The sequence below is a fragment of the Sinohyriopsis cumingii genome, chromosome 15, assembly GCF_028554795.1.
Source record: "Sinohyriopsis cumingii isolate HCF-2022 chromosome 15, ASM2855479v2, whole genome shotgun sequence".
In the NCBI taxonomy this organism is placed as follows: domain Eukaryota; kingdom Metazoa; phylum Mollusca; class Bivalvia; order Unionida; family Unionidae; genus Sinohyriopsis; species Sinohyriopsis cumingii.
This window is the reverse complement of record NC_142975.1, coordinates 117,713,107-117,857,285: the sequence shown is the minus strand read 5'-3', so window position 1 is coordinate 117,857,285 and position 144,179 is coordinate 117,713,107. Positions and strand designations below refer to the sequence as shown.

The 144,179-nt window shown below is 36.8% G+C and overlaps 2 protein-coding genes across 4 annotated transcripts; one reads left to right on the top strand and one right to left on the bottom strand.

Annotated features, from left to right (window-relative positions):
• Window positions 1-34,672: 34,672 nt before the first annotated feature.
• LOC149782564 (small nuclear ribonucleoprotein Sm D1-like) lies at window positions 34,673-50,664 on the top strand. Its single transcript, XM_089934012.1, has 4 exons — window positions 34,673-34,816; window positions 41,217-41,293; window positions 48,983-49,174; window positions 49,816-50,664. The coding sequence occupies exons 1-4, from the start codon at window positions 34,803-34,805 to the stop codon at window positions 49,896-49,898; spliced, it is 366 nt and encodes a 121-aa protein (XP_089790138.1). The 5' UTR covers window positions 34,673-34,802; the 3' UTR covers window positions 49,899-50,664.
• Window positions 50,665-55,465: 4,801 nt separating this feature from the next.
• Window positions 55,466-131,406, bottom strand: LOC149782563 (G patch domain-containing protein 1-like). 3 transcript variants are annotated; one of them, XM_089934009.1, is made up of 18 exons: window positions 131,322-131,406; window positions 122,113-122,244; window positions 121,126-121,211; window positions 110,708-110,868; window positions 107,188-107,282; window positions 105,824-105,879; window positions 104,067-104,270; window positions 101,302-101,440; window positions 96,293-96,541; window positions 92,461-92,754; window positions 88,914-89,098; window positions 83,727-83,854; window positions 79,437-79,902; window positions 75,580-75,790; window positions 69,501-69,665; window positions 67,625-67,749; window positions 60,825-60,991; window positions 55,466-57,655 (listed from the first exon to the last, which is right to left on the bottom strand). In XM_089934009.1, exons 1-18 carry the CDS (start codon window positions 131,395-131,397, stop codon window positions 57,622-57,624), a joined length of 2,973 nt encoding a protein of 990 aa, XP_089790135.1. In that variant the 5' UTR covers window positions 131,398-131,406; the 3' UTR covers window positions 55,466-57,621. The 3 variants fall into 3 exon arrangements, with proteins under 3 accessions (XP_089790135.1, XP_089790136.1, XP_089790137.1); XM_089934010.1 differs by having other exon boundaries at window positions 67,625-67,746; XM_089934011.1 differs by having other exon boundaries at window positions 75,631-75,790.
• Between the last annotated feature and the right edge of the window lie 12,773 nt (window positions 131,407-144,179).

Here is a 144,179-nt window from a genome sequence, read left to right as displayed (position 1 = left end):
CGTACATGCCTCTGATGTTTCCAGTATATGCTGCTGACTGGATACTCTGACAGAGCTGAAGCCAATATTCATTGGCACACTGCCGTGCTAATCTCTGCACTTTGCTTCTGGTAGACCTGTATGCCTGTAGTCTCTTCTGGCAGGGTGATCGCTTGTATTGTAGGTGAGCACTGCGACGCTCTTCTATGGCTGGCATGAGTGTGGCAGAGTTAGCCTCAAACCAGTCATTGTTCTTTGATTTCTTCTTACCAAAGATCCGTGTGGCTGTGATGTATACAGTCTCTCTGATGTGATCCCATCTTTTTTTGGCACTGCCGTTGGGGGGTTCTGAGTCAAACGTCTTGGAAAGAGCATAGGTAAATTCCTCAGCCTTGTCTGGATTTGATGTCTTGCTGACATCAATGCTTGGTTGACCCTCTTGCCTAGAGCGGTGGATCTTCTTTGGCTGAAGCTTCATTTTGCAGCACACCAGGGAGTGTTCGGTGTCGCAGTCAGCACTGTAGAAGGTACGGGTAAGAAGCACACCCTTCATGGCTGACCGTCTTGTAATGATCAAGTCCAGCTGGTGCCAGTGTTTAGACCGGGGATGCCTTCAAGACACTTTGTGCTGTGGCTTTGTCTGAAAGAATGAATTGGTGATGCTGATTCGTGGGACGCGCACATCTCTAGAAGGCGCTGACCTTTCTCATTCATCTTCTCAACGCCAAACTTGCCAAGACAGGAGGGCGAAGAGTCATGATCGGCACCCACCCTAACATTGAAGTCGCTCAGCAAAATCAAGTTCTCTTCCTTGGGTATTTTGTCGATGAGCGAGTTTAACTCATCATAAAACTCATCCTTGGTATTTGTGGAGGATCTTAGTGTGTCAGCGTAAACACTGATCAGGTTGACAGGCCCATTTGTGGTATGGAGGCGGAGGGATAGCAGTCTTCCATTTTCTTGTTGGCAGGGTTCTATCATACACAGCAGAGGGTTCCTGACAGCGAATCCAACACCAAACTCTCTGGCTTCATCTGCGCTCTTTCCTTGCCAGAAGAATGTGTAGTTCTTTTCTCTGAGGGACCCATAATCTGGTAGTCGTGTCTCGTGTAGTGAGGCAATGTCGACCTGGAGCCTTGCAAGTTCGTCGTTGATGACTTAAGTCTTACGAACATCACTGATTGTCTGGAGATCATCTGAAAGCCCAGTCAGCATCGTCCGGACATTCCAGGTACCTTGCTTGAGGACTGAAGTCTTCTTTTTTATTTTTATTTTGTTATTTCTTGGTGCAATAGTTGCAGTCCGCTTGTCAGATACTCGCGTACCTTAAGCCTTACGCACCCAGCAAGGCAAGCAAACTGTGGCGGGACGGCTCCTTATTGGCTGGGGGCTGCCCATTTTGAGGCGGGCGGTAGCTGTCCAGTAAAACATGTTGGTCTCTCCCACCGTCAGAAGCAACCCCTGGCGTCTGGCTCTAAGCCAATCGAGCGGTGACTTATAACCGGTAAAATGCTGATTCCCGTGTTGTGTCGACGCTGTGAAGCGAAGTTGAAGTGACCACTCCAGGGCGGAAGCCTGGGGAGGGTGATATGGAGAATCAACTGTTGCCCATGCAGCTGATCCCCTCTCTCCACGCAGCTGATGGATCCAAGGGAAAGGACAAGCCGATACGTCATGGCACCAGCTGCGTCGCAGGAGTTGCCGAGATGACACTGAAATCAATGTCAAGTCGCCTTAGGGACTCCGTCTCTGGATTTTCTGTTGGGGTTACTCCCTTAGCCTTTCCCATGAGAGGGTATAGTCGCAAGGCAGCGAAGATTTGAAATCGGAGTTTACCTTCTCCTAGATGGGCGACCACCCAAGGTTAACGAGCCCCATCTGCCCGAAGCATCTGGTTTTGAGGCGCTAGAAGTTCGCTTTTCATCCCTTCTCCAGTCAGTTTAAACAGGTTTCGCCACTCGTGAAGGCCTGGAGGTGGATTTGGTTGTCAGAGGCTCTATCAGATGCAAGCCATTGGGAGATTTCTAAAGGAAGTGGGTGCTTATCTCCCACATCCGCCCCAGGCGTTGACAACCCTTCAAACCCAAGGAGCTCATTATACGATCGTTATAACGATGAGCACTAGGATATTGCCTCTTCTATCCTTATCTAGATCCTACGGTTCTCGCCTAAATGACCCGGTGATCGATCTTTATTTTGAAAGATTGTACATATGGATATGTTTGACTCCTACAATATATATTAACTGCATTAATCTTGAACAAAGTGATTACTGGGAAAGTCGTTATGAATACCACAGTAGTGGAGTGTTACAGCCCTTTAGCAGATTTTAGTAACACTTTTCGAAAAAGGTGTCTGATTAAATCGAATATATATACATAGTCCCATTAATACCTCTTTACAGAGTTTTACATTGGCCATTCTTGATTTTTTATGTCTGGTAATATGTAGAAACCACGAAATAAATCTTGACGAAGTGAGAGAAATCACTGAAATGGGCGGGGGGGGGGGGAGGGTATTTCTGTGTATCGGATATGAAAAACACGTTCTATGGCTGTCGATTGTATGAATATTTTGTGCCTACAAATACTGTACAGCGAGAAGTTTGATATCAGCGCCTCTTGGAGAATTTCTGCCTATGGATCTGCTCCATCACTTGAAAAATTTATTGAAAATTTAGGGGGCCGATTTCTAGATATATGGATTTCAATGTATGTTATGTATAACAAAGAACAAATGGAGATCACAACTTCAGTCCTTCTTTTGCAGTGGAGAACTAAAAAGTATTTTTCAATCTACCGCAGCAAAAATGAATTGATGTCAACCCAAGACACATACATGCACGAGATGCCCAACAAAAATAAATTTTGAAGTCCTCATCCTCTAACATATGGAGAAACTCACAACCTAGAAAATTGGCCACGGATATTCGTATACGGGTGTCCAACAAAGCAAACTTCCTTGCCGTCTTAAATCACAAAGAAGTCGGTATCTTTTTCGATTTCCAAATTTGGTTGTCTCACGTCATTGGCTATTGCTGCCAGGGCGGTGGTGAACGCGGTGCAATTAGCTACAATCATGTCCGCCACTAGGCGTTTATGCTGGTGTGGCCCTAAAGTTCATCAACCGCCTGGGGAGACGGCGACCACCATTACCAGCTTTAAAGGGCTCCGAAACTCCCGTCCGGAAAACACCTATCCAGCCACTTCGTGAGTAACGAACTGGAACATTTGCCATGCTGAGGTGTACAAAGATCGGCACTGTCAACCTTGTCAACTCGCAAAATTGCGTGACATAAAGGATGGTTATGGATCTTAGGGATAGTCGCGTACCACCGCCTTGCCCGCGAAGTCGGCTACTACACCTTATTCAGAAAATTCTGAAGGGCCGATAAGGATAGCAAATGCGCTCGATAACGACCTGAAGTCAGGTGCCTTGATGACGACGGATTTGTTTCTGCGAGGCTGTTTATTGACACAGGTCGGATAAAGGAATGTAGGCCATTCCAGTGACAAGCTTCAACGCCACGAGAGATACACACAACGACCTCCTAAGCGCATTGGCGAACATAAACCAGTACGTGAGAAATGTCGAGGTACTGAATTGCAAAAAAAAAATGACTGCGTCATATACCTGAATGACTTTACGTGTTCAACATCACCGCCGCTTTCAACAAAACTGAGGAGTAACGAAATGGTTTAGCCAGGACAGTATAATGTGGGGACACAATGGCACACATGTATATAATCTTAGGGCATGTGATCTGCTCGAACTCCTTTGTTTAGTCGCAAATTTCTCGAAATCGGCTCGACGAATTTTCTTTAAATTTTTTCTGCTGTTAGATAGGGGTCCTATTTCAAAACAGTATAAGCGGCATCGAAATCAAAATCCTCGAAGTAAGGTTTCCATGAGTACAAACTATTGATACCGTTTATTAACATTTGCGTGTTTTTCATAGCCGGTAACCCCTATGGCGCCCCTTATTTTGCTGTTTCGTCTGCACGAAATTCGTCAGGACTTTCTTCATAGGTGGACTCTATCTTCTAGAGATAAAATAATCCATGGAGGACTCATGTGAAGACTTATAAAGAGGGGACTAATGGCTCACATGTATATAATCTTACGGCATGCGATCTGCTCGACCTCCTTTATTTAGTCGCAAATTTCTCGAAATCGGCTCGACGAATTTTCTTTAAATTTTTTCTGCTGTTAGATAGGGGTCCTATTTCAAAACAGTATAAGCGGCATCGAAATCAAAATCCTCGAAGTAAGGTTTCCATGAGTACAAACTATTGATACCGTTTATTAACATTTGCGTGTTTTTCATAGCCGGTAACCCCTATGGCGCCTCTTATTGTGCTGTTTCGTCTGCACGAAATTCGTCAGGACAATCTTCATAGGTGGACTCTATCTTCTAGAGATAAAATAATCCATGGAGGACTCATGTGAAGACTTATAAAGAGGGGACTAATGGCTCACATGTATATAATCTTACGGCATGCGATCTGCTCGACTACCTTTATTTAGTCGCAAATTCATCGAAATCGGCTCGACGAATTTTCTTCAAATTTTTTCTGCTGTTAGATAGGGGTCCTATTTCAAAACAGTATAAGCGGCATCGAAATCAAAATCCTCGAAGTAAGGTTTCCATGAGTACAAACTATTGATACCGTTTATTAACATTTGCGTGTTTTTCATAGCCGGTAACCCCTATGGCGCCCCTTATTGTGCTCTTTCGTCTGCACGAAATTCGTCAGGACTTCCTTCGTAGGTGGACTCTATCTCCTAGAGATAAAATATCCATGGAGGGTTCATGTCAAGACTTATAAAGAGGGGACTAATGACCCACATGTATATTATCTTACGGCATGTGACCTGCTCGACTTCCTTTATTTAGTCGCGAGTTTCTCGAAATCGGCTCGACGAATTTTCTTTAAATTTTTTCTGCTGTTAGAAAAGGGCCTTATTTCGAAACAGTATAAGCGGCATTGAAATCAAAATTCTCTAAGTAAGGTTCCCATGAGTACAAACTATTGATACCGTTTATTAATATTTGCTTGTTTTTCATACCTGGTACCCCCTATGGCGCCCCTTATTGTGCTCTTTCGTCTGCACGAAATTCGTCAGGACTTCCTTCGTAGGTGGACTCTATCTCCTAGAGATAAAATATCCATGGAGGGTTCATGTCAAGACTTATAAAGAGGGGACTAATGACCCACATGTATATTATCTTACGGCATGTGACCTGCTCGACTTCCTTTATTTAGTCGCGAGTTTCTCGAAATCGGCTCGACGAATTTTCTTTAAATTTTTTCTGCTGTTAGAAAAGGGCCTTATTTCGAAACAGTATAAGCGGCATTGAAATCAAAATTCTCTAAGTAAGGTTCCCATGAGTACAAACTATTGATACCGTTTATTAATATTTGCTTGTTTTTCATACCTGGTACCCCCTATGGCGCCCCTTATTGTGCTCTTTCGTCTGCACGAAATTCGTCAGGACTTCCTTCGTAGGTGGACTCTATCTCCTAGAGATAAAATATCCATGGAGGGTTCATGTCAAGACTTATAAAGAGGGGACTAATGACCCACATGTATATTATCTTACGGCATGTGACCTGCTCGACTTCCTTTATTTAGTCGCGAGTTTCTCGAAATCGGCTCGACGAATTTTCTTTAAATTTTTTCTGCTGTTAGAAAAGGGCCTTATTTCGAAACAGTATAAGCGGCATTGAAATCAAAATTCTCTAAGTAAGGTTCCCATGAGTACAAACTATTGATACCGTTTATTAATATTTGCTTGTTTTTCATACCTGGTACCCCCTATGGCGCCCCTTATTGTGCTCTTTCGTCTGCACGAAATTCGTCAGGACTTCCTTCGTAGGTGGACTCTATCTCCTAGAGATAAAATATCCATGGAGGGTTCATGTCAAGACTTATAAAGAGGGGACTAATGACCCACATGTATATTATCTTACGGCATGTGACCTGCTCGACTTCCTTTATTTAGTCGCGAGTTTCTCGAAATCGGCTCGACGAATTTTCTTTAAATTTTTTCTGCTGTTAGAAAAGGGCCTTATTTCGAAACAGTATAAGCGGCATTGAAATCAAAATTCTCTAAGTAAGGTTCCCATGAGTACAAACTATTGATACCGTTTATTAATATTTGCTTGTTTTTCATACCTGGTACCCCCTATGGCGCCCCTTATTGTGCTCTTTCGTCTGCACGAAATTCGTCAGGACTTCCTTCGTAGGTGGACTCTATCTCCTAGAGATAAAATATCCATGGAGGGTTCATGTCAAGACTTATAAAGAGGGGACTAATGACCCACATGTATATTATCTTACGGCATGTGACCTGCTCGACTTCCTTTATTTAGTCGCGAGTTTCTCGAAATCGGCTCGACGAATTTTCTTTAAATTTTTTCTGCTGTTAGAAAAGGGCCTTATTTCGAAACAGTATAAGCGGCATTGAAATCAAAATTCTCTAAGTAAGGTTCCCATGAGTACAAACTATTGATACCGTTTATTAATATTTGCTTGTTTTTCATACCTGGTACCCCCTATGGCGCCCCTTATTGTGCTCTTTCGTCTGCACGAAATTCGTCAGGACTTCCTTCGTAGGTGGACTCTATCTCCTAGAGATAAAATATCCATGGAGGGTTCATGTCAAGACTTATAAAGAGGGGACTAATGACCCACATGTATATTATCTTACGGCATGTGACCTGCTCGACTTCCTTTATTTAGTCGCGAGTTTCTCGAAATCGGCTCGACGAATTTTCTTTAAATTTTTTCTGCTGTTAGAAAAGGGCCTTATTTCGAAACAGTATAAGCGGCATTGAAATCAAAATTCTCTAAGTAAGGTTCCCATGAGTACAAACTATTGATACCGTTTATTAATATTTGCTTGTTTTTCATACCTGGTACCCCCTATGGCGCCCCTTATTGTGCTCTTTCGTCTGCACGAAATTCGTCAGGACTTCCTTCGTAGGTGGACTCTATCTCCTAGAGATAAAATATCCATGGAGGGTTCATGTCAAGACTTATAAAGAGGGGACTAATGACCCACATGTATATTATCTTACGGCATGTGACCTGCTCGACTTCCTTTATTTAGTCGCGAGTTTCTCGAAATCGGCTCGACGAATTTTCTTTAAATTTTTTCTGCTGTTAGAAAAGGGCCTTATTTCGAAACAGTATAAGCGGCATTGAAATCAAAATTCTCTAAGTAAGGTTCCCATGAGTACAAACTATTGATACCGTTTATTAATATTTGCTTGTTTTTCATACCTGGTACCCCCTATGGCGCCCCTTATTGTGCTCTTTCGTCTGCACGAAATTCGTCAGGACTTCCTTCGTAGGTGGACTCTATCTCCTAGAGATAAAATATCCATGGAGGGTTCATGTCAAGACTTATAAAGAGGGGACTAATGACCCACATGTATATTATCTTACGGCATGTGACCTGCTCGACTTCCTTTATTTAGTCGCGAGTTTCTCGAAATCGGCTCGACGAATTTTCTTTAAATTTTTTCTGCTGTTAGAAAAGGGCCTTATTTCGAAACAGTATAAGCGGCATTGAAATCAAAATTCTCTAAGTAAGGTTCCCATGAGTACAAACTATTGATACCGTTTATTAATATTTGCTTGTTTTTCATACCTGGTACCCCCTATGGCGCCCCTTATTGTGCTCTTTCGTCTGCACGAAATTCGTCAGGACTTCCTTCGTAGGTGGACTCTATCTCCTAGAGATAAAATATCCATGGAGGGTTCATGTCAAGACTTATAAAGAGGGGACTAATGACCCACATGTATATTATCTTACGGCATGTGACCTGCTCGACTTCCTTTATTTAGTCGCGAGTTTCTCGAAATCGGCTCGACGAATTTTCTTTAAATTTTTTCTGCTGTTAGAAAAGGGCCTTATTTCGAAACAGTATAAGCGGCATTGAAATCAAAATTCTCTAAGTAAGGTTCCCATGAGTACAAACTATTGATACCGTTTATTAATATTTGCTTGTTTTTCATACCTGGTACCCCCTATGGCGCCCCTTATTGTGCTCTTTCGTCTGCACGAAATTCGTCAGGACTTCCTTCGTAGGTGGACTCTATCTCCTAGAGATAAAATATCCATGGAGGGTTCATGTCAAGACTTATAAAGAGGGGACTAATGACCCACATGTATATTATCTTACGGCATGTGACCTGCTCGACTTCCTTTATTTAGTCGCGAGTTTCTCGAAATCGGCTCGACGAATTTTCTTTAAATTTTTTCTGCTGTTAGAAAAGGGCCTTATTTCGAAACAGTATAAGCGGCATTGAAATCAAAATTCTCTAAGTAAGGTTCCCATGAGTACAAACTATTGATACCGTTTATTAATATTTGCTTGTTTTTCATACCTGGCACCCCCTATGGCGCCCCTTATTGTGCTCTTTCGTCTGCACGAAATTCGTCAGGACTTCCTTCGTAGGTGGACTCTATCTCCTAGAGATAAAATATCCATGGAGGGTTCATGTCAAGACTTATAAAGAGGGGACTAATGACCCACATGTATATTATCTTACGGCATGTGACCTGCTCGACTTCCTTTATTTAGTCGCGAGTTTCTCGAAATCGGCTCGACGAATTTTCTTTAAATTTTTTCTGCTGTTAGAAAAGGGCCTTATTTCGAAACAGTATAAGCGGCATTGAAATCAAAATTCTCTAAGTAAGGTTCCCATGAGTACAAACTATTGATACCGTTTATTAATATTTGCTTGTTTTTCATACCTGGTACCCCCTATGGCGCCCCTTATTGTGCTCTTTCGTCTGCACGAAATTCGTCAGGACTTCCTTCGTAGGTGGACTCTATCTCCTAGAGATAAAATATCCATGGAGGGTTCATGTCAAGACTTATAAAGAGGGGACTAATGACCCACATGTATATTATCTTACGGCATGTGACCTGCTCGACTTCCTTTATTTAGTCGCGAGTTTCTCGAAATCGGCTCGACGAATTTTCTTTAAATTTTTTCTGCTGTTAGAAAAGGGCCTTATTTCGAAACAGTATAAGCGGCATTGAAATCAAAATTCTCTAAGTAAGGTTCCCATGAGTACAAACTATTGATACCGTTTATTAATATTTGCTTGTTTTTCATACCTGGCACCCCCTATGGCGCCCCTTATTGTGCTCTTTCGTCTGCACGAAATTCGTCAGGACTTCCTTCGTAGGTGGACTCTATCTCCTAGAGATAAAATATCCATGGAGGGTTCATGTCAAGACTTATAAAGAGGGGACTAATGACCCACATGTATATTATCTTACGGCATGTGACCTGCTCGACTTCCTTTATTTAGTCGCGAGTTTCTCGAAATCGGCTCGACGAATTTTCTTTAAATTTTTTCTGCTGTTAGAAAAGGGCCTTATTTCGAAACAGTATAAGCGGCATTGAAATCAAAATTCTCTAAGTAAGGTTCCCATGAGTACAAACTATTGATACCGTTTATTAATATTTGCTTGTTTTTCATACCTGGTACCCCCTATGGCGCCCCTTATTGTGCTCTTTCGTCTGCACGAAATTCGTCAGGACTTCCTTCGTAGGTGGACTCTATCTCCTAGAGATAAAATATCCATGGAGGGTTCATGTCAAGACTTATAAAGAGGGGACTAATGACCCACATGTATATTATCTTACGGCATGTGACCTGCTCGACTTCCTTTATTTAGTCGCGAGTTTCTCGAAATCGGCTCGACGAATTTTCTTTAAATTTTTTCTGCTGTTAGAAAAGGGCCTTATTTCGAAACAGTATAAGCGGCATTGAAATCAAAATTCTCTAAGTAAGGTTCCCATGAGTACAAACTATTGATACCGTTTATTAATATTTGCTTGTTTTTCATACCTGGTACCCCCTATGGCGCCCCTTATTGTGCTCTTTCGTCTGCACGAAATTCGTCAGGACTTCCTTCGTAGGTGGACTCTATCTCCTAGAGATAAAATATCCATGGAGGGTTCATGTCAAGACTTATAAAGAGGGGACTAATGACCCACATGTATATTATCTTACGGCATGTGACCTGCTCGACTTCCTTTATTTAGTCGCGAGTTTCTCGAAATCGGCTCGACGAATTTTCTTTAAATTTTTTCTGCTGTTAGAAAAGGGCCTTATTTCGAAACAGTATAAGCGGCATTGAAATCAAAATTCTCTAAGTAAGGTTCCCATGAGTACAAACTATTGATACCGTTTATTAATATTTGCTTGTTTTTCATACCTGGTACCCCCTATGGCGCCCCTTATTGTGCTCTTTCGTCTGCACGAAATTCGTCAGGACTTCCTTCGTAGGTGGACTCTATCTCCTAGAGATAAAATATCCATGGAGGGTTCATGTCAAGACTTATAAAGAGGGGACTAATGACCCACATGTATATTATCTTACGGCATGTGACCTGCTCGACTTCCTTTATTTAGTCGCGAGTTTCTCGAAATCGGCTCGACGAATTTTCTTTAAATTTTTTCTGCTGTTAGAAAAGGGCCTTATTTCGAAACAGTATAAGCGGCATTGAAATCAAAATTCTCTAAGTAAGGTTCCCATGAGTACAAACTATTGATACCGTTTATTAATATTTGCTTGTTTTTCATACCTGGTACCCCCTATGGCGCCCCTTATTGTGCTCTTTCGTCTGCACGAAATTCGTCAGGACTTCCTTCGTAGGTGGACTCTATCTCCTAGAGATAAAATATCCATGGAGGGTTCATGTCAAGACTTATAAAGAGGGGACTAATGACCCACATGTATATTATCTTACGGCATGTGACCTGCTCGACTTCCTTTATTTAGTCGCGAGTTTCTCGAAATCGGCTCGACGAATTTTCTTTAAATTTTTTCTGCTGTTAGAAAAGGGCCTTATTTCGAAACAGTATAAGCGGCATTGAAATCAAAATTCTCTAAGTAAGGTTCCCATGAGTACAAACTATTGATACCGTTTATTAATATTTGCTTGTTTTTCATACCTGGTACCCCCTATGGCGCCCCTTATTGTGCTCTTTCGTCTGCACGAAATTCGTCAGGACTTCCTTCGTAGGTGGACTCTATCTCCTAGAGATAAAATATCCATGGAGGGTTCATGTCAAGACTTATAAAGAGGGGACTAATGACCCACATGTATATTATCTTACGGCATGTGACCTGCTCGACTTCCTTTATTTAGTCGCGAGTTTCTCGAAATCGGCTCGACGAATTTTCTTTAAATTTTTTCTGCTGTTAGAAAAGGGCCTTATTTCGAAACAGTATAAGCGGCATTGAAATCAAAATTCTCTAAGTAAGGTTCCCATGAGTACAAACTATTGATACCGTTTATTAATATTTGCTTGTTTTTCATACCTGGTACCCCCTATGGCGCCCCTTATTGTGCTCTTTCGTCTGCACGAAATTCGTCAGGACTTCCTTCGTAGGTGGACTCTATCTCCTAGAGATAAAATATCCATGGAGGGTTCATGTCAAGACTTATAAAGAGGGGACTAATGACCCACATGTATATTATCTTACGGCATGTGACCTGCTCGACTTCCTTTATTTAGTCGCGAGTTTCTCGAAATCGGCTCGACGAATTTTCTTTAAATTTTTTCTGCTGTTAGAAAAGGGCCTTATTTCGAAACAGTATAAGCGGCATTGAAATCAAAATTCTCTAAGTAAGGTTCCCATGAGTACAAACTATTGATACCGTTTATTAATATTTGCTTGTTTTTCATACCTGGTACCCCCTATGGCGCCCCTTATTGTGCTCTTTCGTCTGCACGAAATTCGTCAGGACTTCCTTCGTAGGTGGACTCTATCTCCTAGAGATAAAATATCCATGGAGGGTTCATGTCAAGACTTATAAAGAGGGGACTAATGACCCACATGTATATTATCTTACGGCATGTGACCTGCTCGACTTCCTTTATTTAGTCGCGAGTTTCTCGAAATCGGCTCGACGAATTTTCTTTAAATTTTTTCTGCTGTTAGAAAAGGGCCTTATTTCGAAACAGTATAAGCGGCATTGAAATCAAAATTCTCTAAGTAAGGTTCCCATGAGTACAAACTATTGATACCGTTTATTAATATTTGCTTGTTTTTCATACCTGGTACCCCCTATGGCGCCCCTTATTGTGCTCTTTCGTCTGCACGAAATTCGTCAGGACTTCCTTCGTAGGTGGACTCTATCTCCTAGAGATAAAATATCCATGGAGGGTTCATGTCAAGACTTATAAAGAGGGGACTAATGACCCACATGTATATTATCTTACGGCATGTGACCTGCTCGACTTCCTTTATTTAGTCGCGAGTTTCTCGAAATCGGCTCGACGAATTTTCTTTAAATTTTTTCTGCTGTTAGAAAAGGGCCTTATTTCGAAACAGTATAAGCGGCATTGAAATCAAAATTCTCTAAGTAAGGTTCCCATGAGTACAAACTATTGATACCGTTTATTAATATTTGCTTGTTTTTCATACCTGGTACCCCCTATGGCGCCCCTTATTGTGCTCTTTCGTCTGCACGAAATTCGTCAGGACTTCCTTCGTAGGTGGACTCTATCTCCTAGAGATAAAATATCCATGGAGGGTTCATGTCAAGACTTATAAAGAGGGGACTAATGACCCACATGTATATTATCTTACGGCATGTGACCTGCTCGACTTCCTTTATTTAGTCGCGAGTTTCTCGAAATCGGCTCGACGAATTTTCTTTAAATTTTTTCTGCTGTTAGAAAAGGGCCTTATTTCGAAACAGTATAAGCGGCATTGAAATCAAAATTCTCTAAGTAAGGTTCCCATGAGTACAAACTATTGATACCGTTTATTAATATTTGCTTGTTTTTCATACCTGGTACCCCCTATGGCGCCCCTTATTGTGCTGTTTTCGCGAGAACTTCACATCTGCACTGTTTCTGCTGATTCCATTTCCGCAAGGTATCGATTGTTTTTCACGCAATGAAAATATACAACTCTATCACCTAGACAGGGTACTATTTTACCTGCACCTCCTCAGGCCTGTCAAATTAAACTTTTAGGCCACATTTCACCTATAACATTCCACCATGTCTACCATTTTAACATCAACACAAGACGTCTCCAGACAACGGAACAGTGCCCTCTGAATTACTCTGTTGCACAATTTGCATGTCATCCATCACGAATACTGCATATGCACTCACATAATTGTTAGATATGGTTAGGTTTTAATAGGGACTACTCATCTCCAGGGACACTTATGGTACTCTGGCCTGCACTCACTTTGAAATATAACCATCCAACCTGGAATCTCATCAACACTGCAGTCTGTGATGTTTTGCCCTAGCAATTGGCTAATTAGTCGGGCTGAGGACACCGACTTCCCAAAATCAACTATGTGATCACTTAAATCTATGAAATCCTTAACATTTAGAGCAAATTGTTGATGCTCAATTTATTACATTATCAAGGATAGGTCTGTGTAAAAACTGTATCTGGAGGAGACGTATTAGCTCAAATGTAAGCGTAATAAAAGGGTTTACATCATGTGTTGTGCTAACTTTATCTAGCCGAGAATTTATCGAAATTGGCTCGACGTGTTTTCTTCCACTTTTTCTTTCTGTTATTTACATAATATCCAAGAGGCGTTGTAATCAAAATGTTATTAGTAGAGGTTCAGTTAACGCAAATGTTTGATACAATCTATGAATATTTTAGTGTTTTTTTATACCTGGTACCCATCATTGTTTCCTATCGACGATATTCGTCAGGACTTCAGCAGCAGGGGGGGCGAATCGGACATTTTGTCCAATCGTTATTTTGCTTAATTATTACTTTCTGCAACTCAACGATCTAGTGTCGTCAGCGCCTGGTAAAAAAAAACGACGACGTCGTTGGGGGATCGTCCAAACGTCATTTGGTTTAATTAACACCTTCTGCGCGCCGATCCCCAGCGTCGTCAGCGTCCGGTAAGCACATCGACGACCGCGTCGATGTCATCGCCCCCCCTGCTGCTTACAATGAAAATTATTTACAACTAACCGAATATTTGGTCAAGTCCGATACGATATCGTGTCCGAGGATCATGTAAATTTATCGTTACGAATCCATGTGGGGTCGACTGAGCATGACTAAAAAAGTTTCGAAAAACATTAAAGTCCATGTCACCGCCGCACCATGTCTGCCAAATATTTCGTAGCGTGTGTGTATCAACGCCGTTGAATACAGCAAGAATATTACAGTTGTCTCTAATTACTTTTGGAATCTGAGTGTATCGTTGAGTGACATATATCACGTCAGTGTTTTTATGCCTGCCTCTGGAAAATATCCTAGCTGGGTTTTTTTGATTGTCTAACATAACATCATCGTACACGACTAGATTGTTAACGTCGCCATCAATATCATCAATACCCGGTGCATCATTGATATCCGTAATAAACTCAATAACATTTTTTTTAGCGATCGCTGATGCATTCTCGTTGAAATCTTTCAACACCTCGTAGCATCGTTGATCATCTACGCTAGGAGCAACCAAATACAACTTATCCCACTTCATCCATCTCATTATTAAATTGAGTAACAATTGCGTCTTACCTGATCCAGATGGTCCGATGATAATCATCCGGATCGAGTTTGGTAACGCTGCAACATGCTTAACTGGTTCTCTTGTTTTAGTCGCCGAAAAATCAATTATATTCATATCTCTATACATAAATTATGGATCTATATTGTGTGAAGTGTAGAGTACGTACTGGCACAAATGATATGACAACCGCTACAACAAGAAATAACAGATCGGCGCTTACTGGCAAGTGTGCACAATGCGGTACAAAGAAATTTAGATTTATTTCTATTAAACCCCGGGATGTTTTTAAAAAAAGCGAGGAGGTGACATCGCAGCCAAATTGGCAAAACTCCCCGGAACACCGTGGGCAAAGTATCCAGGAGAAAAACACCTCCCAGGATATAACTACTGTGGCCCCGGAACACGATTAGATATTAGACTCGATGATCAAAATCAGCCCAAACCCGGTGAGTATCCAATAAACGCTATCGATAAGGCGTGTCATGCTCATGATGTTGCTTACAAAAGTAGCGATCTGCAACAGCGTCATATCGCGGATGTAAAATTAATTCACGCGCTAAATGCTATTCCTGATAAATCCGTCAAAGAAAAATTGGCCTCATGGTTGGTAAAATCGGCTATGAAAGGTAAATTAATGATTGGCGCTGGTAATTAATAACAATCATCCAAGAAAAACGATGGAATCCATCTATTATTCTCCGAGAGGATACTGGAAGGGGAAGGCCGCAATTGGTAAGCTTGCAAGCGCTGCAAAGGTAACAAAGACCACTGCGGCTAATTGGTTATCCAAACAGGCTATATGGCAAATTTATTTACCACCGCCTAAACAAATCAACTTCTCTCGCTTTGATGTCGGCGTGCCTAATGAAGTTCATCAGGCTGATATACTATTTCTGCCGCATGACAACGGTTACAAATACGCGCTAACCGTAGTTGATGTTGCGAGTCGATACAAACAAGCGGAGCCGTTAAAAACAAAGTCGGCAACTGAAGTAGCCGCTGCGTTTGAAAGAATTTATCAAAGAGGTCCTCTGCGCTGGCCAAATCTATTACAAGTTGATCCCGGTAGTGAATTTCGCGGCGCTGTTTTATCAACGCTGAAACATCATAGCGTCGCGATACGACGAGGTCATACTGCGCTACATCGTGATCAGGCAATTGTTGAACGATTCAATCGGACTCTCGCTGAACGGTTATTTGGATATCAGTACGCGAAGGAATTCATCCAAGAAAAACGATCTCGTGAATGGGTTAAAAGGTTGCCAGGTGTAATTGCAGCGTTAAATAACGAGATTACCCGAGCAATCAACATGAAGCCCAGCGACGCGATTAAATACGAGTATATACCCGGAAAATCAAAAATAAATAGCGTTTCCAAGCCGATTCTCGGCAATGTCACCGTGAGATATCTATATGAACCAGGAGAGCTTGAAGGCGGTAAAAAAAGGGCTACCGATCCTATTTGGAGTGTTACCACACATAACATATCAACGATAACACGATCAACTGGTAGACCACCGATCTACAGACTGGATTCAACTGCTCCTCAGCGCGGATTTACACGCGAGCAACTACAAGTGATACCTAACGATACTCAATTACCCCCACGTGGTCTTAACTAGCGCCGTTGCGTCTATTGCACTCAAGACAGGTCAACCTCACATTGTTTTTGACATGACCGAGACTGTTATCGATCCTATCCACGGTAAATTGGCGAGTGTCTTTATCCGAATAACGCCAACTCATTATACAATTGCAACTCGCGCAGTGATTATTCTGTTGTTGTCGTAGCGAGATTATTAATTCGGCATCAATATCAAAACGCCGCTGTTTTTTTTTATCCTGTTGGCGGTAACCCGAGAGTTTTCTATCAATGACGCTTGTATCGATGGTGACCTTGTCGCCGGCTTCGTCACCGGCTCCGTCAACAACAATTCTTCGAAGCTGATTCATTCTCCGTACTCGGGACACTGCAAGATAGACTAGATTTGACCATTCGATGCGATTATCAACTATCCAAACAATTGTATCCGTGATGGTTAATCCCTGCGAGGAGTGTATTGTCGTTGCGTATCCTAGCGTCCACGGGGATTTATCAGCACGTAGCGCGTCCTCGACGACACCGATATCAACGAGCACGATATCATTCAGCACGAGAATTTGTTTTTTTGTCCCCGACGTTGTCGGGGCTGGAATTTCAACTTCAATGTTCTGCCGCCGTGTGTCCGCGGGTCTATAACATAACGGTACTGGACGCGTTGGAAACTTTTCCTTATGCAACGTAAACAACTTCCGCTGAAGTGTGTCTCTGACTATCTTTCTACTCGCTACAATTAAATCGTTTGGTCTCCATGTTTCCCAGAATTAATTCAACGGCGTTTCCGGAATTACCTCGCGGATTATTTCACACTGAACTCTATCCGGCTGTAATCTGATTAGTTTTTTAACCTCGCGCAGTTGTTCATCAAGTGCTCGGTAATCAGTATCGGTTTCTTCATAATAGTCCACAAAACCCCTTAACCAATCATGTGGACCCTCGCCGACAAATGGTGGTGGTTGGCCATGGTCGCCACACATGATTACCGCTGTATTCGCGCGCAGCAACCACTCAAGAAACATTTGTAAAGTATCTAACGAAACAGTACATATCTCATCCCAGATGATAATATCGGGAATAAATTTTTCACCCATTCGATCAGGGGTCCACTCACCGCCGCTGTATCGAAAAAAGCTGTGATAAGTAACGGCGTCAACATTTCGTTGTTTTATCTCTCGCGCTAGTCTATGGGTCGGTGTAAGCACGATTATACTTGCCCGCGTTCGAAATAATTCAATTGCCCGAGTCGTCTTTCCTGACCCGCCACAGCCGCTTAAATAAACCGTCTTGTGTCTACAAATTGGATCAGAACACGATGGTGCATTAGACCATTCTGACAATTTATCACCGCGTAAGTAGTTGTTCTCAACGGTGACATCTGCTGACGGGGAATAATCGCGTCGTATTTCATTTTTAATTCTCCATGTACCCCAACTCTCGTCCGGACTAGTAAACTCGGCTACGTTTCCCTTATACTTTACGTCAATATAAAACGAATAAACTGCTACTCTAACCGCGGTATCGGGGAATCTATTTATCATCGAGAATAAATTGATAGCGGCATAACCCAGCATAGACGCCCTCAAATGCGGGTATGCTGGGCTGTCTCCATCGCTGTAGGTAACAACTGTACCCAACCTCGTTCCATTGGACAAGAAAGCTGTTTTGCAGTTCACGTATCTATTTTTTGCCACTGCGTCCTTGATTACGAAATCATATTCTGCGTCATCTATAATCAGCCGTGAGCAATATCGTTTGTAGTCGCAGTTTCTTCCACCTTGTGTGAACTTACCAATTATTCTTCTACCGAGATCTTTTGCCTCGCGGTTTCGTTGGTTAAATATCCTCCTGGACCATTCGATGATATATTCCTCGTCGGCATCGATGTGTTTTCTGGATTCGTCAATTATGCTATCTAGACGCTCCGGTTCTGGTAACCAGACTTCAGTCTGCGCTCGGTATGATATAATCGCGTCACTGACAATCAACGATACAAGCATGCTACAATCAATCATATACCGTAGCAGCGCTATTGGCAGCCACTTCTTTTCAGCCATGTGTCTACCGATCCAAATATAGCAACAGCGATGAAGTCCTGCCGCGAACTCAAATGATACTACGCGAGCGAATCCGGTTAAATCAAAATCAGGCAGTGGTCCATTAATAGCAACACGAGTCATTTCATGTCTGGGGTGTCCAAATCGTTTGAAATACTCAGCGGCGGATCCATACCCGAGAAAACTCGCTGGATAACAGGCAACCATATCAACGGAAATCATAGCGTCGCGGCTGTATTCAGTGTTCCATAGTCCACCGTGATAGTATTCCAAACAACTGGATTGTACATCCGGTAGAAATTCCTTGCGCGTTGGTCTCCACGCATTTTTCCTTGCTGCAACATGAGCCGCAACCGATGGAATCGTAAAACAATTTGTTAGCAGTTGTTCATCATGCTCCTCAAATTCTATGGCGGTTTTTTTCATCCTGTTGTGAAATGCTTCAGTGCGATATAATTCACCGTTTGGCCTTACAAACTGATCAAAGGTATCCGCATCGTTTTCAGCGCTGCGAAGTAACCACACTGATACAGGGTCGTTTTTACACAAACAAGCAATAGCATCAAATAGTTTCCTCTCCGCGAGAAAACCGTCCTTGGAGAATTGTTCTCCCAGGAATTCTTCGGGTATATACTTTACTGTTCTATTCCGTGGAAATATTGTGATCACGGGCGTCCATGCGTGTTCGTTATGATCGATAATTTTGATTGGGGCTCCCTTTGATTTGTACTTTGATTCGTGTAATACTTCACCGGTTATCGTTGTAACGGTTATTGGAAATCTCAGCGATGTTTCTAATCTCGCTATGTCGCTGATGGTCGCTCCACGCTCTTTTACGGTTAGTTCCCACTGGTTGATTTTGCTACGTCGTAAATCAGTCAATTTGTTTCCTCGACATGCATTTGTAAAATGCTCTATTATTCGTTCTGCTACACAATTTATCCCCGTTGACTGTTTCATCGGTTTCAGTTTTCCGATATCAGGTTTCTTATTTAACGGGTATATTCCATAAACAACTGCTGTTTCAGGATACGCTCGTTCATAGTATGGTCTGTCAATTCCGGTTAACAACCCCGGCTTGGAGTCGCGGCTGACAGTGACTGTTTTCTTGTCGCTGAAAACTGGTTCAAATTTATCACGTATGATCCAATCGCCTGATTCCACCCGGACAATGAATTTTACTCTGAAGAAATACCTTTTACTGTCAAGTTGTGATATTATCATTGCTGCGCGGTTGTCGTTCATGGTAGCATCAACAACACCATCAATTCGAAATGTTGACCAACTATGAGATGCACCATCACGTTTGAATTCATTGATACAATCGCGTATTTTATTCAACAGGGTTTTATCGTTTATTAACGCTTTTGGTGTGTCCTTGAGGACTCTATCGAGATTGAACTTAATATTTTTCCAGGGCTTAATTACTGCTAATCTCTCAAACTCATCCATATAATTAAAACAAGTATTTAAATGAAAGAATATAGTATAATGAATCACTGCAAATGGTTGATGATTGGGTCGACAACCCCGTGCAATAAATCATGTAGAGGTGAATTCTGCGGGTATCATTTACAAAGCGTTCGTAATGGTTCTCTTGGCCCCCTCGCGTGCTTGGTTTGTCACGTCGGTGTAAGAGGAAAATCGCAGTTGTGTATTAATTGTGGCGGAAAGCGATACAGGGAACTAAAACGCTATTATGACAAGCGAATTAAAAACGCCGTCATTGACCCCACCGCCGATTTCGTCATTAAAACCCCCCAAGACTACGTTGAAAGATTCATAATTAAACCAAATAATAAATTAGACAAGTAGTATTATTATACAAATGGACCAAGAATTTCAGCCGCATCCCCTGGTCGTCAATTACGAGGCATCTCGCGACGGCATTGTTAGAAATCGTAGACTGAAGAAGCCGGTTGGATGGAAAAATAATCAGGGGTATTTGATGTTTGGTGCCGGAAAAAAGAAGTATTATGTTCACAGGATTGTATTTGAAGCATTCAACGGATTAATCGAAAATGGGCTTGTGATTGATCATATTAATAATAATAAGACTGATAATTCTCTTACAAACTTGCAAGCTATCTCGCAAAGTCAGAATACCAAAAAAGGCCAAACCGGTAAATACCCAAAGAAAGCAAAACCCGTAAAGTCATTTGATACAACAACTCACGAGGAAAAAATATTTCAGTCGATGAATGAGGCAGGAAAATATTTTGACATTTATATCGCCTCAATACGATTTGTTGCAGAAGGAATACAGAATTCAGCGATCTCAAAAAAGACCGGGCATAGAATTCGATTTTCATATATAACAGAAATCAGCGAGTGATGAAGTCACCGGCGCCTATGGCGCTGACGAGGTCACGTCTAACGAATTATTAAACACCTTCGGAATTGATACACGGGGTTTCATTTTTCTTTTTATTTAAAAACAAGATGTTTTATAAGAATAATGAATATCGAAGACATCAATAATATATTAGCCGAGATTTCAAAATTAAAAAATCAAGGAATTGAATTATCTGATGGTCTCGACAGTGAAAAAATATTATCCGATTATGAGATTATTAACGAACAGTCGAAACGGGGGCGTTTTACCCTGGCCCGCGAGTATTTTTTTATAAAACGATTACAACATACGATTAATGAGAACCTGTACCACAATGACGCAAATGCATTCATTGGACTATTCACTGCCGTTGAAATAATACGAAAAAAACTCGGACGTGTTTATGAACGACGCCGGGAGATTTCTAGTAAGATCAAAAACATTAGAAGGATTATAGACGAAAACTCCGTGGAGCCCCCGATGGTACACTCGGCGGAAAATTAGAAAATTGCGGATCAATTTACAATAATGGTAGGTGAATCACTTACTACTCGGCTAGCCAGAGAGCGGCTAGCAGCGCTTAGAAAGTTTATATTGTTACGAGACAGAGTGAGAGAGAAACTTCAAACGCGACAACAAATGCAAACTGATTTTGCTGTTGGAAGTGAACAGTTATTTGCCCCGGTAACTAAAGCGACTAAGGATGTTACGGCGGTAACTGTACCCGTTCTTGGTGCGCTTGAAAAGATAGCGGCAGAGACAAAACAAACAAAAAGGTCTTTAGAAACACTCCCTGCAAAAATAGCGGCTGCTACAACACGGAGGCCACCACCACTCGCTATAACCGAACCACAAGAACCTTATGTTACAATGGCCGACGAGGAAGAATTAGGTGCTACTGCGAAAGAACCAGAAGAAGAAATACCCGAAGAAACACCAGAAGAAGAAATACCGGAAGAAAAAGAGGGGAATATACCCCGTATTGTACTCAAGAAGAGCACAATAGATGAAATTAGAGGCTTCAGCAACAGGGAAGAATTAATTAATTTTGCTGCCAACAATTTTGCTAAGAGCATACGAGATAAGAAGCATATCAATAGCGGTTACGAGAAAAATATAAAGTCGTTAAAGGACTGGGCAAGAATAGTGTATTTAGCGAGTAAACATAAAGATGCATTACCACATCGTAGTAAATCCGATTACGACGCATTCCACAAGGAAGTTAAGAGTATAACACCAAAAAAAGGAAAAGGATACTCTGTTGGTAAAGAATCCTACGGCGTTACCTGTCCTAATAGTGTTCTCAGTGATATATCACGGCTGGAAGTACTAATCGGAGGAAAACGAGCCGGAAATAACTCTCCGGAAATAATCAATGAGGCCGCTGATATTTGCAAGCGGTTATTTGCAGGCGGTATTATGGACATTAATGCATATCGAACGCTCATAGACGAGCTCGTGGATGATTAATTGGAAAACTGGTGTTTTTAATAAGGATGATCATACACTACAACCACGATAAACCAGTACTCGTCTACGTGGTAAACTCGCGATTGCCTGTTTACCGCGCGTACTATGGAGATGGTCTCGGTAGCACCATTGCGGGGTTATTTACAAGAATGGCTCCAAAAGTAGCGCCGTTAGCCAAACAATTAGGAATGAAGGCTATTGATGTTATTCGTGATAAGGGAATCAGCGCTATTGGAGATGTTGCCGGAAGGGCGTTTTCTGCCGCACGAGACAAACTAATGTCGTTGGTGAAATCCAAGAGATTTTCAAAAAGAAAACAGAAACCACCGGTAATGCCATCAACGACAGTGATGCCTGCAAATGTCAGTAAAGTAATAAATAACGCCGTGGAAGAAAAACTAGAGTCGTTGGCGACGACTCAGTCGTTGGCGACTTCGCCATCCGCCGATGCGGCAACCAACGCACTCATGAACGCGATAGCGGGGAGTGGTTTAAATTCAAAGAATTTACGACGAAAAAATCGCAATTGAAAACATCAACATGATAAATAATAGAATGTTTGCGCGAACCGCTGATCCCGCGTTTGATATGGACGCCCCAGTGCGCAGGGATGATTCTGTCCGTGATTATCAATTTTATTCTTATTATGCAGCGCAACCCGACCTACGATCGCGAATTGAACTTCAAGTCCAAGATACCAGTAAATATTTTTTGCCGTGTGAAGCGTTTATCGAAATCGAGGGAGAACTCGTGACAAATGCCGCCGATAATGCACCATACGCAGATGACCATCGTGTTCGAGTTGGCTTCGTCAACAACGGTATCATGGCGTTATTTGAGAGCGCCAGATATCTTATTGACGGGCGAGAAATTGAATCAATAGAACGCGAGGTTGATGTTGCAACGACGATAATTGGGTTAGCGAGATACTCGGATGATTATACAAGATCGGCGGGCCCATCTATGATGTTTGCGAAGGACACCACCAATAACGCTGACCATATTCAGTACATCAACGTGCTGGCGGAAAGAAATACCGCAACTGACCCACAGGCTGAAGCAGCCAATCCAGACCGCAGAGCAAGACCAGGCGCTAATTTCAATATTATAAAAAGCACCAACAATGATTACAATCTAGGATTCGCAGCACGAGTAGGAATGTTGCAAGGACCACGCCGACAGTTTTCATGCGCGATTCCACTCCATCACATATTTGGATTCTGCAGAAATGTCAGAAAAGTTGTCTATGGGGCTAAGCATACAATCGCGCTGACGCGAAGGGGCGATGATAACAATGCAATATGGCGTGCTGCTGGCGTCGCTGCCGGTAAAGTCATTTTAACTAAAATGGCATTGTGGATGCCGGTGCTGACTCCATCAGTTACCACGGAAGCACGATTGTTAGCATTTATGGAACAGGGAGGGAAATCGTTGTTGAGTTGGCTAGCGGTAACAACTGATGCTAAAGAGGATAACGTCGCCGATACGTTTACATGGCACCTGGCATCAAAACAAGGTGTTTCAGCCCCGCGTCATATATTCATAGCGCTGCAGAATAGGGAACGATTGGGCAGTCAAGAACACAGCCATATGATATTTGATCAATTAGGAGTCAGGGATGTTTCGCTGAGAATAAACGGACAACAGGAACCATCCGAGGATATACAGCTTAATTACGGCGACAACCATATCGCACGTGTGTATCATCGATTGCTGTCGTATATGGGTCGTGATCAAAACGTCGACACTGGTTTGCAAATATCACAACTTGATTTTAAAAACCTGTATCCGATTTATTATTTTTCGCTGGAACATCTTGATTTAACGAGACAATCCGTCGTTGATATACACTTCCGAGCTCGTATAGCCCCGGGTGGTGTTAATTATAGAGCGGTTGCTGTCATTCTCAGCGATAAATCAATGCTGCTAGAAGGCGTTGGTGGACGAATGAGAATCGTTGATGCGCCAGTGGAAAACATGTAATTGAAAGCACAAAACGCGTTTACAATAAATGTCGTATAGTGTCGTCAGTGTAGAGTTGACTGATGGTCAAGTCAAGAAATTACGATCAAAGTCGGCTAAACAATGCGGAACCACAATAACGCTGAAGCCGTCACAGATGGCAGGTGGTAATCATAAGATATCGTTGACGGCGCGTCAAATAAAACATTTCAATGATGCGATGAAGAATAAAAAGGGTGTTCAAATAGATTTTTCAGCCGCAGCAATTAAAAACATGGAAAGGACCGGTGGGATATTTCCACTGTTAGCTGCGATTCCAGCGTTGATTGCCGCGGCCGCACCAGCAGTGGCTAAGGCGGCGGCGTTAGGAGCCGTTGGTACCGCGGCGGGGATGGCATTGAAGAAGGCAACCGGGAAAGGCTACAAAAAAAAACGACCCGTGGCCGGAAAGGGTCTAAGACTACCGGGAACCCCGTATTCATGGTACTCGGGAAAGGGTCTAAGACTACCAGGAACCGTTTATTGACTCGGGAGTCAATGACTCCCATGTCTAATTTTGATTTAATAGGCGCCGCAAACGCGCTAGCGATAAAAAACTTCAGAGGTGTTTTTATGAGGGATCAATTACCGGCGGCCCCAAGGAATACTGAAACAGGCATAATTAACCTCGATGGGTCCTCCGGAGCGGTAACTCATTGGGTTGCGTACGCGATTGATCCGCGTGCAATCGTCTATTTTGATTCATACGGGTTAGCCCCGCCGAAAGAGTTCATGCGGTATGTCCGGGCGTGTTCAGCCCGGGCGTGTTCAGCCCGGGTTTTTTATTCCACGCTGCCAACACAGCGATTAAGCGACCCACCGATATGTGGCCGTGAGGTATTGAACGTACTCGCGGCGATTTCATCATCGCGGAAACCACCTCATGTGGTTGTAAACGAATACACTAGTGGGGTCGTAGAAGCTCAACGGATTTTAGAGAATAACATTTACAATAATAATGATTGATATTTGGGGACGACCGGTTTCGGCGCTGAAAGAATCCACGGAAACGGCCGCCGCCGACATAAAAAAACTAATTGAGGATGAAATCGCTGATATGTTGAATCTAACAAGTGTTGACCCGGGCGAAATAGTTGTATTTCAAGACCGCCAGGGTAAATTGAAATCCGGTAATGTGTCACTGAATGACGTTTTAATACGACAGCGTGATGCCGCCGAGGACACTATCGCGCTGTATACCAGCGACGGACGACTCAGACCAGGTAGACATATAGTGGAGATAGAGAGAATAATAGAATTAATCCGAGACGGTACTATAAGGTTGAATGAATCCGTGATCGAACTTGACGCGCATGTGAAAAAATCTGCCACCGAGGTGAAAAAATCTGTCACCGATATACAACTCACTACCGCTAGTTTTTTTGGAACCCCGACGGTAACCGAACCGAATCTTGCAACAATAAAAAATACTATTTTGGAGTTTACGACGCTGTCGGGCCAATTTACCTCGTTACGAAAAAATGTTAACAGGATCGATGACAACTTTGATAAATTCCTTGGTAAAAAAAATGCCAAACCGGATGAAATCACAATAACTATAAATGATATCACTGCGTATGGACAGGAAATAGAAACAATCAAAACTGATGTTGCAACGAACAAAAGGAGTGTAGACGCGCATGAACGGGAAATAGAAATAATCGGCGCTAATGTTGCAACGAACAAAAGGAGTGTAGACGCGCATGAACGGGAAATAGAAATAATCGGCGCTAATGTTGCAACGATCATAAATAATGTAGACTCGCATGGACGGAAAATAGAAACAATCAAAACTGATGTTACAACGATCATAAATAATATGGACACGCATACACAGGAAATAGGAACAATCAAAACTGATATTGAAGCGAACAAAAAAAATGTAGACGCATATTGGCGGGGAATAGGATTAATTAAAACTGATGTTGCAGCGAACAAAAAAGGCATAGACGTGCATACATATGAAATAGAAACAATCAAACTTGATGTTGCAGCGAACAAAAAAAGTATAACCGAGAATACACGGGAAATAGAAACAATCAAAACTAATGTTGCAGCGAACAAAAAAGATGTGGACACGCATATACAGGAAATAGGAACGATTAAAACTGATGTTGAAGCGATTAAAGACGGACTACCGAGAGTAGCAGAGCAATTCGAAAAAATAAAAATCCCTCATGAGAACATCATCAACACAGTATACACAATTCGGCATGGATCATTCGATTGGACTCCTACACAGAATACAGTAAATATCACCGCAACTGTTAAGGGCATTTATCGATTGACACTGGTTTCAATGATGCAGTTTAATATATTATCGTCGAGTTCATCCGGGTTTAACAATACAATATCAACAATTATAGACAAGAACGCAACTGAACAGTTTACAATTTATGCCGTTGATAGAAATCTAGCCCGGGCAAACATTACATGGTATGTGGAATTTGCAGCGAATCTAAGTAATTAAAAACACTAGCTCTTTTAAAATAAAAATGACCACCAAGGAAGTTGAATCAGAGGTATCACCGACGTCACATCAATATCGATTCGATACCGCAAAAGAATTTTCCGCGAACTTGAAAACGCTTTCCGAACAATACCGTGTAAAAATAAAAAAATACCGTCGTAAAATAACCGCCATCGACGCGGTCGTGTACTCGGTGTCGGGTATAGTAGCTGGCGCCGGTGTTATTTTATCCACGGTGACCACGATAACCCCGATCGCTGTTCCAATCGCTGTCTCCGCAATGACAACAGTTGCTGGAGTTGCCAACGCAATCACTAGGAAGATATCATCGTGTTTTCAGAAAAAACTCAACGAGTATACAGTAAAACATCAAATAGTATCCGACGCATACTCGAAATTATCCGGGTTGATCTCGTTATCGATTGATAATTTGTTCGTATCCGATGTTGAATTCTCCACGATGGTCCAGTTATATAGCTCCGCGATGTCAAAAATCGAGGATTTTCAACTGGAAGCCGAAACCACCTGGTTGTTAAAATTAGACACTAAAAACAACGAATAATAATAATGTCGCTGAACCCCGAAGGGTCTCAATTACTTCAGCGGATCGCGGAGAACACCACTCCGGTACAAACAAGTATGATATCGATAACATCAACGAAACCCGAATTCAGTGTGAACTTCCCATCACCGGTTCCAGTAAAGGAAATAGCGCTGGCAAAATTGCGAGTATATCACAGTTGGCCTAATATCCGAGCGGACGCATTTAACGGACAACAACCTAATAACTCGCTGGTTTTTGCACGGACAAATAAACCCGATGGGACCCCAAACTGGGAGGAGGTTACAATACCAACTGGGTCATACCAAATAGAGCAAATCAATAAAGAATTTCAACGCAGGATAAAATCGATCACAGGAAAGGAATCAAAAATCGCTATTACGGTTCATGAACCGACGTTATCGTCGACGATTGAAATAAGCACACCGGGGTATATGGTTGATATTTATAACAGTTCAATAAGAACCATACTAGGATGGCCTGAGAATCCACCCGCGGACACCCCCCCATCAACTATCCTCAGACACGATAACGGAGATGGTGGTAGGCATATTGCTCCATACAACGTAAATATCGCATCAGTGATAGCGATCAATCTAGTGTGTGATGTTATCGAAGGGAGTTATCAGGTGGATACCAAGCAATCAAATCAAGCTCAACAGGGGTATATCCTTTATTCGTTTTCACCAACAGCCCCTCCGGGATTTTTGATCATTGAGAGTCCGATTAATCCGGTCTATATGCGATGCCATGATCGGTTTTTAACGAGAATTAATTTCAGACTTACCGATCAGTCAAATAACCTAATTGATCTGCAAGAGGAGGAGTTAGTGATCACTCTGTTTGTAAGATCATAGCAGCAGGGGGGGCGATGACATCGACGCGGTCGTCGATGTGCTTACCGGACGCTGACGACGCTGGGGATCGGCGCGCAGAAGGTGTTAATTAAACCAAATGACGTTTGGACGATCCCCCAACGACGTCGTCGTTTTTTTTTACCAGGCGCTGACGACACTAGATCGTTGAGTTGCAGAAAGTAATAATTAAGCAAAATAACGATTGGACAAAATGTCCGATTCGCCCCCCCTGCTGCTACTTCCTTCGTGGATGGACTCGCACAGAGATAAAATATCAAGGAAGGTCAATTGTCAGAACTCTCTAAAGAGGAGACGTAGAGGCCCGCCTAACTATATACGTAAGGTATAATATTCTGATCGCATGTGTTGTCCTCGATCTCTTTTATTTAGCCACGAATTCGTTGAAATCGTCTCGACTAATTTTCTTTAGAATCTATTGTACAATAATAAATGTCAATGTCGTTTTATTGGTGTACTGTAGGAACCAGATATGGACTGAAGAGGTAATCTGCTAATGGACTTTGTTACAACTATCATATATTCATCTCCGGATTCCAAAAATCGGGTCGACGAATTTTCTTTAAACTTTTCATATAGTTGGAAGAGATCCCTAACTAGATATTCTCAGAGAGGCGTTGAAATCGATATATTCTAGTTAGGCGTTCAATAATAACAATCTTTTCAATCGATCCAGATTGTGCGTCTTTTTCTTACCCGGTGCCCATAGGTTGTCCCCTTGTTTTGCTGATTCCTCTCGATTAGATTCATCAGGACTTATTTCGTGGTTGGACAAAATGTCAGTGAAAAGTCCATGTCAAAACTCTTTCAAGAGGAAACGTATTGGTCCACTTGTTTAATTAAGATATTATATGCTTGCCGCATATGGGGACGTCCATTAATTATGTCAACAATTTTTAGGCAATTTTTTACCCCCTCCCCCTCCCTTTGTCAACAACTGTCAAACTTTCAGTGACCCCCCTAATAAAAGTCTACCCCCCCCCCCCAACAAACTAACAATATTTTATACGGCTGGCTTTTATGCTAAAAATAGAATTATGGAAATTAAAAGGTCTACAAATAAATTTTAATACATTTTTTTATACTTGTTTAACAGATTTCAAATTGACTATAACACTTTGAATTCATAAAAAAATCGAGAGTTTATATTCTAGCTTCTATCATCTTCCCATAGGGAAGCCAAATGTTCCTCAGTTGTTATAATGGGCATAGTGGCTGATTTTTTGTAAAAAATAACATTGTTGACGTCAATTTATCTTGAATTCCCCCCTCCCCCATGTCAACAATTGTCAAACTTCTTCAAAACCCCTCCCCCTATTTTGTTGACATAATTAATGGACGACCCTATGCAGTACCCACCCACCCCCTTTATGTAGCTCCAATTTCTGGAAATAGGTTAAACAAATTCTTTCAATGACTTTGGCTTATGTTCGAACAGATTCCTGAATAGAAACTGTTCACCAGAAGTTGCAATCGAAATCGTTTAGGTACGGGTTTAATTCGCACTAAGTATTATTAGATTTGCCTCACACAGAGCGTGTTTCATACACCTACCCGTATGTTTGTTTACCCGGTTCCAAGGACTTCAAGATAACATTCGATGTCAACTGAGGGCTTCCTAATCCCGTAGATACTTGAAATAATTCGTCTCTAAGCACATTATAACCACATAAGAGAAATCTCCAAGTTCACACTTGTATGGTTTTTTGTAGTTTCACGTTTACTTGAGCCATTAGTAAGCTTTCGAACACAAATACTAATATTTCGCGCCATGCAAAACAGGACGCGACCCCAACATCTAAAACAACTAATTAATCCTATTTCAAATTAGTACTTATGTATACCTATCAATATCTTAACCCCTTCCTCCACATAGTCCGCGATTTGTCTCTAGTCAGCTATATATAGCTGGCACCAAAGAACACTCTTATTTCTCTAACTGGGTTAAATAACACTAATGCATGCCTGAAGGGCTTTTAATCTTCAAGAAGTTATATCTAATTAGTCATGGAACTATAAAAAAAAACAATGAATACCCAGCTGGATGTGAATAAGGAATCAGTAACCAAATGTATTTATAAATAGTTGAATCGGGAATAAGTAACTGGTTACTTATTCCTTATTCAATCGGTAACTGGTTACTTATTCCTTATTGAATCGGGAATAAGGAATAAGGAATAAGTAACCAACTTGACGTCAATTTTCATATACGCCTTGAGACTGAAACGGTTTTTTAACGTATTCGCAACCCGTTAGACATGATAGTAAAATGGTCTTCAAACATATGTACAACCCGTTAGATACAACATTGAAATGGTCTTTAAACGCATTCACAGCCTGTTAATACGATTTTGAAATAGTCTTTAAACGTATTCACAGCCCGTTAGATACGATATTTAAACAGTTTTTAAAAGTATTCGCAGCCCATCAGAAATATAATCGGTACACACCCACCAGTAGTGCGGGCTATACTACAATACATTCATTATTTTGGTCTCAGCCTTCTTCTTTTTAATTTAATTAAAAATATTATTCAGTATCGAGACTGAATTTTCCATAAGTGATTTCAAGTATGTGCAGTTTGGCAACCGACCTAATTTTGAATGAACAATAAAAAAGGGTCACCTATAAATTCTTAACACAAGCAGATATGCTGCATATAATTTACAGAGCGTTCACCAAGTAACGTGCATCTTAATGTTGTTGATTTTTTCCATCTAATATATCATCCCTTGCTATCATAAATATATACACTTGTAAAGGCTTGTAACTGTAAATTAGTTTACTTTTTAATTTATCACTCAGAAATATCCATATATATTTAAGCCCCAGACCAAAGCATGTAAGAGATTAAGTTATCTTCATACATTTATACAGTTGATATATCACATGATCTGATGTATTTACAATACTCTAATACAGGGGTCGGCAACCTTTTTTTACATAGCGTGCCACTTTTTTTCTGGATTAATTACAAAATGAACGAGCGCGTGCCACCAGTAAAAGAGTAATACTGTTCAAATTGAGATTTTTGGCTGCCCTTTGCGTGCCACAAAACAAAACTCTTGACATGCCACCTTTGGCACGCGTGCCTTATGTTGCCGACCCCTGCTCTAATAAATCATTGTTATCCTATCCAATATTTCCGTCCATTATGATACGTGTTTGCATTATACATTGATGCATCAAGTTCCCATACTTCTTAGTGTAACGGAAGGAACATAAGAACTGTTTTGCTCTCCAAAACAAGTCACAGTGATTTGTGTGGCTGATTGATAAATTACATACAGACCGATCGATGAGACACGGGCTGAAACAATATATAACCCTCTTAATTCACAAGATATTTTTAGAGTGCAAGGAACCTCAATGATATAATTAATTGACACCATTATAAAGAGTCGTTTTACATGATCTATACAATGACCCTAAATATATAGCCCTCATAATTCACAAGACCTGTTTAGAGTACAAGGAACCTTAATAAGGTAATATTAATTATATAATTGATTGACATCCTTCAAGAGAATACTTTTAAGAGATATATACTACGACCCTGAACGTCCGTTCGCTTTTATAACTATTAGTCAGTTGTGGAGCCAAATCACACTTTATCCGATTAAGAAGCAATCATGAAAATTCTGAACTTTGACAAAATATATAGGGACTGTAAACGAACGATTTAACAGACCGTTACGTCGACGGACAGAAAAAGTAAAAATAAAGCAATATATACCATACTGCGGAAACATTTTTATATTATAACTTAGAGAATTAAATTATTTTTTTTAAGTTTTACAAAACTCGTTGGTTTTACTTCTTTCTGTTACTTCGTTTCTGACCATGGATTCGTAGTAATATAAACTAACGTACATGCAGACAGATCTTAATGTAATGTATATAGTCGTCATAATTAACAAGATATATTTCAACTGCAAGGAACATTAATTAGTCAGATAATTTAAATTATATAATTAAATGATATCATTAAAAATATTAGCTTAAATAGTCTATACTACGGCCCTAATGTCCAATCGCTTTTAAGAATATTAGTTGTGATGCCAAATTAAACTTGATCCGCACTAGGTACATTGATAAGACCATTAGACTAACAAAAAGGGGCCCCGAGTGGCCGAGTGGTCTAAAGCGCTCTCCGTTACGGATCACTGCCATCTCACCTCTGTCTGCGTGGGTTCGAGTCTCGGATTCGGCTAATGTGGGTATGTGAGAAAGCTTGCCAGTAGCTTCTCGTGGGTCGGTGGTTCTTTCCGTGGTTTTCCCGGGTTCTTCCTCCACCATTAATACTGGCCGCCATGTATAGCCTATCGTGTGCTGAAAATGGCGTTAAACCCTACAACAACAACAACAAGACTAACAAAAAGAGAATCCTATAATCCTATGTAAGGAGACACTTGTAATTGTTGAGGAATCAAAGATTCATCAACATTCAATTCCTTTCAGTTTATGAAACGTTCAAAAAAGAGCCCATTTTAAGAAGTGCTTGATTATTTTCAACTTCTGAAATAAAATGACAAAAACACAAACAATTATGCAACCAAGTTTTTGTTAATAAACTCCAGGTTTCATATCTGATGATGTGCTATTATCCTTGAATATCCTGAAGTGCCAACAGTCTTGATGTATCACAATTGCAGTGTCCAAAACTCCTTTGAATAAATGGAACACAAACCCATGGAAACAGGCGAAGATATTTCTTTACCTATCCAGAACAGCAACAGTCACTGACACTAAATGGAGCGGATAAAGAAAGGATACATATGGAAGAAGAAGCAACGAACGTAGACAAAGACGATAAGATAATGATTTGCTGTAAGAATCACATGCCAGACCAAAGAGCATTTGTATGGTTGTCAAATCGATCACTATAGTCAAGTGCAGCACGACAAATGTTAAAAACGAATCAACAAGAAACTTTGGAAAAGTATCTGGAAAACTTAATCTTAACGAGTATTAAAAAGATACAAGTGAGCATTCTTGACTTATATATGACTGTTTTGAAGACTCAACACAGAAAGCAGTATTTCAACAGAGTATTGAGACTTCCCTTTCACCGACTTACATCACAGATCTTTGTAAGGAATTAAGTCAAGTATTAAAACAACGAATGTTTAAATGTAGAGCCTATATAATAAATTGCAAACTTATAAATATTTGATTACCGGGTTTTGTTGAACAGTAATGTAATAATGTAGTTCTGGAACAATCGACCAAAAAACTATAAGCACATGCAGTTTCTATATTCACAAGTTTCCCTTTGTACACTTCACAAAAATTAACACTAATATGATATAACTGGAGCAATTGAACAGACCGTTACGTCGACGGACAGAAAAAGTAAAATAAAGCAATAATGCTTATACAAAGGAAACGTGAGTTCATTATATACCTTGACACTGATGGCAGCGTCAGCAGTCAGGTTAATAGTGATACACGTTTTGTTTACTTCCACAGCTTCGTTGCGACCAGTTGTATGTACTAGTTCGTCAAGGAACTTCCTGAGATCATTCTGAACAATCGTTGAGAAACTAGGTCACAATAACATAATTCTTTAATTTAAATGAAAATTAGAACAATATTATTAAATGTTAACCAAATGTGCACGTTGCATCTTCGTGCAGATCTTTGTTTGTAGGCGTGGTATATTCAGATAACCTTTGCGGGATGTTTCTTGCATTAGAGGACACAAAAACCCATTTTCGTATCTTAAAATAATAAAGGTTTACAGTTAACTCTAGTATAGGATTTTCTCGCTAGCAAATCTTCATCTGTTAATATGTGTTGTACTCACTGAACACAATAATAATACTAAAACTAATAATAATAATAATGAGGACTTTGTATAGCGCCTAATCTTTAGAAGCTCTATGCTCTTTACAACAATAGACAACACCAACATCAACATCATTCTTTAGCATCCCAAGTGAAAATTGATCACAGCGACATACTTTTATTATACTGGTAACTTGTTAACCTAATTGTACAAGCTTGGTCCTCCTGGCGAATCTCCAGCTATAAGCACGGTATCTACATCGAACATATCCAGTGTGCAATTAGCACAGTTCTAAAACACCGCCTGAAAATTATGTTACTGTGACCTGCTTTCTTACACTCGTTATTTTACCCCTCTGACGGGAAAATTAGGTCTTATTTACATAATTTTTATAAACTCTTTCCCTCTATGTGTAATTGGTATCCTCAGTGTTAGGCACACTATCTATCTATCTATCTATCTGTCTGTCTGTCTGTCTGTCTGTCCACAATCTGTTTTCATCATTATTATCAAATGGCTCACCAAGACATATCATGTTAACTATTTAAAGAAGAAATATGAAAAGCTGTTTAAAGATTTAGTGTCAAACAATACTGCTACAAAATGTAAAGGTTAAGAAAATTCAATAAAGTAAACAGTGACAAAATAATGGTTATTGTACAATGTGCTGCGGTTGACATGTCCATTGAGATTAGAGAGAAAGAAAAAAAAAAGAAAAAAGTTATGGGGTATTTAAAGATGTATGGATGTCACAATACCTAAGCACTGTATTTTAGCAAGCAAAGTTAACATTTGATCTGAGATATTACTCCATTGGATCGTGTACTTGTTCATTGAAGGAATGTATCGCTAAATATGTGATGTGTACGCTAACTGAAATTAAAATGATTCATTTGTAAATGGTTTGCGTCAAAATATCACATCTGTTAATCAATAATAAGTTTACTATTTTCCAGCCGACCAAACAATGCACTATATATAAAGCTCTGTTTAATGAGTTACTTCCCTTGCAAGCTCTTCGCAAAGCAATATATATTTAAACTATCGCGCGTTGGTTGATCGTTGCTCGCCGCCGGTGAAAGTCAGCGATATATGTTGCAATCAAATCAATCATGAAGCTAGTACGGTATGATTATGTTCTAGAATAATGCCAAATTGACACCGACGTTTGGTTTTGTACTTAAGCAAGATATTTTAGCATGCAGTTGAGTTTTACAAATAGATTCTCCTTTGTGTATACATCTACCCTGGAACGATTATATATTTGTTTAGCTGGATTAGAGCGCTTCCGTGAGGCTTGTTATGCTTTCTTTTATAACACTGAGTTTATTATTAATGTTTCCTTAGGATGTCATTTTCTTGTGATCGACGATAATGATGCCGCTGCGGAAACTTCTCCGTCTGCGCTATCAGAACATAGTCCTACATCGTAATGTTGACCTCAATATATAATCGTGATGTTTAAGGGTGGTGATGTTTTATTGCTTGAACATTAAACAAGAGATTCGTATATAGGAGCACATTACAGAGAAAATTGAACACATCTGTCACTAGATAGAGGGCGGGGGAGGGGTCCAAATCAACAATTTAACACCATGGAAGGTGCTTCATCACCCCTGGGTTATCAAACCTCATAAGCTTGTTCCGTTTTTGTAAAACTTTTGCTAGCTGTAATCAAGAATAGCCTTCGATTTCACCCGTCACGGATCACTGCCATCTCACCTCTGCGTGGGTTCGAGTCTCGGGCTCGGCCAATGTGGGTATGAGAAAGCTTGCCAGTAGCTTCTCATGGGTCGGTGGTTCTTTCCGGGGATTTCCTGGGTTCTTTCTCCACCATTTATACTGGCCGCCATGTATAGCCTATCTTGTGCTGAAAAATGGCGTTAAACCCTATCACAACAACAACAAAGAATAATACTTCAACTTGACCTGATTTCAGCATTCCCAGCTTCCATTGCTTTCCAGTCAATTGAAATATAGGCCAACTTTACTTGAAAACAGGTCCATTTGCTTGTTTGAGAATTTTAATTTCTTAACAAAAAAGCCATCAGAGTAAGTAAAGTCAGACTAATACATTGTAACTCTAATTTGTAGAAAAGCAATGCTATGGTCTGCCAAGTGTGCGAGATATTCCTGACAATTTTACTTTCATTACGATGTCAGTCGACATCAAAACATACTACACTGTGCCATCATTGAGGCAGTAAGACCTTGATACTGAAAACATAAATATCAAGGACAAGGTCTTGCATTGTAGGACTAGATTTAACCTAACGGAAAGCCATGTTCTGAACAGCCTATATTTCGCAGTTAATATTGTACCTTGTATTACATTTACATTGTAATGTTGGCATGTAAAGTTTGGTGTTCTGAACTATCCTTTCTATCAGGGGTGAAATAAAAGACTATCGGAACTTCACGGGTGCATCTCATTCTTCAGAACTGGCCAACACGTGTTGAGTTTTCTCTTATATGTAGTAAACTGAATGAGGTCTTTTGAGATGTTTTTGAAAATTTAACTTCCTGATTACAGCTGGTACAAAGTTTTACATTGAGACAAAAATAGGACAAGCTAGTAGGGTTGGAAATACGGAGGGGTGAGGACTTGTGTTATATTGTTACAGGTTTGGACACACCCAGCTGTCTATCCATTGACTGATATTCTTAATTTCCCGTGTAATGAACCCATGGATTAGTGTAGCATATTCCAGTTGACTCGGGAACTCGTAAAATTTTAAAGAATATTGTCAATAGTTGGGAGCATATATTGACACCGTTGCACAGCTTAGAATCTAACTGCTTTAGTTATACAAAAGGGGCTTGTTGATTGCAATGTTATATTAACTATATAATAATACAATGGTGGACACTTCTCATTTTTCCATCTAGACATTTCAAAATTTACATTGATGCTTAAGGTTTCACTTTTTATAGTGTAATCTGTGCGGCACTAATATATATCTCGGATATTGTACTTGTTTGGTCTTTCCAAAATTGCAGTTGGGCATGGCCATGATATTGCCTGCTTATAGGTGCAATCTGCATATTGGAATACTACACAATGGTTGACCAGAAATGAGGTTATCATTGCTTGAAATTAACGAATAACGGATACATTTAAAAATCAAGTAGGTATAAAACTTGGTCTTTTCACAAGAAGTGACATTTTTATTTTATGCTTGAATGTAATGGCTAACAAGATGTATATAACAAATTGAAGTAGCACATCTTTTACTGGATCCTGCACAATGTCAGCAGTTTACTGTTTAAGTTCTGCTGTATTTTGTGAATATTCATACAGAAAAATTCTCCTTTCCAGTTAAAAGTAAAATGGTACATTAAGAAAAATAAGTTGAACCGTCTTGGATTCTGACCTAATTCATTTCAAACTGGAGGCAGCCATTTTTTACCCCCTGACTACTTAAGCCACTGAGATATAAAGATTTCCCAAAGAAAATCGAGTAAATTAACAGTAGTGTAAAATAAGAACATGTGGTATATGGCATATTTTTATTCTCTTTGAGTCATGTAAAAACAATTAATTTTAAGCATTTAGTCCCAATTTGTTAGTTTATTTGGAGCTTCAGGCTGGTGAATTTCCTGTTGGTGTGCTTTTTGAAGTAGTTTTGATAACTTTCAGTTGACTCGTAGCTATTCGATCCCAGGCTGTCATACCAAAGACTTACAGAAATGGTACTAACAGCTGCCTCGCTTGGAGCTCAGTATTAAGAGGTTAGCAGTAGGACTGGTCGGCCTGGTGTCAGGATAATTTGACTGGGTGGGACGTCATGCTGCATGTCTGTGGCATGATGCCCCAGTGCTAGACATCACTATAAACTGCCACACTGCAGACATCATAGTGATATGACTGAAAAATTGTTAAAGCTACGTTAAAAATCTAAATCACACTCACACCGACTCATAGCTAATAGTTTCACCCGTCACCAGTCGGCATGTTTACAGCTTAAAAGTAACTTTTGAAAATCTGAGCAATTGAAGTGTCCAAGTTCTCTCAAAGTAAGGCACCCAAAAAAGTTTTTCGTTGATGGCTCTAGCAAAATTCCTGAAATTGAGCTCTTAACCCAGTACTTAAAGTGGTTAGTACATTATATGTTGTTGTGGGGTTTAACAACATTTTTCAGCACAAGATTGGCTATACATGGCCACCAGTATTAATGGTGGAGGAAGAACCCAGGAAAGAATCGGCGACCCATGAGAAGCTACTGGCAAGCTTTTACATATACCCACATTGACTGAATCCAAGACTTGAACCCACGCAAACAGAAGTGAGATGGCAGTGATCTGTAACGGAGGGTGCTTTAGACCACTTGGCCACTCGGGGCCCTACATTTTATGTACTAATGATTATATAATGTTGGGGGGGGGAAGTCCCAAAATGATCCAATATTTCAAGTCTTTCTTACATATATATAGTAATCATTTATAATATTTTGTTTTTTTGAATACCTACCAATCTACCATGATTTTAAAAGTGGTACAATGGGAACCGCACATATTTTTCTAATTGCACTTTACGTGTTTTGTTTACTTTAAAAGGTAAAGATTGTAGGCTGTAAACCAGTTGTACAGTTGTTTTTTTTATATATATATATATATATAAAGTTGTGCGTTTTAAGCTCGTGATGTTTGATACATGAAACGATATATTTGGTGGAAGAAGGGTCTGGGAAGAAACACTGACCCACTAGAAGCTACTGGAAAGCTTTTTGACATACCTTGTTGGTTGAGTTAAGATTCAAACCCATGCAGAGTTGACAAGTGACTGATCTGTAAAGGTGTCCTTACTGACATAGGACCCCAAACCAGAAGGGGGTTCTCAATAAGATGCATACCCGTATTTCCTGATGCATGGAAATCCAGCCTATGTGTTATCATGACATTGATTTTGGCCAGAGCATAAGTCTTAATTGCCCTTGATTTGCATCAGCAATATAACACTGTCCTTAACAAATGGACTGTATGTGACAGTGATTGACATTTGCTAGACTAATGTTAACACCTTATTGGCCAATAATATCACACTTGAACTGGGCTGAGCTAACAGGTCATTGATGTTGTACTTAGGTGGGCATAACTCAATAAAGTTTTATGATGTTTTGAGATTATCCATGTCAGTCTTGATAGAGGAGGAGGGAATTAGTTATGACTTGATTCAATTACAGTAGGTTTTAATAAGATGTCAGCATTCATTTGGTCACCCATCTACTGCACATATCAATTTTGGAAAGATCATTATTTTTTATTTTATTAAGACAAAAGAAAAGCAATCTATCCTGGGTAGCATTCTGCTGGGGACTAGAATTGTACTGGTGCACTGATGTGTGCCTGAATGATCACAATATGAAGCTTAACATGTACAAAACAAACTGTTAATTGATTACCTTACATTGTGTGATGCAGGCATGCTTAAGACTTCTTCTCATATGTACCAACTGATGATGACTTTTTGGTAACTGTCAGAAAGGCATAATTTACAATATCCAAAGGACTGCAAAAATTACTATAGTCAAAATTTATATACTCATACAGCTGTTGCAAAAATGATGGACTAGTGCCTTTGCTGCTGTTGCCACAGTGGATTAGTTGGTTGATCTAGTTTGGTCTGTTTTTTTGTTTTGTTTTTTAACTATATTAGGTGGAGGAAGAACCCAGAACGACCACCAACCCATATTGGTTGATCTGTGACAAAAACTCGCATTGCAAGATGTGCAAGTGATGTAAAAGCAAGCACCTTAGTACACTTGGGCGCATGGAGCCTCTGTTGATTTGATGTTTATCTCCTACAGCTGAAGTCAATTAGACATGAGATCTCAGGTTTCAGTCATTATGGCCTTTACACCATTTTCAAATGAAGACTATATATGGCAGCCAGTTTTACTGCTTAAGAAAATCCAAGTACTTTTGAGACACCAAACACCACTTATGTAGAACCACTGACCTTCCACAACTAACTGACAACATTCTCATTTACACACTGGAGGCAAGTAATCACATGACAAGCATTTTGTACCACTCGGCCATGAAAGCCGCTCAGGCCATAGGTACAAGTCTCGTATGAAAGACTAGAAGTGGGAGATAGAACCTGTGACAACTGGATCGAAAGTGCAGAATGTTACTGCTGGTCCATCAGTGATGATGATGTTGACAATACAATTAACTGCAATGACATTGATTTTATGAGTACTCTGGGGAAAATCATTCCTTGACTTTCATCCATTGTTTAAAATCTAGTTATTGATATAAAAATGTTTGACTTGCTATATTTCTTTTGTTTCTTTAAACTTTATATTAGCCTTGCAACAAGCGTAAAAATATGATATCAGTATCTGAAATAAATGTTCTTACAAGAAATGGGTCATTGTAAAAGTAGGCAGAAATAATGCAACTTCACTTCCACAGGCATTAATGGTTTTTTTTCTGACAAATCATGTATTATAAGTTTACCAAAACATTTATTAAAAAAAAAAATAACAAGGAATTATAGCATCTGACCACACATTTAAAGCAATATAAGATTTAACTATTGTCTTATCAAATGCAGTATGCCTGAGAAAAAAAGAAAAATAGCAAAAGTGATCACTTTAGTAAAGACTTAGTTTATTAAGGATACAAATTCATGATTTCAGTATTAGAAAAGAAAACCCTATTAAAAAGTCTGTATTCATGGACGTTAAATTAGTAGGTATTAAGGGACTAATCAGTGACGTCTGCAAATAATAAGCCACCATGAAAATTTGTGATTTCACAGTATCAGAGACATACATGGCTGGCAGACAAACAAACGAAAGGACAAAAGATTGATTATACTGAATGAATACAAATAAAAATATGCAGTAGATTATATGATCTATAAGAATTCAGTAGATACCTCCAGCCAGATGTCATTTAAATTGCTTCTGTCCCTAGCCAGTATTAAAATCGCTTCTTCTGCCCACTAACCCATTGCCAGAAATTGTTAAAAAAATATGCTTCTGTAGGGGGCTGTGTTTTTCGATTAAAACATCTGACAGTGGATCATACTTTTTTAAAAATTTATTCTGTTGTGGGTTGGTTGAATTTAAAAGTGCCTCCTACCTCCCTCCATTGGGGGGGGGGCTATATGTTTTACTGGAACAGCCCTCAATAGCATTTGACCAAATTTGATTGTCATAGCTGAAAGGCTGATTATATCATTAAAAAAACTTTAGATATTGAACATGTAATATGGATGTACCATTAAAAACCTTTTAACAGTTGTGTTCATATAGCATATACATTCACCATGACTAAATGAAATTTCTACAGAAATCATCTGACAGACCCAGATGTGTTGGCCAGCTGCACTTGTATTTGGCGAGTAGCCGTCTGAATGGTTATTGGTTTGAGTCCAATCTCGGGTTGCATTTTTCATTTATAAATACCATTCCTCTGGTTTGTATAATCACAGGAATTTATCATGCTAAGGTTTTGAACATAAATATGTATTATATATATACCAAAACAAAATCTTGATTTTATCTTTGCAGGTTTTTAATGAAGTTGAGTCATGAGACGGTGACAATAGAGCTAAAAAATGGAACCCAGGTCCATGGCACAATAACAGGTTTGTTCAACAGTATTGAGGTATCTGATTTAATCAAACCATCTAGTTACATCACTGGAACAAACTGGCATTCTGTATCTCAATCTTCTTTGTATAAATACAGGCATGTTATTATTCCAAAAGACTTGGATCACATTTGGTTTTGAAATTTGTACTATGGCAGAAGCTGTCCACTATTTTTTGTTAGCTGCAAGATTATTTTTAGAACACGTTTGTATGCTGTTGACACAAAAAATTAGTCACTGCTGCACCAGGGTGATGGATACAAACTGCAAGTGACACTCCCATTACTTGGGCACCACCACTTTTTTCTCAACTGTAAAGTTAGTGAGAGAGTAAAGGCATCAGTGAGATGGTTAGTGAAATACTGTGGTTCGGTTCTCCTATTTGGCATAGGGTTTGATTCTTAAAGATGAAGAATTTCCATGTTTTCCTCACTGGTTATCCTGGTTAAAGTTAAAAGGGACCTTGTATGCCTTTTCAATCTCTTTATTTTGGTATGTGATTGAGGGATGTAATTTGGTTGAAAGAGTATACATTGTGGTCTTACTTCAGATGTGTACCTATTAAAAGACTGCTAGCCCCACTTGGTCATTGCAGGGCACTGAGTGGTCTAAAGCGCTCACACATCACTGCCATCTCACCTCTGTCTGCGTGGGTTCGAGTCCAATGCTCAGCTAGTGTGGGTACGTGGGAAAGCCTGCCAGTAGCTTCTCGTGGGTTGGTGGTTCTTCCCAGGGTTTTCCAGGGTGCTTCCTTCAGCAGTTATACTGGCCGCCATGTATAGCCTATCTTGTGCTGAAAAATGTCGTTAAACCCTACAATAACAACCACTTAGTCTTATCACTTCCTGGGCTTCAAAGGTAAATTAGAGAACATTTTTTGGGGACTTTTTATGTATTTTTTATTTCGTTTATTGTACTCTCAGAAGTTGGTATTGTTTAACCTAGCAAAAGCCATTATCTCTATTTCAGTAACTGTTAAAGTTAGTGTGCTTGGAACTAATTGAGACTCATTTTTCAAGCTCATGGGAGCAACTGTTTTGATAGCTGTCTGCTTTTAATAGGGCAAAAATGTTTCCTATTGCTTTGGTATCAACTTTAGGTAGGTAGTTTTTATATACATATACAGTCCTACCCATTCATGTCGACATCCTCGGGCCCGAGGAAATATTGTCGACATAGGGGCATGTTGAGATGGGGGGAGGGGGCTTAAAAAGATGCAAGTTAAATTCGTCAGTAAGGGGTGACCTGTTGTCAGTGAGTAGCATTTACACTTTGAGAAAACAATGGAAATTTTGAGTACATGAAGACAAAACCAGTGTGAAATACACTTTTATATTGACATATTACATTTTGGTTACCTTTATGTAATAAAATCCACAATAAAATATTGCATCGGTCGCATCCTGATATGTAAAATGTTCACTACAGTTTGCAGTGTCAGCATTAGCACATGGTTGCTTAGTTGCTACTTACATGCTTCAAGTAATGTACTTAAATTGTCCTAGATTTTGGTCAGTCTTTACTCATTTTATTGAGGCTAACAAAGGGATGGGGATATTCACAGGGGAATGAAAACCTGTCAATAAGTTGGTTTAAACAGTACATGTATTTAGTTACAGAAGTCATCGTGAAAATTATATAAAAGCGAACAAGAGATTTGTGGCCAATATGATTAATGAAGGCATAATATTTTATACATTGACACCTGCTAATGAGGTATTAAAAGAAAATGATTCTTAAAACACAGTGCAGTATTGTAATAATGTCCGCTCAAGTGGTATACATTTAAAATACATTCTGGAGATAACAAGTTATGAATTCTCTCAAAATACAAATACATGTAGCAGTAAAAGATTTTAATGATAAATACGTATACATGTAATTGAGATTATTATCTATAGCATAATCAATGCATAAAATTACAATTTAATTTATCAAGGACCAGACAAAAGCCTGTTTTGTTTTTTTATATATCCAACCGCGACATTAAAGCCTGGCAGCAAGATCCAACTAATTGTTGAATAAAGTACAGGTCGGATCTGGCCGCTTGCCGACATAAATGATTAGGCGGCAAGATCAACTAATTGTTAAACAAAGTATGGGTTGGAACTTGCATCTTGTCGACATAAATGATTAGAAAACAAAGGGCTTCTTTCGACATGTACATTTATTTTTTATCTGGACGTTGACATAAGCATGACAATTTTGGTAGTAATAGTTGACCAAGGAACCGGGACTTTGCTTTTTTGTTAAAATATGCGACTTGTTGATATAATTGATGTAGGACTGTATCTGTGTGTGTGTGTTTGTAATGAACTAAGCACTTTGAGTACTGGGCAAAGCCTTTTTAATTGGATGCTCAAATAATTTTCAGGAAAAGAAATTATAGCCATATAGCCAGGAGAAAAGTGCTCAGGTCGGCAAAAAAAAATAGGAACAGTTGGTCACCCAGAACCATGATTTTTTTGTGTGCATAGTGCAGTTTCCATATGTACCACATGTTAAGTCACAGTACATGAGTTTTGTGAACATTCTCTCCATTATGCATATTGCCAGTGCAAGCAGCTTCCAAAGCACATAACTCATCAGTGGGACCTATTCTGTTGATATGTGTCAGTTTGACCATAGCAAGTTGACTAGTTAAAACAGTTGGTTTCTGCGATACTGAATCTAGTTCACTCCCTTTACACACCAAGTAACAATAATTTGTGCGTCGGATCAGTAATACAAATGGAGAGAAGGCAATTTGTATGGGATCATATCGACACAATAATAGCATAAAATACGATAATTGTAGTTTGGGTTTTCTATAAAGTTCAGTGGAGTTGGTCACAGAACCAGTCTAACTTTTATGGTAGTACCGTGGATGCTTTAATCTGTCTTTAATTTTCATACAAGCTGCCAGTATGATTATGCATTTTCTAGAAATGATGTCCTGCAAACAAAAAACACTTTAAGGTGTTAACATTCAGTATAAAAGTTTAAAAAGGAATATTCAGATTCTTAGATAGCAGGAAAAGCAAAACTACTGTTGTTTGGACATTGTTGATTTCGTTGTCTTGTGGATAAATACTATTGCTACTTAAAATTGGAGACAAAAATACACCATTAAACCCAAAGATTGCATCAAGTTGTGAAATTTCACAAGAAACCTTTGAGCTTCATAGGGTCTGAAAATGTAGTTTCTGCAACTGTACAAGAAGTAATTAAGATCCAAGTGTACTTCATACATGTACAGTGCAATAAAGTGAATTCAGATATAACATGGTTGTGGCATGGCTCCCGAAATTTCATATATTCACACATGAAAAAATATTTTTTTCTTCTTCAAAGTACATGAAATAAAAGATAACAGATTTCTTTATTATCATTTTGGGGAAGAGATCATGAATGAATTTGAATGTACTACAATCGAGTCCATGTATGAATCTGAATATAATACGATCATAGCATGACTTAAGAAATTTAACAATTTCACCAGGTCTTGAAGTGTTAAGCCAAAATAAGCATTATCGGAAATGTTATTACTGATCCATGAGTGAAGCCAGTAAGTCATCTTTGTGATTGTCTTCAAATTATTCTGTATACAGTCGTTGCTCAAACAATAGCTGACGTGTTTCTTCTCTAACTGCATACACAACCAAGCAGCAGACAATGCGGTGGTTGATAAAAAAATTTCTCATAATTTAGTAAACATCAAAAAATGAAAGCTGCTAATATATATGCTGGGCTTGGCATTGTTAGTAGACACAATCAGTTGACCAGTAAATAATGTCCACTTTATTTGCAGGATATTGAAAGGGTATGAAATTGTACATGTATTCAGCTTAAAAATCTTCATAAAAGTATTTTTCACGTGTTTCTTTCGATTTTCACAAAATCTGAAGTAAAAGTTTTATGCACTCGGAAAACGTGCTGTTTGTTATTCTTGCTGTAGTCGTTCAAATGAATAGGTGTACAAGTGTTAATTGTTGGAAATTTACCATGGATAAAGGTACACGGAAACGCATATGATAATATTTTAGGAGCATGAAATTTGTACAAGTGTTAATTATTGGAAATTTACAGTGGATAAAAGTACATGGAAACACATATGATGAAATTTGTACAGACACCATTCACAGACCCTGGAATGTAATGAACCATATTTGTGCTCTGTCTTTCTTAACCTAATTTTGCTGTTAATTTTTCCATTGAATTCAGATACATAATGATTTGTGAAAAAATTATTGAATAGTTCAAATATGTATGCAATTTTTGCAATGGAATTTTATGTATTATGGATTAACTGCATGCCATGACTACAATATCCAATGGTAAATAAACGGTGTTAATATTCTGTTTATGCTATATATTAGTCGTTGAATTTAGACAATGATTTGTGACAAAATTATTGAATATTTTATATCTGTGCAGTTTTTCAATGGCATTACATGCATTATGGATGAATTGCATGCCACGACGGCACAGTAGTAAGTGGTGTCAATAACCTATTCATGATATACATTAGACATGAATAAACCTTTATGCATCAGTGTGTTGTTCTCTGAAAAAGTAAAATAAAGTTTTTAAAAAACCACATTAATGATCACCGCTATTAACATGATCCAGTTTTTTTTGGACTCCAATTATTGCATAAAAGCAGGGTTCCACTGTATTTAATTTAACATATTTGTTGGCCTTCACTGCATTAGTCCCTAGTTGCACCTTTGTAATGCCTGTTTCCACATCAGCTGTATAGTACTTGAAATTTTGCTACACCTTACCAAAAACTGGTATTACTTAGGAAAAATTGGGACTGCATTAATAAGAATGTCTTGCCAAGATTGAAAAATCAGTAAAACGAGTTTATGGTCTAGTTTTGTGTGAATAATATTATGTCGAAAAAAATCGGGCTCCACAGTAAAATGATTGCAGACAAGTAGTTGGTGAAAGAGATTGTTTCTAATTAATTAAGTACTGAGATCAGATGAAAAGATACATTTTAAAGTACTGTAAGAATTATTACTTGGATTCAAGGTATAAACGTGAAAAATATATTTCATCATGCAAAACCTGTCAAGTGATAAAATATTAAAGAACAAGCTGCATTGTTCTGTTATCAGTAAGATCATTAGTTTGGATTATAAAAAATTAATCTTCGTTCTTACTCTGGGTGTAGAATATTGTATTCCACTGTTAGTGGCATCAACATGTTAAGTGTTATTTTTCAGTACATTTTTTTATTAATTGTGCAAATTGTGAAATCTTGTCCAATACAAATAAGCCAACCTCCAAAATGTGTAGAAAATATTAATGCAATACTTTTTGTTAGTTATTAAATCTAGAGTTGCTATATATTTGTTGTATTTTACTCCAATTTGTGCAACCTTTATTTTTTCTTCTCCCGCAAGGAAACCAGTTATGTAATACTGTTGGTCATTCACACCTGGCGATAGCTGATGACTCTGTTACAGGCTAACCTGCCAACCCTTATGGTATGACCATCAGTCTTACTGAAATGACCCTTAAATTGTCAACTTATGAAATAATATCATAAAAATATGAAATCCAGAGATTGGCTTGCCCAGGTTTAGTCCTGATATGGGTTTTCATGTTAGATTCAGTGCAGTTGATCTGTTAACCTCAATCACTTGAATCTGTCATATTTTTCTTTCAAACACATGTAAGGTCAAATGTTTGCTTCTAGCATTATATAGAGCTATCGGCCAACAAATGAAAACATGATGATGAAAAGAGAAAAAAGTGCCTTGTAAAAATTTCACACAGTACAAAGGTATAAAAAGAATAATGTTAAGGTCCATTCCATTTATAATATTGTAAACTTTTAAACCAACAATTTAACTTTAGTTCTGTTCTAGTTTGTTTAATATTAATTCAGTAATTTAGTATTTCTTCTAAGGTTTAAACTCACTTGATTGGTATAGAAGATGTACCCAAGGTAGACAGTGAAACCATCAGTCATGCTATAGTGTGCCTTATGTCAGAATTTTCTGGGAATGGATGAAAAGATTGTTCCATTGGGAACGGATGGTGCGTCAGTGATGATGATGATGATAATAATACCACACACAAGATTTGTCAGCATTAAAAAACAGTATATGAACTGTTGATGAATTTAATGTACACTAATATAAAGTTACAACTTGTATGCATATTTTATTTTATTGTATAGATTAAACATTTTTTCAATAGGTATAACCGTAAATGAGAAAAACCTTCCATCAGTCAGAAGAACCGCCAGTTTTCAAAAGCATTAAGTCCTGTGGGCTTCCTACTTTACAAAAGTTAGTGTCAAACCCTGGTAAAGCTTCAGTAGCATTGGTAAAGGCTCTGGTGTTGATGTAGGCATTAGTTTTTATGGATATAGACTTAGACAAAGAACTGGCATGATGGTGAATGAGTTCTCAAGATTATAAAGCACATACAAATTCTTCTGTGAAAAATAATTATACAGCTATAACAATCAGATTTTAGATTTAAATCTTTCTAAACATAATAGATGTGTACCAAAATTGTAAAATGGTTAAAATTTATATTGGATATGTACTACACTGCTGTAACAGTTAACTGGCAGGCCTGTGTTTATGGAGTCAAATAGGTAACGTGTTCTATTGATAGTTCATGACACTAACTTTGGTACATGTATATGAACTGAGTACAAAAATGTGCACTCTACGAAGTAAAGGGTTAAAGATGGAGACTTACTGCAAAGGTTTGAAATGCCAGACTTTAATAATGTACTCATTTGAAGCATATCTTTGTTTGAGAGAGACCCTTCTACTTGAATCCCAAAAAGTTTGATGTGTGTTGAACTTTTGGCAAAAACAAATTTAAGTAGTTGGATTTATGATCACTAAGAATAATGGATGAGATGTGTATGATCTATAGTTACATTGCATCAGTAAGTTTATGCAGAGAGTCATTGGTATAGAAGGGATGGTGTTGGCTAATGATAGGATAAGTGATGCGTGCATACTTTGATTTTCTTTAGAAATGATAATCCATATTGCCATTCTGAGGTGTGCATCTGGAAGTAAGAATGAATATGTTTATCCATTTCACTACTACCCATACTAATGTCTATACATTGCATGCTGCATTTCATGTGAAGCACGGGCAATAGCTGATCAGTGTAATTACTGAACCATGAACTGCACTTGTATTAGTAGCTGTCACTTCAGACCTTGTGACTTTTGCCCATTACAGTATTTTTTCTATGCCAGGACAGTGAAAGCAACTTCTGAAGCAGCTTTGTATGGTCCTTTTTATTTGAATTTTTTTCACAAAAATGTATTACTTGTTATATAAACTTGCTACAATTACTTCTTTCATATAACTGAATGGAAGAGAATTCTTTTTTTTGGTGTGTTTTGTATATTTTATGTTTATTTGCTAAATATATGCATGTATTTGTGTCTGTAGGTGATTTAATGGCATGTCTGCCCATTGCTGGCTATATATTGTTGAGCAGGAGTTAAATTTAAAATCAGAGAAAAGAAAATTAAAGGGCCAGTATTTTGTTGTCAATGTCACTTTAGTTATAACTTATTTCCTGCATGATAAGTTTGAAATGGCTACTGGATACAATTGAAAAAGTTGGTAGAGGTGAGCTTTATAATTATTGATTGTACTTGGTTCTTCCAAATTTAATGGCTTTGTTTTATTTTCCTGCCCTATTTAGGAGTGGATGTTAGTATGAACACGCATCTTAAGGCAGTGAAAATGACAGTAAAAAACAAAGATCCAGTCCAGGTTGATACTCTCAGTATTCGAGGAAATAACATCCGTTATTACATTCTACCCGACAGTCTGCCCCTTGACACATTATTGATAGATGACACACCCAGAACTAAAAAGAAGAAAAAGGAATCTGGTAGGTCTTCACCTTTGGCACTGAACAAACTTGCAGTCCAGTTTTTACATTTCAGTTATGATTATTTAAGCTGGCATTTCTGTTTCACATTGCTAGTGATAGGCATGTCTGTCTTGTTGAATCTCATTTGACATTTGTGATGCCAGGAAAGTAAAGAGACTGCTGCTTTTGGTGTCGTATAATGTGAAAAAATGTCATTAGACGCTTCATTGATAATTGAATGAGTATTCATAATATGTAGCAGCAAACCCAACTATTTATAATTTGATAATCCCCTTATTATTTTCAAGTAGGATGAAATATTTATTACCAAAATTTTACTATAATGTGTGCTGCTCAATGATTCGCTAAATTTTAATGAGGCAAAAATATTGTGATGTACAATATTATCTTTATTGTTGCATTTTCTTTCTGATGTCGTTTTTATTAGGTCAGCTGATTAAAAATAGACTTTGTAAAAGGAAAGGGTAGATAACGTCAATTTAATTTTTATAAAATTGTCCACCACCATTTTAGATGTTATTGACATTGCAATCATTATGAAATAGCCAAGTACAAAACTAGATTCCGAAAGAAGCTTCAGAAGGTAACTTTTATTAACATTTATTGAAAGTACATAAAAATATTTTTATTCCTTTCAGCTACTATGGGCCGTGGAAGAGGACGAGGAATGAGGGGGGGTCGTGGCAGGGGAATGAGGGGTCGCGGAAGAGGAAGGCGATGAAAGCATTCTTTATTTTTCATTTCGTTGTTTATATTCAGCATGGATCATTTTTCTGGAGATTGCCAGGAGTGATAGCCATTCAATCATGATAAACAAGTGTTTAAATATTTGAACATATATAGATATGTAATTGAGATGGACAGAGGATTTGCGTGGAGGAATAGTCACTTTACCAAAAGGATCAAAGCAGTGTTCTTTGCAACATTTATACGCATTCGTTAGTTACATTATCACATTTTTTGTGTTTGTGGGACTACCATTTAATTCACAATTTCTGACAAGAGAACAGCGATGTATACTTAACTTAGATCTTAATTACATATTTTCATTTCATTAGTAACATGTGAATTCCGTGCTCATTTAAAACTTGTCTTGCTTTGTGTAGTACAGTCCATCCAATGTTGAGCAGCCACCTCATGGAATTAGAAAAATTGGCTTTGTAAGTCACATGGCTGTTTAATACAAGTCAGTTTCTTCTAAAACAGAGTTTCATTCAAAAATGTCACCATTTAATATGGGTGGTTGCTTGATACAGGTGACATTTATGACTGGTTCCACTTTATTTGCAACTGCTGTAGTAATTAAATAAATTTGAATCCTTTATATGCAGTTGTGTCATCCATCTGACTGTAAATCAAACATCAATAGACTACATTATCAACAAGCTTAAGTTTGTTTTCTGTATTTCATTGTCATTTTTTGTGTAAAGACTATGTGATGGTATGTATCTATGTAGTAAAAATAAATGATAATTGGTTTTAAAACACTTTAGTAGTATATTTCATTTTCCCTTAGCATCTTGTTTCAGACTAATATTGAAAGATAACAGTAATGCTTTTACTTGCAGTTTTATATTTTATGGGTTTAATGCAGAACTTCTTAAAATTGATTTCTCCAAATTGTGTTTAGCGTACAGAAGAAATTTTGCTCACATGCAAAATCGAAATGTTATGATTCACAGTAATGTTGAATATTGACATAAAACTAACAATATAGAAAGTTTTTGAAATCTTTACATATAAGAACAATTGGCAACTTCATATAATTTGCGTTTTACAGAATAAAACATTTGATCAACAGTTAATTAAAATCTGTTTGCTTGCTTTTAAAAATTGGTTTGCAATCGCATTATATCCATGACTTTTGTTTCAGCGTAAATTGAACTACTGATGAAGTAGCAATCTCTGCTTCAAATTATCTTGTAATTTTGTGTAATGAATTCTCATGTATGAAGGAAACGGGTATCATCAAGGATGTACACAAGTGCCACTGTAAGGCAGCACAAGTAAAGTTTACTTTTGGGCATATTAAACCAAAGGAACATTCTTGAAGTCATCTGTTTTGCATCAATTGCCCAGCAGCATGGATCCTGATGTAAATAAAATTCCAATGAAACTTATTGAAATATCCACATAGTCCATTGAAATCACCACACAAATACGGGGAAAATTTATCCAGTGTTGAGAGAGGTCTGCTTTTGTGTATTTGATGTCCACAATTTCAAATGTCTAAAAAGCCAAGCATATTTATGGTATGGCATCGTCCATTCTGTATCTGTCAACATTTGCTGTATGTAACTAATAAAAAAGAAAAGGGTAAATTACAACCAAATTTGGCAGAGACCATTCTGCCATGATGGACTTTCAGATTTTTGCAAATGATGCTAATCTGATAGTTAAAATTATTAAAACCTTAAAATTATATTTAAAAACTGCTCAACAGATTTTGGCCCAATTTGATAATGCAGAGGTATTGCAAATTTATATTTATATTTATATTTGTATTGCAAATTGGTCTGCCATCAATATGACTGTCATTGCTAAAAGTTGAAACTTCTATTTTAAAAAAATCATTCTTCGCAATTGCATGACAGAATATGACCAAATTTGAGAGGAAGCCTCCAGGCAGGGTAAGTTGAGTTTACACAATTGCAGATCCATTGTCATAATGATAATTTCATCTCAAATAAATGATGTGCTTTACAGGAATAACTCTTGTACTGTTATCATTGCCTGGTAGATGATGGGTGCTGGTGTGCGGTACACCCACTTTGACAATCTCACATGACAAAATAATATTGGGAAATAAGCCCGTTCTCCAAGGCTTGTTTTTAATGTTTTTGGGCCCAGGGTGGAAGAGTGGTCCTAGGCATTACATTTTACAGATAACTCACATCTGTGTTGGTTCAGGTATCAATTTGGCCATTAAGAGTGAATGAGAAATCTTTCCAATAGCATCCTATATCAGTGCATCTTCCTATGTTCATCCTCCACCAGAATTGACTGGCTTATATTTATATATAGCCTTTCATGTGCTAAAACGTGGCATTAAACCCATACAAACATGTTCTTAAATATACAAGTCTGGCAAGGATTTGAATTTGTATAGTTTCTTGCATTTTGAAAAGACAACCTGTTATTTCTGCACAAAACAGCATTAGAGTTTTATGAACAAAAAAGATTAACAGTGCCTAAATGTTAACATTTGACTGTCTTTCACTGAAAATGAACAAATGCATTACGAGATGCATCAGAACTGTACATACCTTTTAAGTGTTGAAATAAAACCCCGTCCAAATTCTAAAAGTTGCTTTTTAGAAAAGCAATAAATGTTCCAGACATTACATACCTGGATCAAACTTTGTGGGTAGCTTACACTTGGTAAGGGGGAAGCCTATTCATTTTGGGATAAAGGTCAACATCACTATGAATGAAGGAGGTACATGTCTTCAGCACTGTAACATTATTGCACATAACAGACCTGGACCAAATGTTGTGGATAGTGTGCACTTTGGGTAAGGAAGAACCCTATAGGTTTTGGATTCGAAAGGTTAAACATTAAGGTTATTGTGACTAGACATAATTTTGATTGATGATGAAAATGCTTATTTTTGAGACACTTCGTGGAAAACTGGACACGGTTCAACTTGACTGACATAATGCCTTCAACTCTTGATTCATTTTTATTTTAAAGGCATGTAATATGACATGTACAGCTATTGTCATGTTCATCTATCAATAAATTATGTAAGGTATCTCTAGGAAACATTTGGATTATCCCTTCTGCCTTTTTTTTAAAGTATGGATATATACAAATCTTGTAGATCAACCCAGTACCAATTTTGGTTAGAGTTCATGCCCATTTTGTCTTGTTACTTAATGCAAAATATGTCTATCATGTTTGCACAACAAGTCTTGCAGTTTTGGATGGATTGGAAAGAAAGGCAAATGTGATCATTTTTAGAGATTCACAATTGTGAATCGCTCTGCTCATGTAATTTTTATGAGTTGGTTCCCATTTTGCCTTGCAGCTGAATGCAGTATATATATCAGAATCTTGCAAATGCAAATAATCTCTCAGATTTGAGTGGATTAGCATGAATCTTGGGGAAATGTTGCGATCACCATCTGAAGATGCACATGTTGACAAATCCTCTGTGCACTTGCAAATTTTGGTTAGGAGGGATTTCACTGTCTTTCAATCTCTTTACCAAGTATGGTTTGTATTACTAAAAATATAAAAAGATTGGTCTTAATAAAATTAGTAACAAAGTATAGATCCACTGGCCTCTGATTTTCTCAAATAGACAGATGAAATTGGGTTTCAAATTTTTTAGACACGTCAGTAGTTATATCCCTTGTCCAGCTGGCCAAATTCTTTTAGACACGTCAGTAGTTATCTCCCTTGTCCAGCTGGCCATACTTGAAAAAATGCTTGCTCTCGAGTTTTATTTATAGGCAAATATCAGCTATGTGAGTGATATCTGGCTTCATAGGGTCTCTTAATGTATTTTAGCTTTATATTTGTTAAACCCTAAGTATTTTGGGTTCTATTTAACCTACGGTTATTAAACTTGGTATGTGGATGTGTTTCAAAGAGAGTAACCCTACCATATCAAAACACTGATGCAATATTCATGTTTGAGTGACTGCAGCAATCCATTTGTCACTTCCTCAATAACTTGGACCTTATTGCACATGCATATGAAATTTGGTGGATGGACACAATTGTACCAAAACTAGTGCTTGAGTGACTTTAGTATTCTCAACTATACATTTCTTAAGGTTAAAAATTATTAGATCCCATTTCACCAATACCCATGAAAATCGCAATGTGGATGTCTATAAAGGACAGCTTGCCCATATTAAATATAGGTCAGTGTGACCTAATTTTTTAGGAATGTGTGCATGTTTGGGATTTTAACATAATTTTAATAATTTTTCAGTCATATTGCTATGACGTCTGCAGTGTGGAAGTTTATAGTGATGTCTGGCACTGGGACATCATGCCGCAGACATGTAGCATGATGTCCCATCCAGGCACATTATCCTGACACCAGGCCGACCAGTCCTAACACTAACCTCTTAATGATGAGCAACTATTGAGGCTGCTGTTTGTACCATTTTGATAAGTCTTTGGTATGACTGGTGGGGTTCAATCCAGCGAGCTCATGCATCTGAGGCAGACATTTAACCACTAGGTCACAGGAGCAGTCATTTTTAGGAATAACTTTATTTTACTACATACCAGTTTGTATATTGTTGCCACACCAGTTGTTTTTGTTAGCAAGAGAATTTTTATTTACAATCAATGGCAGCCATTATATAAATATTTTGCAGAGGTTATTTTCCTCACCAATAATTAATCTGCAAAGTGTAGCCTAATTTGTTTTTGTCTCACCTGCAAAGCATTTGCAAGACACAGGGATCACTTTCTTTATGGCATTGTTGACGTAAGCATCAAGGGCAAGTTAGCAGTCACTCTGACACCATTGTATATACAGTCATGAAACTGACAGGTGGACAAAGTACTCCACTGCAACCCATTTTTCACACTCCAGCAATTACATTAAATATTTGCACATAGCTCAGTTTCTCCAATGTAATGAAATTTGATGAGCATATTTATACTCGCATGTAAAATTAGGTCATTATGACCAACTTTTCATGCTCCAAATATTATATTATTGCATTTAACACATTTTCAGTGTTGTCCTTGTAAGTACTGCTTGATGGATATATTCATCTTGGAGGGTGCTACTCATCATGGGCAAAATTATGTCAGTGACATTCTTTTCATGCTCATACAATAATACTCATTTAACTAAGTTCTTATGGATACTGGCGTGTGTGAAGTCATGAAATCGGATGGGTGTATTTATATTCAGAATATTACTCACCTCAATGATTTGTTAAGTCAAAGTTATGCGAGCTTTTGGAATTATGACACAGCATAGTAGTCAAAAACGTACCATTTAGCAAATTCTTTTATAAAAGCAGGCTTTATTTACAGTGTGCAGAAAAATTATTTTCCAGTGTCAGAATGTTGAAATACTCCATGTGTAATTCAGTTTTGCTAATGAAAATCTACATGTCTGATATTAAATTATTAAAAATTAAATTCTTACCTTGAGTTACTCTATAATTGTTTAAAAGATGATTTTTTTATATGCCAGGTGTTATGAATATTATTTTTGTGGTCATATTGTCCATTAACAAATTTCTGTATAACATCTTGAATGTTTGGACTATAGGCCTGAAATGTTCCCCATTAATGGAAAAAAACACTTGTATTTTTTCTTTAATCAGAATAAGCCTTCACAAAACATACATCTTCTGTGTCAAATACATAAATCGATACTAAATTGGTTTATTTTAGAGTAGATCTGACAGGTCTGAAACATCATATCAAAATACTTTGGTCTCTGAAACATTTTATCAGCTGATCCTCATACTTTATAATTATACAACACTCTGCTTCAAGAAGAAATCCTCTGTGCAATTGTAGGAAATTAATGAGATCAAAACTGCAGCCAAAGTAAGGCAAGAATACACACTTTCAAATGACAGAAAGTATGTCCCAAAATTATAACGAGTTACTAATTGAATTATACCAGTGTTGCAAACAGAAATAGTATTAACTTTGCTATGATGCACCCATCCATAATATTAACTGCATCAGTGTTCAAAGTTGTTCTTTGCATTCATAGCATCATTCAATTCAAAACACTTGATTGCAGCACACTGACCAATCAATGATAATGTCTAACAGTGAACTAAATGTATCATGGTTACTTTTTTATGTCACTGTCAGCACTAGCATTCAGTATACAAAAGCTAAATAATCCATACATCAGAAGATGCAAAGGTCATTAGAATAACTGGTATCACCTAATGATTCTGAAATGTTTTATGTAACTTGGCAACTTCAAACAAGTATTATGACCGAGATTAAGCTCAGTGATATTACCTTTTAAGAGAGAGACCATCCCTTGTCTGCCTCACAAAAGTTCATTGCACATACGCCAATTTGTCATGTTTTGCTATAATTTAGTTTTAAAAACATACTGCAACCCATGTTTGTGTTTTACTAAAATCTGTATTAAACGATCAAGTTAAGACACAGTACAAGTGTAAAATCATAAGGAGTGTTGAACATCAGAAAGTAGAAAAGCGTAATGGCAGGAAACTTCTAAAATATTTGCAATTTTTTTCTTGAGACAAAGATAGGGCCAAACATGGTACATAATAGTTTAAACTTGTACTGGACTATGCATTGGATACTATTTATGAAAAAAAAATTCTTTATGATTTTCATGTAAAATCTGCTTGCCATTACCAATTTTCTTCAGAGGTCAAAACAAGCCATGTTTTAAAAAGATCTTTTTGACATGTTCTGGCTTGAAAAGTTGAAACATAAGGGTATGATATTCCTAATCAACATCACTTCATATTACCAATATTTTTATTTGCTCCTCAGAAGTGGAAAGAAAAAGGAAGATTATTATAGGTGTTGCTATAGAAAGCCATTGTATTTTCTGTAAACAAAATTATGTTACTGGATAGGCTTCTTAAAAACCTTGCCAAAAAATTTACCAAATGATGTACAGATGGTGCCAAGCACAAAGTTCCAATGCTTTTTTTTTTTTTTAAACATGTGGACAATTCAACCTATTTTCACAAAATGCACATTGTAATTTAAGTAATGTCCATCAGTGGTTTGTAATGACTTAAGAAAAACAATGGGTACAGTTCATGTCATTTCACAAGATATAGTGTATCTAATATTATTTTGTGGAGAATTGCTACTAATCATAAGGACAATATAACTAATGACCATGCCAGCTTTCATATGGAAAGGCTTACAGATGTCTTCAGTGTAGTAGACCATGTTAGCTTTCAAATGCAAAGACTTCCAAATACCTTCTGTTTGTCTTCAATGCAGTAAGACATGTCAGCTAATATATGCAAAGACTTACAATGTCACCTTACTGTAAGCTACTAAACATCAAAGTGACATAATGAATAGTGGGTCAACATTATCATTTCTGCTGCTGTGTAAAAAAAAATAATTGTAAAATATCCAGTCTTTATCAATATCTAGGCCTATCTTAAAAATCAATTGGTTTAACCATTTATTTTTTATTTATAACTTTTATTTCATGATTGCATTCCATATCAGTGTACATGACAAATCTCTCTGAACATTATAACTCTGCTACAGGCAGAACTCTACACAGACTCTTTCAAATCTTTCAGAACAGCTAAACGTTTTTCATACATCAGATTTTCAACTATGCACAGTATTTATAATGCATGCTCATTTTCTTTCAATATAATCCTGCTGCATAAGAATGTACAAAATTCCATGATAATGGGTTTCTTTGCATCCACAATTTGTAAGTTTGTGTTTTTTGTATTCAGCTGCCATTTTGCAATGAAATTCACATGATCTGACTTTTCTGGAGAGCTTTTAACCTGGAAAAAGAAAAAACTTTTTAAGCATTTTTATACAAAACAATCAAATAATCTCAAATTCACAAATGGTTTCAGAGAAGGGACATCTGATTATAAATGTAATGGGGCAACCATAAACTATGAATAGCGCAGGGGTAAAACTGTGCCTTTACACTTTAATCTTCAGGTCTGGCATGCAACTTTTTGGTAATCTCTGAGCTAAGGAGTTCCTACATCTCAAATGCCATGTATTATCATCAGGTTCAGAAATATGAAGTAATTCTAAAATTTTAACTCAAATTCAGCTCAAGATTCTGATGTTTGATTGGGCTTTGGTTTGATTTGGCCAATAAAATGTCACACTTTTGAGTTGAGTCTATGTTTTAGTGCAAGAATTATTTGTGATCTAAGAACCAGTCCTGGAGATCATGTCCTTTAGTCAATTAACATTTTTCTGAAAATACTTACCCAGTTATATATCAGCATACATTAGGAAATAAGTTCTACCATTCAAATTTAGCAATCACATCCTGAAGAAAAGGTCTTTCTCATTGTTATAGCATAAAGACATAGGGAAGCAACTCTTACCCATTACCTCCCCTAGCCACCATACGTTGAATACTGGTTGTTTACCAGTTCAAGCTAATGATGCATCAACAATGTTGGTCAAATTTGTGGGGAATTTTTGGCATCATCTGAGGTGACACTGTCTGAATTCCTCCTGAGAAGGAAAAAAATCCACCTTCCTAACATGACAATATCATAAGTGATGGTAAAATACCATGTGACATCAAAACTCAGATAAAAAAAAAAAGACTGACCTTGGGCAAATCTAGCCAACCTAGCAAAAGCATCCATGAGAAGGTGGACCCACCAAATTTAATTCTTGTCTCTGCAATGCTGTATCTTGCTGACAAAATTTGAGAAGCCTGGCTATGCACGCCTGCCAACGGGTTCTATTATATCTCAGACAGCATTTAAACAAGACACTCACTGACATCACTCTAATTTATAAGCATAAATCCTCCTGAGACTTATATCATCCTGAGACAATTAACCCACTTCAGTCATGTTGTCTGGGGTGGGGGTTATATTGTCTTTTTCTGCCATAACTGAAGAAAAAAAGAAAGCCGAGACCCACAACTCTTTTCCATCGTCTGGGTTTGCATCATTGCCTCTGGATATGTCAGTGGAGGAAAAAGTGGATGACAACCTTTTGATTGCCCTCAGATGGCAGGTGGATTTAGCAACAAATCCATGTGTCAGAATCTGAATAAAAGATCATCTGGATCCACTGCAGCAAAACTTTGATGCCAGGTTTGTCAAAATTACTTGGAGATAAATCAAGGCTGTATGGAATCAAATGTAGGACCTTTTTCTTTGAGCTTCACAAGATTATTCAATATATTAGTTGATGAATTAATGCCCGTGATAAAAGAAATATCTTCCACTGTGCACTGAGCATCTTTATCATTTCACCTCATCACAGCAGCCACTAAAATCTGGATTAATGTTTCCACATACTAATGTTTATGATTGGATGAAACTGATCATTAACCAAAGAACATAAATTTCATGAACTAGCCTATTAAACATATTCTTTACATTTTTACTGATGGTAGCTCGATATAAGTATGAAAAAGATAATAATGCAGTGTGACCTTTAAAGTAAGTCTATAAACCAATCATACAGTCCAAAAGCCCAATCCAGCCACGTCTTTGAAATAAATATATCACATACACAACTAGCATCTGATTTTCCTTTTCTTCATCTAGAAATTATGCACCCTCAGTTATTCAACTCCCTTATAGAGCCAGTTTGTACCAACCAGTGGCTGGTTGTTTAATGGACAGAGATTGCATTTTATAGCAAGCCACTTTGTGATAATACTTTGCTGTATCAGCTAATTGTGTTACCCTCTTTAAATAAAGTTATTATTATTATTATTTTTATTTTTATTTTTATTATTATTATTTCATTTTTATTATTATTATTATTTTTATTTTTATTATTATTATTATTTTTATTATTATTATTATTATTATTATTATGCCTCAGTTTGACATTAATGTGGTACATCACACCTGGAAGTGGAGACTGGCAATATATTTGCTAGCCATATGTCATAAATTCATTTCATTCCACATTGACCCTTGATAAGATTTGGATTCATTTATTTTCATGAGTATCAATTTTTATCGCTTTCTGAAAAATCAAATTACACTTTCAAAAGGGCATATATTTGTGATTTGATATGAGTTCCTATTGTTTACACAAAAGCAAAACTTTTCATTGGGTCTTTATATTCTTGGTTTGTAGCAACAAGACAATCCAGGAAAAACTGCAAAGTAGAAAACGACATAAGTTACACAATTTTAAACCTTCTTTTCTCAAACTTTTCTTTCATTTCAAGGAATGTGGACATAAGTGAATACATAATACGTAATGGAACAAGCTCTATCAATGTTGAAGTGACATTGCTTACTACAGATATTAACTCTTTCATCAATAAAACACTTTTGTTCAACGATGGATGTGGAATGAACTTGACTGACAACCCTTGGCTAGCATAGATGGACTGGCAGATTTCACCCTGCAGTCAATACTTTCTAAGCTGAAGAACAGAAACAAAACTGTCATGTAGACACAGATGCTTAGAAGAATGGAAACATTAATATTATGTCCTTACATTACATTACATAAAAATATTTGGGACTAAGAACATAAAGTCAGAGCAGATGTTGGTTCATCTTTAAATCTTTAAGAATTCTATATGGGATTTTTTAGCTGTCTCAGTGAACTTCATTAAAATCATACTTCACAAACTTCAAAAGATCAAAACGAATTCACTACATTTTAGTAAATATATATATACATACTGGTTACACATACACACCACTAATTATATTCACTGGTTATACTTAAGTTGAAATAACTGACATTACAATTAATGTTAGAATTCTAATTTTTATCAAGAAGTTGCAACTTAGTATAAAAAAAAGACTATCATCATCTACATTAGTAATTAAGTCTATCCTGACAATGATGCAGGATGTTTCAAATTATGAATGCCTTGTTTTTTGAAATGCCACAATTCTGGATTACTATCAGTTGTGCACATATGGCCTAGATCCTAAGTCCAACAAGCTTCTGACTGAACAAGACTTTTATCTACATGTGATAATGTACCTTTCTAGCAGTTCTCTTTCTGTAGGTGCTGGAGAACCAGAGTGACCATCATCCAAATCATCACTGCTTGTCTCATCATCTGCTTCATCATCAGAATCTATGTGCTTATTTTTCTTCTTTTCTTTTTTCTTGTGCTTCTTCTTGTGTTTGCTTTTCTTACGTTTTTCCTGAAATAATTGTGAATAACTGCAGTTTCAGGATGACAAATTTTGATAGTCTTGAAAATGTTCCAAACAGTTATCTGATAAGCTTCATGTCTTGATTACAATCCTTAGGTGCATGTAGAGCTCCTACAAGCACACAAACACCTGAATGAAGAAGACTTATCTATATCCTACACTTAAAGCACTTGCTATGTGCACATGTTTTCAGATGTAGTAATCAAAATATTGAAATACTTGTGATATAGTACACCAAAACATTACAATACTTCCACAGATTTCACTGCAATTATAGACATACCATGCCATGCATGTATTTCATGTTCATCCCTGAAATTAATTGTAAAATGTTTTGCCTCTTCCATAACCAAACAGAAAAACCTTAAAAACACAGCACATTTCTTTTAAAAAAATGTACAATCTACAAAACGGGAAATTTGCAATATTTAAACAATGAGGGCAATATATACAAGATGTATAAATTTTTCATTAAAAGAAAAACAAGGCTTGCCTTGTTTCCTTTTAATGAAAAATGTATGCAAAGAGTGATATATCATTGACACAGCAAACATACTGTACATATATTTTATTTGTATCACATACAAATACATATATTTGCCTTTTAAACAGAGTTTAGGTTTGACTACAGGCAACTGTGTGAATGAACTCCTCATATCCCTTCCATGTGTGTCCGCAACAAAATGTAGTTCTATGCCTTTTGTTGATATTTACAGTCACCTCTATATATTGATAAGTTGATTGTTTTCTTTTTTGAGTTTCTATTTTTATTCACATGGATTAAATCAATATAAGTCACACTTATCATTTAAACATGAAAGATGGTTTTAATGAAGAAAGTAGAGCAAAAAATATGGTTAGCTACACTATTCAGATAAGCACTCAGCCTTTCATGTACCGGCACATGGAAGTTAATGTGGAATAGAAACTAAGTGAAATGACAAACCAACAAGAGGTAATTAAAATATTTTAATATATTTACAGTAGATCTAAGTCATTTTTTTGCTTTAATAACATTACTACCAACGAGAAAACTCTATCTCAGCCTTTGGTCAGTTTGACCTAATGTTTACCATGACTCATAAGTCTTGCTGAGAGAGAGAGAGACTGCCTTTGGACAATTTCATATTTAATAATAATCGATTTTTAGAACATTATAATAAGTTTAAGAAACAACAATAATAAAGCATTAAATACACTACAGTATGTGTGCCTTATGACCAGAAAATGTACCATATAATGTAGACAATCTATTGCAACCTTGTATCATTGATTATATAAACACTGTAGATAAATTCCAAGGAAAGTGTACACATACCATTACAACTAGCCATATTCTCATAGGTTTCTTGCTTTAAGTTGAGTTTCAATGTTTACATCTAGCCCAAATTCTTTTTCTCTCTCACTCCAGATTTCTGCCTATTTTGTCCCTTATGCACAAATGCATGAAATATGAGGGGGAATGGAAAGCAGAAAGGACTGTGATGAAATTGTGTACCATATTAAATTCATTTAGAAAACAAGGATTATTAATATTTTTTATCGTTATTTTCATATGTCACTAATAATTAATGAGTGGAAATTCATCACTGATCTATAATCATCAGCACAGTTGCAAGAATGTTTATATATGTGTATTCCTGCACCATAGGTGGATCCCAATTTGATATACCAATAGTATTGGTATATCAAATTGCTTTATACCATCACTTTAAAAGCCACGTTATTTCTAATTTCAGTCATTTCCATGACTATATTTAGGGTTGTTCATTTTCACCTCTTCTCAAGAGAAGATGACTGACATTCTAAATTCACCCCCCCACACACACACAAAATGTGAAGTTGCATGTGATACTGTTTGAGCCAAGGCAACTCTTGTGTGTATGGGAATGGGGGTAGGGGTAGGGTTGTTTATTTTCAAATCTTTTCAATAAGATGTTATTTTAACAGCCCCAAAAAGTGAAGCTGCATGTGATACTGTTTGAGCCTAGGCAACTCTGTGTGTGTGTGGGGGGGGTGTACATATGTATTTGTGTAGGTTTATCAGCAGCTCAGCTAAAAAAAATGGCTATATGGTGCCAACTAAAAGAAAAGATCTAAAAATGTAAATATGAATAACTGGATGAAAACTTAAGGAATATAAACCCTTAAAAATAAAGCAAAACATATATTACAATATTAAAGATAAAAGGCAAACATGTTGTACAATGTATCCCCCAAAAAATATAAAGGCAAACATGTTGTACAATGTATCCCCCCAAAAATATAAAGGCAGACATGTTGTACAATGTATCCCCCAAAAATATAAAGGCAAACATGTTGTACAATGTATCCCCCCAACAATATAAAGGCAAAAAATATCCAATCCTACAAATACATGATCAATATTTTTTTTTTACATAAAATGCATTCCCTCAGAAATTCCAAAATTTTCTCTGGTGGTGCATGAGAATATTGATTCTTCATTGAGTTCACATATCTCAAAGGGTGGAAGTTAACACACTCAATAATAATGTGTACCACTATCAGTGGACACTGGAAGGGTACATACCCCAATCTTTGCTAGCCAAGGTTAGGATATGTTAGCCCTATATTTCTGTGCATCTGGTCTGTAAATTTCATTGGATGAGGCAGCAAGCCACCACAATCACAGCTTAAATAGACTCATAAACAAGCAATTGCTGTTACATGCTATTAGTTAGCTGGCATTACATATTAAGGGAGGTAACTCATGAAATCCAATATATTTCACTATGACAAATCATTAAAATATGTTTGATCTGCCATGGTGTAGATTGGGTTAAAATACGGAACCTTGGCTAGTGAAGATGAGATATCTCTGTATGTTCAATATCTGATCAACAAACTACTCCCCTCTTCTATAAGGGAAACCACTTTTGCACGATGTTCAGAAACATTTTGCAAGTACATGTATATGGAACATGTTGATTTCAGAATATGGAATATTCCATTTCAAACTGGCATGTTGATTTATATAGTATCCAAGTTCAGAATATGGAATGTTCCATTTCAAACTGGCATGTTGATTTATATAGTATCCGAGTTCAGAATATGGAATGTTCCATTTTGAACTGGCATGTTGATTTATATAGTACAGTAGTCCCCCTCTTTAACGGCCCCCTGACCAGCGGTCACCCACTCCTTACGGCCAGAATCCGTTGGCACCGACGAGTTTGTGTTCAAAAGTACCCCTCGCGAAAGGCCACCCGGCTAACGCGACCAGCGGCCAGCATATTAGTGCAAAATCATAAAATTTACCCCTCATAAGCGGCCGCATTTTATTTGAATATGTATCCAGAACCAGTATTGTATTCATAACGTGTGTTAAGTAATCCGATTTCTGTTTCCTGATGTCAGGTTTTCGTTACTGAAAGAAGTGTTGAGTAAAGTACATTTACCACTAAGGTTAATATTATATCATTTACGCCTCATGAGAAGCCAAATTTATTCCATAAAAACTGAGAAAGACTCAAATTTTAATCCATACAAAAGGGTACGTACATGTAATCCAATTAGCCTTACTGCTGTGTTATCATAAGATGTCCGGTTTAGTCACTCTGATAATTGTTAAGAATACAATTATCGAACAGTACAAACAGCTGAGAAGTGGCAGTATTGATGTACAATACCCAAGTCAGCAGGAAAATGGTTTAATAGCCTTTATGGCTTCCCTTAGCAAGATGTTGAGCTTGTTCACTTTGGTAATCAGTGGCTATTACTACTGACAATAATTGTCAAAATTACGAATCCAAGCGGCCGTGAGGTCAAATCTGTGTGATGTTAATGGTACATATCGAAGCCGTTTTGGCTTCTCTCATCTAGTTTCAAGAAATGTATAAAAACAATAGGGTACCAGACTGCAACTAACGAATCATGTGACAAGATCACTTCCTTTAAAAACACACAGCAATTTGTTTAGATGCATACAAAATTGTTTTATCAGTATTGTAGTTGGCAACATGAATAACTTACTGCAAAAAGATCAACATGTCATCGAGGAAAATAAAAATTCTCAGTTTAGAGGAGAACGTGAAAGTAATTCAACTGACCGGGGGGGGGGCGCGTCAAGGATCCTTGCAGAAAACTAATGTCGGGAAGACTCAGATAAACAATATCGTGAAAGATAATGAAACAATTCTGCAGAAGTGGAAAGGTGAAATGGACGGAGAAAGGAAGATTGTTTGAGCCAGGAGACGTTTGAATCCTGATTTGAAAGACAAGAAAAAGCAAAAATTTTGTCAGTTGAACTGGGATATGACGACTTTACCGCAAGTAACGGATGGTTGCACAGATTTCAAGTGCGACACAGTATCAAGTGTTCTGTCATTAGCGGCGAATCAGCTGATGTTAATAATGAAGTTGTCGAAGACTGGAACAAAAGACTAAACGATATATGCAGGGGATATGACAGCAAGGATATTTTTAATGTGATGAGACTGGTTTGTTTTTTAGATTGTTACCAACAAAGTGACGTGATGTGAACTGTAACATAATTATAAAGACAGTGTTAAAACTGTATCAAAGGTTATTCATAGCATTCTTTTGCAAATGATGACAAAGTATGTTTTACGTTTATTTCACATCATGCATGTAATTTTTTAATTAAAATATTAAATATTTAAAATTAAATGTACTTGTGACTTTTTTCATATGTATTTACTATTCGCATTTGTCATCCCCCACTAGAAAGGCCACCTGCATTATAAGGCCACTTCCCTGCTGCATTAGGGGTGGCCTTATAAGAGGGGGACTACTGTATCAGAGTTCAGAATATGGAATGTTCCATTTTAAACTGGTAACTGCATGGCAGTTTTAACGACTTCATCGGTCTTTTCATTAGCCTTAATAACAATGTGGCTGGACAGCTGACAGTACAAAATACCTTTTCTAGAGTGTATGAGCAATTATTATTTCAACATGTTTTGGGATATTAACAGGTTTTCAAATTTCAAGTTTTCTAAAGTTTTCAGTGTGGAGTGTGTGATTTGGATTTTAACGTAGCTTTAACAATGTTTAAGTGATATCGCTATGATGTCTGCAGTGTGGCAGTTTATAGTGATGTCTAGCACTGGGGCATCATGCCGCAGACATGTAGCATCATGCCCCACCCAGTCACATTATCCTGACACCAGGATGACAAGTTCTAACCCTAACCTCTTAATGCTGAGCACCAAAGGAGGCAGCTGCGAGTACCATTTTTACAAGTCTTGGGTATTACTTGGCCAGGGTTCTAACCCGTCACCTTGTGCATCAAAGGCAAATGTTCTGACCACTTAGGCCACCAGGGAGTAGTCTCTTTCAGTGTAGAAAGAGAAGGGAAAAGGGAGGACTTTTTGAATTCACAAGGATCAAAAACAGCTCTCATTTAATAACTCGTGCATAATGGGGTCAAAACACAAAGACCACAAAATAAGTGACATCTCAAGTTACTGAAAAATTAAGAACAGCTGGACATCAACATGGAAGAGCGGAGTGAGGTGGTTTAAATGTTCGAATACTTGTTTTATAATTGTGTTGAGAATAATTGGCAATAAACAGCCTTTTCTACATTAGTTTGCAATGGGTGTAAATTACATTTAGTTTTTTTAAAAAGGCCAATCTCTGAGTGATCATCAAAAACATTACTTCATGTGGTTTCAACACATATCACATGTGTACAAGCAAAAACACTGTACATTACATCACTGCTTTTTGCTTGTGAATGTGGATATGTTCTAGAGTTATTGTAGACTCACAACAAAACAAGAATTTATTTTCAAAACCTGCAAACATTTATTTTGTAAACCAATGTAAACTCAAGTTTTGGGTTGTTCTATTAGTAAAATAATTTTATTATTAGTAAAATACTTTTTTTTGTTCTATCAATAAAACTTTTTTTAAAATTGTTATATTAATAAAATACTGATTCTGTATTTCATGACATGTAATAGTGAAATTTCTCACATTTTTCAGCAAGCTCTGAGAGCTCATTCAGTTATTTGAAGTTTACTACATATTCTGGAACTCACTTTTCCATAATGAACCCTATCTGTGAAATGAGGCTTTCAATGCACAGAGGTTCTTCCTCCATCATTTAACTGGCCGCCATGTATAACCTATCTTGTGCTGAAAAATGACACTGAACCCTACAACAACAACAACAATGCACTGAGTATGCCTTTGGCTTGGTTCCCTTGCTATGCCTGATCACATTTGTAAAAGAGTAGGAAGAACCACTGATTAATGTTCTATAAAAATTTACATCATCAATTAAATTCACCATAAATATATACAAGACAAATTTATATATGAGAGAGAGAGAGATAACCAACATCTTGGTGATGATGTTTCCTTATTCACACAAGTACCCACTTTGCAGGAACTTGTCCCCAATTTTCCCAAATTCCCAGTAAGAAATTTCCAGCTAGAGACCTGATATTATGTTGTTTCACAGACCTCCGTTAGCAAGCTTAGTAGTTCAAACTTTATATATATATATATATATATATATATATATATATATATGTATGTATGTATGTATGCCTATTTTAACTTCTTGATTTTTATTTTAATATCATCATTATGCTCCAACTCTAAACACAAGAACAATCAGAAGTTTACCTTTTTATCTTTCTTGGCTTTATCTCTATGTCTGTCTTTATGCTTGTGTTTTTGTTTTCTGTGAGAGCATGTCAAGTCTATGAAGTTTGGGGGATCTGATACAGGTACTATAGTTGATGATTCTGCTGCAAAATACACGAGAGAAAAAATAGAAAGCCTTGGTAAATATCCACATTACTGGCATTCAAGAGAGTTCCATCCAAGTAGATAGGTGTATGCATTGTTAATATGATTATAAGCCTTTTCTCATCATTTATTCATACTCATGCATCACACAAATAAAATTATCCTCCCACTGTATATAGCAGGACAACTGATTGACAGATATATGCACACATCGATGGACTGACACATGGAAAGAAAAACATACATGACTGATCAAAACGAATCTGCAAAAATGAAATATTACAACAATAGTTTTTCAAACCTTATTGGTCCAATTGATAATCTACTCAATCTTTTTACTTGTTAAGTCACATCCACATTGATCTCAACCGTTGGAATCTGTCTTCAAAATGAACATAATTCTCTCTTTTCAAAAAAGACTTTCACCCAATTAGTACTGAAGATAGTTTTTTTAAAAATGAACTATTTTTCAGGTTCACAGTGGCTTTATTCCACAAACTTATAACAAATAATTCAAACTTCCAATAAAAAACCTATCAACAGTTAAGCTTAGACCAAAAAATTCTACCTGCAACTATTTGTGTTTTGTAAAACACATATGCCCCTCCCCCACCAATGTATATAAAATAAATCCAAAATCCAGAAGTCAAAGAACCTGATAAAAGCTTGAAAAAGTCATTTACATAACATGAATATTTAAAAAGAGGATCAACACATGCATGTTCGTATCAAACTTCCTTTGCCTAGGTCATATAGTTTCTGTATAATTGAGCTAAGAAGGTTTCACCAAAATGTTCTATGTCAGAACATCAGACAAACTGATAAAAAGCAAAAAACAACAATGAGGTGAAAAAATCTAATATCATCTACATATTAATATAAATATAGATGAAGAAGCTTAAGGGCAGGCAGTTGTCAGAAAAGCTGTCAATTGTACATACAAAAATTATGTAATTCTGTTTTACCGTACTCCCATTAAAACTTACATAACCTGCCTTGTTTATAAAATTAAAAGTAAAGCATTTAGCATTCCAAGATGTTTTGTTTTCCCTGAAGAGGAAAATAATGGCAGTGTTGGCTCAGCATCCCAGTTGTTCTTCAATGATTGTTTTACAAGGGAAGTAACTTTTGACTTTATTAATCCTGACTTAATATATCTGAACTATTCATAAATACTGAAAGGGAATATTAAGAAAATGCAATTGTTCACATGCAAATTCTATATCACTGAATCTGCACATTTCTGAATTATATCTATGATACAATACAATTGTAGTTGTAACCTTGTATAACAGTGTTGTCATTGGAATACACATTTTGTAACAGAGTTCCAATTAATGGAATAAGAGTAGACCCCACCCAACTGACCTGAATCCACTCACTGACCTGAATTAACCCAACTGACCTGAATCCACTCACTGACCTGAATCTACTCACTGACCTGAATCCACCCAACTGACCTGAATCCACTCACTGACCTGAATCCACTCACAAAACAACTAATTCATCATTTAGACTTTTAGACACTGCTTGTATTAACCCTGACAACAGAGGACTGGTTCAATAAGTTACATGAGAAAATGGCCTTAACATAGGTTTGCCTTTTTCTGGTACAATAACTGGCATGCCAAATCAAGTGTGGCTTTAACCAAGATCAAACTGACTCTCAACCAAGAAACACCATGGATGTAAATTAAATACATATGTAATAAAACACTATATCCTAATTTAAAAATCATAATTTCAAAACCTGATACTGAAGAAGATTGTGGATTTGTTGGTGGTAAAGGTGGACCATATTCTTCCTCTACTTCCATCTCTCTATCATGAATGATAGGGGACAGGCGCTTCTCAATCGATTCAATCTCTGTGGCATCTCCTGGAAGTCGATTTGGATTTGGCATGTTTGCAATGTCTGTAAAATACGTTTCAGTAGTATTATAATGATGAAAAAGATGCAAAGAAACAATTCAATGGAACACCAATTAGGATAAAAGCACTAATTAATCGGCCATAATTATCCATTTATATAATCTACATCCAAAAATTATAAACCATGATCACCCACAACTCTGTGTGTGTGACAAAATAGTGATACATACAGATTTTTTCAATTATCACCCTTTGAATCGATTGAGTCTGATTGGAGCACCACTGCTGTGTCTGCCATTACATTACTGCAAAGTGCCGTAAACAAATTGAAACTTAAACTGAAAAGTGCAATGTCTGAAGCGAGATGTTTAATGCCTGATGTATTATGCAACATAAATGAATGGACTGATGACATAAGAGAGTGGCCAAATGACAACATTTACAACCATTTAATCTCACTGAAAGCACTAGCTGGAAAATAAAGAACTTAAAAAGCTTTGTCACAGAATTAGGCAAAGAAATAACTTGGTTTTGCCTTAGAACTATTCGACTATTTCTCGTTGTACATGCGTACAACGTTATCTAGGGTGAATAAGTGTTTTTCCAGGTAAGCGACTGTATTAACATGTACCTCGCCAGAAATTACTTGTGACGAAGTAACATTACTAACATGATATGCACGGGTATTTTACCCTGACTTCTGCTCACTCTCCTATGGATTTAAGTAAGATCAATTTCTAAAACCGACACTGGTCATTTTGGTTCATGTCAAGGAGTGTACGCTCTCCATTGTTCTCCAGCCATAGGGGTAAGTGTTAAATTTACATTTTTCATTTGACATGCGAAGCTTATTCGGTTTGTAATGTCTTATTGTGTAATAATGCATTTATTACAACGCAGATTTGAACTTTGAATTACAAGTCACTATTAGAGGTTAAAGTATTATCATATATCTAGAGATTGTACAGAAACTATTATTATGGACAATTTGGTTTTATTGTAGCTGATTGTGTCTGTTGCTGTGATTGTGTCTGTCACTGTGATTGCGACGATGAATATGACTAGAGCTGACTGAAGCTGTCTAAAGTTGTTAGAGCTGTCTGGAGTTTCCAGAGTATTTAAGGGCTGTCGATACGTATGTATGTATGTACGTATGTCTGTGCCATGGACGTAGACGTAGCAAATTAAAAAGGGTGCTGTATGCTGTCTGTACGTGTGTATATGTATGACTGTACATGTGGTGGATCTATAAAGGGTGTGAGCGGCCGATAAGAGTGTGGGCCAACTCAAGGAATCGTGCGACTGTATAAGGGGTCTAGAAGCATACGTTTGGATCAATTGTTGTTCCAATTGCATTTTTATATTCATAAGATTATTTTGAATCTTCGTTGTGTTCATAAGATTATTCTGAATCTTAGTTGTGTTCATAAGCTTATTTTGAATCTTAGTTGTGTTCATAACATTATTTTAAATCTTAGTTGTGTTCATAAGATTATTTTGAATCTTAGTTGTGTTCATAACATTATTTTGAATCTTAATAGAGTTCATATTCGAGATTATGTGAATCTCTCTTATAGTGTAAAATACTGTTTGAAGCATATCTGCAGTCCATGAGGTTTCTTTGATCTGTACTTCATATTGATTTAATATTTTGGTTTATTTTCAATGTGTGAATGTTGTGTAGAGTGATTTGAGTCAATCGTATGTTGAGAGTGTGAGAGAATCATTGAATTTTTACATCATATATTTTTCTTTATTAATTCATTTCATAAATTTCCATCTTTCTCACATTGTGTTTGTATTATTCATTTAGTCCAAAAACCCACTTGGTTTCTATTCTGCAACAAGCTTACAAAGTTATATCTAATTCCAGGGTTGAAATATGGATACAATTTTGCACAATACATCAAACTTGGAGAATAAAATTATCAGGAAAGGAGAAATAAGCTCATTAGAGTCAGTAAATAAAGTAAACGAAGCTTACTTTATTTGTACCATTAATGGGGTTGTTGAGAATGGGTGGTGTACAGGTATGGTGTGGAAAGAACACTCATGCAGTCATGTTGGTGCTTTGTTGTGCAAAAATTGAACATGCTGTGAGAAATTATCTTACTGGGGTCAGTTTTACTGATAAGACAGTTAAGTGGAATTGAGGTATGAAGAAAAATGTTAAACCGAAACCCCTTGCAAATATCACATTCAAAAAACCCAAAATTGGTGAAAGCCCCATTAAAGATGACAGAGAAGTAGTGCTCATTGCCCAAAACACACCTTTTTTTATACAAAAGCAGAGCTTAAAACCGCTGTTGATAATTCACCACTTAAAGCTTTAGTTTAAACTAAAGGAACAACAATGAACAAAAGTTTCACAAGTGAACCTTCGAACTGTAAAGTTCATTATCATAGCAGTCGTGAAAGCTTATTTTCTTGTGGGAAATGTTCAACATTTTTTTAAAGTATGTACACCTAGATGCAGATCATAATAATAAGCTGCAAAATGAAACTGTAAGTCGGTGTAAATGTTCTTTGTGGAGAGACTCTTGAAAATTGAGAATTACAGTTCATAAAAAGTACCCATTAAAGAGACAACAGACTGCATCAATTTCATAAGGGATCATTTACATTCAAAATTTATCTGCAACAAATTTACAAAACATGAGCAGGACAGTGAGGTTAAGGTAAAACAATTTTTATATTTAAATGGCTATACTGAAGGTGACTGTGGATTGTATGTGTCAGTGGAGGAGAAATGGTTATGTGCAAGTCCTGATGTGATTTTAAATGGAGATTGTTGTTGTTGTAGGGCTTAATGCCATTTTTCAGCACAAGATAGGCTATGCATGATAGCTATAATAAAGCATGGAGGAAGAACCCAGGAAAACCCCAGAAATAACCACCGACCCACTAGAAGCTACTGGCAAGCCTTCTCACAATGTACAAGTAGATCTCAGAATGTACTAGTAGATAGGTGTATGCATTGTTAATATGATTATAAGCAAAAAACAGCAGAGACCTTTGGCAACAGCAGATATAGGACCTATGTCAAAAAACTGTAGATGGGTCCCCCAATGTAGTACATGATTCACGTTCTTGTGACAATGTACAAGTATAAGAAGTTTCATCCCTTAATTTCAAATGGTTTTAAAGTTTGTTATGTATATTTGATTTAATTTATATTTGATTTAATTTAATTTTTTGTTTGTTAGTTTTAAAAAAATGTATTATTCCATTACATGCTATTGTAATGTAATTTTGTTTACTGGAATTTTACATTTTCCAAAAATTAGTTTAACCTGTTTTTTTTGTTGTTGTAGGGTTTAATGCCATTTTTCAGTTCACAATAGGCTATACATGGCATCCAGTATTAATGGTGGAGGAAGAACCCAGGAAATCCCCAGAAAGAACCACCAACCCTCGAGAAGCTACTGGCAAGCTTTCTCACATACCCACATAGGCTGAATCCAAGACTCAAACCCATGCAGACAGAGGTGAGATGGCAGTGATCCGTAACAGAAAGCGCTTTAGACCACTCGGGGCCCGGAACTGTTTTTTTTTGTAAACACCTAATAATAGAACTTTGTATCTAAATGCTGACCTAGTTCCTGGCCTTGATTTAGAGTTGGCATAAACAACTTCTTTTTTTAATTATTTTTAATTCATTCCTAGTGTGGGATTGTTAAGAGTGAAATCGAGGCTGACCAGGAATACGTGACCTTATACATGTAGATAGCTTCTAGAAAGTGATCAAGTGATGTCTTACTTAAACTGTATAATCGTTTTCTTGCATTGAACCAGCCAGTTGGGCTTTTTACCTTTGACACTGAAAGGTATTTTGTTGTGACCAGTTTTGAGTTGAAATTCTATTTTATGGAATTATTTATTCTTTTCCCTAGTAATATTAAAGTGCTCATGCAGTATTCTTGAACAAAGACATTTATTGAAATTTTATTTGGAATTTAAACAACAGAATATTATTTGCTGTGGTTAAACAAGGAACTGTTGATGCATCAATACTATACTGGCTACAGTATACGTCATTGCCTACCATTTTGGATTTTCGTCAGGACTTGAACTCAAATTCATTAGAACGTTTTATTACAAGGACTTCTAATTATTAATCTTGGGTTATCCTTGGATTATTTTTGGATTTGATTCTTAAAACCATAGTTTTTTTTCCCTTATTTTTACCTTGTTTTTCTAGGGAAATAAATTATTTGTTAAATTTTACAAAGCTGGTTGTCTTCACTCTTTTCTTGTTGCCTTTATTAGGAGCCTAAACATAACAAGTTACACACATGGTTCATACAGACTTGATATTAAAAAAATCCAGGACTTTTCCATTTTTTTCAAGGAGTATATTTACCCAAACATTAAATCTTTTTAAAGAAAATCTTTTATCAAGAGACATAAACTTGGCAGATCAAATCTATAAGGAAACTGCAAAGAAAATAATAAAGCTGAAAAGAAAAATGATGTTGAAATCATTGCATATTATTTTGGAATATACTTGAATCAATAAAATAAAATTAAAATGAATATTTAAACTGAGATTTTCACACTTTCTTCAGTTCTTCCACTTTGCAATTTAGGTAGAAAAATGTAAGTTTTGACAATTTGTAAGCACTGTCAGGAAACATGGCCTTGAAAATGGTTTGACTAGTGTTTTCCTGTTTGGACAGATACTTTCTTGATTTTGTTTGAATATTTTCTTGTTTTGACCAGTATTTTCTTAATAATGGAGATATGTGACATGAAAAACGTCCTTAATATTTATGGTTTTAGAATGTCATCCTCTGTTATGAAGGTTTCAATGCTGTGTGAAGCAGTACACTTAATGCTACCACTTGGATGTAAGGATGGATGAAGTACTAACAACTACAATATCTGGTTTTTGTTTCCATCTTCATCAGTCTATTTATGGAAGATAGACCAAAGAAAAATTAAATGTCACACTGGGTTGACTTCTTACATTTTGTCTATGTTTCTCATTTTTAAGGTGAGAGTTCTGGACACTTTCCCCCTTGTTTGAGATATCAAACATTCTCTTACATGTGGTAAAACCACTTTCCTTTCATTTCTTTTTAAACACTTCACAAAGTCTTTACAAAGTGGGTCATACTCCCACTTGATATTGTAAACACACTGCCCGTTGCCCATGCTTCCTTATTCACTATAAATCCTTCCTGCCTCACTGGCCATGTGCTTGTCTAGAAGGTATGCTAATGGAAAAAATCTGAAGATTCCAACAGATAAAATCACAGCTATGTTCCAGGTTGTCTTGTTCTAACAGGGTTATTACAAAAAAATACCAAGACAAATTCATCCAGACAATGCTATTACAACATGAGTGATCACTTTCTTAATGCTGAAAACATTGTTATTTTGAGTAAATTCTGAAAACCCATTATTTTTTTCAAGTTATAATCACTCAAGATGTTCCAGCAAAAATCAAAGATTTTTGTCAAAGTTCATGAACTTTTCAAGGACAAAAACGCTTTATGACCTAATTCTGGGGACCCCATCCACCCCCTAAAAAACAATTCCAGGATTTTTACCTGCATGTTTGAAATCTGTATAAAGTGTTAGTGTGATGGAGAATATATGTGACTAAGACCATGAAGATACCAACCCCAATATGGCACACGACACACCTTCTAGTAATGATATGTAAGTAAACCCTGTTTCATTTCTTATAATGTAGACTGGAAAGGAAAGTACAATGAAACAGATAATATTTAGCCATGACCTGAGAATAACACCCCCAAGTTAAGTGACACACTTTCTAGTTGTCATGTATAAGTATACCGAGTTGTATTCCTTAATTTCAAATAGCTTTAAGTTATAGAGTAAAAATGAAAGTGGGACAGATGGATGAACAAAAGTGTGAATACTATACTCCCCAATTTTAGTAAAAAGGGTGGGGTGCAAAATATCAGTCTTGACTATGTGGTAGATACCTAAATGAACCTTGGAACTTGGGTCATAGGTTTGTGTATCCATTTTTATACCTCTTGTAATAGTTTCTGCCTTAATCTCCTCCTCCTTCTGTCCATCCTCAGCCTCATCTGAGGAAGAGGAGGAAGATTCCTCAGAATCCGTATTCCTGAAAATGGCCTCAAACAAATCCATTGGAGGTTTGACATCTTCCTCCTCTTCTTTCTTTTCAACCTGTTGATAAATTAACAAATAAGCAGTAAGTTTTACTGATTCTCACATATACATTAATTCTGTTATGTGTATGATCAAGCAAAAACTTACATTTGGCAGCATTTAAATTCATGGAAGGGATAATATTGCTTTTGTGTATTATAACTTTACATTTGTAGCAAACAAAAATCTATGAAAATCGGAACCCCTCAAATATGAAGCACTGCATACATAATACTGTCCCACAAATATATAATACTGCATGTATAATACAGTCACACAAATATGTAGCACTGCATACATAATACTGTCCCACAAATATGTAGCACTGCATACATAATACTGTCACAAAAATATGTAGCACTGCATACATAACAGTCACACAAATATGTAGCACTGCATACATAATACTGTCACACAAATATGTAGCACTGCATACATAATACTGTCACACAAATATGTAGCACTGCATACATAACAGTCACACAAATATGTAGCACTGCATACATAACAGTCACACAAATATGCAGCACTGCATACATAATACTGTCACACAAATATGTAGCACTGCATACATAACAGTCACACAAATATGTAGCACTGCATACATAACAGTCACACAAATATGTAGCACTGCATACATAACAGTCACACAAATATGTAGCACTACATACATAATACTGTCACACAAATATGTAGCACTGCATACATAAGTCACACAAATATGTAGCACTGCATACATAACAGTCACACAAATATGTAGCACTGCATACATAATACTGTCACACAAATATGTAGCATTGCATACATAATAATGTCACACAAATATGTAGCACTGCATATATAATACTGTCACACATTACCATTCTGTGTACCAATGGACTCCACAGCAGACAAATAAGATCACTTTATACTGAGTTGATCACAAAAGCTGCTCAGTCATTCTAACATATGAAAGTAAAATCATCTGAGGTACATTTTCATATCATTCTTAGCCATTTAAGAAAATAAAAGTAAAAATTTATATATACTGTTCACTATTCCAATACATTTATACATTTTTTCTTAATTTGACTAAAAGAAAATCCCATTAAAACATTTTAATTATTTAAATTAAAGTTGAAAGGACTGTTTATGTTTTGAATCTGGACATAGAACAATAAATGTTTTTCTGGCACATGGATGTACACAAAAGAACCTGAAAACTGAACTAAACACAAAAGTTAACTGAACTGTGGTGGACGGATGGACAAGGGTAGCAGTAGGGCATAAAATAAAATATGAAAAACCCTACCTTTTGAAACAACACATGAAGTTATCGGTTATGAGTTAATTATGTACTTGTAATGCACACTATACAAAAAGATTACATGTAAAGCAGATACTGTAGATTCACTATTTTTCATTACGGTGCCATTTTTGTGGATTTCATGCTTACTACACACTATGAATTTAAAGACATAATGAAAAGTAATCATGATATAAGTAAAGAAGCGAATTCCAGATGTGTTGGCATTTAAAGCCAACTCAATTTACAGAATACAAATTCTAACTTTACTTTGCTGACCTACATTATGTTGCTATGTGGAAACAACATAATGAGCATAAATTTTGTTTCCTTTCAAACCTTTAATTCTAAAAAATTCTAGAGCAATATATGTGCATGTTATACAAAGTAAACATTTCCTATCACAGTATGAAAAAAAACTCCAATAAATGCAAAGTATTAGAATCTTATCTTGTAACGAGAAAAGTTTAACCCTGAATTTCTGTGTTCCTATAAAATCTGAAACAAGATTTTTCAACCAACCTAGACTCCTTAGGATGATTTGGTTAAAAATTCCACCATTTAAAGACATTTACGAAAGGGTTGATTTAGATTTTGACAAAAGACCTTCAAAATTATATATTGTTGTATAAACAAGGACTGAATTTTCTGTAAAATCAACTTGTCTTCTTGTAGTTTAATAAACCAGTCCCCAAACTTGAATTGATATATGGGCTCTTAACGTTTCTTAATATATAATAAAAAGGACAACAATTTCCCATTTAACCTGCATTCTATTTAAGATATGAAACCAATGCTTCAAGCTACATGTCACTGTGTAATAGTTTCATACCAAAGTTCAGCTCAGAGATTCAAAATGTTTCTAATCCGGGTTTCCTCTGAATATTCCAACCCCATTTTTCACATTTGGACATTTAGGATGGAGTGTGGGTTTAGAGCATTTACATATAAAAAATTTGGAATCTGCTGCCAGCGTAAGATAGCTTACCAGTGGGCATAGCAAATTTTAACTATGTAATGTTATATAGATTTATACCTGCATGAAACTGATAGGAAAATTATTTATTTTCTAAAAATTGGAAAGTATTATAATCGTTATTTCTTTAATCTGCTGACAGACTAGACAAAACTCGGCATTGATGAAAGCTGACCCGGTTATCACCATTTGCATTAATAGTCACATGACTTCACAAATCTCTAACAATGACATCGGAAGTCCAATAGTCACGTGATATCAACAACAAACACCTTTTTAATGTTGTAAAAAATTTCAATTATATTAAACAAAAGTCTGATACCTTTTGTAAAATCCAGAAAGAACATATAATTTTCAACATATTTATTTCAATAACAACTACAAGAAACTTGGCCAGTCTGATTCATCATAGTATCTAGTTCCCTGCTTCGTATGCTCCCTGCATGAGATAGCATGTCAATGTGGTAGTCAAGTGATACGACAAAACTCCGGAAGTTGGTCTTGGAATAAATAGAGAATTTTGTGCTCTTTCATTTTTGTATTTTTAATACAACCAGTATACAACTTTTATTTAATATTTTTTTCCTACAATACTTGAAAATGATGGTTGTGGGATTCTGTGCGCTCAGGCCACTAGCAATCAAAATCGCTAGTACCAGCTCAAATTTCAACAACTCATTGGTTTTATCGTCTTTCAGCAGATAAATACACAATGATTTTAATACTCACATTTTCTGAGAATTTAAATAATTTTCATATCGATTTCATGCTGGTATAACTTGATTTAACAACGTTTAAGTTTGCTAGCCCAGGTGTATGTGAGTGTATTTCATGCTACCAGTTTTGTAATGAATAGTTATATAAAGTGTTAGCCATAGAGAAATCTAGAAAAATTGGATACCCTGATTAAATTTGTTGTCTATCAATGTAAAGGGTCCATACAGTTCCAATTTTAAAAGTTTTTTTCCCCAATGGGTCAAACAAAAGAATGCATCCATTATACATTTACAGGAGACACATGATACAGATGAGATGTGAAAGTATTGGGAGGCTGAATGGGGTTGTAAGTGTAAATTTAGCCATTTAGCTAGCACTAGTGCTGGAGTTGCTATCCTGTTTAGAAATAATTGTCAATTTTTTGTTCACACAGACATATGACAGCCAGGGCAGATGCATTCTCTTAGACTTATTAGTTAATGTGATGGATTTAAGATATGTGGTCATAATGATATTAATTATCGCATAACAAATGGGCCTGTCTGGGAATCATCTTACACATGTGTAAACTCAAATGTGCATTTTAAAGATACCCAGGTGAAAATATTTAATTTTGTTAATTCTGAAAGAATTGTGTACATATACATGTAAAATTACCAATACATGAACCTACACCTTCAACTTACATTTTTGGATTTCTCTATTTCTTCTGACTTTTCCAAAATGTTTTCTTTAGAAATGCCCTTTGCTGCACTCTTTATTTCAATCCTTAATCCAGATTTTGAATCATCCTTTCCACCATGTATCTCAGATGTCGGTGTCCAGCCTTCAGACGTTTGACTTCCAGACTGGTTGTTTTCTGATTTTTCTTTACTATCATTCTGATTAGACCACTTTTCTGTCCTACCTAACTCTGTAAGGTGACTAAATATAGATGTAAAATCCTTTGGTTTTTCAGGCACTTTTCCTCTGTTTTTTGTAGTCTGGATTGAGCTGTTGTCAGAGGAGCCTGTGGCTGGAGGAAGCAAGGCAAGTGTTTCCTGCTCTGGTGAATCCATAGATCCCTCAATGTCCTCTTGAGATGGGAAGTTGAGAAAGTTGAACACAGAATATTTGTCTCTCTTGACAGTTCTCAATCCAACAACTGTGGAACTAAAACAGAAAAAGAAATTATAACTTAGCCAGATAACCCTTTTATTTAGCTTGATGGAAACAGAAAGAAGTTCTGAATACAAGTGAACTTACTTAACCTTCGTGGTCTTGTCCATGATCAGCAAGACCTTTTGATGTCATGTATTTCATGACAGCATTTCTGTTAAAATCACATATCGTCTATATCAGTTAATGCATTCAAGTCAAACTATGCTAGACTTTCTTATCATGCTCTTACAGGCATAAAATTACATTCACCATAATGCCACTAACACACATATTACAAAAAACAAGTATCAACAAATCTGGGATGTTACAGTGAGTTTCAAACTTGTGACCTCTTGCTTGGCAGCCGTGATACACAGAAAGGCAAATGTGGGTGTTTATATATAAGATGCATAACAGTCTGGACATTTGAAGAGTTTGTCCATGCTAGTTCACTTAGGAATCAGGTATATTTTATCTTTTCTTACATCCATTGGTGCTAAACTATCAGCACATCAGGACTTTCAATGTGACAGCAAAGAAATGTGGGGTAGTGAAGAAAATTGATAATTTAAACTGAAAGACTGCAATGAATTTTGATATCATTTAGTGGAATAAAGAATACTATATTTATTTTAATATTTCACTGACTGTATTTCACTAGCATGATGTTGATGTGCATGTTTGAAACATCTGTGGTGCTACCACTCACCAAACATGATGATACAAAAAATTCCTGGGAGGTCAATGACAGGGCAAACAAGTTGCCACCAATCCCCGCTCAATCAACCAGCATATTCACCTGTGCACCAAGCAATGCCAATGACAAAATAAGTTCATCATCTAAACTGATAGATTAATTTACCAATCTAATACAGTATCAAAAATTGCAAATCATCAACATTCATCCCACAGCAAATGGCTGTTGCATGTATCTGCCAAGGCTTAATTATAAATGAAAAGGAAGCTGCTTTCATGCACATATTGGTTGTGTTGTGAGGTCTTTGTCATTTGATCAATTGACTGGCAGCTGATAACTATTTCATCCATTAATAAACAGTAAATTCTATTCCCTAATGTGTATCTCTCAAGAAGAAGAATGAGATATTTTGTATATTAAAACGGATCTGGCAACCCTAACAAGTCCTTCTTAGTAAGGCTGGCAATTGTTTCCCCAAAGTTAGACCAGTTTTCAGTAGGGTGTAATAAATTATCATATACTGCTGTTGTAAAGTGGAAAAACAAACATTTAAAAAATCTAGACATTATATTAGAGACTGATGCAGCAAATTCCAACTTTAAAGTTTGTAAGTACACTTAGACCTTAATTACCTCCATTATAGTTTCACAAACTGCAGTTCCAAACCCAACAGAGTTCACTGACTCCTTACTATCTCTCAACTTGATGTAATTCTTGGATTTTGTTTTTAATTTTATGTGATAATGGCAATTATTAGACATACTCAAATCATGTCCAATAAATGTAACTGTTGCACTTCATTGCCCCCCCAACAAAAATCTAAATACTCCTTTTCATTCTTCTGTTCTGACTACCGGTATTACAACTTTTTAAGAGACTTATTTTCTCTTTCTTCTTGAACATGTATCATTGGTTGGATGTCATTTTTATTCTATAAGTAACAGCTTGATCATGAAGACACTGTGCACGAATCATTTTTGCAGTTTAAAGTGTCTGAGGTACTCTTGCAAAGTTAGTCTGGTTCCCTAAGCAGTTCTACTAAATCTAACATGAAACCCAATATGAAACCCAGATCCAAATCAAACACAGACAAGCCAGTATATGGATTTTACTGCAACAATCAGATTCTGTAAATATATCCATACATAAATTATACAATGTTTCATAAGTTAGTGTGAGCTTTTGGGTAAGAAATGAGGTTATTTGGATATAAATAAAATGTATACCTCCAGGAACACATTTTCAATGGAATTACTGATATGGATACAATGAGATCAGATGGTGTACATTAATTGCTAACACTATTTAGTTGCTGATTCTCTAACATATGAGTTACCGATGCATAGTTTTCTGCAAAATATTAAATATCTAAATTGCAATCACTATTCCAAGTATTCTTCATTTAATACGCATCAATTCAAGTTGGTTCCTGTATCACTATAAGCCTGAAGTTAGCAACCATCCATGCTTGCATAACTGTGAAATAGTTTCTTCTGCTGAACTGTTTCATTATTGCATGAAATACCAAATAACATGAATACACTTTGTGGACACCAGCCATCCCATTATAGTGGGTTTTCACTGTATTACCTGAATATGTCATGACTGTTTTGCAGATTTTGCAATGGTTTTGGTACCAACAGCACAATGCCTTTGTGATTATTTCACCCTGGAAACCCCAAAATATTTCCAGACTAACCTTCAATACAACTCAAGGGGTTATGTTCAAGATTTCATCTGCAATTCTGATCACTGCAAGGCATCACAGGATTAAAAGGTTTTTTTCACACTGATCTTAAAAATATAAAGGAACAACACATATCATTTTGGGACTAAAATATGATTTTAATGCCTGGTCATTTTGACTGGTGGTTTCTTCTGCTGAATAGGGGAACCACTTTCTGATAGCTAACACAGAAGATGGCAATCATAGTGTTATGTTGGACATAAATGTTATTGTCGTATGTATTGTCTTGCCTATATACAGTGTATGCTAGGCTGTGCATTAGAATGTGTAGTAAAATACATTGCAGAGGTCATCTCAAAACACCATGTAGCATGTACAGAAAAGTAGGTATAGAAACACCATGTAGCATGTACAGGTAAGTAGGTACAGAAACACTATGTAGCATGCACAGGTAAGTAGGTATAGAAACACCATGTAACATGTACAGGTAAGTAGGTATAGAAACACCATGTAGCATGTACAGGTAAGTAGGTATAGAAACACCATGTAGCATGTACAGGTAAGTAGGTATAGAAACACCATGTAGCATGTACAGGTAAGTAGGTATAGTGAGAGCAGTGAGTGAAAGAACAAAAGTGTTCACCATAATAGCAGGTGCATTGCATTTTGGTGCACTTTACTAACCCTACCCTATTCCCCTTTCTCTCAGTGCTGTCTATCAGAAGTCTTCATAAAGAGCAGCTGAGAAACTCTAGTAATACTTCTAGAGTATAAATCTGTATCTACATATATATTTCTTTTACAAGAAACATGGAAGTCATAGTTCTGGTTAGAATTGTAGATAACTTATGAATGATATTTGCATCATGTTTCTGTTGCGTATGAACTGTATGACGTTTGTATTGTCTCTATTGTAGTTATTGTTTGTATTTGTACTTGAATGTCTGTTTTATACATTGAAGGTTTAATTGCTACCTACCCTACATCAGAGAATAAATTTAAATTGATTAGAGAATGAAGCATTACTATTCAATCACCTGGTCTACAGAAAAGCATAACACTATTCAATTTTCTTTCCTTTTTCGACCTTGATTTATGTATATACTAATCCTCAACTTCCATACTGACATAGTGTCACAACTGGGATTCAGTATGTATTGGGATATTCCTGTCACAGTACAGATCTCGATGCTGTAAATCACTTTAGAAAATATCACATTGCTGATATATATTGAAAAATTGTTACATTGTGAAAACTACCTGGGTGTCTTATAATACCGGACAATGGTTAAATAAATGTATTCCTCCAGGTGTTCTTGTAAGATGATTTAATGCATGGCCAGCAGAGAGATTGCTTATTAGTTATTGGAATTTTGATACAACACTTAACTGAAAAATCTTGTCATACAGGTGGAGCTTATTAATTCTCTTAAGCTACTTCCAGCCACTTACCCTGGATAGGGGTGTGGGACATTGAATCTTTTACACAGGAGTTTACTTGGGTGCCACTCTTGGACCTCTCGCGTTAGTTGTCCATACATGTTCATTTCTGCAGCCTTTACTTTGTCACTCTTGTCTTTCTGAAAGAAAAATTATGTCAAATTTTTTTTAATTGCAAATCTATGAAGATTTTAGTTTTACTGATTTGAATAAATGGTATTTACTATCAATCTATCCCTCTGAAGGTAAGCTTTGCCTACCTACTCCTTAAAGTTTTATAATTTGTAGAAAAGTTGTATCTCATGGAACACAATAATCATTCAGATCTTGTGGATGCTAGAATTTTATTGTACTTCTTACACTCTTTAAATCATTCAAAATCACAGATAAACTCATTTTAATAATATTTTCTTGATCAGATGGTATTCAATCTTAACAGCCAACATATATGATATTTATTACGGCTGCATGCATAGAAAAGAAAAAGAATCCATAATTCCTCAGAAAAGTAGGAAAATTAGGCAAAGAAAAGAGACCATCAGAGACAAAAAGGAAAGACACAAAGCTGTTTTACATTAACAAAAACACCAAGTACAATGTGTTAAACTCTAAAGGTCTTTGCACACATGTTGATGAATGATACTGTCTAGATTTCCTCCATCACAAGGACAACCAAAAAGAAACCAACTTTTGAGTTGTTAAGAGTCATTAAAATAAGTTGTATAACAATTTGTAATAATAATAATATTAATATTAATAATAATAAAATGTTCTAAACAGAATGCTTTTACATGAAAATTAATTCTGGAAAAAATCAATAAGAGGGCTCAAAAATATTTTCTCAAAACAGCAGCATGTTAACAAAACTTATTTCAAATACTGAGCCATCTCAAAAGACAAATGAATTTCATACAAACTGAAATCATTTCTAGCATCAATAGGGAAACATATGATGCCACCCATAATCATAACGTACAATAAAGATTGCTAAAAATTACTTACCCATATCCTGTATGTGAGTAATTACTGTTGGTATATACATGTGTTATATCAGATGTCAACAGTGTATTTTAATGATGTATATGTACTGAAGTTTATTTTGCATTGGAAGAGTTAATGCATGTCTGAAATATAACAAAACCTACAAAACACTTTTTGGCCATATCTTCACGATAACCAATGAATGCATTACTGACCATAATTCTTAACATTTGATAATATCATTAGTAAGGGGCAATAAAACCTCTCAATATAATTGTGACATCAAGTTGCTAATATATATTAAAGGAAAATTTGGATGAAATATACAATTAAAATGAAAGTCCTACATACTCCAGGCATTTTGCAACTAAGTATATGTAAGTATATGTAAAAGTCTGTTTGTATTTATCTCTAACAACTGAATCTTTGGAGAATGACTACTGTTCTATGATCTACAACTTTTCTAAAAATTAAAAATCTGAAAATATAAATATGGAACATTTAATGTTGATGATCATTAAGCCATGAATCTAGAACATAATTTAAAGATGAATTTAATAAATGAAGTCATTGTTTCCTCTGTTCCAACAGTTGTTCAGAGTGCATAAGCAGTGATCCCACTTAAGAAGTCACCATATCAGCACAACAACATAAAATCTGCATGGATCTCTAACACTTAGAAAACCATAGGGTCCTTGTAATAAGCAAATGGTCCATTTTTCTATATAAAAAAGCGATTCAAAATAAAGAAAAATGATAAGCCATTCAGACGTTTATGGGGCAACCAAGATAATCTGATGGACTGATTATCTCTTAACTCATTTGGCCCCAGAGGTTTTTGTCATTTTTGCCCGAAATTTCCATGAGACTAATGCCTAGTTGTATTAGAAACATCATTTTCCATTGGTTATTTTGCTTGTGCATGAGCAGAAGGGTAAAAGTTGGAGTTCTTTTTTTTTTTTTTGTTGCTTAATGGACTCATTATTTCGTATGGAGACCGCTCTTTATTCCTAATGCCCACCTTATCCTAGTTTTTGCAAAGGATCACCGTCTGTGTACAGTTCAGACCAGTCTGCCTTAGATCTGAGGCCAAAAGATCTAAAATCTAGACACAAAATCACATTCTGACCATGAGCGAATTTTGGGTGAAGAAAACTGGGTCCAAAAAATGAGGTTTTCCCCTCTGTATTTTGGAGTGCAACTAGAACTTCCGGATTATTTGGTATCATTTTAGAGCTATATCTGTCTGCTTTTTTGTAATACCACCCACGCTGGTGTATCTTAAATGACCTTGATGCTGCAGAGCTCGGAAATAGGGTACAGCCTCATCACGCCTACAGACTGGATTGGGGCCGAATCGGTTAATGTTGTTGTGGGAACAAATTAAATGCTGTATTTCAATTGGTCATATAGCTGGCCTATTCAAAAAATGAATTCAGTTAACACGTACAATTAACTGAGTTCAGTTTTTTAATATGCCCTCTACAAGACCAAATGGAATACAGCTTTGGTTTTGTTACACTTTTCTTGCAAAATGATGTCAGCACATCCCAGGATCATCCCTGTGACATCTTTCATAGTTCCATTAATATTAGACTACTTGTAGTTTAATTAAATTGATGCATTCCATAAAAAATGAGACAAAAGAACTATACAATAACACGTCTTTAACTGACCTCTCTCACAGAGGTAAACTATTTCCAAGATTACAATGTATGTGCCAACTGGTCTTGCTTTTACAATAAATGGATTTTTTTCTGCAACAAAGATATAGTTAATAATTTTTTTACAAAGATACCCTCCCATGGCATGCTTTATACTCATTACTAAATGAGCGACCTTAAAAAAAAACAACTCCCTTATCACATGACAAGTATTCAATAAAATTACATCAAAAGGTATTGCTTCATATGGACATTGCAAGCATGAGTTCACAAACTGGCAAAAAGTGTAAACAATGGATGTAATTATCATGCATTCTTGTATATCTTAGGCAAAGAAAGTGTTTCATTTTAGCCAAAAAATAAAAAAGTTAAACATCAATCTACATTTTTAAAGTTCAAATTATAGTCTTGTTTCTTACTGAGATATTATTCCATTACTGCCTCCACCTTTGAGAACTGTTCACCTTTCTGGTTTTGTAGTACCAAAGCCAAACCCACCAAATAAACACTCATTTGAGAACTGCTGTCTTGTAGTGTTTTATCTGGTTTGTGTAGGACCCAAGTCAGGGTTCGACACTAACCTTTTTTAAGTAGGAAGCCTGCAGGATTTTCTGCTTTTGAAAACTGATGGTCCTTCTTACTGACAGAAGTTCATGCTCGTTAGTTATAGCTACTGAAAAAATGTTTAATCCATACAACAAAATAAAACAGACATACAAGGTTGTTTTTTTATTACAGTTTAAATTTAATTAATCAACAGTTTATATGCTTTGTTTTGTATTGCTGATAAATCTTGTGTGTGGTATTTATTATCATCAGCATTATCATCATCTTCATCAGCAGTATCAACATCCTACACATCATCTGTTCACCTGTCCTTTGCAACAATTTGTTCCATCCATTCATTCCCATCTCTCTCTGACATAAGACCCACTTTAACATGACTGATGGTTTCACTCTATACCTTGGGTACATTTTTTATACCAATAAAGTGAGTTTGAACCTCAGAAGAAATAAGAAATATTTGAGTTAACAAAATTAAATAAATTAGAACTTATCTAAATATTAAATTGATGGCTTAAGTGTTTACAATATTATAAATGGAATGGATCAAAATTTAAATTTCTGGTTTATTAGTTTAAATTTCTGGTTTAACAGTTTAAATTCAATAGTAAAAAATGAAAGTTAATAACATTTACCTTGCATTCGAAAGGACTTATACAATTTCTGTCTCTTTGTTAGATGTATCAGTGGAGATACTAATAACTGACAAAAAATGACCGGAGGAAATAATATGGTCTTTTTCTGACTCTTCGAGTATTGGCAACAGCCCTGCTAAATTTCTGACAATACTGCCTATTTCCAAATCTTGTACAATCCTCATAATTTCCCATAGTCAGTATATGGGTGTCCATGTTTAACGACAAAATGAGCCTATCTAAACATGACACATAGTTTTTCACAGGCTGCCTTATTCAGCAACGTAACAGACTTCTCCCCTTCAGAAGAGCAAGGGGCTGCCTTCACAGCTTTCTCTCTTAAGCTATTCCTTTCGTGGCTCTCTGATGAGTCATGGGTACTGATTGTATCAATTTTAAAGCTTTTGCAGCCAACTACAAATTTTCCCAATCATATCATATGCAGAACAAACTGAACATGTCATCTGATCATTCTCCTTGTTGTGAGTTAGCCATGGAAATTCCTGCTTCAAGGTATCTTGGAATTTTCATTCTGTTTTGGTTTTATCATACACATATTTTGAGTTTCTTGTCTTTTGTTTTCATTGGGTGGGGGGGTTGTGAACTCATGCTGGCAATGCCCATATTCATCAAACATGTGAAATCACAAAACAAAAAGTCAATCACCTAAATGCTTGATGCTCTTATATGATTAACAAAGTAAGTGTTAAAACGACAATTTATGGTAAGTGCCCAAATGACAATAATTTAGTTTAATGTCGTAGACATGATCTTTGCTTTGTTTTATCTTCGTTTCACTTCTGAGTTTTGCCTTCTTTGACATGTTCATAATTAAAAGAAAGATTTATACAATCCTATGACATGGGATAGACATAATTTTTATATCCACAATTTAAAATAGCTGGCCCAATGGACCACACAGCTTTAAGAAAGTGGTGGTCCTTCTGAAAATCATGTGGCCAAAGGCCAGCACACCTGAATTAGTGTCCAACCCTGCCAGTTGAACCAAACAAAGAACACTCCCTTGAGAACTGTTCTCCTATTGTGTTGTCAGGTTTGTACGGAACCCAAGGTGAAACTACCAGACAAAACTCCTTTGACAAGTGGAAGTGGAATTTATGCTCTTGAATTTTTAGGTGTAAAATATATATGTCTAAAAGATGTAGAGATTTCAGTAACAACAAATATTATGCTCAACTTACTTTTGAAATGTTATCTGAAATCTTCCAAAGATTAACAACCACCACTACTACCACACTTCCTACCAACCCACTCACATAAAAAATAGAAAACTATATGTGACATCTTGAATTTAGAGGAAATGATAACATAATTTCTTTTTCAATTCAACTCACTCCCTCCTCTGCTGGAACTTCCACTTTGTCATCTTCTTCAAGGTATTTCCCTCTTGTAAAGCGAGAAGCCATCATTGCAGTCAAAGGCTTGTACAGCTTAGAGGCCTTGATGAATTCCTCCTTCTCTCGTTCTCTCTCCCACTCAGTCATGTGACCACTAACTGTTTCCTCATAAGCATCTGCATCTGGTGACAAATATATTTGCTCAGAGTGAAACAGACCAATGAGTGTATGCACTTGAGTAACTCCAAGTTAATTTTTTTCATCAAACTGGCATAATATAATATCAACACAGTCTAGTCAAAATAGAGCAGAACATAACAAAATTGTATTGCCAAAGAAACAATTAATAAATAGGCCATATATATATGGTATACAAGTTCTATTAACAAAAAAAAGTCATCTTGATATGCTATAAAATAAAAAGTGAAGGGAAAAAAGTGAATAGAAAAAAATGCCTGCCAAATAAGTAATAAGTACAAAATAGCCGTCTCTGAGAAGAAGACATTGCAGCTTCTAAAGAAATGTGTCTGCTCCGCATAATGCTGGTTCCATTTATACAGCTGGATCATTGGGGCTCTGACAATCTTAAAAGCTGGTGATTGCTTAAAAGAGAATATTGTATACCTTTGCTTATAAGTGAAGTCAAACTGCAAACAAAACAGACCCTGATCAATCATTGCATAATGACCTGCAGATTAGGGACTTTGTTGTTTGTTCTATTGATTACTCCTAGCAAACTGCATAGACAAAGATCTGCCAGTGCGTCATACAATGGCAGATCTCTGAAAGTGCGTCATACAATGGCAGATCTCTGCCAGTGCGTCATACAATGGAAGATCTGGGTCTAAGCGGTTCTACTGATTACTCCTAACAAACTGCAAAGACCCAGATCAACCAGTGCCTTATACAATGGCAGATCTGGGTCTGCAATTTGCAGCTGGACTCAGCTTATAAAACAAACATATACACAGTCCCTATTTATCTTGTTTGTATATTTGTTTGTTAATAATATCCTGAAAATAACCAATTTGTTACAAAGGGAAGTTACTCAGATTATATGAGTGCATATGATTATCACCGTTGTCATGTTCTGGTCCTAAAATAAAACGTCTAATTCAGAATGATTGCTTTGCCACCTCAGTTTCGGACTTTAGGAATGCACAATAAATAGATATATAAAGCTTGTGGAGACATTCAAGTCAGGTAGCCATATAAGAATTACAGCTACAACTTTTAGCAACAGCAAATGTACTTGAAGAACAAGCCATCTTTAAACATACTTTCAAAATAATACATTTTTGTATGGACTAAATACTGCCATCTTTAACTGTAATGCTTTCAAAACATGTATAGGGGGCGCTCACCAATTAATATGTACTTTAGAGAGAGTGACGTATGTAAGGTGAAGTAGTTAGCATTTAAAACATGCACAATGGAGAGAATGTTGGCATACCTATATGCTACAGTAATGTAATGTGGATGATATTTCTTTGGATATTGTACTTTTGGAAATTTTACAAGATTTAAGCACACTGCTAACTAAAATGACTGTTCCCTTGTGTTAAAAAATCAGCCTGAATTAGTCTAAAGTACACTGTACATAGCAGCTATTAAAATAGGGAAAATGAATTTTGCCAGACTAGACAATACCAGCTTCTGAAAGTGCAATGAATGAATTACCAAATATATAAAATGTAAAAAAAGTTATCAGCTCTTTTTTATACAATTAACCTCTTAAGTTCAGGAAGTGAAAATGACCAAGTAGAGCTAGCACTTTTTTGAAAGGTGCACATTTGAAGTAAGGCCAAGCTGTATACTCTATAACTCATAGTACACCCATCAATCATACACCAAAATAAAGGGAATTAAAGGTTCTTTTATTTATACCTAAGATATACAAGGTCTTTTTTAAATAGCCAGTATAACCAGTGAGGAAAGCCGGGGAAATTCTTTTTCTTTAAAATCCTAACCTATGCAAAATACGAAACTGTAGAGCACCACCATAGGAGATGTGAAATATTTTCCAGGCGGTTTAAGAAATAAAACAGAAACCATAAATCTTGGAAACGCTTAATTACACGCATTTGGATGCAATTTTGTTATCTGGGACACAGAAAATCACTGAGGTTGGAGTCACGCATGTAATAGGTGTGCGGCAAAATTCAAAGACTTGCCAGGCCTGCTTCAGCCACCTGCTTTGTGGGAAAATGATCAATTAGCTGTGCTGATATTTACAATGACAGAATTCAGTGACTGAAAGACCCCTTGATGTACATACATGTTGCCATTTTATAATAGTACATTAAAAAGAACATGATGTAATAGTTGGCGGCAAGTTCAAAGGCTTTGACTGGTGGCTGGGTGGTAAATGTACTGATATTTACAGTGAATGAATTCAGAGGCAGAAAGACCCAGAGATGTACATGTGGTCATTTATAAAAGTACCTCAAATAAACAACTTTAGCTTTTGTTATTGTGTTTATTTCCGAATGTAAACTTCGCCTTCTTCTGTTAGGAAAGCGAAAACGACTTTGCCCTGTGATTATTTAAGAGGTACATTGACTAACTGTACCATATTTTATTAAAATGCCCCTTGCCTTACCCTGGTTAGTTCTAGTGTTGTAGCGAAATGCATTCATCAAGGCATCTGTAGATAGGCCTAGTTTTTATATCAATTATGTTGACAAATAAACTCTTGCCCATTCACAAGCATTATGTTTTGATAGCTGATTGACCATTAACCCTTTTCCGAGTAAGGTAGCAACCATCAATTTCCTGCATGCTATCCTTTGATGATAAAACATACAAACTTGTGTTTTAAGATCAGAATTGGTGATCTGGATATATATTAACTGCCTTTTATACAATATTTCGTCAAAAAATTAGTTTGAAGCTGTAAGTGAACCAGTAGGTCTAATGGGAAATAATGGCGGACTTCACTAAGTCTGGGATGTACCAGTTTATTAGATTGTTTGTTTTCTTAAATCATCGGGCAAATATATTCAGAAAAAATAAACAAATCATTGAAACCAAAGCCTGTGTATTATTTTATTAAAAATTTAACTTTAACATGCAAATTATGTAGGTCAGAAACGTATGGGACAATGCTATGTTGTGGAATTCGTGAGATGCGCTTTAAGGTCTAAGCTGTTTTCTGACTTGACACGTATTTGCAAAAATACGGGAAAAAACAGCAAATCAGATACTATTGCCTAAAATTACTACAAGTAGGTATACAAATAAATAAACCATAAATTTGCAATCCTGTCAATGGACTGTTGTAATGAAGCTATATTAAAGTGAGTGATTACATTACAAAAACCTCTCAATCTAAAAATAAATGCACTCATGTCTGTGTTGATTCTATAGGAAAGAAGGGACTGCAACTTTTGATGGTGGGACTCCTATTTTTACCAAAATGGGAGTCCTGGACTCGTTTTAAAATCCAAGAGAGACCTCTGAGAAACCATGCAAAAAAAGCCAGCACAGTAAAATATCCTTCCTTCTCTCCATCTGAAGAATAAACAATCACAACAATATTTACCTCTCTTTCCATGTCGTATCAAAGTTTGATATTTGTCATATCTTTCTTGCTTCTTGGGGTCTTTGGCAAATGGTCTGAACATCAGACTGTGCCCCTGAAACAAGGGCAAATTACTCCTGCTCGGATCCTCAGTGGATTGTAATACAGCCTTCTTGCTGGACTCCCCCTGTTCTTCTTGCCCAGCTGCATGTGAATCAGTGACCAGTCTATTGGAATTATTAATACACAATGGGCCTGATCTTGTTGTGTCAAGTCTGGCTTTGTCCTCTTTGGAAATCAGATCAAATACTGAACCTATAATGATGAGTTTAGAGTTAAAAATAGTAACCAACTTGAGATTTAGGTTTTAGTCAATAACAAATATTACAAAATACCGTGGAATAATCTCCCCCATGTGCAAATTAGCAAATGATTATCACTCGTGAAGTATGAAAAAATGAAATGACAACAAAATTAAATATTTTTTTTACTTACTTATAAATCAAGTTCAAATGTAAACTGCACAGACCCAGATCAGCCATCACATAATGAACCTGCAGATCTGTGTCTTTTCAGTTTGTTAGGAATAATCAGTAGAACTAACAACATATACCCTGGTCTGTCACTGTATGATGAGATAGTAAATCAAGGTCTATGTTGGTACAGTCAGATTTGATTTATAAGATAGTATATACAGTAACTGTGACACTTATTACTTTCTGATGATTTCTTACAAGCAATGCTTCAATCTTCTTTAACAGTAGCACAATGAGTGAGACGGAGAGACAGACAGAAAGCTGCCCAATATATCTTCTAGTTTTTCTTTTTTCTATGCTGCAAGTAGCATTTTAACATCATATCTAGAACCCAAAATTCTGCAACTTTTCTAATTATAAAGAAAGAAATTGAGGAACTGAATAGATGAAGACAATAAACTATTGCTAATCAGAAGAATTTCACAAGCATAACATGAGTTTCATATATTCATGTATATTTAAGGATGTGAAAATATTGCGTTCTAAATAACCAATTTATTACTGTCAACTTACACAAACATTGCATATTATCAACTAATTTTTTTAAGACAAAACTGTTTAATTAAAACTGAGTAATGGAAAGGAGAATACAAAAAAAGATAAACAGCTTACTGCATCAATCATACGAAGGATAATTTGTTAACCACACCTACAGGAAGATAGAAGGTATATAAGTTTGTGCTGCAACAACAACAACAACAATACTAACAACCATTGTTTCTTTTATTATTATGGGAATGATGTAACTACTGAATAAAACTGGAACCCTCCCTCTGCATGAATCCCCTCTGTGGGTCTCCCAAAGGGAATGATAGCATTAATCCCCTCTGTGGGTCTCCCAAGGAGAATGATAGCATGAATCCTCTTATGGGGTCTTCCATGGGGAATGGTAACATGAATCCTCTTTGTGGGTCTCCCATCGGGAATGATACATGAATCCCCAGTGTGGGTTTCCCATGGGGAACAATAGTATGCATTCCTTTTGTGGGTTTCCTATAAGGAATGATATATGAATCCCATGTGGGTTTCCCATGGGGAATGATAGCGTGAATCCCCTGTTGGGTTTCCCCATGGGATATAACATGAATTCCCTTTGTGGGTCTCCTATGGGGAATGATAACATCAATCCCCTTTTTGGGTTTCCATGGGTAAGGATACCCATCAATCCCCTTTGTGGGTCTCCTATAGGGAATGATAGCATGAATCCCCTTTGTGGATCTCCCATGGTGAATGACAGAATGATTCTCCTTTGTGGGTCTTGATTGGGGCAAGGTAGCAGTCAAGCAGTTATATAATTTATTTGGTGGGGTCAGTAAGGTACCAAAAACCAATGAGTTTTCTTAGCTAATACAAAGATTTTTCAAAATTAAGTTTAATGATGGGTTGTTTACGTGGGCGAGTTGTTTAATCCAAAATCTCAACCAATCAGATGACAGATATTTGTGTAGCTGTGATTGACTGGAGTAAGACAGATTTTAGGATGCAGCTTACAATAGGGAAGACGAATATTTTGAACAACAATACTTTTATTATTTGCAAACACATTTACATTTTACATTTGATTGGAAGTCCTTTGATCTAAGGATATGTGCCACAGGCTGTTAAGAGTACTGTTGGAGAGATTAAAAAGATAGGAAAAGCAATATGTGATTATTAGATTAAGACAAATGACAGAAAATCCGGGACATTTCACTTTTAAGAACCTTGCTCTACTATAATATATTGACATGGATGATAAATATATGATTGAATATTAAAGTTTAAAATTTACCCCAAAATATTGTCAGGTCTTAAATTTTGAAAATCTGGGTATTTCATAATACTTATAGCATCATAATATGCTAGGAATGATTTGACTGGTTGATTTGGTGTTTTATAGCAATGCAAAACAAGTAGGTTTCTTGCTGCCAAGGACACACCAAAGAAGTTGATCCAAGCTTATCTGATGGTAAGATTAAAACACATCCTTTTCATCATGATATCAGCATGCTAACAACTGAGCCACTGTGCCTCCAATATGTTAAGAATCCTTTCATTATCCTGCAAATGCAGCCGTCCCTCAAAAAGTACATTAACATCTTTTGGCTTGCTTTAGCAATAAAAATGCTCATAGTTCATCTTGCTTATCAAGATGAATATCAAATGAGAGTGTTTGAACCCTTGAAAGTGAGATCATCACCAAGCCTCATTACTTGTTGCATATACTACTGGAATGGAATGGAAGTGCAAACTCTTCCTGAGATGTAACTTTAGGAATGGCTTCGGAGGGAGTGGTGGTATGATTGGGTAACCTTCAAGAAGCATGTTACTCCAAAACTGGTTTCTTCTTCAATATGTTACCACATCACAATATGTTTGGAGAATACATGACAGATGGAGGGAGTTACATCCCTTTACCCCTAAGTTGAGCACAGGAAGCGAGTCTGAGTTTCATGTGAGATACAGACAAGGCTTATCACTGGCTGATGAATGGATGTGATCTTAAAAGCATAATTTCTTTCTCACAAATCCAGTAAATGCAGAGTAACCTGCATTGTTACAATGGTGCTGAGTGACCTGAAATTCAGGCTGCTGAGTTGCCGATAGATAGCACCTGGTCAAATTTGGCCCAAAAAAGAATGACTCTCACAAATAAATTTTGTATGATGAGTTAATATGTTAAACAGGAATTCAACCAACTAGGTCAAATACTGTGAAACATTATTGAGTAGTGATTGAGAACTTGCGCTTAATATATTTAGTATACTGAGTACTGAGTTATTATATCTGTTTAGAGCATCAGCTTAAGCTGACTCGAAAATCTTAATGCACACCTGCCGCCATATTATTCATAACACTGTAGCCGGGCTGTGACAGAAATAATGAGTTTAATATAAATAGAAATATTCAGCCCAATCTTACATGCCAGTTCAGACACACTTGGATGTTTGGATGTTGTAACTAATCACATCTGAGGTACCATAAACACTCATGTATAGATCGGGGCCTCCTGTAATCAACACAGTTCCTGATCTGCCATTACATAATGCACTAGCCAACCCTGGTCTGTGTTGTTTGTTCTACAGATTAGGCCTAACAAACTGCATAGACCCAGATCTGCCAGTACATTATGTGATGGCAGATCTGGGTCTAAGCATTTTGCAGCTGCATCCATCTCATATACAGTAAGGAGATTCTACTGTATCAGGAAAACAACATTTACAGAACAAGTCCCTGTACCTACAAACTGAGTTTCAACAAAACCAGATTTACAAACCAGTCCATGTACCCATATCTGGAGTTTTTCCCAAACTAAATTAACAAACCAGTTCATGTACCTATAATTGGAGTTTCTCCCAATTCAATCCCTCTGGCCACAGCATTGAGGTCTTTCTTTTTTGTTGATTTTTCCTCTTCATCACCATGACCAGCTTCATGTTCAGAAGGTTTCCTAAAGGCATGAACTGGTTTGAACTCAGGTGGTAGTGGAGATGGAGGAAATATTTTCTTTTGAATATATGGTTTGGATGATATCTGAAATCCTTGCAAAACTTTTCCAATGTATCCAACTGGGACATTAACATTTCCTGTAAAGAAATAAATCACATAGAAATTCTACTTGAAGCATATAATTTTATCACATGAGTGTCAAACCTGTCCAAAAATATAATTTTATCACATGAGTGTCAAACCTGTCCAAAAATAACATACCAAGATATTACAAGTTAACCCTATAACAACAAAATGTAAATCAATACATACTAGATTACCATCAAATGCTGAGTTATTCCAAATGAGATGATGAAATTTCATTTGTCCATTGCCAGCTGGTACTGTGAAGTATTTCAAATTTATAAGCATCAAAGTTTGTGATTTGGTTTAATAAAATGTATATTTGTGGGTACTTAATTTCATACATTTGTCATTTAGAGAAAGAAAAAAAAACACCAAAATTAAATATTCAGCAATGATGTATATATCTATCTATGCTGTTATTCATTTTCATGCATTTCAAAGCTTAATACCAAGTGTAGTAATTATATTGATTAGGTAAGTTACTTACTGCTAACACTTAGTATAAATGTGGAGATACTAATCAAAGAAGATGCTGACATCCTTTCATGCATATTTAAAATAAGGTTAATACTGTAATTAGTCAGTGTGATAAAAGGTGGTAGTGCTATCTGATGCTTTCAAAGCACACTCTGTGGAGAGGGTGCAGTCCCATTTAAAGAAAGTGGTATCGCATCTTTGTGCAAGGTGCATGCATGGGCCCCTTCCCCAATTTCTCTGCCAGCACAATCTTGATGAGGAACCAAAATCATTACTTATATTTTTCATTCCATGATAACCATGGCAATTTCAGTAAACCAAGTGGGAGATGATTTACCAAGGCATATAGCTGGGGGGGGGGGGGGGGCTGCGGCTATAAATCTGTAGTCTAGCCCAGGGATCGGCAACCTTTTGATAATAGTGTGCCAAAGTAGGATTTCTAATTCATTCAGCGTGCCAACAACCTATATTCCTATAAGTCTACCTGCTCTACCATATTTGTATATATGAAACTATTATTAAAACAAATAAATTTGATCTTGAATTTATTATATTAATGTTTAATTAAAGAAATTGAACATAAAAACTTCAATTGTAATTAATCTGGATCTCAATTAATGTGAGCCTTGTCCATGTATGTTCGTGGTTAATTGTTCAATAGCAGGTACATATTTGGTCACTTTCAGCTTCACACAGGCTTCTGAGTGTTCAGGTGTTAGGCGACTTCTTTGTGGACTTAAAACAGCTTGCATGTGAGAGAAAATCTGTTCACAAGTATAAGTTGAACCAAAAGCTGAAAGTAGAGCAAATGCAACTTTCTTCAAACAGATGAATGCTTCAGGGAGGGATGTCCAGCAGTTGAAAATAGCAGCTGACTTTTCTAAGCAGTTTCCTTCCAGAGATTTCAGCAATTTGGCAAATTTTGATGTCCATAATTCTGATGTCTTAAATTCAACATGCTGCATTTCAAAATCGTAATTATCCATCCACCCAAAAAGATCCAGATCTAATTGGGTAGTAGTCAGATCAAGCAAGTCAGGCTTGATGAGGTATGAAAATATGGGTCCATGAATTTTAAAGTCTTGACTTTGTTTAGCAAACTCCACTTTGAGTGCTTCACTGTGTTTCTGAAGCTCATCTTCTATTCACTGTAAATCAATCTGAATGAGCCTTCACATTTGGGAAGTAATTGAATGTTTTGGTGTTGATATCACGGCAAAATATGTCCAGTTTCAACACAAATCCTTTCCAGTAGCCAAAAAGTTCAAGTACTGTTTGACCCTGTCCTTGTAAATGCAAGTTCAACTCATTTAAATGTGTCGTTATGTCTGTCAGAAACATCAGCTTCAACAGCCCGTCATCATCATTCAATTCCGGAAAATGTTGTTCTTTTTCATCAAGAAACACCTTAATTGCTTCCAGACATGAAACGAATCTATTCAAGACTTTACCTCGACTAAGCCAGCGAACATTGCTGTACAACAGGAGATCTGCATATTCACTCTCAATTTCTTGTAGAAGAGACTTGAATTACTTGTGAATCAATGAAGAGCGGGAACCTATAAAGTTGACTATCTTAACAACAGTTGCCATCACAGAGTACAAGTCCAATGATGAGATCTTTGCATACAAACTCTCCTGGTGTATAATGCAATGGAAGTTTAATAGTCGACGTCCAACGTGATTCTCAAGAAATGTGACAAATCCTTTCTTTTTGCCAACCTTTGCAGCAGCACCATCAGTTGTTACATGGAATAATTTATTCAACTTGATGTTCTGATTTTTGAAATAGCTTACGAATGCAGTCAGAATGTCCTCTGCTTTGGTTGTATCATGAAGAGCTAACAAGCAACACAACTCTTCATAAATATGATTATTTTCACAATATCGTGCGACTACAGCTAGGCGTGGCAAGTCATTCAAGTCAATGCTTTCATCAAGAGCGACACTAAATACAATAGCTTGATTTAATCCAGTCGTTTGTTTAACTGTTCAGCCAAATCAGTTAAGCGCCTCTCAATTGATCTTGCAGAAGCTGGTATTTCTCGAATCTGAGACAGTATAGTTTCTTTATTTGGTAAATCACTTAACAGAATTTTAGCACTGCTCAAAAAAAGTTTCTTTGATGTACTCTCCATCTGTAAAAGGTTTGATTTCGAAGCCACACACTGAGCAATTTTGTAACTACATTCAGTAGCTTTATTCTTCATTCCAACTGCTTGACTCAAAATACCAATTTGTTTCTTGAAACCAGAAATAGCCGTTTTGATGGCTTCATTTTTCTCTTCAGAGGTTTTAAACTTGGATTGATGTTTGGTTTCATAGTGTCTTTGTACACTAGACGTACGACACACAACACTTTCACAAAAGAAAGCACAAACAGCACGATCCTTTTGTTGTATAAATCCATATTCTTTTGTCCAATTTTCTTGAAATGGGCGTTGATCAAGTTTTTGCCTTTTTCGGCCATTTTAGGGGTACTGTATTTAATACAAGAACATAAGAAATAGCAATAAAACTATAAACATTTAACATATTGGCCGCGTCCCTTAGTAGCGGTAGCTGCAGTGACTGGTGTAGCACCTTCGGCGCCACACTAATAGAGCCTGCTGCTGGCCAGTGAAAGCAGACATGTGGCGACACCTAGCTAATGCAAGAAATATTTAGAAAATGATATGGCGCCGTCCAGTGCACGCAGCAGCCATTATGCTGACGTACATTGTTTTGACTTGCATTGAAAAAAAATCTTTTTTTCCACTTATTACCTTTTAGGGGGGTCTTCCGTGTGCCAATGAAAATCGCTCTGCGTGACAAGTCTGGCACGTGTGCCGTAGGTTGCCGACCCCTGGTCTAGCCCATGTCTATATGACCATATTGGAGGTATGTTAGTGTAAACCCCATGTCCATATGACCATAATGGAGGTCTTTTAGTGTAAACCCCATGTCTACATGACCATAATGGAGGTCTTTTAGTGTAAACCCCATGTCTATATGACCATAATGGAGGTCTTTTAGTGTAAACTCCATGTCTATTTGACCATATTGGAGGTCAGTTCAGCAACATTATTCATTTAGGACCAACTACATTTCATTAGAAAATGCTAATGAAAAAGCAATGTTAATGCAACTTTCAATTCAGGATAAGTAACCATAATAAAAGTATCAACATGACCACTTTGTCAGTTACTTTTTATGCTGATCAGCAAAAGATTGATTTTGGACCAACAATATATCACTAGGAGCCTTTCTGGGCTGTCCAAATACTAAACCTTTCACTGCACCCTATGGGGCTGTCTAAATACTCTACTTTTCACTGCTCCCTATAGGGCTATCCAAATACTCTACCTTTCATTGCTCCCTATAGGGCTGTCCAAATACTCTACCTTTCACTGCTTCCTATGGGACTGTCTAAATACTCTACCTTTCACTGCTCCCTATAGGGCTGTCCAAATACTCTACCTTTCATTGCTCCCTATAGGGCTATCCAAATACTCTACCTTTCACTGCTCCCTATGGGGCTGTCCAAATACTAAACCTTTCACTGTTCCTTATGGGGCTGTCTAAATACTCTACCTTTCACAACTCCCTATGGGGCTGTCTAAATACTACACCTTTCATTGCTCCCTATAGGGCTGTCCAAGTCCAATGATGAGATCTCTGCACACAAACTCTCCTGGTGTATAATGCAATGGAAGTTTAATAGTCGACGTCCAACGTGATTCTCAAGAAATGTGACAAATCCTTTCTTTTTGCCAACCTTTCACTGCTCCTTTGGGGCTGTACAAATAGCTTACCTTTCATTGATCCCTTTGTGTGGCTGTCAAAATACTCTACCTTTCATTGCTCCCTTTGGGGCTGTCCAAATACTAAACCTTTCACTACTCCCTATGGGGCTGTCCAAATACTCTACCTTTCACTGTTCCCTATGGGGCTGTCCAAATACTCTACCTTTCAATACTCCATTTGGAGATGTACAAATACTCTACCTTTCACTGCTCCATTTGGAGATGTACAAATACTCTACCTTTCACTGCTCCCTTTGGGGATGTACAATTACTCTACCTTTCACTGCTCCCTTTGGGGATGTACAATTACTCTACCTTTCATTGCTCCTTTTGGGGCTGTCCAAATACTCTACCTTTCACTGCTCCATTTGAGGCTGTACAAATACTCTACCTTTCATTGCTCCCTTTGTAGGGCTGTACAAATACTCTACCTTTCATTGCTCCCTATGGGACTGTCCAAATACTCTACCTTTCATTGCTCCCTTTGTAGGGCTGTCCAGATACTCTACCTTTCATTGCTCCCTTTGGAGCTGTCCAGCCAAATGTCTGATTCTCTTCTTCATTTGTCATGGTTATATCATAGTTAGAAAGACTATCCACAGCATAAATATCCTCATCATCTTCCTCCATAGCCCCCACTCCAAATGCCTGGCAAGAACACAATATTCATTCATTCACTTTACTGGATCAATCTTTTGCTAAAATGTTCATTACCTGGTCTTAAACTTCTGTGTGATGAATTATTTTACACATTGTTCTCATTATCAACTCCTTCACTCGCTTACTACATATCTTACTTGTTTGCTTGTTTGCCTATTCCAAGAGGTTCACTACAACGATATGACTTGAGAACCATTCTTTCAATCATGCATTCATTGCTTTATTTCTTATTTGTCTGTCTGTAATTTATTTCCGTCTATTATGATGTTTTGATTTGAGGCACTATACACCTTATTATTTCATTAACAGGGGCTTTTTTTCTTTCATTTACTTAATGCAAGTGAAATTGGGAAAAGGGGTTTATACATAATGTCCCTTAAGATCAAGTGCACATTAAATGAAGGTGTCTGCTTAAAAAGGTTCCATTGTATGTGGATTATACATTGTAAATGCCAACTCGAAAATGAAAATCTTAACACATCTGAATGAACAGAGGTTATCCTTTTTACCTTTAACCTGCCAATAATATTTTGGACAAAACAGTTCTGTGATGTATTAATTAGATATATTTAAATTTATGCCCTTAAATAGTTGAGTCTGATCCTTTTAAATGTCATCTGTGTCCAATTAGTAGTCAATTAACTAAGGCATATATCATTTGTGTCCAATTAGTAGTCAACCAACTATGGTAAATATCATTTGTGTACAATTAGTAGTCAAACCAACCATGGTAAATATCATTTGTGTACAATTAGTAGTCAAACCAACCATGGTAAATATCATTTGTGCTCAATCTGCAGTCAAACCAACCATGGTAAATATCATTTGTGCTCAACCTACAGTCAAACCAACCATGGTAAATATCATTTGTACTCAATTTGCAGTCAACCAACTATGGTTAATATCATTTGTGTCCAATTAGTATTCAACCAACTATGGTTAATATTATCTGTATCCAATTAGTAGTCAACCAACTATGGTATATATCATTTGTGTCTAATTAGTAGTCAACCAACCATGGTAAATATCATTTGTGTTCAATTTGCAGTCAACCCACTATGGTTAATATTGTTTGTGTCCAATTAGTAGTCAACCCAATATGGTTAATATCATTTGTGTCCAATTAGTAGTCAACCAACTATAGTTAATATCATTTGTATCCAATTAGTAGTCAACCAAATATGGTAAATATTAGTTGTATCCAATTTGCAGTCAACCAACTATGGTAGATATCATTTGTGTCCAATTAGTAGTCAACCAACTATGGTAAATATAATTTGTGTCCAATTTGCAGTCAACCAACTATAGTAAATATCAATTTTTTCCAATTTGAAGTCAACCAACTATTGTTAATATTATAGTTTCCTACTCTTTTAAAAAAGACTACTTAATTATTCATGCCTCCATGTGTACTGTACAAAGGTTGTTAAAATGATTTCTTTTAAACTACATTTCTTTTCAGAAACTTTGTCAAATGCAATTACATATATATGATTTTCAAGATTTAGTAGACAGCACTGTCTCCTCATCAGTAACAAGAAATATAAAATAACTCTGCATGCTATAACAATGGTTACAAAGGGAAGGTAAATCCCTCCCTTCCTCCCTCCATCCATCCCTACCTCCCTCCCTCCATACACACACACACACATGCATACATACATTACAACAATAAGTACTATATAAAGATGATTCAAAACATTGTACATTGAATCAATTACTTATAAAATTTAAGTAATTCTAACAAAATTTTGCACTTGAAAAATATTTGGATCTTATTTTCTATAGAGAACATAAAGGTGCCAAATAATAAAGTTAAGCTGATTTGTGTTTTTATTTAAGACAAAGGAAAAATACATATACAGTGTTTCTCTAGTATGCACAATTCTGCAAATCTGTGCAATACTGACAAGTCCCCACTAAAACTGATTTGCCATAGTGCCTAACAAACCTGTAACCTTTGTTGCTATTAAACAGCATATGATGATCATTTATATGCTTAATTTTTCTTATCAAAAACGAAAATCAAGCACTTACTGACATTTTACAAATTTGCCCCGAGAAGCTTTCATGGATTATTTAATTATTAAAAGTGAAATCTCAGTTCTAATGCATGTGATATAATACCACTGTCATAATAAGAGATCGCTGCTGCTGTTCTGATAATAAAGATAAACAACTAGGTTTTGTATCCTTTTTCAACTCAAGTTATTTATCACATTTATATTTTGAAAGATACTGTAAGGCATCTAGTCACAGATCCTCAACTCATATAAAAACTGCACACTAACACACACACCACCCAAAGGAAAATCCCTCTTTATAAAATACAAGCTGAAATTCAACCCATGTCAAAATTCCCGCAGAACCACTGCATCTATTATTGCCACAAATATACATCTATAAACTGGGTCATTTTCCACATTAAGTTTCATATATTTTTTAGAAGATACTGCTACCATATTTATTCTACTTGGTCAAGTGGTTTTGAAAATGATACTGAAAATAAGAGATGTTGATTGACACATAATGGATAACAGAAAGATATGTAGCATATGTAAAGTGCATTTGGCCTGATGAGCTAAAACTCGATATACCACTGTATTTAATTCACCTGCCCTCTGATCCCTTTCCTGCCAGTCCCCTTGATTGGTGGTGCCTCAAAAAGATTGATGTGAGAAGAAGGGAGAGCACTCCTAGGGTCAATTCCATGGTAACCAAGACCATGCAAGTTATCCTTGGCAACAACTGTCATGGCAATAGAATCTCTTGGTGCAAATGTCACTTTTTCAAGAAACTGTTCATCATCCAACTCTTCCTGTAAAGGGGAAAAAAACTGTTTAAATGTGAATACATATGGAGAAAACAAACTTATCTTTCATATGGCATTTGTGTACTCTTGGTCTTTTAGTTCCCTGTATCAGAATTTTTGCTCATTAGGAATGTGTTCTGAGACAGAGAACTGGTATATATATCACACAGTTCATTCACTATGTTTTTGACAGTGATCATCCACGGGTCACGACTGATGATTAAAATTTTCAAATGATGACTCGGTTTCAATAAATTCATAATGTTTGATGATTAAAATTGTAGGAGATTTTACTGTTGTCTGCAGATCTGGGCTTTAAAGTTGGTAACAACTGCAAGAGTAATGCATTTTTGAGGTTATATACATGATATGATACCAAGTCATGCTATTAATAACAGACAGAGTAATGGATCAGTTTCACTACAAACAATTATTTGCCAAAATTAATCAGATTTATATACTACAGCTATAAAGCAAAATCTTAATTGTGGTTCATGCAAAGATAAACATCATGAATTCTACTCAGAACTGACAAGTTTTATACTGATGTAATAAATCAATAACTGAAAGGAAAAAAGATGTTATGCTGATGTACCTGCCTTCAAACCACTATTTAACAATACGGTTTCTAGAAAGGCTGCACTCTTTTAGATGATCATGGAATTTTCTTGTAAAGAATTTTAAAACATTTAACATGAGAAAGACAGAATGTTTATTTACATGTATAGTCTACAAAACATTTCATACAAGTCGTTGGCAAAAGCCTGGTAAATTGTGTTTTTTCAAACGAGCTTAATAAATTATAGTAAGCATGACTCGTTGTAAGACTGATAATATGAAATAAATACACTTGGATGGAATGCAAATCCTCTTTTTGTTACATATTACTCACTCATACCACAGCTGGAGCAGTGACCCCGGGGTCATACACCAAATTGCTGTTATGTATTTGGTTGTTGTTGTTGTTGTTATAGGGTTTAACGCCATTTTTCAGCACACAATAGGCTATACATGGCGGCCAGTATTAATGGTGGAGGAAGAACCCAGGAAAACCCTGGAAAGAACCACCGACCCTCAAGAAGCTAATGGCAAACTTTCTCACATACCCACATTGGCTGAATCCGAGACTTGAACCCCTGCAGACAGAGGTGAGACGGCAATGATCCGTAACAGACAGCGCTTTAGACCACTCAGCCACCCATTATGTATTTGGTGTATCTCCAGCTATGAATGCACATTATTGATTTTTTTTTTCTTTCTACCTATGACCATCTCCCAAGGACATCAGGGAACAAAGTCAAGAAAAATGTTGCCCAGCCCCTCTTGTCCACGATTACATGAGGTACAAGATAACAAAGTTTTATTAATTTCCACCTCAGCTGTTTAGGAGAAGGTTGGTAACAGACATACAGACTGACATATGGACAGACATGTATAAAGGGCATCACGATAATCTGATACCAAAGCACTGGGATAATTATATTCTACAATATAACATATTCGTTACACATTGCACTGTCACACTGTGTTTAAGTTATTTATTAGCAGGATCAGTTTACCTCATCATCACTTGATGGCTGATGTAAATCACAACCATAAACTTTCATACCAGCTTCTGAAAAGAAAAGATCACTTATTTAAAGACAGCATATGCTAGTATTTATAATCGAGTTGGCACCTATCAGTGATCACTGTCTACACTTATGTAACAATACATAGCTGTTAGACAACTATTACAATCACTTTTGAATGACCTATCAACATTATGTGGCTACAATCATGAATCTTCCCTTTCAAGGTTGATCTAAATTAGTCAATTAGATTTTGAGAAGTCAAAGTAAGTTTTATCTATTCATTTGAAAATGCAACCATATTTTATATTTGCTTTACAGACTTGATCCTCTGTCAAATTTTGATCAAAATTTGTTTCAGCAATTTTTACATATTTTTGTTTCTTGAAAGATCTTTATTTCAAATTTAGGAATAGCTGATAACAGATTAGCATAATTTGTGTAGATTTATAAAGTTTTAATGCCAGGATAATTGGTGTGAAAAATCTGGTTTAACTCCACTGTAGTTATTGTAAAATTTCAAATACCAAATGTTGCTGAATGAATGAGCAGCCAAATTTAAATATAATGGATCATGCACAAGAGATGCAGCACCATACCATAAACTTTCCTAGGTGAACAAAAGTATGACATATAGATTTTACTGACATACTGTTCTTTTATTAACTAACATAAAATGTGATTCTATCTGGGAATGTCTCTGGTAAGTGTAATTATCCACTTTTGTCATAAACAACTGGCTACAGCAATGTTTATTTCACTGCTGCTCTGCAAATTTCAATAAGGAAACAAATGTACACAAAAACTTAGCTCCAAATATGAAAGAGAAAGCTAGATCTACAAGTATGACAGTAGTCTTGTCAATGTTTGGTTTGCAAATCTGTTACCACCCCTTAATAAACTTGACAGTCAGACATTCTGGTTCTCTATCACAACAACTGCAGGTAGGTTTAAACCAACTGTTTTCTGACATTATCCCATATAAAGTACATGGCCATAAATTAAATTCTTTCTTTATGAATATCACTGACTTCTAAAAAACATGAATATTTAATGTGCTTTTTTCCCCTTACTAGAAAAAAGTAAAAACTGGAAATTAAACAGAATGTATTGGATACAAGTAAATCAATTTGAAACCAATTACAAATATTTACCATACAATGAATTCAGTCATCCCACTGAGCTACTATAAGATATAATTGTTCAAAATATGTTTGAAACATTATAGTAAATATAAATATACAATGACTCATAACAGATTCTTTCTATGGTTGACAGGGTTATTTTATGAGTAGCCAATGGGTAGTAAAATGGGCACATTTTGAAATGTATCTAACCTGGTGGGTACTTACTTTGCTGTTTCAGTTTCTTCCTACTCAGCCTGGGTCCAATGCCTTGACCCTCCTTCCAACCCATTTTTCTTAGCAGTGTTACTCCTATACTGATCCTGCAAACAAATTTATCCCTGGTGAAATGACATCTTTATTTCCAGATTTTCCAAAATAATAAGATCTTTTATTACTGGCTAAATCTGCTTATACATCTGGTCCAGCTGCAAACAACACATACCCTGATCTGCCACTGGATATTGTGCCAGCTTATTATAGTCTATCCTGTTTGCTCTATTGACTACTCCTAACAAAATACACAGTCCACAATCTGCATGCACATTATATGGCAGATTATCTGGGTCTATGCAGTATGTTGCTACACATGACCTGTAAGTGAATATATATATATTAGCTTTTGTGACCAAATTTTTGAATCTCCTTGATGATCAGAGAGTTATCACATCTGTCAAATAACAGCATGATGGGAATCTACAGCATAGAATGCACTGTCAAATAAAAGTATGATGGGAATCTACAGCATACAATGCACTGTCAGATAACAGTATGATGGGACTCTACATCATAGAATGCAGTCAAATAACAGTATGATGGGAATCTACAGCATACAATGCACTGTCAAATAACAGTATGATGGGAATCTACATCATAGAATGCAGTCAAATAACAGTATGAAGGGAATCTACAGCATACAATGCACTGTCAAATAACAGTATGATGGGAATCTACAGCATACAATGCACTGTAAAATAACAGTATGATGGGAATCTACAGCATACAATGCACTGTCAAATAACAGTATGATGGGAATCTACATCATAGAATGCAGTCAAATAACAGTATGATGGGAATCTACAGCATACAATGCACTGTCAAATAACAGTATGATGGGAATCTACAGCACACAATGCACTTACAAGTCTTTACAGCCAACAGAGTATGAAACTTGAGTAAAATTGCCTACCTTTGGTGCAGTAGAATTGCCAATCCTCAAAAGGAAAATATATTAAGTCAACAATACAGAAAAAAATGGACAGAGAACTTGGTTAAGTTGGTCATTGTAACCTAGGCAGCATACACTGGTCTAGCACATCTAAGGACTGCAAGTACATAAAGAGTTTCATCAACATTCACGCGAAATTGAATAATATATCAATCATAACGCAAAGTTTAACACAAATAAAGATATTAATATCAATAAGTAGAAGAATCAAAACAATGAAACACCCAAAACACCCAAATACAATGCAATAAGAAAAACAGATAAATACGATGCTAGGGATAAGCTCTCCCACCCTTTCATGCTGGAAAGCTAATTTGTAATATGAATGGCTTCTATTATGAGATTACAAGATTTTGATACTTTATAGAAATTGCCTACATGTGCTTCAAAAACTGACTCTTTCAAAACTATTACTGTTTATGAAAATACAACAGTCACACATAAAGAATGTTCAAAATATCTGTCTAATTAATTACAGGCCAACCAGACCTTATGGTTATTGGTGGATTGCAAATGTTCCTACTCACTAAATTTTGATAGGCTTTAAACAAAGGAACTTGTGTTGGAAATATAGGTTAGGACAGCATTGTGGAATGTTAAAAATCCAGGTCATTCAAGATTTCATTTGTATGAAGGTGCATGATAAATCTAGTTTAAATCCAACATTTCTCAATAATGGTGCAGAAACCAAAGAATTTGCAATCAGAGATCATAACTCTTCTTAATAATTTTTAGAGTGCCCGAAATAAACTCATTTATGGCCATATCTGTATAAAGACACGTGCCAAATCTGGCTGCAATCCTACAATCCCTGGTGAACACTGCAAAAATCCAATTTAGGAAATTTGCCAATAAGGAAGCATAAGCACAGTAACAAAACCATACTGTAATTAAACTCATTCCAGATATTATCAATAAAAAGTGCCATACATATTCTGGTTGAAATTCAACAAACGTTGGTAAAGATATTCTTTGAAAGCCATACAGGAAATGTGGGAGCATAACTTCTGTAAATGATGTCATGGAACAATGAAAATTGAACATACTTAAGGTTTCATTGATATAAACCCCCAAACTCAATCTGTAAATGATGTCATGGAACAATGAAAATTGAAAAAACTTAAGGTTTCATTGATATAAACCCCCAAACTCAATCTGTAAATGATGTCATGGAACAATGAAAATTGAACAAACTTAAGATTTCATTGATATAAACCCCCAAACTCAATCTGTAAATGATGTCATGGAACAATGAAAATTGAACAAACTTAAGGTTTCATTGATATAAACCCCCAAACTCAATCTGTAAATGATGGTATGGAACAATGAAAATTGAACAAACTTAAGGTTTCGTTGATATAAACCCCCAAACTCAATCTGGTTCAAATTCAACAAAAATAAATCAGGTTATGCTCTAAAACCCATTCTGAGGACTATAATTCAGGGGGCATAACTCCTAAAAAATGATGTTCTAGAACACTGGTCTGACCAATATAAAGCTGAAAACTAATTTTCATTGAAATCCATTAAAACTTTGTCAAGTTAAACAATAAAAACCAGAGTCAAAAGGATAGGCAATATGGGGGCATAATGTCTGTATATGATGTTGTGAAATTCTGGAAACAATTCATTTAAGGTCACATCAACATAAAGTTGCATCTAAAACTCTGCTGAAATCCAACAAAAAGAGTAAAGTCAAGCTGTTCAAACCAAGTCCAAAAGATGGGCAACAAGAATGGGTGACAATAAGAATTTCAAAAAAATTGCACCAATTCAAGTGCAAACCGGTCAGAGTGAGTTTTTGTTAACAGGCACAAAGACATGCATCCATTCAAACTGGAAATTCACTATTACGGATGCATTTTGAATATTCAGTAAGCAAAACAATCTAAATGAACTGAGTCTTAGATGTGGATGCATGATTTAATGCCATCACATAATCAGTGGGCATAACTTTAGTAAATACTGTTGTGGAATGACAGATTCTGAAATGAAACTTGTTCAGGTTTCAATAATACAGAACTTCAAAATAAATAATTAAAATCCATATAGTTATGCCGCAGAAACCAGCCAGAAGGAATGGTAATCATTTCTTGAAATACTGCTAGAAATCAAATTAGTTTAAAACCTCACTGATGTAAAGCAGCATACGAAATATGATTGCAATCCAACTATTTCTAGTAAAGTTAACATAATGAAAATCAAATAGTTGATGGTCAAGTCGGACTACCATACACATGGCCAAAATGATCACTACAGGTGACAGAGAATGCTGTAAAGTAAAATCTTTCAAAGTTTCATCAATATTATGTTGCATATCAAATTTTGTCTAAATCCAAACATTCCCAGTATTCTGGCAAAAACCAAATTGTTGGTGGAGGGATGGATGGAAAGACAGAAGGACTGTCATACTGACGTTATTACTATATGGCTCCAATGACTTGGTCAAACAGGACCCTAATCAATCACTGAGAAAATAATGAAACTAGTGGCTATGTCATCAATTCATAAAAATATTACTTTTCTGGAATAATGAGATCCAATATAGCAGGTGCTCCAGGTATGACTGTGTCTGATACAGCTGCTGTAGCCTCTTCCATTCTTCGTCTTTTTCTCTCCTCTGAGGAAAATGAATCAGCTGTCACTAACTTTCTTGGTGCAATGCCATGTTCACCCAGATCCTAGAGATGGAAAGCCAGTAATTAAATTAAACATCAAAAACATCCAATTCAAATTTAATCTGTAAAATATATTCCATTGTAAAGGACTACTAGATATAGTGCATTATTTCTTCTGTGCCAAACATGTGCTTTCACTCTTTTGTATTGTTATGTTTTCATGTTGCACTGTAAAACAAGTTGGTTAATTTCCATCACCTGTCAAGTCCAATCAGGGGTTTTTAATTTGCACTGTAAAAGAAGTATGGTTAATTTATGTACACTGTCTAGCCCAATAAGGAAACAACAATGTGTCAGTACTTTGATCCATGGCATTCATCGTCAACAGTTTCTTCTACAACTGCCGAGTGGTCTAAAGTGCTCACCGTTCTGGATCACTGCCATCTCACCTCTGTCTGTGTGGGTTTGAGTCCACAGCTCGGCTAGCATGGATACGTGGGAAAGCCTGCCAGCAGCTTCTCGTGGGTCGGTGGTTCTTCCCTGGGTTTTCCAGGGTTCTTCCTCCACCAGTTATACTGGCCGCCATGTATAGCCTATCATGTGCTGAAAAATGGCATTAAACTCTAGAACAACAACAACAAAATTCTTCTACAACTAAAGTTAGGAGTAAAATTTGAGTAAATATGATACAGAAACCATTTTTATTGTTGAGCTTTGTCATTTTGACTCCAAAATCAAAAGATTTCTATCAGAACTCAAATGCAGTATCTGGGTTAGAAGTCCAATTATTAAAGGTCCATGTAACAATGACCTTCGAACTTAGGAACACAAAACTGAGAGGTTTCTTCACTGTCAAGAAGGGAGATAGTAGGCTTTGACCTAATCCTAGGAATGGGTCAAGAAGGGAGATAGGCTTTGATCTAACCCTGGGTATGGGTCAAGAAGGGAGATAGTAGGCTTTGATCTACCCCTGGGAATGGGTCAAGAAAGGAGATAACAGGCTTTGATCTAACCCTGGGAATAGGTCAAGAAAGGAGATAGTAGGCTTTGAGCTACCCCTGGGAATGGGTAAAGAAGGGAGATAGTAGGCTTTGATCTACCCCTGGGAATGGGTCAAGAAAGGAGATAGTAGGCTTTGATCTACCCCTGGGAATGGGTCAAGAAACAAGATAACAGGCTTTGATCTACCCCTGGGATTGGGTCAAGAAAGGAGATAGTAGGCTTTGAGCTACCCCTGGGAATGGGTAAAGAAGGGAAATAGTAGGCTTTGATCTTCCCCTGGGAATGGGTCAAGAAAGGAGATAGTAGGCTTTGATCTACCCCTGGGAATGGGTCAAGAAAGAAGATAACAGGCTTTGATCTAACCCTGGGAATGGATCAAGAAAGGAGACAGTAGGCTTTGATCTAACCCTGGGAATGGAATGAGAAAGGAGATAGTAGGCTTTGATCTAATCCTAAGAATGGGTCAAGAAAGGAAATAGTAGGCTTTGATATAACCCTGGGAATGGGTCAAGAAAGGAGATAACAGGCTTTGATCTAACCCTGGGAATGGGTCAAGAAAGGAGACAGTGGGCTTTGATCTAGCCCTGGGAATGGATCAAGAAAGGAGATAGTAGGCTTTGATCTAACCCTGGGAATGGGTCAAGAAAGAGAGGGATAGTAAGCTTTATGCATTACTAAAGAAAGGGAATGCAACATATTAAATAAAACGTACTACATATACCTCCATAAACTGCAAAAATGAATTTGTCTTTTCATGCCCAGCAAGTGCTTATGTACATGGGTGAGGATCTAGGGGTTAAGTCTCGATATGTGTGGTTTAGATATTTCCATGGTTGGATGCATATCTGAATTCATCATTCATGTCTGAAAAATTGTGTCAATAGCTGCCAGTTTCATTTATAAAATTTCACTCAAAAATATACTTTGGCAGTAATTGTGCTTTCTGAGCATAATCTTCTGACACCTTTCAAAGATCCCCGAGGATCAGAACTCAAAACAAGATACTTGTCACACGACTTTTGTTATAGGGGAACTAATGCAACAAATTTTAGGATAGTTCATCTAAAACATACTGAGATGGTGTGACAGATGAATGGACTGATGGATGGAAGTTTTTACAATATCTATAATACTTTGGAAAATCATGTGGACAACAAGATGTGTGTATACTGGTAATTTCCTATGAAATCATGATATTCTAAACCAATTTTAGAAACTGCTTCACTCCTACAAGGAATACCAGATTTGAGACAAATGTAGTTCATGCCTTATTTTTTCAAATAAAATCTGATTATTTGATTAAAAAGAGGGTGCATGTATTTATAAGGTATGAGCACATGTTATCTTAAATAGCAAATGTTTTGTTAATTATGTTGCTCCGATAATATTTACCTGATTATATTAGGATAACTTTCTTTGCTACCTCTGAATCCTCCCAGAAAGACCAAATATCTTTCTGTTTATATATTATATAGACAAAGGGAAATAACTCCCCATTCAACTCATTAGGTAATTAATGTTATACCCGGATGTACCGTTGTTTTTACAATGCAAACTCCTAAAGGATGATCAGATTGAAGGGAAGGTAATGAAGGATTAGTTGTAATGTCATTAGGTCAGTACTCTGCTTCCTCAATAACTAGCACCCATTTAGCTCTAGAACCCATGGGTGCAGTTGTCGATCCCATTCTTTTCTACAAAATGCCAAAAGAACTTAATCTTATTTGTTAAAGGTGAAGAAAATCACAATCAAAATTGATAAACAAAACCCAGATGTACTGCTCACAAAAATTTTGAAGTCAGTGTCTGGAAATCTGAATCAAGCTTATGAAATTCTCAACTATAATAAGTCCAATATTTGGTTACATTTCTTTTAAATTCTCAATACACTGTAAGTATTTAATAAAATTTTGATCAGCTTTGTTGTTGTTGTTGTTGTAGGGTTTAACGCCATTTTCAGCACAAGATAGGCTATACAGGGTGGCCAGTATTAATGGTGGAGGAAGAACCCAGGAAATCCCCGGAAAGAACCACCGACCCACGAGAAGCTACTGGCAAGCTTTCTCACACACCCACATTGGCCGAATCCGATTTGGATCAGTGAAAATGTCACTACCAGTGGCAACAATTTAAGAAATAAATACCAATGAAATAAGATTTGTCAAGTGAAGTTTGTGCTTTAGTCCTATATTTTTAGTTGATTTCAGTATAATCATCAGAACTGCAATAAGCCCTCTTGTATTCAAATATGAACAATGTCAATCTACCATCACAGCTATGTCTGATTTGTTGACATATTTATTGCATTGTCACACTAATTAATAGCAGACCTGCTTTTTATTATCACAATAATGATATATTTTGTATCAAATCAAATAATGAAAGTGGAATAAATAAAAATGTTAAAAAGCATGCAAAACCTACCTGTGTAAGAGCCAAAGGTCATGGTCATGTGTCAGGTTGTCTCATTTAAATTAACAACTCAAACACAGTTATAAATATTATTTTGTAAGTAACAATTATCTTGGTCATTCACAAATGTGAAAAAAGATAGCAAGGCAACCTGGTAAAAGCAGTAGCTAGTGAATTCAAAGCTTTATTTTATAGATATGGTTCATTATGGAACAGCAAGTTCTGAAGTTTGCAGTGAACTTAAAACTACTGAACTGGTACTCATAGATGTGTACAGGTTTCATATTACTTAAACTTAAATCATGGCATCAATATCTCACCAATAAAACAATTTTTAAAAATCGAATTTCAATACTGACAGTTATGCACTACACAAATGTCTACTTTTTTAACAAAAGGAATCTTGTTTTGTTGAGCAAAAGACAGTAATGTAATATGCAATGTTTTGCGGGTACACAACAAGGCACACATGTGCATGATTCACTGAAACCTCCTGGAGTAGTTTTAATTGTTGTTGTTGTTGTTCTAGGGTTTAACGCCATTTTGCAGCACAAGATAGGCTATACATGGTGGCCAGTATAACTGGTGGAGGAAGAACCCTGGAAAACCCATGGAAGAACCACCAACCCACGAGAAGCTACAGGCAGGCTTTCCCACGTATCCACGCTATCCGAGCCTTTGACTCAAACCCACGCAGACAGAGGTGAGATGGCAGTGATCCGGAACGGTGAGCGCTTTAGACCACTCTGCCACTCGGGGCCCCCTTGGAGTAGTTTTAAAGGATCTTTCAAAGATAGCTATCTTGAAAATAAAGGCAATTTATACCAAAAAGAAAATAACTTCATTCAAAAAAGCTGTTTATTGACAACTATTCCCAATGCAATTATAAAATGAGTATTCAGCTATTAAACAGCACTGCTATCACCACCCTTCTTTATGTCTAGCTGAGATGGCAAACCTGCTTCCTTTTTCAAAGGTCCATCAGTAACTCATGCCCTCATTTATACTACGGTCATTGTTTTTCCGACCCTGTTGTGAGTGAGTTAACAAGGGATATGTGTATTACTGGAGAAATGGGCTTTCTCCATCAAATGCATCACCTTATCACATTACATTTGAGAACAGGTACGAGGAAGAGGAAATGCTATGATCCAAATCTCTAACTAGTAGAAACATTATTGCTCTACTAAAAGGATGAATGCAATTATGACTCTATGGTCTTGAATTAAGTAATAAAAAAGAGTGAAAACCAACTAGTAAAATTCAACAAATACTTTATTTCCCTTGAACAAGCTGGATTTTTAACCGCAATTCTATTAATTTCCTACCTGATCAAGATACAGACTTACTAATCAAACCCAAAGCACTTTATCCCAACAATTCTATTCCACCCAATACTGAACCAAAATATGCTTTATCTCTTACTTCATTAAAGAAGCCTTTGTTTCAGAAAGATCATGCTGTCTGGCAAGTTTATGCAACTCATTCTTTATCAACAACTAAAAAACTTTCCTGGGTAGAATTTAAACTGAAGTTCTCTACTTAAGTAGAAATTTTGAAAGTCTGTTGGTTTCACTGAAGATTTCTCAAATATGTGAAAATAAAACACCAGGAACAAAGAAAAATTCTGAAACAAGGTGAATTTAAATTTCAAAAGCAATTTTAATTTCTCTTAAATATTTTAAAGAAATTTGTAACCTAAATTTTCTGATATAAACAAGCTTAACATAAAACCTAAGACACACTAAGAGGACCAGGATGAGGGTCAGCAGATTATATCTAGAACAATCTAATTTGTAAACAAGATCAGGCCTTATACTTAAATTTTAGTAATGAACATGATAAAAATCAGGTACACTAGGAACTCACACAAGGAAAACCAATATCATGAACTTAAATTTAAGTAAACATGTTTACCTGCAAGTAATAATTATCTTAAAATATAATCTACAAAGACAAAAATTATCTATGTATGTAATACATTGTTTACAAAAAGACCTTTACAATGTACAATCATGATAAAAGTTAAATGCCCATTATAGATATACATAGCTTCTAATGTTGGATAGCACAGCACGAGAAAATCTCTTTGCACATCTGCAGGAGATCCCCGCTGGGATTCTGCACTTGATTATTGTCTCACCAACTAAAGTTTCTCAGGCAAATCCAGCTGAAGTGGCAAAATCTTGTCTGGGTCTAAGGTTGTGCTTTCATAAACAGCAAGTGGTCACTGTCTGTGCAGCTATCATTAACCCAACAAGATTCAGTTCTCTCCTTAATGAGGTCATCTCAAGCAAATGGAAGGCAGACTGTGCATGTCAGTATCCACTATGTCCTGAATTGAGACATTACATTCAAGGTCAGGCTCATGAAAATCACTCCGAAATGTTCATTAGTGTACCTGATCCTGTAAGTTTAGAGTAACCTCCCTTTAGCCAAGTGGCCAGCCATTGTGGGGGGGGGGGGTGTCTTGCATTCCTGCAATAAGCAGCACAAATATTCTTTTACAGTTGATGCAGATATTGTTTGTGCATCTCAAGTAACATATGCACATGATATTGCAGCTTTGCTTATTTCAAAAAGTCCATCGAGGAAAGGGAGCAAATAGATATAATTGGTTGACTAGTGATGGCAACATATTCTTAGGAAGGTGTCATTAGAAGGACTAGACTGTCAGAGTGGAAATGCATGTAGTTTGGATCTAAAGTTATCACATATAACTCACCCACTTAGCATTTTGAAGTTAGTTTTATCATATATTGCAAATCGTTTGTGATCCCTGCTTCACTGAAGAGAGAAGATGGTGGCTCAAGCTTTGACAAGTTTGGCCTCAGCAAAACCCAGGAGAGATTCAACTTGGGAATAATGTGAGTGAGCGTGGTCTGGATATGTTCAGGGATTACCTTGTTGTGGCCAACATTATTTCTTCCATAAGTCTGAACACGTCTGAGATCATAGGTCATTATCTCTTGATTGTGATAGAGATTAATTTCTTGTTTTCAAGGAGAAATAGAAAGAAGTTCATCACTGGGGAATGAGTGCTGAGAGTGGTGTGATGTCATTGATAACACATGATTTCCCTTTGTATGTACTCAATGTGGAAGATCTTCAGCTGCTGATATCCTCTATAAAAAAGAAACTCCAAACTCCTTTATTGATCAGGACATGCCTGAAAGGATTTAGGAGTTAAGGGGTTCTCTGGACATGATGAAATAGTGCCAATCCAGACTGCCTGAACAGAGTGGACGTTACTATGACTCATCAGGATACATCACTTGCTAAAATGAGCAGATCAGGATATTTCATCTTCGCGTGGCAATCAGAGAAGATGTATACCCACACCTCCCAGTTGATAAAAAAGCATGTATGACCAAGCTTCTGGAGTAGGAGAGAAATGATAAATGAAATGTCAAACATTGGCCGGCCCATAAGGGTGCAGACCAGATGGAAAGGTCCTGGCGAGACTACTCTGTATAAAGCAGTTGTTCCCCTTTGATAATTAGCTGACCAGGACACGTGCTGTCTAGGAATGTGTTAGGCTTCAATATAGCATGATACTGGTAGTACCCATGAAGGTGTTCCCTTATGTTGTGGCATAGACCCAGTGATTGTTCCCCTCATTGCAGAGGTACATATCCACAAATGGATTGTCCAACTGTTTCCATGGTTATGTTTCACTTATGTGTGAAAGGCAAAGAGAATAGCTTTCATTTTCAAGAGATTGATATGAAGAGCTTTCTCTTGAAGTGTCCATATGCCAGTGACCATTGCACATCCAGATGTAAACTTGCACTATATCAGGGTTATGCCCCCACTGAGCAGGTTGAGAAGCTGTATGTAAGAACTTCAACACCTAAACAACATCTTGTTTGATATTTTCTCTGAAGAACATGCTATCCTTTCCAGGGATGGTCCTGGCTTTTAAAAAGCTGTCGCCAAAAAAATCGCCAACCTCAATATTTTGTCGCCAATTTTCAAAAAGTGTCGCCAAAAAAAGTAGTGTACATTTTTCCAAGTGTTAATTTAGTCTATTAATGTAACAGGCAATGAAAATTACAAAAGATGGATTAGTTACTACTTTAATTACAACAAGCATTAACAAAATGTTACAAAGTGTTACATGAAGATCCGTCGCCATTTTAGGGCTGCCCACTTGTTGAATGCAGTTTCAAAGTCTAATTTTTCACATCTGTACATGCTGATTCTCATTAAATTCTCGAGAGATGAGATGCAGAGCTTATTTCTGATGTCACTTTTTATGAGGTTCATCTTACTGAATCCACGTTCACAGTCCTCAGTGCTGTCAGGTGACACCAGTAGTCTCTCAGCAGCCCCCCCCCTTTTTATGGCTAGCTTCACAAAGCTTGTAGGGAATTGCTTCCTAAATCCCAAGAATGATCACTGAATGCTGTATAAATTTTCTCGACAAGAAAAATAGGATCTCCATTCCCACGAATGAAACTTACACGAGTCAACTCCTGGCAATATTGGACCGTATATATAAGCGTAAATTCACACCCAATTTAGGGATTCTTTCACTCCTGTATTTTGAGAAATAAATAATTATTATTAATTATGCAAAACTGGTTTTTTTTTTTTTTTTTTTTTTTTTTTTGCTATTTCTTGTTGCGGAGTTTAAGTCTCTGTAGCCGTAACACGGGACTGATGGCAAAAGGAAAAGATCAATGAGTAAAATGCTGCACTGGCGACAGATGTAATTGTGATTTGAGATTTTTTCCATTTGCTTTGTATTTATACACAGTAGTCGGTACTTCAAAGGTTATCAGTTTTCTATGAAGGTTCAGCAAAACTACTGTATTGGTATATGTATAAAAAAAAAAACAAAAAAAACCAGAAGGATTAGCCATACAATTAATTGTATCTGTTCTATTCGCGTCTTCAGAAGTCGGTCAGTTGTAGGTATAGTGCGGTAGCATGATTGACTGTATCGCAGCATACAGTAGTACTCAGCCCAGATGTCAGCATAAGCAGATTATGACGTAACAATGCACTGTAAAGATAGGGTTGTCAATAAGAACAAAGGATCGTTTGTGTAACAGATTGATTCCAATGCATTGCTTAGTCAAGTTTGTGGCTTCCTTTCGTTCTGGCTTTAAATTTATTCAGTCCAAATCCATGATTGTATGTACAAATTAAATAACCAAAAAGTATGTCGCCAAAAAAATCGCCAGGTGGGATATTTTTGTCGCCAATAAGGAAAAAAAATCGCAATTTGCGATATTGGCGAAGCCCAGGACGATCCCTGCTTTCAATGTGTTTGGGAGAAAGACACCAAGATAATATGTGTAAAGAGTACCATATCTACATGGACAAAATACTGAGAAGGGATAAGGTCTGACTTCTCTACAGTGATTATCAGCCCTAAACTGCGAATAAGGGAAGTAAGGTTGTTCATGCAGTGAATCAAAAACTATACCAGCCAGACATTGTTTGTTGCATGTTGTCCAGGAATGTGGACTTCATGTGGAGGATGGCTTGAACTGTGGTATGACATAGTCTAATTGATTCTTTTGATAAGTCTGGGAATAAGACCACAAGCTGATGTGCTTTAAGAGTTCCATACCTAGACAGACAAAATGTTTTGAAGTGACAAGGTCGGACTTCTCTAAGCTAAATTATCCACCACTCTGTGAGGAAAGTAAGGTTGTTCATGTCATGAACCAAAGTTTAGGATAAGTGTGGATAAAATATTTCTCTTCATGAAATTTAAAAACTGCATGCAAATGACTCAACATAAAAAAGTTCTTTCGATTTGACTGCTTTGCTGGCTTGCCAGTCAGAGAATACAGACTCCTTACTTCTGTAATTCTACATAGCTCATTTGTATGAATGGACCAGTAGGTCAGCAGCTGGAAAGTCATAATAATGATGCATTCTGGGTGACTGGTGTGGTATGGTTGATATGAACCATCAATCCATCTGTACTGTATTTTTCAAATTGCAAATTTTCATATCTGGCTTATTTTCTTAATCGTCTCATGCACAGATGGGTTAATTGATGGTTGTACACACTAATACCTTTTGGGATGAGGATAAGTTTGACTGTACACCCACATGCCTCATATAATCATATGTCATTTCCAATACTTGACTGGAACTGCCTGGTGCTGTTTCTGCATCTGGGTTGGAAAGGGCATCTCGACATCACCCTTGAGAATAATCCATGATTCCATGAGACATATGATAAAAGTCCTGGAATACTCAAAAATGTTGTGTGCACCATACAAAACAACATTTTGATTTACCATACCAGTGAAAATATATGGTAGATGATGAAATTTAAGTATAAGATTAAATTGATTATATAGAGGACATCTTCGCAGCATGACATAGTTAAAACTTATACATCTATGTATAATGGTAACCAGCTAGTGGGTTAGAGCATGCACCTCAGATGCAGGAGGTCATGGGTTCGATCCCCCGAGTCATACCAAAGACTTACAAAAATGGTACTAACAGCTGCCTAGCTTGGCGCTCAGCATTAAGAGGTTAGTGTTAGCACTGGTTGGCCTGGTATCAGGAAAATGTGACTGGGTGGGACATCATGCTACATGTCTGCCGCATGATGCCCCAGTGCTAGACATCACTATAAACTGCCACACTGCAGACATCATAACAATATGACTGAAAAATTGTTAAAGCTACGTTAAAAATCCAAATCACATCACAACACACATAACCATTTTTCATCTTTCATGTCACATATGATACTGTAGTTATCTTTATGTATTCATTCAACAATAAGACCATGTTTGATGACAAGCACTCATTTTTAAACAATTTTGACAAGAGTACCTAGTATAAATTGTCTTGACTAGTTACAAAACAATCTAACATTGCACAAAATTAACATTTAAAGAACTAAGCTAAACATTAGTTACTCACATCTTCATCCATGAAGTCTTCTGGTCTTTGCTGGGTAATGTCTGACCTCTTCTCTCGGCTGGATGCAAAGATGGAGGGTGCCCATCCTTACAAATAAATTACACAAATGATTAGCTGTATTCTATTAATACATGAATATAAAGAACTTTTAGTATACTATAAAACATAATAAAGATTCACTGCTATCAAAATTTACCAAACAGAATTCCACAAAATTCTGAATGAATTTTCCTAAATGTGCTGATTTACCATATCTTAGAATATACTTAAGTTCTATCAGAAGTCCAAAAGAAGTGCCAACAGCCTTGAGCATGTTGAAGTATCAAGTATTGATATCTCACAATGGCACTGTCAAGAACATCTTTGAATAAATTCACAACAGTCCCAAAATGTCACCTTAAACACACGAGCACTTTGTAATTCCAATAGCTTAAACAAACAGTTCCTCTCAAACAAAATCCAAACACAACATTAAATAAATCTACAGACTGATATTAAAATAGTAACATATGAAATAAGAATCCACATATGTATATATATATATATAAGATGAACATTAAGTGTAATTTTAATGGAAAGGGTGTAAATATTAAAATTGGTAACGTTAAACTGAAAGCCAATGACTAATATATTTATCAACTTTGTGGGAAATATTTACAAGTGTTAATATGTAGCATGATGTAATCATGGCACAACTTAAATTACCCTAATGTAAAAGGCATATGTCTAAATTACACTCAATATTACATGCACATGGTGAAGTCTGCTTGGCAGATTGGTGGTTTAGCCTGTGTATATCTGACTTCTCATTCAAAGACTAACCATAAGCTGCAGTCAATCTGTCTTGAATACAGTCCATCACCCTGCAACACAGCATAGCATGAGCAAGAATACACACTTAATACCTTGAAATTACGGTGTAAAAGGGTGTAAATAAGTGGCAACAAAACTAACCAAAGTGGAAATTAATAATTATAATTTATATACCTTCTTTTGATCCAACTGTATTAAAGTAGCCAGCTGAGAATCCTCCTGTAAATGCTCCATGAAATCGCTGTCGACCGAGCTGGTCTTTAGCAGGCAAGTCTTGCACTGAAAATGGTTTTTTTCTAGGTTGATCTGTAAATGAAGACCATCAAGAATTTTGACCACGGAACAATATGATAAGAAAATAGGTATCTTTATATATTAAATTCACTCAACAAATTTAATTTGAAAATTGTTTTAGTACTAGTGCTCCAACTGGACAGAAATGTCAGGTTGCTCCACTTCCTGCCACTCTAGTCCCTCACCTCTAGTGTTCTAGCCCCTTGCCTCTACTGTTCTAGTCCCTCGCCTCTACTGTTCTAGCCCCTTGCCTCTACTGTTCTAGCCCCTTGTCTCTACTGTTCTAGCCCCTTGCCTCTACTGTTCTAGTCCCTCGCCTCTACTATTCTAGTCCATTGCCTCTACTGTTCTAGTCCCTTACCTCTACTGTTCTAGCCCCTTGCCTCTACTGTTCTAGTCCCTCACCTCTACTTTTCTAGCCCCTTGCCTCTACTGTTCTAGTCCATTGCCTCTACTGTTCTAGTCCCTCAACTCTACTTTTCTAGAACCTTGCCTCTACTGTTCTAGTCCCTCACCTCTACTTTTCTAGCCCCTTGCCTCTACTGTTCTAGTCCATTGCCTCTACTGTTCTAGTCCCTCACCTCTACTTTTCTAGCCCCTTGCCTCTACTGTTCTAGCCCCTCACCTCTACTGTTCTAGCCCCTTGCCTCTACTGTTCTAGTCCATTGCCTCTCCTGTTCTAGTCCCTCACCTCTACTGTTCTAGCCCCTTGTCTCTACTGTTCTAGCCCCTTGGCTCTACTGTTCTAGTCCCTCACCTCTACTTTTCTAGCCCACTGCCTCTACTGTTCTAGTCCCTCACCTCTACTGTTCTAGTCTTATGCATCTACTGTTCTAGTCCCTCACCTCTACTGTTCTAGTCCCTCACCTCTACTGTTCTAGTCTTATGCATCTACTGTTCTAGTCCCTCACCTCTACTTTTCTAGCCCCTTGCCTCTACTGTTCTAGTCCATTGCCTCTACTGTTCTAGCCCCTTGTCTCTACTGTTCTAGCCCCTTGGCTCTACTGTTCTAGTCCCTCACCTCTACTTTTCTAGCCCCTTGCCTCTACTGTTCTAGTCCCTCACCTCTACTGTTCTAGTCTTATGCATCTACTGTTCTAGTCCCTCACCTCTACTTTTCTAGCCCCTTGCCTCTACTGTTCTAGCCCCTTGCCTCTACTTTTCTAGCCCCTTGCCTCTACTGTTCTAGCCCCTCATTTCTACTTTTCTAGCCCCTTGCCTCTAGTGTTCTAGTCCCTCACCTCTACTTTTCTAGCCCCTTGCCTCTACTGTTCTAGTCCATTGCCTCTACTTTTCTAGCCCCTCACCTCTACTGTTCTAGCCCCTGACCTCTAATGTTCTAATCCCTCACCTCTACTGTTCTAGCCCCTTGCTTCAGTAGCTCTCTTGATGAGTAGAAATCCTTAGAAATTTATTTTCTTTCCATTCCACAAATTTTAAATGTATTGAACACATATATGAAAGTTCTTTTACATTTTTGCTTCCAAAAAGAAATACTGAATTTTTTCATCTTCAGTACATGTAAGTCTTTTGATTCCTAATAATATACATTTGTTCCAAAACACTGCTCTTCAATTGATAGAAAGCATTCATATAAAAGAATGATGTAACTCTTGCCTACCACATCTGGAACACTGATTAGTCATGGATTTTGCAGTGGCAATGCATATACAGTATAAAATTCTTAGTAGTAGCAGGTTCAATTCCCTGAGTATAAATGACTGCCCTTTTATTTTATTTCAACTGATTACTCCTAATAAACTGCATAGACCCAATATATGCTGGTACTGTTTGCAATAGCATAACTGGATCTAACAGTTTGCAGTTGAACTCATTTGAAAACATGATCAAGGTACATGGAAAGCTCAGTTTCATATATATAGGAGTCAATATAGATATGTGAGAACCAAAGTTTTAAGTGAAATGAAATTTTCTTAAATCTGACACTCAGAGGTCTTCTCCAAGATGAGCTGAAATTTTGTGATTACCAGTACTTGGGTCATGGAGTGAGTTAAGTGCATTGTGTCACTATGTGTTGACTAAGAAATAAGAGTGCCAGTGCAGTGACATTGGAAAAGCATACAGGATGGTCATCAATGTAAGCTGGCTCATAAATGAACATAATAGGCAGGGTCAACTCTGTTATTGACCTCATGTGGACAGTTTCAGATGGCAGAGCCCGATTGTGACAGAACAGGGCCAATGTATCTTCCATAACTTTGTCAAATTCTTTATATTTGTAACAGGTTATAGGTTATATACTCTACAAAGGAGTCCCTACTGCACCATGCAAGATGGCATCTGAGGTGTTTACTGATAAGGGATTTGCCATTCCCTTGGCTGTAATGTGTAAATTATGCTCTTCAAGTCAGCCAATTAACACAACATGGACAACAACTGAATTCCAGTTGGTCTTTGTTGATTAGCAAATCAACAAAGGCTGGAATTTTGGACCATACTGGTCATGGAAGGAGTGGAGAGAGAAACTCTGTTGGCAACAAATGAAAGACTTTCTCTATTGATGCTCGGAAGGCAGAGTTTTCTCCTGTCACTCAGATAAGGCAAAGATTATGGAGGTTGTGAGCATATTTCATCATATCCAGGACTGTGTGTGCATTCTACTTTCAGATGCTACTGTTTGTTGCAAAGAGGCTTTGAAAAGCATTTCAGACTTTAATTGCTGATAAATATTACTTATTATATATGTTCATGTGCTACTGTGATCATAAAGACAGTTCTGACATAAAATATGTGTTTGTTAATTATTAATTTCTTCTGTCATTTCTGAAAACATATTCCAGACACACCAAAATGGGACATTATTCATCTGTCTCCAGCATAATCTTAGATAAAACTGGGGAAGATTGTCTAAAGGAGTGGCCCAACATGTTCAGAGAACATTCTGATTGAGATCTGATAACTAAGTGAGAGTTCCCTTTGAGGCATGAGAATGCAGTGACTTCATATCCCATGTGTACTGGGGCAATGAACTGGGCAAAGCCCACCATTTTTAGCTCACAGTGTATGATCACCTGTGGAGGTATGGAAATCTCCAAACAACAGCTAAGAAAAGGCTCCCTTTGAGTGGCAAAGACATGAGAATAAAGTGAAGCGACATGTGGAGGGTACTGAGACACTAATCTGGGCATCATTTGCAGTGAGTGCCTTGTGGCGCTATGCGGGTTAGGCTGATCCATGAGAGAGTGTATATGTGGGTTTGGCAAAGTGGATAAAGATCATTTGATTGTTGGCTGACAATGGACAATCAGCTGTGGTATTGATCCATTGCAATCAGAGCCATATGGCAGAGTCCAGTCATAGTTGGAATGATGTTTCCAGTTCATTCAGTTGGGACAAGATACAGGATATCTGAGTCACATAGTCGGTCCATACATCTTAAGTGAGAGATGGTAACTAAGGTCATTTGTTTTGATCTTGATTCTTTTTATCTTAATCTTGCTCAAAGGCAGGTGATAATGGGGACTAAGTGTCAAGCCCATACAGTAAAGATCCTACTGGTTCTGCCAAGAAAGGTTCATCATCATGTGACAGTGAGGGAGGATTCTGAGCTGTCACCGACCATGATAGCTTAGATTGCTTTGTGCTTGATGAACTCTTTGGAGTGCTACACCCATCAAACAACCAGTCATTCCCACTATGACATCAGCTTGCAAACTGATGATGTTTTCAACCCTCAAGGTGAACTTCAGCACCTTCCCCTTTATTTTTGGAGATTGGCAACTGGTGCAAGCAATACATGTAGAGTGGTTGTTAGTACAACATTTCCATTATTTACAAAGCATACACTTCATCTTGCCCAGGGTCTAAATCTTTAAGACAAAACACAGCAGATAATATATACAGGCATAGTATAGCACAAATTCTGTTTAATGAACTCAGTGTAACGTGCAGTGCTAAACACTATGATAATTACCTGTAAATGGGTGCATCTGACAGCCAATACAGGTAGAGTATTATACAGGTAGCATCACTATTAATACTTACAAAGTGGTTGCTGTTACCTGTAATAAAGGCCAATTGATTGCCTCTGCAAGTAAAAACACTGAAGCATTGCTTACAGTAACCACGAGGTGGACGCTATGACTATGTAATGTACAGAAAACTAAGCCATATGTACCTGACCACAACAGACAGGAATATAATCGATTTTTCTAAAGTACACATAATACATGCACATAAAAATGTACTGAAGCATCACTATTGATGCTTACAAAGTGAATGCTATAAAATCAGTTGTAGAACAATTCTACCTGCAAGAAAGGCCAAAATAACATCCTATAATTAGTAATACATATAAAACTACAATGTGGACACTAAGACTAGATTAATCAAGAAAATTTAAGTGTACGTATCTGACCTCAGCAAAAATTATATACCAATATTATACAAGTTATCTACATCAAACAAGGGGCCCCGAGTGGTCTAAAGCGCTCTCCGTTATGGATCACTGCCATCTCACCTCCGTCTGAATGGGTTCAAGTCAAGGATTCGGCCTATGTGGGTATGTGAGAAAGCTTGCCAGTAGTTTTTTGTGGGTTGGTGGTTCTTCCCAAGCTTTTCCCAGGTTCTTCCTCCACCATTAATACTGGTTGCCAAGTATAGCCTATCGTGTGCTGAAAAATAGCATTAAACCCCACAACAACAACTACATTACACAAAAGGCCTGCACATATTTAAACACCACCACAGCAATGTGAAGGAAAACACTAGCAATTCATGCAGGTATGTACAAAGGGCACCAAAGTATGTGAAGCCATCAATGGGATGACACTGTAATGACCATGGCTGGAGTCACAATGACTCTCTTATCCTATTTTCAGTGTTTTGCTTTTATCAAGGTTTTTTTATATAAATATGAATATGAATTATACTTTCACTTACAAAGCACAGTAATTATAACTATCTCTAATTTGTATCAACTGGCAAACCATCAGAAAATCCTGGCAATCAATCTTTAACATGTGTAACCTATATTTGAAGTACAGGTTTATTCAGTAAAATGTCTTTACAAAGCCTGTCATCAAGTTTTCAGATTCTACTGTTTAGCTTACCTGTTATACATATTATGTTCTACTACTATTTGTAATTTATGTAAAACACCTACAAAATCATGATGAGAAGAATCCATGTAATATCCTTTATCACAATGTCTGCCATTTTCGTTAAGCATGAGAGTTTCATATTTGGAGATTCTACACTTTCACATTTGCAATTATTCTCTCCATTTAATACTAGTAAGTAATTTACATGTTTTAGTAATATGGTTGCAATATGGTTGTAAAGATTTATAGAGGTCATGCTTTGATGTGAAAGTAATGATCATCTGCATCTAGTGAAGAACCCGCATCTAAAAGAAAGTTTCATTTCATATAACTTTGAGCTCATATGATGTTCTTATTCATTTCCTAGAGAAGCCCTATAGTACTAAAATATTTTTTGTTATGCTGACATTGTATACCATGGCAAATGTATTGTTTACAATGCAATATATGCCACACCATACAAAACACTGATAGGTTACATGGTTTGCCATGCCTGCAGCGACTGGTTGAATCGAGTCACATGGTGTCTGAAGGTTACAAATAAGGGTGCACTGTCACTGTTGTTCAGACAACTGACGGGTACAGTCAGCACTAGAATTCAAAGTGACAGAAAAGCAAAGTGTTGAGTTTGTACATTTTGGATTATTAACAACAGCAAACTACCATACCAAATAAACAAGAATAACAGGTTCCAAAAATAGATTGTAACAGTTGTCTCCCACCGCACCAGATCTTCCCCTCCTTCCCTGATCCAGTTTGATATATTAGAGTTATAGTTCTACACAATAACTATAGTTCTTATTTATTTATTTGTTTATTTATTTTACAATTCATTAACTATTGTTAAATTGTTTTCAATTTTATGTTGATGATATAACCCTCTTACGTTGCCCCCCCACCATATTTTGACTTTTTCTAACACAACTCTCTGTTCCTGTGTATAAGAACATGTAAGACCATTAAGGACTGAAAGGGATCTTACAATAGTGAAAACTATCACTTTAAGAAAGAAAGAAAAAAAATGTTGGAAATTTATAGATGGAAGATAATTTCCTTCAAAGATAGCACTCCTACAACTGGCTTTAAGGTCCAAAACTTCCAATACTTGCATGTGGATTGCATTGCCTCTATGTCTGGAGATGGCATGCATGTGGATTGCATTGCCTCTATGTCTGGAGACAGCATGCATGTGGATTGCATTGCCTCTATATATGTAGACAGCATGCACGTGGACTGCATTGCCTCTATGTCTGTTGACAGCACGCATGTGGATTGCATTGCCTCTATGTCTGTAGACAGCATGTGGATTGCATTGTCTCTGTATGAAGACAGCATCCATGTGGATTGCATTGCCACAATGTCTGTAGACAGCATGCATGTGGATTGCATTGCCTCTATGTCTGTAGACAGCATGCATGTGGACTGCATTGCCTCTATGTCTGTAGACAGCATGCATGTGGACTGCATTGCCTCTATGTCTGTCTACAGCATGCATGTGGACTGCATTGCCTCTATGTCTGTAGACAGCATGCATGTGGACTGCATTGCCTCTATGTCTGTAGACAGCATGTGAATTGCATTGCCTCCATGTATGTATGTAGTAACTTAAGTATTCACTGGAGCATGCACCAAAACTAATATCAAGGGGAAATCACTCTGTCACCTAAGAGGCAAATTACTGTTTAGCTAAAAACAAATGACCTGGGAGGGATGGATCTGCAAGATAGTAGTTGTTCTCCATTGGTATTATGATTGGGTAATTTATTTGAAAAGAACTAGTTGCATACAAAATGTCCAGCAATGTGTTCTGAGAGTAGCCAAAAAAGGACCACATCATCAGCAAATATATACATATAGTACTGGTATTATCACCAATGTCAAAATTTGGATGATTGAGAAGGTGATTGATAAAGACTTTTAAGTCCTGTCAAAAACATATTTATCATTCTCAGACTCATATATTTCCATGCATTACAGAAAACCACAAATCATATACTTTCATCATTGGCATTACAGTAAATAAGATGACTTTTGACCAACTGCTACTGATGTAATGAAATAAGGATAAATCTAAAAATAAAATCTTAAAAGATATGTTAATGGAAGTAATTTTAAGCCATAGTAGTAATGCCTTTTTAATTTCTGACTCAATTAAAGATTAGACACAAGAAGGTAGAGGTCCTGAATATTCATTTAAGACATAAAAGACCATGCCTTAAAAAGTCATGCATATCTTTTATGGTTCAAATGAGCAATGTCCTGAGCATGGCTTTGTCAAAATATTTGAGTTCTTATACACAAACTTACAAAATGTAGAAATCATGTTTTGGCATAAAGGCTGTAGAATGCTTTTTTTCTGATTAGCATCAAAACTATTTCAATACCTTTAAAAAAAATAATCTGATTCTCCAATGTTTGCTCAAAGAAAAATATTAAGGAACATCGGTGGATAAATGGCCAACTTTTTAGGCACCCATATAAGGCCTGCTGCTGCTGATACAGTGCTATTATTGGTACCCTTACTTTGTGGAGAGGGTACTTACATGAGCTTATGTGTATCAACAGAGCAGTGATTCACACAAGGCACTTTCCTGCAAACTATCATCCATTCTGAACATGTTCCTTACATATATTAAATCAAATTAAATAGTCCTCTGACTTAATATCAGAACTGCTGAATAACACTGTACAAAAACATGCAAAATATTGTTTACCTTCTTAATTTTATATTTTCTTTTGAATTGTCTGCTATATTAGTTCAAGTGATAGCTACATAGTTTTTAGTACCTTATTTGGAAATGTAAACAGGTCATAGTAAACATGGAATACACTGAATAATGTATCACAGAATATCCAAATATGGTGCAACAAGCCTTATTTGGAAAATAAATTACCATGAGAATCTCACATTATCTGTCATGGTGGACTAAGTAAGATTAGCATAAACAAACCAATAAAATTTACTTGATACTGTCTTAATAACTTTATTTTTAGCCAAATTTCCTTAAAAATATAATTCTACTGTATTTTAACAAAAGTCATCCTTTTGTTTCTTATTTGCTCCTTTGTAAGTTATAGGATCAGATCGTAGCTGCCTGGCTAATTATATTCTAACTCGTCTACGTTAAAAACGCTTTTCTTAGTACTATTTGTAAGTAAAAACTGCAATCAACAAGTAAAACTGTAATTATCTGAACATAAATTAATATTTAATTAATGGTGAACGGTCAATGGTGAAATCCAAGATTGTCCAAATGCAAAATTGCCCTGTGAGTAGGGTAGATGTACATACGTCAAGATCGGCAAACAATTATTGCATTTTCTCCATTATGTCACAAACTGAACGAAGTGTGTCGAGCTGTTTTGAAAATTGAAATATTCTTGATTACGACTGGCCTAAGTTGGAAATTAGCAGACGCAATTAGGATAAACTAGCAGTGTTGGAACTGCCGAGGGGTGCGGACTGGTGTCTTCCCTTGTGTCATATTATTACAGGTTAGAACCCCAATCTTGATTTTCTTTGTAACGAGCCCCTGTGGTAGTAGATTTCTACACTATTTGTTTTTCTGACTTTAGTGATGATTTTCTTTTGCTCCTTTACATGATTTGGTATCAGTTTGTAGCCTCAACCACAACAAATCAAGTTGAGGCTACGACATCGTAGCTATTAGTTAGGCAGTAAGACCCATCACCCACCCACTCCCAGAACAAAAATACAGGGTGATGTGTCTTACGTTGTGGCACTAAGTGGAGGTATAAACACCCTTCACACCACAATGACAGCAAGAAATCACCTTATCGGTATTATAAATGTGTCCATATATAGTACCGATAAGGTGATTTCGTGTTGTCAGAGAATCCATCGTACTTATTTATAAAACGTCAGACTCCTGTGCTCATACACGAGTAACACATGTAACTACACTGCAGTACCTTCCAATCGATGCAACTTGCTTTACGCGAAATTAAGAATAAAATCGATAATAAATATCTCTAATGTGATAATATTTTGCCTTTAAATATAACCTTCACTGATTGATTCTACTGGTGTCCCAATCGAAACAAACGTATCGTCTTCGTCTGAATCGCTGGAGGTCGCCATCTTTTCTTTAAACGTAACTAATAAATCAATCGACAAATGTCGCGGACAAAATTAAACCAGTGCGAACACTCCAGACCATGTTCGTCTTCGGGTTCTCCAGACTCATATTTACATTAAACTATTATTGATGGTTATGAAATTAAAAAATATTGAAAATTACTCAGTAAAATTATTCATTCATAAAAAGATCATAGTAACATTTGGATAACTTCATTTCGAAAAGGCACTATTATAGTGACATATTTACCTACACGCGCTTCTTGGCTGCATTAATTCGACACTATCGTATTTTGTGACATCTATAAATAACAAATGTTTGATGAACTGAGACCTTTGGGTCTGTTATATATTATATAATACATTGTTGATGTAGAGTACCGAACATGTGGTGTTAGTGACAGGCGCGAGTAGTAGTCGAAAACGGTGCCGATTCGAACATTTTATACAATATTCTGAAACAGGAATATTTGCTTCTGTCTCATATATTAAAAAATGGAGCATTTCTTTTCTCATCCACATGCAGACCCAGCAAATTCATATATGTGTCGAGAATAATTTGGCCTATAAATTGTGACGGAATCTTGGCCTATAAATTGTGACGGAAACTGATATTCCAGACACTGTTTCTTCAGAATTATTTATTAGAAGTTTTAACTAATTCTTGCTAAAGGTGCGAAGAATTCAAAAGTGAAACCAGGTGTGTAATAACGGGAATGGTGAATTGCTTTTGAAACGACAAGAGTAAGTACCAAGCAGCATGTGAAAACTACTTTTATAATACTTCACTGACAAAGGTGTCTAACCAATGGTACAGAGAGAGAGAGAGAGAGAGAGAGAGAGAGAGAGAGAGAGAGAGAGAGAGATTAATATTTTATCTACAACAGAGGGTTAGAAACAGTGTTAAACATATTTTAAAAAAATGCAAGAGACATGGGGAAATTAACAAAGAGCCTATGGTTTGAGATTCTATTGACAAGAGGAAATCTTGTGTTTTAAAAGTTTATGGGTCTATCCTTGATAAATCATTTATGAACCTGAATAGGAGTTTTAGAATTCAAGATTCTCTCAAAAAATGCACCATTTAGTGGCAGCCACTTGTTCGTACATTTTTATACAAAGTTAAGAAAAGTAAATAAGTAAATGCATCTAGATAAATACGTTGATCTTGATTAACATAGTCGGTCAGTGTACTTTTTAAAAAAAGAGATTGTCTTAAGATGAAATCATTTTTATTTTACATTTTACCCATGCTAACTCTTATGCCAAATTGAACGTGACAGACAATATCCGGTGGATAAATTACTTATTATCTTTGATAAATATGTTGGCATTAAAGAGATCTAAGTGAGAGAAACAGAGACAAAATGCATTTGTGTATATTTTAATATTTTATCCACGAGAGAGAGAGAGACAGAGAGATGTGCATTATATAAAACAATGTGTATTTTTTTGTGAATATCATAATTAGACTTTAAACACACAAAAATCTAGACTTAATAATTACTTTTTAGGGTACATTTTTTTTAATAAGATCACAATCAAACTTCAAAAATATATTTTCCTTCTTCATTTTCTGTCAGTGCATATTCTTATACACCAATAACTTTTTCCTGCGTGAAACCAAGATTTTATTTCTGGTACGGTTGTGAATTTCAGGACACCCAGTGCTAAATATTACCGCTGATATTTATTTTTGGTTACATTTTGAAACTAATTTGACTTGAAACGAATATTTTGTGACATTTTTCTGTTCGAATTGTCAGATTTTAGCAAAAACTAAGATTTCTTGTACTGTAAGGTTGTGAGTTTGTGAATCTTGCAAACCACAGGTCAAATATCAAATCACTTCTTGTGGCGCACTGGATCTCAATATTATTCCGTCATTTAGTGAAATATCATCGAGAGAGAGGGAGACAGACAGACAGAGACAAAGAGAGCGAGAGAAAGAGAGAGTCTTGTGAAATTAATTATTTTCACAGTAAGTGATAATCCACTCAGTTTTGAATACTGTCATTCACTTCCATCCACGGAATTCAATGCAGTACTGATGACAGATGTCGTGGCATGGGAAGCTTTAAATTGCATTCGCAGTTTGTTAGTTCCTGTCCATTTGAACGTTTTCAAAGCAATCAATCCTCACATAGCATTCAGATACCAGCATCTAAAAACATTTCGGATGGTTCGGAACAGAGAAGTAGTTATTGCGCTCAGGCAAGGGTACATTCTGAATATCTAAACTGTTCTTTCACTTGAATGAGAACCTCGAAACCTTGAAATTAAGGAAGTGTAATCTTTAACCCACACATATCACAGGAGTCTTCTATCTAACTTCCAGTTATCTACTATCCAACACCATCAAAACACCGTTATGAGTGGCCAACAGCAGTTATCTACGTTCCCCAAACGAAGTAAACTACCGTCCAGCATCCACGCTTTACCATCAACAAGAAACACTAAATATGTATTCAACTGCAACAGCTGAAATCAGTCTCTTCGCTACAGTATGTGCTCTTGTAAATGGAAAAATAATTTTTTCTCACAATCATATGTAATACTACGAGAGTAAAAGTCGGTTTCGTCACGGAAATACCTGTTTATGTCACAGTAAAGTCAGTTTCTTCACTAAAATCGGTTCTATTGTAACAGTAAAAGTTATTTTTGCCACATTTTTGTGTGCTACTGCAACAATAAAAGTCAGTTCACGTCACTAAAATGTGTGTTATTGGAACAGTTAAAATAAGTTTATCACTAGATTATACGCTTCTGCAACAGTGAAAGTCAGGTCCGTTACTGAAACAATGGGCACTATTGTAACTGTAAAGGTCAGTTTCTTCACTAAATTAGGCGCTACTGCAAAACTAAACGTCCGTTTTACTATTACAAAGTGTGCTACTGTAACAATGCAAGTTAATTTCTTCATTAAATTGTATTCTAATGCAACAGTACAAGTTAATTTCTTCATTAAATTGTATGCTAATGCAAAACTAAATGTCAAATTACTAAAATGTATGTCACTGAACAATAAAAGACATTTTTTCATTAAAAATTATGAGCTACTCCAACAATAAAAGCCAATTTCTTCACTTAATTGTACACTACTGTAATATTTTTGGCACTAAAATGTGTACTACTGCATCAATAAATTTAAGTTTCTTCACTAAAGTGTATGTTACAGCAACAGTAATAGAACACATAACACGTTTTGCATTTGCTAACCCGCGAATGTTTGCAGCATCCTAGTTTAGCAAAGGCGATAATTGCAATAATAATAATAGCAAAGGCGATAATTACAATAATAATAATAATAATAATGAGGACTTTGTATATCGCCTAATCTTTAGAAGCTCTAAGAGCTTTACAACATTAGACACACCTATAAGATAAAAAACATATATAATGATATGATTAAAACACAAACACCATGAAATTAGAAAACATAAAAAACATGCTGAGAATATTTAAGGTAGGAAACATTATTAAGTCTTTAAATTTGTTCTTGCAGTCGAAATAAGTGAGCTCTGAGAGCACTCTTGAATGTGATCACTGTGTCTTTGTGTCTAAGTTCAGTGGGCAATTCATTCCACGTTGCTGGGCCCTGGTATGCAAAAGAACGCTGTCCATATGACTGTTTTCATAGTGGGAATAATGAGTATACGATTTGATTTTGATTTATGTCATGATTTTTTAAAAACTTTATTCTGTAAGCAACTAATACATAGCTAAAATATTCTCAGTGTGTATGGGTTTGATATCAGGATCATTATTAAGAGAAGTAAATATGTTTATTTTGGGTCCGGGTTTATGTCATTGGAATTCCCCTACACTTTACCTGGTGTAACTGATATTGTGAAGTTTATATATTTTAAGTTTTAATAACTAATATTTTATGTTGTAAACATTAAGAACTTTCTAGAAGGTTATTTTCCATTAGGTAAATTTTTGTTAGAAAATTTTACTTGTGACTAGAGTTTAAGTAGAGGACTATAAATTTTGTCACTGGAAAGATTATTTATTCGTGTTTTAAGATCTAGCAGAATCAATTTGTATTATTTATGTGACCATTAGTTCATTTTATTTTCTCTGGAAATAAAGAGTGCTCATAAAAATATTATATTCGTGGACAGAGGTATTTACTTGGATTAATAATGAATTCAAACCTGGAATTATATTACCGTGTTTCAACAAAAGGCTTTTAGCATTATACAGGTCATCAAAGGCAAGGCAACACCTGCGTTGGACTTACTTTGAGTTTCTACTAAGAATATTCAGAACTTTAAATTATTAGGATTTGTGTCTGTAATTTCTGGGATTATCTTGGTATTTAATTTGAAATACTGTAAGTTCTTTTTCTTTTTAATTTTCACTTTGTATTCTAGAGAAATAAATTTTTTGTTGAATTTAACAAAGCTTGATGCTTTTCACTCTTTTCGGTTGCTTATTTTAAGAGCATAAGCTCGTAACATAAGTAAACTCTAACATGTAAATCCAATTGAGGTCAGCAATTTCTAGTAATGTTACTAATGTTATTCCTATGGACCGTTATATCATAGGATTTCCCGTTGTGCCCCATACCACCACTTAATGCTTAATGTAAACCTACGGACTAATTTTAATAACCTTTGTGCGCAAAAGAGTCACGTATATCTACTTTGGATAGTATGAGTGTGTATTTGGATAGTAATCAAAAAGTGGGTGCTGGATAGTATCTTTGGTTTTGTTAGACTGTAATAAAAAATATTTACGTTATGCCCCCCGGGTGCTATCTTCACGTTAAATTCCCGCTGCGTCCCAAGAGCCATTTCGATGTAAACCTATAGGTATTGTTAATTACCCTAATGCAACCAAAACAATTTAAAGGGAACAAAGGGGCATGTCAAGTTAAAATTATATATATATATATATATATATATATATATATATATATATATATATATATATATATATATATATATATATATATATATATATATATATATATATATATATATATTGGGAAGATGAATGAGAATGGGCAGCGCCTTCTAGAGATGTGCTCGTACCACGAACTCAGCATCACCAATTCATTCTTTCAGACAAAGCCACAGCACAAAGTGTCTTGGAGGCATCCCCGGTCTAAACACTGGCACCAGCTGGACTTGATCATTACAAGACGGTCAGCCACGAAGGGTGTGCTTCTTACCCGTACCTTCCACAGTGCTGACTGCGACACCGACCACTCGCTGGTGTGCTGCAAAATGAAGCTTCAGCCGAAGAAGATCCACCGCTCTAGGCAAGAGGGTCAACCACGCATTGATGTGAGCAAGACATCATATCCAGACAAGGCTGAGGAATTCACATATGCTCTTTCCAAGACGTTTGACTCAGAACCCCCCAAACGGCAGTGCCAAAGAAAGATGGGATTACATCAGAGAGACTGTATACAGCACAGCCACACGGATCTTTGGTAAGAAGCAATCAAAGAACAATGACTGGTTTGAGGCTAACTCTGCCACACTCATTCCAGCCATAGAAGAGCGTCGCAGTGCTCACCTGCAATACAAGCGATCCCCCTGTCAGAAGACACTACAGGCATACAGGTCTACCAGAAGCAAAGTGCAGAGATTAGCACGGCAGTGTGCCAGTGAATACTGGCTTCAGCTCTGTCAGAGTATCCAGTCATCAGCAGATATTGGAAACATCAGAGGCATATACGATGCATATAGAAAGTAATGGGTCCCACGAAGAAACTGACAGTACCACTGAAGTCTGCCACAGGCGATACCATCCACAACAAGGGCAAGCAGATGGAGCGTTGGGTGGAATACTACTCCGAACTGTACTCCAAAGAGAACCACGTGAACAATGATGCCCTCAACGCCATTGAAAACCTCCCTCCAATGGCCGAACTGGACGAGAAACCTACTGTAGATGAACTAAAGAAGGCCTTTGATAAGCTGTCCCTAAGTAAAGCCCCAGGGAAGGATGGCATCACAGCAGAACTCATCAAGTGTGGATGTAGCGTGCTTCTCACACACCTGCACGACCTCCTCTGCCAGTGCTGGGACGAGGGGGCAGTGCCTCAGGACATGAGAGATGCTAACATCATAACCCTGTACAAGAACAAGGGTGACAGAAGTGACTGCAACAACTACAGGGGCATATCACTTCTCAGCATCGTGGGTAAAGTTTTCGCACGCGTCATCCTGAACAGACTGCAGACGCTTGCTGACAGAGTTTACCCAGAGTCGCAGTGCGGGTTCCGCGCAGAGAGGTCCACAATCGACATGATCTTCTCTGTCAGGCAACTGCAGGAAAAATGCGGAGAACAACACAGACCCCTCTTCCTGGCCTTTATTGACCTCACCAAGGCATTCGATCTGGTCAGCAGAGACGGACTCTTCACAATCCTGGCGAAAATTGGTTGCCCTCCAAAGCTGCTAAGCATGATCCAGTCCTTCCACGATGACATGAAAGGCACAGTGCAATATGATGGCTCAACATCCGACCCCTTTGACATCCGCAGTGGAGTTAAACAGGGGTGTGTCCTTGCCCCCACGCTCTTCGGCATCTTCTTCGCAGTCCTGCTCAAGCATGCCTTTGGGACGTCCACAGAAGGGATTTACCTGCACACACGATCAGACGGCAGACTGTTCAATCTGGCACGACTGAAGGCAAAGAGCAAAGTGCGTGAAGTAACCATCAGGGACATGCTTGCTCTTCGCAGACGATGCTGCGCTTCAGCGCCTGATGGCCCGCTTTGCTAAAGCATGTGATGAGTTTGGGTTATCCATAAGCCTAAAGAAAACAAACGTGATGGTTCAGGACGCGGACCCCCCAAGCATCATCATCAACAACTACGAACTTGAGGTGGTGAGTCAGTTCATGTATCTCGGCTCTACCATGATGAGCTCAACAAGCGGATCGGAAAGGCATCAACAACTCTCTCCAGTTTGTCGCAGAGAGTGTGGAACAACAGCATGCTGACCATGAACACTAAGATCACCGTGTACCGTGCATGCGTGCTAAGCACTCTCATGTATGCCAGTGAAACCTGGACTCTGTACGCCTCACAAGAGAAAAGACTGAGCGCCTTTCACATGCGATGCCTCCGACGCATACTCGGGATCACCTGGAGCGATCGAGTAACAAACAACGAGGTGCTCGAGCGTGCCAAGATTCTCAGCATGATCACACTCCTCCGCCAACGCCGCATCAGATGGCTGGGCCATGTACGTCGGATGGATGACGGACGGATCCCCAAAGACATTCTTTATTCGGAACTCGCCTCTGGCAAAAGGTCAATCGGACGGCCACATCTCCGCTTCAAGGATGTCTGTAAGCACGACATGAAAGCCCTTGATATTGATGTCAACACCTGGGAAGAGCTCGCTCTAGACAGATCAAGCTAGCGACATGCTCTGATCACTGGTCTGAAAGCCGGAGAGGACAAGCAACGCTTGCTAGCTGATGAAAGACGATCGCAGAGCAAGAAGAAGCAGCTTCAACCAACACCTGACACAACCTTCAAGTTCAGCAAGTTCAGCAGGGACTGCCACTCCCGCATTGGACTACTTAGCCACAGCAGACGCTGAACAACCACCAATTGGGACATCTCTCATGGGCGCAGTTCCATCGTCTCTCGAGACTAACGGATGCCAACACACACACACACACAGTGTGTGTGTGCCATTTATTTTTAGATACTTCTCGTTATTGCTAATACTACGAATTATGGAGATCTGGCCCCATGGAGAAGGAAGTCGCTCTGGGAGAACTCATCCCATTTGTCATGAGAAGCCACCCCATGGTGGTCGGAGACGGCGCCCCACTGCGCCTGGACAAGTCGCTCCAAGGAATTCAGAGATGTGGCCACATGGTTGTTACGGCTTTTTATTGTTGTTTTTCTTCAACTTAATAACTTATTAAATCCATAATATTTGAGTCTTTTCAACGTTTCCATTTGATCAACTCCGCTTCTGTAATTAACGAAAAAGAAGTATTCTCTGTCCCTTTTTGATCTGCTCTTCAATTCATAATAATGCATTTTAGTTGGAAAAATAGAGCGGGTGTAAGCATGATGTGACGTTTGCAGTTTTTTGTGTGAAAGGGTTCCGACTTAATAACAAAAGTCATCCTGAGATGACTTTATGGCATGGACCTCTATTACCCGAAACCGACTGAATTGGTGCTGACCGTCAGTAAGCCAGGGGGTTATAGTATCGTCTCTCTAACTGAATACTTTAATCTGATTTTTGCTGGAGATTTGCTAACCGTTGACGAATATTACTTGAACTTGATAAAAAGCATCATTGACGCCTACTCAGGAAATGCGGTCGCTACTGAGCTCAACATCATGGTTAATACGCATTATTTAGAAGGTTTCTGAAAGCTCACTTGTACTACGAACATCATTTAGTTTATTTTTTCTTTTGTCAGTGTTAGTAATTTTATTATTTCTGAATAAAACAAACTATTTAAAGTTGAACGAGAAGTTTAAAAATATTTCACTACTAAATTGCCGATGCAAAATGAACAGGATTACGTTATTTTTATTAAGGATTACGTTATTTTATTTTACCTAACAACACCATGATCAGGTGTTCTAACGGGATTTTGCTACCTTAAATGCATATTTGAACTTCTCGACGTACCTGGGACATAATGAGAAGATCATCTTTAAAAGCAAATTTAAATATCACATTTAAATCCTGGACTAAACTGAATAATATTTCACATGGTCCGATTCAGCTTGAAGGTTGAGCCGAATCAGCCAGAAATCTGGGCATAATGAGTCAGTAATTTGTACCAAATCAGCCTGGTCCGAGTTTGAGAGTAATTACCACATTCATGAATAATGTTAGTATAATAGATATATCAATCAAGAAAGTTAACAGTAAAATTTGTTTTAAAAATTTCTCGTGGCTTTCCAGTATTTGCTGTTATAAGAAATCTAACGAATTTATATGACCACACAGACTTTCAATTATAAATTATATATTTTTGTATTATCGAAATTACACAAACAAGATGAATGCAGAATGGGAAGGAAGGGTTTATTATACAACGAGTGGAAAAGAGTCTTGAACGTAAGTGTGGAAAGAAAAGTGCATATTCAGCCGATGCAGTTAAATACAGAATCAAAGGTGCATACTAAATTGATGTTGGAGATATTGAATGACAAAGCGTAAACATGGATTTAATGTTATTTCATTTGATAGATAATTTCTTACTTTTCAAAGACGGAGAAAAAAAAGAGTTAAAAAATTGAAGATTGTTCCAATACCCATGTTAATATAATTTGACAATATAAATATCAGAGTTCAACAACGATATAAAGTAAGGATTTCAAAACGAATACTTTTTGCTACCATCATTGAAACAGTTTTGCCGTATAACCGTCATAATTAACAACTGATGGAAAACAACGGCAATATTTCCCATATTATTCAGTACCAATCGTAGAATCGTCTTAGAAAATGAAAAAAAAATGTGTATTCGGATATGCGCTGAACATATTCAATCAATGCAAAGATATTCAACAATCTATTTGACAATCTGAACCCTCTACTTACTCAAAAATAACTGTGACTACTTAATAGTACGTTTGTTAAAATAATTACATTTATTTGAACATCAATGAATTTAAATGAGTTGCGCACGGGACTTAGAAAGATTTTGTCAAACGGGTTAAGGACAAAAATGTTAATATCAGTGTTAAAAACAACGATGACTCGTGCTTTTTGTATGCAATTGAATCAATTCTAAACACTTCCGTAAATGAACATCTGATACCAACAATATTAATTTTTAAACAAGTGTTCCCGTTGTTTTAGTAGATGTCCGATGAAAAGTAGAATCTCAGAAACTTTGAATACTGGTGCAGCATATAATCTAGAACTGACGGAGTGAAGCCATCGTGTGATCAAGGCGTATTTCAGTTATTCTGACCCAGGTTGGTTTCTGTCAAAAAGTGTACTCGCCGATATCATTTAGATTACTAAAATAAGAGACAAAGAATGCATTCCATTGAAAATAATGGATTTCATTGAAAATAAATTGTTAAATAAACAGTCACTAGGAACGGCCTGCTCTTTGTCGGATGGAGACAAAACTTATGTGGGAAATTAGGAAACTATAAATTAATCTGCTATATGATGTAACAGTCGGGGCTGCATGAATTTCGTACCATATTGGACACCACACAGATAACTATATCAGTAGTCAAGGGGGGCACCCTATGTACAATGGGAATTAGCATTACAGACCCCCTTGGGCAAATCTACGTACAATGGAAATTTAACATGGAGAAAAATCGTGGGCAAATCTACGTACAAGGGGAATTAACATGGGAATAAATTGTGGGCCACTTTACGTACAAAGGGAATTTAACATGGGGAATAGAGTTTGGGCTTGTTTAGGGACAAGGGGAATGGAACATGGGATTTTTTTTTTAAAAAAAAAGGGGTAGGCAATTGAAAGGCTATCTCTTTTCGAGATATATGGCTGGCCCTGAAAAGGACCTTTGGGTTTTCTTCTGCTTCTAATTTCTTCTTTTCCTCCACCAACTTCTTATTTTATCTCCAACACTCTTTCTCTTCTTTTTTTTCTCTTCCTCTTCTTTCTTCTCTTCCTCCTCTTCTTTCTTCCTTTTCTCATTTTCTTCTTCTTTTTCAATTTTTTCGTTCCATGTTCTTATTCTTATCTTTTCCTCTTCATCCTCCTTCTCCTCCTTTATTTCCTTCATCACACCACTAATCTTGTCCTTTGCTTTTCTTAAGTTGTTAATTTCCATCTTTACACGATGGGGACTATAGGAATAATGGTCTTCAACGAGTCTTATTAGCATCTGTTCCATTATTCCTAAGTTGTCTAAAACGTCTTGTAAGGTTTGTATTTTGTCCATTTGGTTTGACGCCATCTTCTTTTTATTCTTTGCAGAATGGTTTGAACAACTAACACTGTGGGTTCTTATAGTGAAAGCGCGAACGTGAAGGAAAACATCCCCCTAAAAAACATAAAATCTATCTTACCTAGATCATGACCCAACAACGCGCGGACATGAAGGAAAACATCCCCACTTTCTCATTTCATATAATAAAACCCTAACTATACTCTTCACATACGCTAAGAAACCCATAATCTACTATTCACACAAACATACCTGAGCTCTTACAAACACAAACACACAAACACACAAACACATACCCTCACATTTTTTAATAAAGAGTTAGTGTTTATTTTCACACTACTCTACCTACACACATTGGCAAATCGATCGTTATTTCTTTTCTAGAGTATTGGGTAGCCCTGAAAAGGGCTGTTTTTTGAACTCCTGATGCACCTATCTAATGGTTGCACCTTCCTGGCCTGGCGCCACACACGCATCTTCTTCCCCAGTCTTCTTTCACCTTTCTTCTGGGGAGCGCAGAGGGAGGATGATTCGCTTCAACACCCCAATCCTCTGTCTCGGGAATATTGAACGATATCCTCTCTTCTCTTTTCTTTTCCTCTTCTTCCCTCTCTCTTCTCTCCTCCTCTTCCTTCTTTACTCTTGCTTCTTCTACTATAGCCTCCGCTGATAGTTCGTTTACTATGCGCCTGACATATTCCAGGTGCATCTGGAGTTCTAACAGTTTCACTATTCTGCTATTCATTCTTCTGGCTGTGTTGATCAATCAACAAGGGTAGCTAGACTGCCCAGCGAGTTTCAATTTATAGTGAAAGCGCGGACGTGATGGAAAACATCTCCTAATAACATAAAATTGATCTTACCTAGATCATGACCAAAAAAAAAAAAAAACAACAACAACGCGCGGACCTAAAAGAAACACTCACTCACTTTTTTATGCTACCCATCACTATTGTAAAATTTTTTATAAATCACTTCAATAGACTATCCACATACGCAAGGCAATCCAATCTAACCCCAAATATACACCTCAAACAGCCCCCAAAAAAACAAGCATCATTTTAATCTACTATCCACACCAACCTACTTTATCACTTACAAACACAAACACACAAACACACAAACACATACCCTCACATTTTTTAAGAAAGAGTTAGTGTTTATTTTCACACTACTCTACCTACACACATTGGCAAATCGATCGTTATTTCTTTTCTAGAGTATTGGGTAGCCCTGAAAAGGGCTGTTTTTTTTGTTTTGCTATGGCATTCTTTTTTAGTTTCTAAGAATGCGATGTCCTCTGAGGATAGACTTTCTGGCGATAGGTCTGCTTCTTCGGAAAGAGAAGAAGAACTCTTTGGTGTCGATACGACAATCGACAAAGCCTCTGTCAGGTTCAGGTTGCTGCTGCTGCTGCTGTTGCTGTTGTTGCTGCTGTCTCTGAAGTCTGTACTTCTCTGTCCATTCTTCTTTTTCCCTGTTCATTTCTTCTCTGAAGAGCTCTTCTATCAGGTCTTCAGTGATTTTTAACATTCTCACATTCTCTATTTCTTCTGGCTTCGGTATCAGACTGTGTCTGACCCTATGCAAATTCACGTAGGCTTCGTTGAGCTTAGCTAGTTTGGAGCACATCTTCTTAGGAGGATGAGTCGACAATGGATGGTTAGACTGGAAACAACCCCGGTTCTTAAAGTCAAAGCGCGGACGTGAAGGAAAACATTCCCCACACGGTTTTCGAGTCGCAACGTTCAGTGAGTGTCATGAGAGGGATAGTAAGAAATGAAAGAGCATCAATCCAACATTCTTATAGCTAAACAAAAGACAAAGGCATTTTTTGAAAAACACAACATTTTTTATTCAAAAATCACTTAACACTAACCAACAACAAGTCTAA

Excerpts from the sequence above, each read along its gene's own strand:
- LOC149782564 (XM_089934012.1), top strand. Across the intron at positions 41,294-48,982 it reads GGTCCATGGCACAATAACAG|GAGTGGATGTTAGTATGAAC; the intron begins GTTTGTTCAACA and ends TGCCCTATTTAG. Across the intron at positions 49,175-49,815 it reads AAAGAAGAAAAAGGAATCTG|CTACTATGGGCCGTGGAAGA; the intron begins GTAGGTCTTCAC and ends TATTCCTTTCAG.
- LOC149782563 (XM_089934009.1), bottom strand. The coding sequence starts at position 131,397 with ATGGCGACCTCCAGCGATTCAGACGAAGACGATACGTTTGTTTCGATT. Across the intron at positions 110,869-121,125 it reads AAGACTTCATGGATGAAGAT|GATCTGGGTGAACATGGCAT; the intron begins GTGAGTAACTAA and ends TTCCATCTCTAG. Across the intron at positions 75,791-79,436 it reads AAATAGAGAAATCCAAAAAT|GTTGAAAAGAAAGAAGAGGA; the intron begins GTAAGTTGAAGG and ends ATTTATCAACAG.